Source organism: Hippocampus bargibanti, linkage group LG17 (assembly GCF_051943395.1).
Source record: "Hippocampus bargibanti isolate YZ-2025 linkage group LG17, ASM5194339v1, whole genome shotgun sequence".
In the NCBI taxonomy this organism is placed as follows: Eukaryota; Metazoa; Chordata; class Actinopteri; order Syngnathiformes; family Syngnathidae; genus Hippocampus; species Hippocampus bargibanti.
In genome coordinates, this window is record NC_142750.1 from 15,394,624 (window position 1) to 15,510,731 (window position 116,108).

The 116,108-nt window shown below is 41.8% G+C and overlaps 4 protein-coding genes and 1 long non-coding RNA gene across 8 annotated transcripts; 4 read left to right on the forward strand and 1 right to left on the reverse strand.

Moving 5' to 3' along the window:
• Positions 1–807: 807 nt before the first annotated feature.
• hoxb13a (homeobox B13a) lies at positions 808–3,312 on the reverse strand. The gene is made up of 2 exons (XM_089018582.1): positions 2,601–3,312; positions 808–1,496 (listed from the first exon to the last, which is right to left on the reverse strand). Exons 1-2 carry the CDS (start codon positions 3,310–3,312, stop codon positions 1,249–1,251), a joined length of 960 nt encoding a protein of 319 aa, XP_088874708.1. The 3' UTR covers positions 808–1,248.
• A 24,854-nt stretch (positions 3,313–28,166) lies between these two features.
• Positions 28,167–30,511, forward strand: LOC148885964 (uncharacterized). The gene is made up of 2 exons (XR_016118144.1): positions 28,167–29,883; positions 30,079–30,511. It is a non-coding gene; the product is annotated as an uncharacterized LOC148885964 (long non-coding RNA).
• Positions 30,512–31,297: 786 nt separating this feature from the next.
• On the forward strand, positions 31,298–41,678 carry LOC148885965 (ATP synthase F(0) complex subunit C2, mitochondrial-like). The gene is made up of 5 exons (XM_089018910.1): positions 31,298–31,409; positions 33,287–33,334; positions 37,461–37,526; positions 39,690–39,865; positions 41,323–41,678. Exons 2-5 carry the CDS (start codon positions 33,296–33,298, stop codon positions 41,435–41,437), a joined length of 396 nt encoding a protein of 131 aa, XP_088875036.1. The 5' UTR covers positions 31,298–31,409; positions 33,287–33,295; the 3' UTR covers positions 41,438–41,678.
• An 8,422-nt stretch (positions 41,679–50,100) lies between these two features.
• On the forward strand, positions 50,101–63,861 carry ube2z (ubiquitin-conjugating enzyme E2Z). Its single transcript, XM_089019011.1, has 7 exons — positions 50,101–51,076; positions 51,364–51,436; positions 55,686–55,873; positions 58,855–58,966; positions 59,870–59,982; positions 60,071–60,161; positions 62,766–63,861. Exons 1-7 carry the CDS (start codon positions 50,652–50,654, stop codon positions 62,943–62,945), a joined length of 1,182 nt encoding a protein of 393 aa, XP_088875137.1. The 5' UTR covers positions 50,101–50,651; the 3' UTR covers positions 62,946–63,861.
• A 2,307-nt stretch (positions 63,862–66,168) lies between these two features.
• On the forward strand, positions 66,169–112,333 carry LOC148885967 (oxysterol-binding protein-related protein 7-like). 4 transcript variants are annotated; one of them, XM_089018551.1, is made up of 25 exons: positions 66,169–66,253; positions 78,121–78,228; positions 78,347–78,403; positions 80,141–80,341; positions 81,007–81,150; positions 81,232–81,285; positions 83,078–83,191; positions 83,795–83,962; positions 84,836–84,977; positions 86,200–86,318; positions 89,070–89,159; positions 89,328–89,469; positions 89,813–89,946; positions 92,513–92,605; positions 95,143–95,320; positions 95,509–95,580; positions 98,126–98,340; positions 98,407–98,544; positions 98,629–98,692; positions 98,766–98,844; positions 100,870–101,014; positions 101,109–101,259; positions 101,346–101,472; positions 105,711–105,833; positions 111,460–112,333. In XM_089018551.1, exons 2-25 carry the CDS (start codon positions 78,196–78,198, stop codon positions 111,566–111,568), a joined length of 2,892 nt encoding a protein of 963 aa, XP_088874677.1. In that variant the 5' UTR covers positions 66,169–66,253; positions 78,121–78,195; the 3' UTR covers positions 111,569–112,333. The 4 variants fall into 4 exon arrangements, with proteins under 4 accessions (XP_088874677.1, XP_088874678.1, XP_088874680.1 ...); XM_089018552.1 differs by having other exon boundaries at positions 89,397–89,469; XM_089018554.1 differs by having other exon boundaries at positions 80,141–80,215.
• Positions 112,334–116,108: the final 3,775 nt, after the last annotated feature.

The window sequence follows — 116,108 nt, forward strand, 5'->3', positions numbered from 1 at the left end:
AGAAGACAGATGAGTCGTGGGCTGGTCTGGCCGCCCTCTGAAATGGCTAAAAACGGTTGGATTTTTATGCTGAACTAATATTCCGCGAATGCATAGTTGGACTTGCCAGTCTTGCATACAACATTACTGTAAATGATTTTTAGTGTTACTTAAAAAAAGTGTTAAAAAAATACGTGATTGTAAAGTGTCCTTGAGAGTTTTGAAAGGCGCTTAGAAATTAAATGTATTATTATTATTTATTTATTTATTTATTTATTTATTTATTTATTTATTTGTTTATTTATTCAACTATTGTTTATTTGTTTATTATTTATTTTGCTTGGAAAGACGAATCGTGTCTTGGCGGGCGTTCGTGTGTGTGTGTGTGTGTGTGTGTGTGTGTGTGTGTGTGTGTGTGTGTGTGTGTGTGTGTGTGTGTGTGTGTGTGTGTGTGTGTGTGTGTATGTGTGTGTGTGTGTGTGTGTGTGTGTGTTTGTGTGTGTGTTTGTGGGTGCGTGTGTGTTTGCATGTGTGTTTTAGCACTATTAACGTTCGTTTCTTGGTAGATAATTTTTGTGAACTGTGAAAAATTAATCATGATCATTGCAAAAAAACTATACACATTTGCTTCTATTGCAATACATGTTGTATACATTTTATTGTCATGCATGTCATACATTATATTGTCATGCACATCTGAATAAAACCAAGTTTGGGTGTTATACAGATGTGTACATGACCAAGTGTTCCTGTAGCAGGATCAAATTTTGTTTTAGCCACTCGGCACTTCCGAGTGCTATTTCAAACCCTTCGCAGCCATTGCTTGAGGCACGTCACGTATCGGTCGCCACGTTAATGTATTACATTTGATGACTCGTTGAGAATGCACCGACGACTACAACCGCGTTTAAAAATAAAATGGCATTAAAACGAAAGAGAAATCTGTACGCGTTATTAACACGCCGCGAAGGCTTATCTGACGTACTGTACAGACAACAATAGCAAATGAACATAGACAAGACAGTTCGAATTGAATTAAGGACATATTTACAAAAGTCCATTTAAAAAATGCTTCATTAGAGGGCTTTGGTTCATTCGTGTGTCCTGTAACAAGTCATATTTCTTTTCATAATGCATATATGTGTCTTTCGTGATAGACAAAATCAGTCACAGTATGTTGAAGCATTTCATGATTGATTACCAAAATGCGACAATTCGGTATTTAAGTGAAAACTAATTCCCCCAGTGATGGTCCAAATGAACAGGGAACTAAGGCGTGCTGTTTTTCACTTTAGTCACAACCTTTTTCTCCTTGACTCTCCTGTTCTGGAACCAGATGGTGATCTGCCTCTCCGAAAGGTTGGTCGCGGACGAAATCTTCTTCCTCTTGTCCTTTGTGATGAATTTGTTGGCGGCGTATTCTTTCTCCAGCTCCTTGAGCTGCACCTTTGTGTAAGGTATCCGCTTCTTCCTTCCTCGACGAAAAGGGGAACACTGTTGCTGGTGGGCAACCACATCTGCGGGGAGAGGAGACGATTAGAAATGTGTTGTCATGGTTTGTCTGTTGCTAAAATGGACCATCGGTGTTATATATGCTTCGTGTATTTATGTTACAGATTTTATATTTATTATTCCGTACAAGTAATGTGACGCAGTAAAAATTTTCCGCAATGGCGACCGAGCAACTGAAAGCAGAAGACACTGGAATATATTATTTTAAATGCAATATGCATGGTGGGGCGAATACAGCACTGTACACGTGGTCACAGTAAGAAATAAAAGAGAACGTGGAATTCAATTGTGTTCGGGTCTTAGTTGATTCTGAAGAATGTTATTGAAATACGTATCTCCTGGACGTTTTTCATTTACTGGATCGAATGTGTAGAAATGGCGCTTCTTTCTGATTTTTGTTCTCGTTTACACCGTTTTAATTTTTATGGTAACGGTATTTTTTGGTGCGGATATCTGGAACAAATAACAAACAGTGAATTTTTACCAACAAAGCTTTAAGCGAAACCCTTGTTGTGATTAAGGCTTCTGCAGCATAATCCATTCTTAGTTAATGTGTTAATGTTAATGTGTTCTACCGGAAACAAATTCCTTGTGTGTTCTACATACTTGGCAATAAAGATGATTCTGATGTTAATTCTTAGTCTATGTCTAAAGTAAGATGCTGGCGTGTGGGAAAATGTGTGAAAAGGCACAACGCCAAGACAGTTTCTTTTCGTTAGTTTAATGGTTAAAAAAAGAAAAGGGAAAAAGGGAACATTGATTGTCTTTATATGCCTGTACAAATGGCGTTTTTGACATTCAGTTTAAACCTCGGTATAACAGTAGAGCAAATGATACAAGGATATTACCATTTAGAACAAATTATCCAGCGTATTAAACATAAATGGTCTGCTTGATGGTAGTAATTAATTCCAAATCGGTATTAATGCCAAATAAGGTTTTTGAACAAAACGTCCATGACAACATGAGTCATGCACATGCGTGCCATTGCACGGCATTTTTGTTGTGGAGTTCTTTTTGTGCAGTCGATGAGAAATAAGCAAAATCCCTGAATACCATCATTTACATATAGCCTATAGTGGTGAGTGCGGCAATTAATTCATCATTACCAGCCAACGCGGACTTCCAGAGGTGCCCCTGACCCTGGTCTTTGGAACAGTACACCTGTCCCCCCCAACTATTGGTGAGAGCCCACGGCTGGTAGCCTTCCATGGGGAGGAGGGTGTCATGGCGCGGCTCACCAGTCCCCAACGTTTGAACCACTGACACGTCCAGGTAGCTTGCCATGGACTGGTACGGACTTGGGTAGCCGTGGTAAAAGGCGAACTCCTTCGGCCTGTGGTTTGGGTATTCATCGGAGCTCATCGTGGTGTCCATGTATTGAGAGCTGAGCGCAGGTCCAGCAGTTTGCGTGCACGTTTTGACTGGACCACGCCCCATCCTACACGGATAGTAGCCGTTACCAAAATAGCCGTAAGGTAAAGTGGGAGCTGCAGAAGTGGTCTGATGAGGCATGGTAGCTGCTGAACACGGTCCCGCCGCACACGTTTTCACCGACGCAGACGCATCACTGTGGCCAGACACCGACACGTCCGCGGTGGTGTAGCTGGCTGAAGAATGCATGAAACCCGGGGGGTGGCCGCCGAGTGCAGCCGCGGCCGCCGAGTGAGCCATTATGTTGCGACACTGGTTAACAGCGCTGGCGGTGGCAAAATTTCCGCTGCCCACCAGCCCCTCCATGTTCTTGTTCAACTCGTCCAGATTATTGTCATAAACAAACATCGCCGACCAGCGAGGGTTCAGGACGAAGGAGATTGTCATATGAACTCCTTCCCCCCCACGATCACGCCCTGCTTTGGTTCGCACGCGCGCACATCAGGAATGGCTCATGTGCTCCGACTGCTCTTCTCGCAGACTAAGGTGTAGTCATCGCATGCGTGACGAGCTAGCAGACTGAGAAAAAAGAACGTCGGTAACCAGCCAGTCATCAGGTTTCATATCTTGACGCAAACCGCCTTGAGATCAGAAGATGGGGGTTGGTCGGGTGTCCATTGGATGAGCCAGAGTGATCACGTGATAGGAAGGACGACAAAAAAACAGTGAAGACGCATGCAGTGTTTCGAAATTGTCACCCAAAGAAAATATATTTGAATTGCACTTCAGTTGAAACAGGAAAAATATCAACTTGATGCGTCGGGAGCGTACTTGACGTGGCTGGAGTCTGGTGGCATTATATGTCTTTATCACATTTAATGAAAGTTTCCGTGTTTCGATAACAGCCAATCAAAATACAGCGACAGGCAGGTTTTGTCTGTGCGTAAAAAAATGCGCAATGCAGCGTGCCAAACTACAACCTGCAGAGGCTTTAGAAAATTATGGCCATTTCTAATATCACGTCAAAAAATACTAAGCAGGTGAAAATGATATATCACAGGGAATGTTAACAAACCCAAAAAATGCAAACAGTAACATTATTTTATCTGTATTAGCCAATCTTTATTTCTCATGTATACGGCGACTGAGAACAGATTCATTCTCGCGTCATGTTTGCAAATCTCCCAATGTTTAATTATTTATGTAAGGGGGGGGGGATAAAAGCAAAGATTAATTATGTGAAATTGTGCATTCACTGTAAACCGCCCAAATTGACAATACAATGTGGTATCAACAATCATCAACCCGGTTGAAGGTATTTAAAGACACATGCCAATATTATGCACGTATATGTGCGCTTCTTTCAGACGCTTGGAATACATTTTTGAGCCGCGCACGATGCGATAATACAATAAAAATAATATTAGTTATGAGATAGAGCCTATCCCAGCTCGTCTTGGGGCACCAGGCACACACCCTGAATTGGTTGCCAGCCAATCGCAGGGCACACAAAGACTCTCACATTCACACCTCGGGACAATATGGAGTGTTCAATCTGCCTACCATGCATGTTTTTGGAATGTGAGAGGAAACCGGCGCACCCGGAGAAAACCCATGCGGCCCCAGGGAGAACATGCAAACTCCACACAGGAAGGGCGGAGCGGGAAGCGAAACGGCGACATCTGCTCTGTGAAGCCAGCGTGTTAACCACTTGACTGCCGTGCCGCCCACAGAGTAAATCATTACCAAATAATGTATTAAAACATCTGCAATTTAGTATTTTTGTGGGACGGGCTAGCAAATAGCATGCAGTGTCTAAATAACTGCGCTTATCACCAATGTCAGCTAGGCTGCAGCTCACGCCAAAAGTGCTGAAAATAAAATAAGCAATATGGCAACATGTAATTGATGTAATGTAGTTGGATGTAATTGCATATTTACAGTATTTCACCTCTGAAAACAGTTATATGCGTTTGCTGATTTTCCACGTGTTTAAACACATTTTTTTTTGCTCACAAGAGTCTAAAAGATAAAAACAACACGTAGAGAATACTTTTCAGTCTTTAAAACCTTTCTGGCATTTTGCAGCAGTATGCCGTACTTGTTGGTTGCTTTTCCTCGTGTCTTATTACCTGAGGTGTAGTTCATGTACATGTATTTTGACTTTCCTGCATGATCCGGTTGTGCAGATCAAAATATTTTATCAAGGTAATAAAAACAGTACACTAATGTTTGTATTTTCATGAAGCCGACATTTTTTTTATCATTGGCATTTTCAAACACAAGCCCGGATAAATACAGAGGGTTGTGTCAGGAAGGTCATCCGACGTAAAATATTGGCCCAAAAACATGCAGACCAAACGTCTAAAGATGGAGGACACTGATTCTCTGTGGCGATCCCTTGAAGGGAAAATCCGAAAGGAAAAGAAGACGAACACAACAAGAGAAAACAAATTACTGAACATTTTTGCGATCATTTAATTCAAACATCATATATTTGCCGTTTGTATACAATCACGTACAGCTCGCCAGAAGTGTACGTGTACCTCACAGACCGAAGCCATGTCGAGCTCAGGAGTGTGGTCTGCACTCAAGCGGGTTTCAGAGGTTCAAGGTCAAGTTTGACGCCAGGGGTGTGTGTGGGACGGGGGGGGGGGGGGGTGTTACAGACGGATGTACTCAAGCTCAAGTTCAAGGCCGCCGCCAGTTCAAAGCTTTACGTGTCTGTGCGCGTATTTGTGTACATGCGCGTGCTTGCAAGTGACCAGGAAGACGCCTCAGCGTCTCAATGATCGTCATCACACAGGCTTATATAACTATTATATTTTAGCCAGGAAGAAGAAAAACACGCAGATGGAAGTTACGAATATTTAGTTACATTAACTGATCGTGACCAGGTCGTTTATATTTACACAAACCTGCCTATATTCATCGAAAACCTTTTCCCCCATGATTTAGACTTGTATATCCGTCGAGTCGTACACTTAATTGGAATCTAATTAAGAAAGAAAATGGGCTGCTATTGATTTTCAATCAACTTGAAGTACACGACGGGAATGTCTTCGTCATATAATTCAGATATTAATATTTGACTTTTGTCAAATGCTTTCGATTAAAATGTGATGAGGCGTCCTTTTTGTGGAATGAGTTGTGAATTGCTTTATGTAAAATAGAAATAAATAACTTATTAAATAGACATTTACTCATCCAAATGTATTCAGCTATTAAAATGCACGCGTGCCAAACGTTCACTTACAGACCTGCACACCTAAACAGCCTGTATAACAAAAATGTTCCCTATCCCCTTTTGTTGCATTTTGTTTACCATTGTTTCGCCTATGTCAAACCACAAAACGGCGATTTGTAAAATGATTTTTGTTTAATCCACATTGGGGGAGTTTCTTTGGAGCATTTCCATTTTGGTTACGGGCAATCCTTGCAAAAACAGCGCATCCAGTTAATGGGGGAAATTATGCATTCATCCATCAATTTTACTCAAATCCCACACCGTACAGAGTTGCGGAAGGTGATGAATCTTATAAAATCTTCGGGCAAAAGCTTACGGGACCCTACGGCTAATCAAACATCCACGGGGCACATAGAAGAGACTACCACCGCGGGTGCGCCGTCAGCGAGTGAAGCGATCGCACGATGAATTAGATGATCGTGTACTGACGACACCATCAGTGATTAAAGGTGAAAATTAATCATTCTAAACGATTAAATAGTTACATTGACAACCGAACAATTTGACTTTTGTCATAACAATTGTATTTTCGGTATGGTACTTTATATTGTGCTGTTGTTGCTATACCGTGACACAACTCGGGCATTGTCGGGAAGAAATATCGGGCTTCAAATTAAATGGAACGGAGATCCATCCATCCATCTATTTTCCAGACTGCTTTATCTTCATTAGGGTCGTGGAGAATGCTGGAGCCGATGTCGGCCGTCTTCTGGCACGAGCCGGGGACGCCCTGAAAAGAAATACATAATATGAACTTTCAAAAAATATAAGTAACGTGTATTCGGTCGATCAAAATTTTACTTTCTTGGACCATGCATGCATTTTCATTGCCCAAAGCTGCAGATAAAAATAAACGATTCAGACATCGCAACTATTTTCCACGCCAACTGAGCTGATTTCGTATAATTAGAATATTCAACCAGTCATATATTTGTGCCTTTACATGGTTTTGACAAAAATTTCAATTGTGTGGAGAAACAAACAACAAACCTGTTTTATAGGTCTGGCATTTATGTAATTCACACATCGGTGCCGATAGCATTCGCCCCCCAACTTCATGATAACTGTATGCATCACCCCTGCCCTTCTGTCACCACGCAATAATGTAACCCAAATGTGGATTTGTGTCTCAAGCATGCAAGACAACACACGTTTTGAGCTCAAACACATTTTTATTCAAAAACAAATTTTGGACAGATAAAAATTGCTTTAAACCATGCAGGGGCGTGTCGAGTCCATTTTGGGGTTTTTAAAGAGAATGATAGCCTAAATATTTTTAGGTCTCTTTGTTGTTTTTCCCCAATAGTGTGTTGTTTTTAATAAACTAGAAATGTGTTGTTGTTGTTGTTGTTGTTATAAGGAAGGTGAGCACCATGCAGTCGTGGCTGGTCCCATGCAGTCTGGTCATAAAGAGGTATAAGTGTACTATGCTTTATGTGGCAAATTTCTCAAGAATAACACATTGTCATAATGCTTGCCCGCCTTTTGTTTGCTGTGCATGATCAACTTGCAATAGGAGTTGTTGTTATAATTTTTAAGTTCCAAACATGCAGTTATAAGAGTTCAAACCGTGTTCCTTTTTCATTCAACACTACTTGACACTTTTGATTGGAATAAGAGAAATAAGTTGATAAGATGTGTTGATATTAGAGGCCGAAACATTGCAATTGCCCATGCAGCAAACTTATGTCTGAGTATGCTTGTGTGCATGTGTGTGTGTGTGTGTGTGTGTGTGTGTGTGTGTGTGTGTGTGTGTGTGTGTGTGTGTGTGTGTGTGTGAGTGTATGTGTGCATCTGCGAGTGTGTGTTTGTGTGCTATAATTTAAGGTAAAGGGTGTTTACATTAAAATTTCCCTTTGTGCAATTTGGATCATCAGTTTATGTCTAATTAGAGATCAAATGCATTGCTTGGCTATATGATTTTAGGTTAATAATATATAGGTTGAGACAGAGAGCAGGTAACGCTGAAAAAAGCGCGTGTTAAATGTAGTCAATTTTATTTTGTTGTACACAATCAAATCCAGATACATGCAGTATACTTTTTAAGTCGACAAAACATCTTGAAATTGTGTCTACGTCCAAACATTTCGGGAGCCATTTGACAACATAAAATTGAGTACATTCATCATGTTCTTTTTCCAACGGAAGAGAATTTAGAGCTTTTTTATTATTCAATTTATGTTATCGCTTAAGTCTATATTCACATTCAAAAATCAGACATTCAGCATACATCAACAGAGTTTATATTAGGCAGGATATCTCGATGAATTAGAATCAGAAAGCTTTTATCAGTCCCACAATGAGGAACTTTAAATTAATGACATCAATTATTATTCAGATAGTGTCACAATATGTGGAGGGGAAGAAGAGAAAGTCTGCCTTTCAACAAAACTGTATTTTGTAATCACTAAAGTGGGCTGTTTTACTCCAAACATGCATGCACCATCCACGCATGTCGCTGTATCTGTTGCAATGTTTCAAAATATCTCCTCTCCCAGAAATTGACCAGATGAAAATCTTTTATGATATAGAGTCCTCTTATGTGTATACCATCATTTCAAGATCGGTTATCAGAGACGGTATACCAGCATGCGTAATTCCTATATGTACATTGTTTTGGTCTGCGCTCCTATATAGCTCTTATATGCACTGTAAAACCCAACAAGTTGAAAATACTCAAAATATTTGTGGCAACTGATTACGTCAGTGTTTGAGTCGTAAAAATACATTTTATGAGTTTGATTGAACTTAAAAAATAAACCATCAGTTGACTCAAATGCTTTCTTTATATTATCTTAGTTTTTGAGGAGTGGAAATAAATGTTATGAGTTCGACTGAACTTAAAAGATGTACTTTCAGTTTACTCTAATGTTTTCTCGCTGTTATCTTAATTTTTAGGTTAAAATTAAGTTTCATATTTAAGCTTAACCAATTTAAATTTATAATCTAACATGAAAACATATATTCATGGATACGTACATTTGCCTTCTATGTCTAAAAACAAAAAGACACCTCACATGTCTTTTTTAGTTCTTTTTTTTAAATTAAGGTTTAAAACAACCTTTGATAAAACATTAATTTTAATAGTACCAAAATGCCAGCACGTCCACTTACCAAAACAACAAATAAACCCATGAGCAGTTCTTTTTAGTAATTAACAGAACATTGTAAGAAATATGTGAAATAAACATGGCAACAAAACAAAACAGTGAAAAATATATACTCTCTTGTTATAAAAAAAAGGTTTCTCTGATAAGCGTATACTTGATTAAATACCAGAGAATACATTTCAATGTACTCGCTACAAGGGGCAAATCAAGGTCAAAATTACTAACAACAAACAAATTATTCATGAAATGAAAAAAGACATTTTGGTGCAATCCAAGCTTACACATCCAATTATTAAAAGAAAATCAGTCACAAACAGGACATCAATGTTGAGCTATAAAAGCAGAGGAAAACTCCGAAATCACTTAAAGGTTATCCACTGTTGCTTTGTTCTGCAATATTGAAGGCACTGGAGGTCAGTTGGCAATTCACGAGGTCAGTCATCCCAATAGCCGGTCTTTTTTTTTAATTTAAAGATTATTATGATTTCACAGGTCCATACAGTCAATGAAAAGAAAAAAAAAAAAGGATACAACTCACTTGTACATTCATTAATACTCTTGTCCAGTGTTTTTCAACCTTTTTTGAACCAGGGCACGTTTTTTTCATTGGCATTTTTTTGCGGCACACCACGAACCATCTCGCAGGAAAGAGGCAATCTTTGACGTGTTGCCACACGGACGAATATTAAATTACCCTCCCAGTCTTTTCAGCGCGGACACAGGACAATGACATAATATTGGCAGAAAATGATAAATAAATGTTTGTAAAATTTTAAATTTGAAAATGGGGCATTGGGTAGTTTCTCACGGCTCACCTGACGATCTCTCACGGCACACTCGTGTGCCGCCGTACAGTGGTTGAAAATCACTGCTGTCGTCTATGGAGTAGTTCCATCTTAAAATAACCAAAACTATACATCTGAGTAACACAAAACATGCAAGGACAAGTAATGTACTCAATAATACAACCGTGTAACCATTTATATATATATTTTTTATAATAGAATGAAAATAAAGAAAGAAAAAAGAAAAGAAAAGAGAAGAGAAATGTAAGTATATACACTATAATAAAATAAAATAAAATATTTGACTCATAATATTTTCTGTTACGGGGGTTTAAATGCAAGCGGAGTCAAGAGAGTGGCTTTAAACAAATGATGTTCGTATTGGTGTGATATACTTCATCCATCTTTCCCAAAAAAATTCTTGTTGCGACCTCAAAACAATTAAATGTAATCCTCTCCATTTTATATAAATCATAGATGATGTCGAACCATGGTAGGTGTTTCAGGTTTTTAACCACTTTCTTGTAAAAGCCTTTCTGCTAGCCGCACTTAGAATCTGGAATAAACATTTGGTATTACTAATGAAATGCACCAAAGTATAAAGACTTAAAGGACAACCGACGTCTCCGGACAAGTTGTGTCCATGATTTGTAAAATATCTTCAAATGACTTTTACTGAGCGTATTTTACAAAGAATTTTACCGAAACTTAATTCTCCATGGGGAATGTACTGTCTTTGGTTTAAGATGCTGAAGACAAATACTGCAATGTTAGGCTCCTGTTGCTTTCCCCAAATTAAAAGTTGGCTTTTATCTCATCTTGCTTTTGATAAAGGAGCAGCATTAATATGAATGGTTTTCTGTTCCTCATTATTGGTAAAAAATCCAGCTAAACTATGGAATGAAAGTCAGCTTGCCGGGTCCATACGTGAAATTACTGCTTATTTGCCTGCACACTGCTCAATAGCTTGCACGCTTGCTTCCTGCTGTCTCTTGCAGAACTATATTGATGCTAACGTTAGCTTGGGGCTTGTCAAAATGCCACTAACTTTCAACTGTTTTATCGATGATATTGTTTCATTGTTTCATTGCAAATTATAATCACGGCAGAATCCTTTGGTCCATTCAACCTGAAGTGTACAATACTCGTCTTCTTTTTTTACTTGTACGTTTATTCAAAATGGGGCGTTTAACCTTTTCGACATCAATGGCACCTAAGTCAGTATCATCCAATGAAATTGCGCTTTCCGCCAACTGCAGCCGAAACAGGAAATGAAAAGCAAAAAGTCAGAATATGTATGTAGTTTTATCTGCGAGCCAGATGCAATCATCAAAAGAGCCATATATGGCTCGCGAGCCTTCGGTTCCCGACCCCTGCACTAGTACATGGGTGGCCCTCACAATAGGGCGCGGATGAACACTGCTGGCATTGGGCCAAAACCCGCACAATTTAATAAATGTCAGTTTTTTTCACACGTCTCGACTGATGGTCAGTGCACATGTGTAAGTATTATTTTTTTACGTCTCAGAATGAAGAGCGGGTCGGTCGGGAAACAGAGGGTCAGTTGTTCGGTTGCTGCTCGATCTGAATCGTATTTTGTGTCCGAGGGCAAGAGAATTCATCCATCTTGCCTCCAATGCCACTCACAAGTGTGTGTGAAAGCAGTGTGAATGTTTGGTGTTGGTCAGAGTGGCTGTAAGCGCACACGGGCAGTGACGCATCCTTCAGCCTGCCCAAGGGCAGATGTTGAATTTAGTTTACCACCACCAGTGTATGAGCATGTGAGCGGCTGAGTAATGTTTTCCATTGTAAAGTGCTTGGAAAGTTTTTTTGTAGAATCCATCCATGCACTTTTTGATCCGCTTATCATCACAAGGTTCGCGAGGAATGCTGGAGCTCATCCCAGCTGACATCAGGGCAGGAGGCGGGTGACACCATGAACCGGTTGCTGGCCAATCGCAAGGCACGCAGAGACAAACAACGATTCATGCTCACACTCCGAGGAACAATTTTGTGGTTTCCAACAGCCTGACACATATTTTTGGAATGTGGGAGGAAACCACGAGTACCCAGAGAAATCCCATGCAGACCCCGGGAAAACATGCAAAATCCCACGCCCACTGGGTCGCTCTGTGTTGTAGACATCTGATTAATTATTATTATTATTATTATCTCATCTCTCATCTCATTTTCCGTGCCGCTTATTCCTCATTAGGGTCGCCGGGGTTGCTGGAGCCTATCTCAGCTGTCTTTGGGCACGAGGCGGGGGACACCCTGAATTGGTTGCCAGCCAATCGCAGGGCACACAAAGATATACAACAGTCACTCTCACACTCACACCTAGGGACAATTTGGAGTGGTCAATCTGTCTGCCATGCATGTTTTTGGAGTGTGGGAGGAAACCGGAGGACCCGGAGAAAACCCACGCGGGTCCGGGGCGAACATGCAAACTCCACACAGGGAGGCCGGACCGGGACGCGAACCGGCGACCTCTGCACTGTGAAGCCGGTGTGCTAACCATTCGGCTACCGGGCCGCCTATTATTATTATTATTATTATTATTATTATTATTATTATTATTATTATTATTATTACAAACTATTATAAGGTGTTGAAAATGACCTTTGATGATGTAATGTTAATAGTTGAACAAACATGGCGTTTTGCAATATGTATTATTTTGCATTTATTTATTTGTGGTATAATTCATTGGCAATGTTTTTTTGGGTGTGGGGCAAAAAATAAGTAAATAAGTCAGTAATTGTGACAAATTGTGACATGAATCGCATGGTTAACTTTGACGGTGGTGTTAACTAACCATGTTTTCAACAACTCATATTTCACGCTTGGTCAACTTACGGCGTGTTAAAAATGTTTTTTGGGGTTTAATCAGCAGTTAAAATAACCAAGAATGGAACAACCGGGAACAGAATGTTTTTTTGAGCCTTGGTTAAGGTCGTTGTGGTACCATTCTCCATTGCCATTACTTAATTGCCCCGTCAGCAGTAACGTTTGTTAAAATGGCTTCATCTCATTTTCAGTTAGATAAATGTGAGTGAGTTATTAACTGATGTTTAAAATTATTACAATTCTCCAAATGAAATAAGAAATTTGTGCCGAGCCGAGTGGCATAGATGTAGAAATATTTTTTTTTTCTCATAGTACATGTATAGTTTTAATTATAAAAAAATAATCTCACTTCTTAAATAAAGTGCCCTTGCATTCAACCACAGCAACAAGATACGAAATTGATATGTGTGTATTTTCAATCGTTTTACATAACCCTCAGTAAAGAATGAATCCCAACCAGAACTGTTATTTAACTCGTGGACCTCATTGAAAGCCTAAAATTATGTCGAAGTGGACGTACGGTAAAATTGAGACTGACAATGCCTTATATTTTCTCTGACGTTGCTGTCCCAAAATCAGCAAGAAAACTTAAGTAGTGACAGATTTAGCATTACCCAGCATCTGAGCTGAGGCCCAGAAGTTCAAAACACCCAATTTAATACGCAGTAAATGTGCCTACCTTTCTTTCAACTACCCAAGGGTCATTTATGAAAGAGAAAGAATGTGAGGCGAGGCCTTATAAATGCGGCCATCTGACGTTTTAAAAGTGCAGCCTTCCAGGACTGGTAAAAGCTGGCGTATTAAAAAAGAAAGAAAGAGCAAAAGAGAGAGAGGGAGAGGGAGAGAATGAGAAGAGAGAGAGAGAAAGACAGAGAAAGAGAATTGCATTCAGACTATTAATCTCGTCTTTAACATGAACAGAAAAACGTGTCAATGCAACAACAGTGAATTGCAAAGATTTGGGGAGAAAGACAAGTGAGCTATGTGCTGTTTGAGGAACATCGGTATCAAACTGTGGCTGGATAGATGCATGGCTGCTAGAGCCCGCGATGAGAAGGGGCATCAGTGCAGATCGCCGAGGCGTATGTGGAACTGTCGCGGCTTGGAATTGAAGCGGATTTACGTGGGACAGGAGATGTGAGACGATCTCTTTTTGTCAATGGATGCTACAGCTTCATGTTTGATTTCAAAACTTTGCTTGTAGCAGACGCGCAGATTTCACCATGACGTCCCTGATCCACTGGTGAAAACCACACTTTAATCCATACCTCTTTCATTTAGAACTGCTTCATGCAACAAATAGGAAGCAGAAAGTGCTTAAATTGGAAGACTGAATGTGTCTTTTATGTTGTGTCGCAGGATTTGTTATTGCTTTTCTTCATTTGTTTTTTACTTCAAGATGACGCCGCGTGAACTGATGCCTTCACAGACGCTCCTGTATTATTATTTTTTTTGCAGCTGTGAAATGAAAATTTCTCTACTGTGAGACAAATAAAGGCTTCTTCTTTTCCTTTCAGCTTTTCCCTTCAGGGGTCGCCACAGCGAATCAATGTCCTCCATCTATCCCAGTTTTGTGCGTCCTCTTCTCTCAAACCAGCTACCTTCATGTCCTCCTTGATTGACCACATCCATAAACCTCCTCTTCGGTCTTCCTCTCGGTCTCCTGCCTGGCAGTTCAAGGCTCAGCATCCTTCTCCCGATATAGTCACTCTCTCTCCTCTAAGGCATCTCAGTTTGGCCTCTCTGACTTTCTCTGCAAAGCCTCTAATATGAGTCGATGAGAAGGTTTCTTCAGCCGTCATCTGTACAAATTTGAAGGTTTCGGACGTTTCGCCTCCTATCCAAGAGACTTCGTCAGCGAACTAAAGTCTGACTGGTCGTATCGGCCCTATTTATATATCCCTAATGTCCAGACATGTCGGCGCCGGACACAGCTATGATAGGTCCCTACTCTCAGGTTGGGGGGAGCAGAGGAACACTCCCTGTGGCCCCACTGATTGTTCCTACATTCCTGACTAACGACTGGCCTATTTGCCCCACTCCCACCGGTATCACCTCATCAGCATTATGAATGTTGCCTAACCTGTTTTGCCTAAGCAGGCTATTGTATGAATAATCCAAATTTACTCGTGAGGACATTAAAGAGAACCAACTTGCCTTCTTGGATTGTAAAGTAATTATAAAAGAGAACAGAGTGCTAAAAACAGAAGTCTTTAGGAAGGCTACGCACACTGACCAATACTTACTTTTTGACTCTAACCACCCTTTACAACACAAACTAGGAGTTATCAGAACCCTCCAGCATAGGGCTAAACTAATACCAACTCGCATTGAAGGTAGAGAAAAGGAGTCAAAACATATCAGGAAAGCACTCACTAACTGTGGGTACCCTCAGTGGTCATTCAACAAATGTCAGAAAGAAAGAATAGCGAACGAAACCAATAATTCTCAAGATTCAAAAAGGAGAGGAGTAGCAGTACCTTACATTGCAGGAGTTTCTGAAAAATTACAAAGAGTCCTTTGGCAACACAAAATTCCTACTTATTTCAAACCGATAAACACTTTAAGGCAAAAATTAGTGTATAAAAAAGATAGGCTACCAAATGAAAAACAAAGTAATGTAGTTTATTCAATACATTGTAAGAATGAAAATTGTAAAGAGCAGTACATTGGGGAGACTCAACAAATTCTCAAAAAAAAGACTTTATCAACATCTCAGGGATAATACAAATGGGCCTCAATCGGCAGTACATTTGCACCTAAAAGCTAGCAACCACTCATTTGATGACAATAAGGTTAAAATCTTCGCGAAAGAACATAGATGGTTTGAAAGGGGGGTAAAAGAAGCGATTCTTATAAAACAACAAAATCCTTCGTTAAACCGGTCTGGTGGGGTGAGGTTCAATTTGGATCGTTCATACAATAGGCTGTTTAAGCAAAACAGGGTAGGCAACATTCGTAATGCTGATGAGGTGATACCGGTGGTAGTGGGGGTAATAGGCCAGTCGTTAGTCAGGAATGTAGGAACAATCAGTGGGGCCACAGGGAGTGGTCCACTGCTACCCCCAACCTGAGAGTAGGGACCGATCATAGCTGTCTCCGGCGCCGCCATGTCTGGACATTAGGGATATATAAATAGGGCCGATACGACCAGTCAGACTCTAGTTCACTGACGAAGCCTCTTGGATCGGAGGCGAAACGTCAGAAACCTTCCAATTTGTACAGATGACGGCTGAAGAAACCTTCTCATTGACTCATATTTGTCTCTGTCTCGCCAGCCTGTAAAGATCAGTCTCGCCTTCCTTGCTGTCCAGCTGAGCATACAAGTAACCATAGGCCTCTTGTTTGGCCTTTGCCACCATTACTCTAACACTGCGCTGCATCTCCTTGTACTGCTGTCTACTCTCGTCCGTCCTCTCAGTGTCCCACTTCTTTGCGAACCACTTTCTCTCAATACACTCCTGCACCTCCCCATTCCACCACCAAGTCTCCTTATCTACCTTTCTTCCACTCGATACACCAAGTACTTTCTGACCTGTGTCTCTGATTATGTTCGCTGTAGTTTGCCAGTCATCTGGAAGGACCTCTTGCAACCCCAGTGCTTGTCTGACCTCCTTCCTAAATGTCATGCAACACTCTTCCTTTTTCAACTTCCACCATTTTGTCCTCACTTCAGCCTTTGGTTTCTTCATCTTCCTCACTGCCAGCGTCATCCTACACACCACCAACCTATGCTGTCTGGCTACACTCTCACCAACCACTACTTTGCAGTCACTGATTTCCTTTAGATGGCGCCGTTGACACAAAATGTAGTCTACCTGTGTACTTCTACTTCCACTCTTATAGGTCACCCTATGTTCCTGTCTCTTCTGAAAGAAAGTATTCACAATACCCATTTCCATTCTCTTAGCAAAGTCAACCACCATCTGTCCTTCAGAGTTCCTCATCTGGAGTCCAAACCTGCCCATCACCTCCTCATCATCTTTGTTTCCTGTGCCAACATGTCCAGTGAGGTCTCCACCAATTACAACCCTCTTACTTCTCGGGATATTCTGTATGACTTCATCAAAGTCCAACCAAAATTTCTCCTTCTCCGCCAGCTCACATCCTACTTGTGGGGCATACCCACAAACAACATTGAACATCACGCCTTCAATTTCTAGCTTCAGACTCGTCATTCCTTCTGATACTCTTTTTACTTCTAAGACATTCCTAACAAACTCCTCTTTTAAGATAACCCAACTCCATTTCTCTTTTTGTTTTCACCATGATAGAACAACTTAAACCCTGACCCTAAGCTTCTAGCCTTGCTCCCTTTCCACCTGGTCTCCTGGACACACAGTATGTCTGCCTTCCTTCTCTGCATCATGTCAACCAGCTCACTACCTTTACCTGTCATTGTTCCTACATTCAAAGTTCCTACTCTTAGTTCTATACTCTTGGCGTTCCATTTCTCTTTTTTCCTCCGGGCACACCTCCCTCCTCTCCTTCTTCGACCAACAGTAATCCATTTTCCACTGCCGCTTATCCGGGGCTGGGTCGCGGAGTCAGTAGCTTCAGTAGGGAATCCCAGACTTCCCTCTCCCCAACCACTTCTTCGAGCTCGTCCTGGCGGATCCCAAGGCGTTCACACGCAGCTGGGAGACATAGTCTCTCCAGCGTGACCTGGGTCGTCCCCGGGGTCTCCTGCCAGTAGGGCATAATCGGAACAACTCACCAGGGAGGCGTCCTGGGGGCATCCTAATCAGATGCCCGAGCCACGGCAACCTGGTTAACGGGACAAAGTGGGCCGACTTGGAGAAGCAGTCCACAACGGTGAGAACGACCGTCTTGCCACGGGACGGGGGGAGACCTGTCACAAAGTCGACGGAGAGATGGGACCAGGGTCGGGAGGGCACCGGTAACGGCTGGAGGAGTCCCGCCGGGGGGGACGAACAGGCGATCCACCGGCAACCCTTGGGGCTAGGGTTACCCCCCAGAGCTTCCTGTACTTTCCTCTCAACCTCCCACCGCAGGGAGCCGAGGATGTGTTGCGCCGGCAGGATGTTGGCGATGACCTCCTCCTTCTCTGCCGGCTCGTGGATGCCGGCGCGTGGATGCAGGCTTGGTGTTCTGCGACCCTGGGCAGTAGGTGAGAGTAAAGTTGAATCGAGTGAGGAACAGCGCCCATCGGGCCTGCCGCGAGTTGAGACTCTTGGCGGACCGGATGGCGGCCAGGTTTTTGTGGTCTGTAAATACGGTGAAGGGGTGTTTGGACCCCTCAAGCCAGTGTCTCCACTCCTGTAGAGCCAGGATGACCGCCAGCAGTTCTCGGTTCCCCACGTCATAGTTGGCCTCCGCGGGGCTGAGCCGGCGGAAGAAGAAGGCACATGGTTGGAGCTTCTGGTCGATCAGGGAGCGCTGTGATAGGACAGCTCCCACTCCGGACTCGGATGCGTCGACCTCGACCGCGAACGCGAGGTCCGGGTCAGGGTGACGCCAGACCGGAGGGTTGGAGAAGGCTTGGCGGAGGCGGTTGAACGCCCCCTCTGCGTCGGGTCTCCACCTGAACGGGACCTTGGGGGATGTGAGGTTAGTGAGGGGGAGTGCCTTCTGACTATAACTTCGGCTAAAGCGGCGGTAGAAACTGGCAAACCCCAAGAATCGCTGGAGTTGTTTGCGCCTCTTCGGGGTTGGCCATTCCACCACCGCTTTGGTTTTGGTGGGATCGGACCGAAGCTGCCCCTGCTCCACGACGAATCCTGGAAAAGACAGAGAGAGGACCTGGAACTCGCACTTCTCTGCCTTCACGTAGAGCCGGTTTTGCAGGAGCCGCGCCAGGGCCCGTCGGACGTGCTGCCGGTGTTCTGCAGATTTGGAAAAAATGAGAATGTCATCCAAGTAAACGAATAAAAAGATGTTGAGAAAGTCCCTGAGCACATCATTTATGAGGTTTTGGAATACGGCGGGCGCGTTGGTGAGTCCAAACGGCATCACCAAGTACTGAAAATGCCCTAAGGGCGTTTTGAATGCGGTTTTCCACTCGTCCCCCTCTCGCAATCGGACCAGATGGTATGCACTTCATAAGTCCAATTTAGAAAAAATGGTCGCCGATTGGAGAGGCGCCAAGGCTGAGTCTATGAGGGGGAGAGGGTATTTGTTGTGGATGGTGATGTCGTTCAGACCCCGATAGTCGACACACGGGCACAGGGATCTGTCTTTCTTTTCGATAAAGAAGAACCCTGCGCCGAACGGAGAACGCGAAGGTCGAATGAGTCCCGCCGCAAGGGAAGAGTCTATGTAGGTGCTCAGGGCTTCTTGTTCCGGGTGTGAAATCTGGTAGAGTCTGGAGTCCGGTAGTGGGGCCCCTGGCTGCAGTTCAATAGCACAGTCATACGGTCGGTGAGGCGGCAGGGATTGCGCGTTGTCCCTGCTGAACACCTCCCGCGGGTCATGGTAACAACGTGGCACGCCCTCGAGACAAATCTGTTTGGGTGGGCCACCGCGGGAGGGGTCTCGCCCTGCCGTAGCCGACCGTAGTCGATGGGCATATCAGTACTTCCGGGTTCCTGGGACGCTGACAGCCCTGCTCCCGCTGCCACTCCCGATAGCGATGGTCAGGCTCATGACGATGTCGATCATCTTGCCGAGGGTGGTGCCAGTGTCGCGGGTGGCCAACTCGTCCTTGAGAGCGGTGCTCAAACCGCTACGAAATACTCTCCTCAGCGCTCGATGGTTGTAGCCACTGCCAGAAGCCTGGATGCGGAAGGCGATCGAGTATTCCCCGGCTGAACGGGAACCCTGGACACAGTCATGGAGGAGCCCCTCTGCCTCGACTTCCGTGTCCGGGTGGTGGAAGACTTGGCGCAGCTCGGCCATGAAGTCCGGGTACGAACGACAAAGTTCAGGTCGGGACTCCCGGACGGCCAGCACCCAAGTCTCTGCCTGACCCGTGAGCAGGCTGGTGATAAAGGCTACCCTAGCCTCATCGCTAACGTAGGCGGGGGGTTGTTGGTCAAACACGAGTGAGCACTGCATCAGGAACTGAGCGCAGCGCCCGGGTTTGCCTGCATAGCGAGAGGGGTGAGGTAAGGGTAACTCGCGCCTACTCACGGGGGGGGGGGGGGGGGGGGGAGGAAGGGGCCGTAAGGGAGGCGAGTCGTGTCTCGACTTCTTGTAAGCGTCGCTCCAGCGTGGACATAGTGTGGCGGACCTCCGCGACCGCTTGAGCCAGCTGGCTCGCACACTCCGCTTGATGGGAAAGGGCGGCTAAGAATTTATCTCCACCGGTGGGATCCATAGTTGGTCGGTGTATTATGTCACGTCCGCTCGAGGATTGGTGACAAGACTCGAGGGACGGCGGAAGGTAGTGGGGATCGGATCCGAAATACACGGTGGAGACAGTGATTCACATAAAGAGTCTTTACTGAGCAACATCAAACATAACAGAATCAGAATCAGAATCAGAGGACTCTGAGGTGGGCTCTCCGATCTCTGTGGCTTAAGTCACCGAGGTGGTTAAAAAGCTCCTCGGTGGCAAGGCCCCGGGGGTGGATGAGATCCGACCAGAGTTCCTAAAGTCTCTGGATGTCGTGGGGCTGTCCTGGCTGACACGCCTCTGCAACATTGCGTGGTCATCGGGGAGAGTGCCACTGGATTGGCGATCTCCTTTTTAAAAAGGGGGACCAGAGTCTGTGTTCCAACTACAGAGGGATCACACTCCTCAGCCTCCCGGGAAAGGTCTATTCAGAGGTTCTAGAGGGTCTCCAGACTTCCCCATTTCCTTGATTGTCCCTTCTGGCTATAAAAGCCTCTCTTACCGTTCTATTGCTGTTGGTGTATTCCTGGAAGCCCCCCGTCACCCTTCTGCACGCAGGTCTGTTTATAGTCATCTACCTTCCTTGTTCTCGACGTTCTGTTCAACAGTAGCCAAAATGGAACTGTATAGTGCCACTTAGCAGTTTTGTTTTTTTTTGACGACGATACTAGTGCAGCGTGTTCTACCGGAAACAAATTCCTTGTGTGTTCTACATACTTGGCAATAAAGATGATTCTGCTAAGGGTGTAGAGCTGGTCCACTGTTCCGCGGCCGGGACGAAAATTACACTCAATCTAAGGCTCGACTTTCCGACGGACCCGCCCCTCTAGAACCTCTGAATAGACCTTTCCCGGGAGGCTGAGGAGTGTGATCCCTCTGTAGTTGGAACACAGACTCTGGTCCCCCTTTTTAAAAAGGGGATCGCCAATCCAGTGGCACTCTCCCCGATGACCACGCAATGTTGCAGAGGCGTGTCAGCCAGGACAGCCCCACGACATCCAGAGACTTTAGGAACTCTGGTCGGATCTCATCCACCCCCGGGGCCTTGCCACCGAGGAGCTTTTTAACCACCTCGGTGACTTAAGCCACAGAGATCGGAGAGCCCACCTCAGAGTCCTCAGACACTGCTTCCACCAAGGAAGGCATGTTGGTGGAGTTGAGGAGGTCTTTCAAGTACTCTGCCCACCGGTTCACGACATCTCGAGTCGAGGTCATTTGCGCCCAATTGTCACTGTACACAGTGTGAGTGGTGCACCCCTCCTGAGACGGTGGACGGTTTCATTGAAACGGTCCGGAAGTCGGCTTCCATGGTCCATTCGGACTCAATGTCCCCCACCTCCCCCGGGACATATGTAAAGTTCTGCTGGAGGTGGGAGTTGAAACTCCTTCTGACAGGGGATTCCGCCAGACGCTCCCAACAAACCCTCACAACACGTTTGGGTCTGCCAGGTCGGACTGGCATCTTTCCCCACCAATGGAGCCTACTCACCACCAGGTTGTGATCAGTTGACAGCTGCGCCCATCTCTTCACTCGAGTGTCCAAAAAATGAGGCCGCAAATCCAATGATACAACTATAAAGTCAATAATCGAACTGCGACCAAGGGTGTCCTGGTGCCACGTGCACATATGGATACCCTTATGTTTGAATAAAGTGTTTGTTATAGACAATCCGTGTCAAGCACATAAGTCCAATAACAAAACACCACTCCTGTTGTTATCGCGGGGGGACGTTCCTCACAATCACGCCCGTTCAGGTCCCACTCTCATTGCCCACATGAGCATTGAAATGGCCCAGCAGAACAAAGGAGTCCCCAGGCGGAGTGCTCTCCAGCGAACCCCCTAACGTCTCCAAAAAGGATGGGGACACTGAACTGCCGTTTGGTGCATATGCACAGACAATAGTCAGAACCCATCCCCCCACGCGAAGGCGGAGGGGAAGCAACCCTTTCGTCCACCGGGGTGAATCCCAACGTAGAGGCGGCGAGCCGGGGGGCAATAAGTATGCCGACACCTGCTGGGCAACTCCAGAGTGGAAGACAGTCCAACCCCTTTCGAGAGGGCCGATACCGGAACCCAGGCTGTGTGTGGAGGCAAGGCCAACTATGTCTTGTTGTGCACCAGCTCGGGCTCCTTCCCTGGAAGAGAGGTGAAATTCCACGTCCCAAGAGCTAGCTTCTGCAGTCGAGGGTCGGACTGCCAGGGTACCCGCCTTTGGCTGCCGCCCAGCTCACAATGCACCTGACCCCACTGGTCTCTCCCATGGGTGGTGATCCTTGAGAAGGGGGACCCATGTTTCCTCTTCGGGCTGAGCCCGACCGGGCCCCATGGGTGTAAGCCCGGCCACCAGGCACTCGCCAACGAGCCCCATCTCAAGGCCTGGCTCCAGAGAGGAGCCCCGGTGACCCGCATCCGGGCAACGGAAAACCAAATCCATTTGTGTTTTTCTTCATATGGGGCCTTTTGAGTCGTACTTTGTCTGGTCCCTCACCCAGAACCTGTTTGCCATGGGTGACCCTACCAGGGGCATAAAGCCCGAGACAACCTAGCTCCTAGGATCATTGGGACACACAAACCTCTCCACCATGGGAAGGTGACGACTCATGGAGAACCGCCCACATCATTTTATGTAGAATCAGAAAACCTTGGATCATCTCACAATGGGGAAATTTGCATAACCGAAAATAGTCTTCGCTTTTAAAAATGTTGAGCTCTTTGATCTTTAAACATTTTTTTTGCATCGTTTGTTTATATTTTGGACTTCCTGATACGTCATCCTGCCTGCCTTTACATGATGTCACACCCCATGACATCACATCCTATTGCGCCGCACTCTGTCATAACACACCTGCCAATCTCCTCATTATTCACCGGGTATTTAAAGTGTGTCATTTGGACATTGGATTGCCGGTGAATTGTTTTGCTTCGCCACTGCCACTGCCCAGGTTTGGTATTGTCAGTGCGTTAGTGTTGTTCCCGGTCTGATGCCTTTCTGTAATTTTCGATTCTTCTTTTATAATTGCTCGGTGCATTCACAAGTTGAGTTTATCTATACTCGTTGCCTTTGCTTTTGTGCAAGTGCTTTTTCTTCATGTGTATTCGTATTTCCTGGTCCTTCTTGACCAGCGCTATTTGTCGGTGCATTGTTACATAGACAAATAAACCACTTCTTTGAACGGGATTGTGTCTCTGTCTGCTGCTTGTGGATCCAGCTACAGTAAAGTCTCGTTATATCGATATACTCGGGAGTTGGAAAAAAATGTCGATATAACCAGACCATCGATATATCCGATCCTGCGCCGAACTGCATTAACAAAAGCCGCCAAAAGAGGGCAGCCAAGCGCCATATAAGAAACGGAGCTGGCCATGAGCTTCCATTTTGTGCCTCTTTTTTTTTCGGGGGTGAGAGACGTTCCCCCAATGTTGCCTCAAAATGGCACATATAATTCTTTAATGATTGCAAACATGTATGCTTTCCTCTTCAGTGTGTTTGAATCAGAATCAGAATCAGAATCAGAATCAGAATACCTTTATTCGTCCCGCAATGGGGAAATTTGCAGTCCACAGCAGCAATTGAAGAGGGATGGGGTTGGGGTGGGAGTGAAAGGATAGAAAACAAGATATTCTAAGCATAACAAAATAAAAATGTCAACTGTATACTGTGCAAATGTAGATGTGCAAAAACCGTTCTATAAACAAGACTGTACATAGTGCAGAATCAAGAAATGCATTTAGATATATTGCAACAACCCATATTTACAAGTGTCCAGTTTTTTTTTTTTTTTTTTTTTCCATATTCATAACTGGATGTGTAACAAGAAAGCATGTTATCCGAATCTGAAGCCATTGTTTGGATTCACAAGCAATGCAAGACGTCTTGGCGTGAAGTCAGTTTTATTGGTTTTTGCATTTGAATAAAAAGTGACATCGGTTGACCTTTAATACACAGTATGGAATGTTAATAATTTTCAAAATCATCACGCTTCAGCAGACAAAACAAGAAACATTGTTGCAAAAAACTATTGCATTCATATACAGTACAGTCGGCATGTACATAACACAACAGGGAAACTGCAACGCTTACATCTTACTGTATTATGTATACAATTTAAAAAAGTCATCAATCTTCTTCTGCTTCCCATTTTACCTTTTAACACAAACACTTCAATCTCGTCTGCTACACACGAGCTAGCGTCTGAAAATGGCTCTGCTACACGGGTGCTGGTCACGTAACAAACTCACGTGACCAAGTCGACCAATGGCGTGACCGATGGCGTGTCACGTAAACAAGTCACGTGACCAAGTCGACCAATGGCACGACCGATGGCGTGTCACGTAACCAAGACACGTGACCAAGTCGACCAATGGTGCGACCGATGGCGTGTCACGTGACCAAGACACGTGACCAAGTCGACCAATGGCGCGACCGATGTATCGATATAAACATAGCAAAATGGCCGGCGGGAGATGAAAAGGAGCACCGTAATAACCGGATTATCGTAATAGCCGGGTATCGTACTAAACGGTACTAATTATACATAAGAAGACTAGAAATGTGCAAGGGAAATGAAAATAGTATCGTAATAATCTGTACTATCGATATAACCGATATCGATATAACGAGACTTTACTGTATATACTACGGTCTAATCGAAGCAAGACCCTTCTTTGTTTAATTTGGGACGTGACAAAAATTATAGCAAAGACCGATTCCCTACAACAGTGTCACGGTTTGCATTGATGGGGATGGCGGTTGTGGATCGCAAAAAGCAGGCAGGAGGGAGCAGGAGGTTGTGTTTCACAAATTGTATGAAAATAAAGTCAACAGGAACAAAATCTAAAACGTTAAAATCATTTGAACAGAAAAATACAAAGTATCAAAAGAAAATCAAGATTAAAAGTCCGCCAAGGTTAAACAAACATAATACAATTGCATACAAAGCATACAACAATGACCCGACAGTGAATGGTCGTGCCGGGAGTCCTTTTGAGTGTCACTGATTGGGAACGACCAGCACCTGCGAGGCAGCAGGCAGTGTCAGCCTTGCCTGCTGCTACCCATTGGTTGTCAAATCCGAACGTGGCAGTCCGCCACTGATCGGGATGACCAGCTCTTGTGCAGGTGCAGGCGGGGCCGACAGCGCCACCTGTTGGTCGCCAACCAGATCATGACAAACAGAAATTCCTATACCCGTAACACGGAATTACAATGCATGTGAAATTGTGTAATTTCATCGTTGATATACAGGGAAAAAAGTTGTCCGTTCCGCCATTTTTCTTGCTGGTGACATAATTGCGGCTACCTGCGCGGAGGATGATGGGAAATCCCCGGTAATGGGTTTATCGTGATCGTTCGTCCCTGACTCATCGCTTCTACGGGTGTTGATGGCAGAGGTTGGTTAAATCAGCAGGAAGCCAGATGTTGGACAGAAAGTTAGTTTAATCTCAAAGACAGCGGAGACATTGTGGGAGGTCAGCCGAAGAGGTAGCAGAGAGAGAGAGAGCGAGACGGACTGGGAGAGCATTTATATGACGGACAGGGTGTGACGCAATAGGATGTGATGTAATGGGATGTGACATCATGTAAAGGAAGGCAGGATGACGTATTAGGAAGTCCAAACCAAAACGAAATGATGCAAAAAGATGTTTAAAGATGTTCGTATAGCGAATTACCCCAACATATCCCCCCCCTGACGAACATATCTAACATCGGTGGAGGTGAACCATGCTGACAAATCCATTTGTGATTTTCTTCATATGGGGCCTTCTGAGTCGTACTTTGTCCCTCACCCAGGACCTGTTTGCCATGGGTGACCCTACCAAGGGCATAAAGCCCCAGACAACCTAGCTCCTAGGATCATTGGGACATATAAACCCCTCCACCACGGTAAGGTGACGACTCATGGAGAGGAATAGTATACATCTTGAAAAAAAATAGAACACAACAAGAAAGCTGTGTACTTATTTGTAAAATATGAGTCAATTTTTGATTTTTGTTGCTTGTCGTTTGTTGCCAGTTCCAAGTAACTGTCCCACTGATCAGTAACATTGGGTGACTTTTGTGCACACAGGAGTAGTTTTGAAAGCATCTCGATAGCTTCTTTGCTGGACGGTGGCTTCGGACCTCGACTCGAGACGTCGTGAACCGGTGGTCAGAGTACTTTGAAGACCTCCTCAACTCCACCAACACGCCTTCCTTGGTGGAAGCAGTGTCTGAGGACTCTGAGTTGGGCTCTCCGATCTCTGTGGCTGAAGTCACCGAGGTGGTTAAAAAGCTCCTCGGTGGCAAGGCCCCGGGGGTGGATGAGATCCGACCAGCTCTACACCCTTAGCAGGGTCCTCGAGGATGGATGGGAATTCGCCCAACCAGTCTACATGTGCTTTGTGGACTTGGAGAAAGTGTTTGACCGTGTCCCTCGTGGAGTTTTGTGAAGGGTGCTTCGGGTATGGGGTACAGGAACGCCCGGTCCCTTTATGACCGATGTCAGAGTCTGGTTCGCATTGCCGGCAATAAGTCGGAATCGTTTCCAGTGTGGGTTGGGCGCCGCCAAGGCTGCCCTTTGTCACCGATTCTGTTCATAACCTTTATGGACAGAATTTCTAGGCGCAGCCGAAGCGTTGAAGGTTTCCGTTTTGGTGGCCTCAGTATAGCATCTTGCTTTTTGCTGAAGATGTGGTACTGTTGGGGCCTTCAAGTGGAGCTCTCCAACTCTCTCTTGAGCGTTTCACAGCTGAATGTAAAGCGGCTGGGATGAGAATCAGCACCTCCAAACCTGAGACAATGGTTCTTAGTCGGAAAAGGATGGAGTTCCCTCTCCGGGTCGGGGAGGAGATTTTGCCTCAAGTGGAGGAGTTTAAGTATCTAGGTGTCTTGTTCACGAATGAGGGTGTAAGGGAGCGAGAGGTCGACAGGCGGATCGGTGTGGCGTCTGCTGTCATGTGGACTTTATACCGATCTGTCGTGGTGAAGAAGGAGCTGAGCCAAAAAGCCAAGCTCTCAATCTACCGGTCGATCTACGTCCCAACCCTCATCTATGGTCACGAGCTAAAGAACGAGATCCCGGATGCAAGGGGCCGAAATGAGCTTTCTCCGTAGGGTGTCCGGGCTCTCCCTTAGAGATAAGGTGAGAAGCTCGGTCACCTTGGAGGGGCTCAAAGTCGAGCCGATTCTCCTCCACATCGAGAGGAGCCAGATGAGGTGGCTTGGGCATCTGATTAGGATGCCCCCAGGATGCCTCCCTGGTGAGGTGCTCCGAGCATGCCCCGAGCATGCCCCACTGACAGGACAACTCGGGGAGTGTGGGAGGAAACCGGAGGACTCGGAAAACCCACGCGGGCCCAGGGAGAACATGCAAACTCCACACAGGGAGGCCGGACCGGGACGTGAACCGCCGACCTCTGCACTGTGAAGCCGGTGTGCTAACCACTCGACTACCGGGCTGCCCTAAATTCATCATTAACATTGTAAATTCCCACATAAGGAAATTCTGTGAGAAGGAAAATGTTGGTACCGCAAACGCAATTCCTTATGAGAGAATACTTACTGTAAATCTGGCAGGATTGCAATGTAATTGTAAATGTAAATTATTTTTCACAACCATGTGTAAAAAATGTACAATTTAAAGGAATTTTAATTTTGAAATTCAATATCGGATTTGTTCATACGTTGGGTTGCCTGGTTTGTAATAAGGATGTATATTCATGCGATAATTACATTTGAATTTTAAAATTGTTGAAAATGCAGATTTCTGAAAAAAAAAAAAAATTAAAAAGCAACATCCGATTGGTATGAAAGTAGTTTGACGAGACACCGAAGGTTGTCTTGTGTGTTCTAGAACTAGTCTAGTTACAGGATAAGGAAATTAGATTTTCAATACAGTGAGACCTCAGCTTCCGAACTTAATTGGTTCCCAGACAGTGTGTCAGCCAAAAAGTATATATATATTCATCTTCCAATGTTTGGAATATATATATATATATATATATATATATATATATATATATATATATATGTAACGGAGTTGTGCGCTTAGATTATTAAATTATGAAGGAAGTGACGCAACGGCGCACAGTGTGGCACTATGTCCCGCCCATAGTTTCCAGAACAATCTCGAGGAGATTCAGGGTGAGTCGCAATTTTCTGTTGGTCTTGATTAACGCGCATTTTCATGACAATATCTTATTTTGTTTCCCCTTTTGTACTGTCTAGTGTTATCTAATTAGTTCCCTTATTCATTTCGAGTCCAGATTACTTTTTGTGTCATTATTTACTTCACGTTTTGTCGAGTGGAATTTAGGAATATGCGCTTTTCTATCGCAGTTAATCACAAGACGAAACCCATGCGACTTCACCCATCCCTTCTGCCATACTGTGTTGCAGGTAATAATTGTTTCATTTCGTTTTTATTGAACAATATTTAGTTTCTTGTGTCGTGTCTCATTTGCCCGTGAGTGTCCGTGGCTGGTTGAACTGTGCGCCAGCCATTACAAGCGCACCGCGTGTTCTGCTGAGTCTCCGCCCATGATGCGTTCAGGGACATCTTGTAAATAACAGTGAACTTGTGTTGTATTCTCTTTTTCTGTAAATAACCACTATACGATCACATGTTGTTAATTCTGTTTTGTTATCTACAATGTTTTGCATTTGAGAACAATCTCGAGGAGATTCAGGTTAATCACAAGACGAAACCCATGCGACTTCACCCATCCCTTCTGCCATACTGTGTTGCAGAAATAAAAGAAATAAAAAGACACATCCACGCGTCTCGTCTTCATTAATACAGCAGCATCGTGGGGATGAAGACAGTCACTGTTGTGACACCCGTCACATTGGTGCCGTGACCCGGATTCACAAGTGACTCTCCACTTCGGACCGGGACCGCGATGCTGCACAATGAAGACGCTGTGCAGTCCCATCACTCGGTGGACGGTGTGTCGACCCCCGTTTTGGAAATACATGTAGTGTGTTAATTGTCTGACCTGCTGTTTTGCAATTAGTGTTTTTTTTTTCATGTACGTGTTTTTGTGTGTTAAGTCTAAGAATGAGCTCCTTACATTTAACCAGTAGCACACCTTTGAATGAGTGTGTTGCTAGAGGTAGAGGCTTCCCAACTGTGTAACAGTTGTATAGTGCAATCCAGAGTGGTGTAGGTTGTACAGAGGGGAATGGGCAGGTTCAAGCTGAGGCCACTTATGTTAGTGGGGACAGAGTTCCTTCCCAGACCCAGTGCAGTGCATCTACGACAAGCGCACAGACAACTGATACACCAGCAACAGATACCTTTCTCCAGTCTGTCACAGTTATGTAGTGCTATGCAGGGTGATGTAGTTTGTACAGAGGGGAATGGGCAGGTGCGAGCTGAGGCCACTTATGTTAGTGGGGACAGAGTTCCTTCCCAGACCCAGTACAGTGCATCTCCGACGAGCACACAGACCCTGACACACCGGCGACAGATCCCTTACTCCAGTCACCTGACGTAGTTGGTCAGATGAGTGACATAATTAGACAGCATTTTTGTACATCCTTGCCCGATAACCTTGTCTATTTTGCCTGTTGGTCTTTCTGTTGTCTTCCGTGTGTATGTTGCCTCACTTCTGCATAATTTAAGGGGGGTGTATGTAACGGAGTTGTGCGCTTAGATTATTAAATTATGAAGGAAGTGACGCAACGGCGCACAGTGTGGCACTATGTCCCGCCCATAGTTTCCAGAACAATCTCGAGGAGATTCAGGGTGAGTCGCAATTTTCTGTTGGTCTTGATTAACGCGCATTTTCATGACAATATCTTATTTTGTTTCCCCTTTTGTACTGTCTAGTGTTATCTAATTAGTTCCCTTATTCATTTCGAGTCCAGATTACTTTTTGTGTCATTATTTACTTCACGTTTTGTCGAGTGGAATTTAGGAATATGCGCTTTTCTATCGCAGTTAATCACAAGACGAAACCCATGCGACTTCACCCATCCCTTCTGCCATACTGTGTTGCAGGTAATAATTGTTTCATTTCGTTTTTATTGAACAATATTTAGTTTCTTGTGTCGTGTCTCATTTGCCCGTGAGTGTCCGTGGCTGGTTGAACTGTGCGCCAGCCATTACAAGCGCACCGCGTGTTCTGCTGAGTCTCCGCCCATGATGCGTTCAGGGACATCTTGTAAATAACAGTGAACTTGTGTTGTATTCTCTTTTTCTGTAAATAACCACTATACGATCACATGTTGTTAATTCTGTTTTGTTATCTACAATGTTTTGCATTTGAGAACAATCTCGAGGAGATTCAGGTTAATCACAAGACGAAACCCATGCGACTTCACCCATCCCTTCTGCCATACTGTGTTGCAGAAATAAAAGAAATAAAAAGACACATCCACGCGTCTCGTCTTCATTAATACAGCAGCATCGTGGGGATGAAGACAGTCACTGTTGTGACACCCGTCACATATATATATATAAACCAGAGCCTGTGGTGGTTTATATATATATATATATATATATATATATATATATATATATATATATATATATATATATATTCCAAACATTGGAAGTTTTTGTTGGCGTTGTATTGACATGGCCCTTTGTTTTTGTACTTTTATTTTTTGTTGTACTACATTTTTTATGTTCAGAAGAATATAAATAAAGTGATATAAATTTAAACCAAATTATACATTGTATGTTTTTTACATTAGTAATTCCTTTTACATATAATTTTGCACCATTTTGGAAGTCAATTAATTTAAGCAACAAAAAACTGAGGATCCATTAGGAGCCGTACGAGCTGGTTTTCTTTTTCGTGAGCCGATCCAAAAAAGCCGACTCTTTAAAAACAGACGTAATTCCCAACACTATTGTGGTATTCCCTTGCGGTATCTATGGTAACTTTCTTTTGAAGGTGGGAACTTCCTATCGATTATCCAATAGCCGAAGAGGACATCGGATGTGTTTGAAAGGTCAACTCGTCACCGGGCAAGATTGCCCAATCGTTGTTTGTGTTCTCGGTTCAGTAGTTCCACCTACACTAAATGTAACCAATTAAATACGCACTACAGCAACACACTTCTCCTCAATAGGCTACAATAACGGAAGTTTGGCAATGACGTCTATTATTACTTGAGTTGGTGAGATTCTCTATCCAATGGGCGCTTAGGACGTGCACACATTTCTTATAAATGACAAGGTGACGGTCTTTTGCTCTACGTTCATTGATCCCACTGGGTAACAGAGAAGCTAATTCCGGACCCTCCAGAAAACGCAACTAACCGGTAATATATGCTGTATATGGTCTTTCTTACATACACCGAGAGTGGTCCGTTTTTTAATGCATCCGTCTGTGACATTATTAGTCTGCGAATGAGCTGTCAGAAAAAAACGGTTCTAACTACACCAGCCCCACAGCTATGTCTGCCAATGAATGTCACCTGATTCGCATGTCACTAATTTGCGTTAATGTGTCTAAAGTTATACCTCTAGTTCCATATTGCGCATCCATGCAAAAGGTTTTATTGTCTCTACACGGTACTGCGCGACTGATTATGGAGTTGATGGATGTAAGATGTCAGAATCCGTCTCCGGGCCTTCCGCCTTTTCATTCGTGCACCTCTTGCAAAGACCCTGCAGTTTGAAGTTGAAATACGAATTCAGTGTCAGCCTTGTTTGCAATACATTGCGCGGATATACCCCTTTGATAGTTTGCGCTCTCAACTGTCTATCGGCTGTCTCTGGTCCTTCGTAATTCATTTTGACCTTCAGCTACAGTGGTTAGCTTAGCAACTTGATATTGAGACTTGCTTGCTCCGGCGGCGTGTCCCACCAAAGTGCCATGACAACTAGTTGTGGTGTGGATCCGCCACGAGGTCAGTCTTTTGATTACAGTCCAAATATTTTACGGCTCGTTTTCCAATCGAAAAGCCAGTTGACAGATTGGGTTTAAAGGACAACCGACGTCACTTTTTTTTTTTTTAACTGACATCAGAAAAACGTTTTATAGCATCTAAAATACCCAAAACACACAGTATGATATTTTTAGTCAAATGCAAAACACCAATAAAATGACTTAAGGTGTCCAAATTCTGCAAAAAAATGGAGCTGCGAATTGGGCATTTTCAGAAAGTCCCGCCCCAAGTTCGTGACGTCACGCCAGGACGTCTTGCATTGCTAGTGAATAAAAACAATGGCTTCAGATTCGGAGAATATGCTTTCTTGTTACACATCCAGTTATGAATATGATTCAAATAGTTCTGAAGAGGAAAGCATTCATGTTTGCAATCGATTAAATACTTTATTTGTGCCATTTTGAGGCAACATCTCTCACCCAAAAAAGAGGCACAAAATGGCGACCTCCTGTGGCCACCTGCGTTTCCACAGGCTGATAAATTCCTTATATGGCACTCGGACGCCCTCTTTTTGCGGCTTTTGGGTGCAACACGAGGTCCCCAGACCAAACAAGTACAACAGAATACATTGACGTGATGGAAGGACCGCTACAATGCGTCTTTTTTACGGTCAGGGGCGGTCCTTTAGTGACGTCACGTACGGACTTGTCACCAACTCAAAAACGAGACTTCCTGAATATTCAGCGCAATTCTTAAAATGTAAAATATAGCTATATGCGGTGGAATCTTTGTAAAATACGCTCAGTAGAAGTCATTTGAAGCCATTTTACAAATTATGGCCACAACTTGTCCGGAGACGTCGGTTGTCCTTTAAGTGTCCTCCAGGCTTCAGGAAATGGCGCCTGTGAGCAGAGGAGCTGTAGCCCTTCACTCCGCTTCATCGGTAAATTTAAGATCTCCTGTTGATCCAAGCAGTCTTTTGTTGACAATTGGATTAACCTTATAATGAACTGTGGTGACGTACAATATATCGCTAGACTTGACATGCATCATGTTCATACGATTCTCCGCACGTATTTCAGTCCACCTTAGTTGGCAATATTAGTGTTCTCCCAAATTGTCCTTCAGGTGTTTAATCCAAATGTTCCCGAACGTGCATAGCGAAGACATAACGGCAATCACAAACTAATTAATGATGATGCAGCATGCTTAAAACTTTGCTGATAAATTTCAGTCAATGTTGAAGTTTCATTCTGGGACACTGCACATAACAATGACACAAATTGCAAATTGTCTCATTCTCTTAGGTTCTAGCCATGTATTCCTGTGCAAAGTTTGTCACCTCTCCTGCTGTGGTAAGTTGGCACGAACAATTTTGCTTAATGCCTCTAGTGAGTTCGCTCAAAAAAATGCAAGTAAAGATCACGAGAGCTTTTAAAGCAAACTAACCACCCCAAAAGTTAAAGCAGGAATACAACATATGTAGCAACATGACACTATGATTTAATATTACGTTTTGAGAAGTACATTTAATTACATACGGTGATTGATTTACTTATTCAATCCTGTGTAGACCAAGACGTAAAATATTCAGAGGTCGTCAGCGTTAAGTGTTGTACTTTTCATATGTTTATACAGTAAAGTCTCGTTATATCGATATTATCGCGAGTCAGAAAACATGCCGCCGATATAACCGTACTATCGATATATCCGTCCTGCGCCGAACTGCATTAATGGGGGGGGGGGGGGGGGGGGGGGCAATAGGTAAATGGTGGATCTTTGATATGGCATGTCATTTTAGCATTGGGTTCATGTATTGCGCATCTAGCATGCTTTTTGTACAGTAGTGAAGTGAAAAATAAACTTGTGCATTAAATAAAAACGTCTTTACACTTTTTTAATGACTATTTCCTTTCAAAAATGCAACCAATGCAAAATCCTCACGTTGTTCTATACACACGAAACCACGAACGCCAGCATGTACAAACATGAAAAACAGTGATTGTTGCAAGCGATAAAGATATCGGAATAAAACAATTAAATACAGGGATGGAAAACAAAAACGGCAACGTTTACATTACTTGCGTTGAAGTATTCTGCTGCACGTCAAACTCTTTCGCGATGAATGATTTGCTTGTTGGCTTGTCCTCCACAGCCACAATTGCCTTGTACGTTGTTCGGATATCACAATTCTTGCGTTTCCCCGTGGTTGAAATTGGTGTCAAACAACAATACTGTATTTCAGCTCTGCTACACCTTTTTTCTATTGTGCTCGCGTATGACAGTTCAAAACACGGAAACCGGTTACGTGACTGGGGGATCTTTAATACAGTATGTAGTTTTCAAAATCATCACGCTTCAGCAGACAAAACAATAAACATTGTTGCAAAAAACGTTTGCATTCATATACAGTACAGTGTACATGTATACAAAACACTGCAACGCTTGCATCTTATTATGCAATTAAAAAAAATCTTCAATCTTCTTCTGCTTCACATCTTCACCTTTTAACATAAACGATTCAATCTTGTTTAACATTTCTAAAAAACCTGACGCATTTTCTCTGGATTCTAAGTAAGATCGTGCGTCCATAACACTTTGCAACGCTTGTGTCTTTGTTGCAATAGGTGTGTATTCAGTTGGTTCTTCATCCGCATCATCCTCATCATTATGGGAATCTTCTGGGGCATACTTGGCTTTGATTTCTGCTGCGATATCAGCATGTTTCGTTTCGCCATGGTAGAAAATGGCATCTGCTACACTGCCCAAGACACGGGAGATGGTCATGTGACAAAGTCACGTGACCAACGGCGCAACCGATACAGATTTCGATAATGGTGGTACTGTATAGAAACCCCTAAGCAAATATCGATTCACCTTAAGTATCTTTTGTATCGATATAAACATAGCAAAATGGCCGGCGGGAGATGAAAAAGACCACCGTATTAACCGGATTATCGTAATAACCATGAATCGTACTAAACGTAACTAATTATACATAAAAAGCCTAGAAATGTTCACGGGAAATGAAAATAGTATCGTAATAAGCAGTATTATCAATATAACCGATATCGATATAACGAGACTTTACTGTGTGTGTGTGTGTGTGTGTGTGTGTGTGTGTGTGTGTGTGTGTGTGTGTGTGTGTGTGTGTGTGTGTGTGTGTGTGTGTGTGTGTGTGTGTGTGTGTGTGTGTGTGTGTGTGTGTGTGTGTGTGTGTGTGTGTGTGTGTGTGTGTGTGTGTGTGTGTGTGTGTGTGTGTGTGTGTGTGTGTGTGTGTGTGTGTGTGTGTGTGTGTGTGTGTGTGTGTGTGTGTCTGGATCCAGATTGGCTCACACTTTGATACTTGTAGATAAAGTTAGTGATTGTTTCTGTATCTTTTGTAAATGCTTTGAAATGAAATCTGAAGCTCTTCATTGCTGAATATTTTACTCTCTTGATTTTTACACTGTCTAAAATATCACTTTTTGCTCTGATTGGCCTCAAAAGATGTTGCACTCAATTGTCAGAAATTTTAGTAGGTCTCTATAATTAATAAAATGTAACAGTCGTGAGCACAGTATTTTCCCTCGTACATGTAGTTTTATTTTCCTCGTTCTATGTGTTATGTTTCTGGCATTGGAGGTAGTGAGCCTTGGCAGCGGAAATCTTTGTGGCTATCCATACTAGCCATTAGTACGGCAGCCTCCCCTTCCATCAATGTTTACTGTGCTGTCTCTGACCACTCCAGGCCTGACAACAATCCACAGATGGATATTGGATATTGGATATGCCTTTATTAGTCTCACAGTGGAGAAATTTACATTTCACAGCAGCAAAGTGATGAAAGGAATGAAAGTAGAAAAACAAAATACATGAGCTGCTGGAAAGGCAGCCACTCTTGCGGCGTCGTCTTGAAGTCAAAAGAACAAAAAAAACTTGAATAACACATGCTGCTTAACAGATGCTTTTCACTCTATCCCATCTGGGATTTGCAAGTGTGGTGGAAAGACATTCGGCTTCATCAATTTGCACTGTATCCAATTTCGAATAAATCGACTTGATTGCCTTATTCAACGGACAGTTAGGACAGCGGAAAAAATTATTGGCACCGCTCTGCCCACTCTCGAGGACTTGCACACTGCAAGACTCCAAACTAGGGTGCAGAAAATCATACTGGACACTCCGCACCCTGCCCATCACCTTTTCCAGCTACTCCCCTCAGGCAGGCGCGACCGATCCATGCGCACCAAATCCAGCAGACATTTAAACGGCTTCTTCCCCCAAGCCATTAACTCTTTGAACAGTAGCCCAAATGGAATTGTATAGTGCCTCTTTGCAATTTTTTTGCTGATGATACTAGTGCAGCGTGTTCTACCGGAAACAAATTCCTTGTGTGTTCTACATACTTGGCAATAAAGACGATTCTGATTCTTATCCAACACATGGGGTAAAAAGTACAGTGAAAAAGGAAAAAGCACGGCTCATTATTAGGACATAATAACGAGCTGTTCTTGTTTTTGGCAGGCAGTACAGTTATGTTTGCCAGTCCATATTGTGATGGACCGGCACAGAAATAAAAATACAACTCACCACGACACTTGATGAAATGTTTGTTACCAATCTTTGCAGGGAACATTGCTAACCACCACCTTTTAGGCTGTCTATTTTCTATTTCTGTTTACACAATTTGAAAACTGCAAACGTTTTGGATCTGAATTAAGTTCCCCCCACATGGTTGCTGACAGTTGGCGAAAAATCAATTTTTTTAAAACAATGCTGTACAGCACTGGTGTCAAAGTCAAGGCCCGGGGGCCAAATCTCGCCCACTACGTCATTTTATTCGGCTCGCAAGGGCAAATCAAACCTTTGAAATTCCATGATGCTTGCTAAAGTCCGAACAAAAATTTCTTTTTGTCCTATGTAAATCGCAATAAGAGTCATCATTTTTGACTTGAGATTTGAAAATTTGTTATTTCTCAATTTGTTGTGCATTTTATATGTAATAGTTGAGGGGATGAAACATTCTAATGGCTTCCCCAAATTCATAACTGCACTTGAGACGAAACTGTAACTATAATGTGGACCGCGCCAAGAAATGACTTTGACACCCCTGCTGTACAGTATACAGTAATGTCTCGTTATATCGATAGTCCCGGTTATATCGATACTATTTCTATGCACGTACGTAGAAAATTACATGCAAACAGGGTCGGATATATCGATAGTCCCGGTTATATCGATATTTTTTCGGACTTCCTTGAATATCGATATAACGAGACTTTACTGTATATTCTATAATGACATTGACATTTTAAAATCATTGAACTATTAGACTTGAGTCAATTAAGGCTTAATTTTTGTCACCGATCATGGGCAATGCTTGGTATTATTTCAAATGATTACATTAAATGTTTATTAAAGAACATTATTGCATTTCAATGTAAATGAAACGGGAATAATTTCTGAGTGTGTGACTCCTGTCTGTTAAATGTGATGTAGCTGCGTGGAGGGTCCAAAGTCCTTGCCCGGCCAGTCGCTGTCTCCTTTTTTAACAGACCAGAGCAGGTAAGAACTAGAAATCATGTGCACCCAGTTACTCAATCTTAATTTTTCAATTTTATCTGTTATGTCAGCACACTGACTTGTTTTGTCAAAAGTATTTGTTGTTGTGGGGTAATTGCCTTGGTTTAGTGCCGAATCTTCAGTGCACCACCTTCCATCTCACACATTGCTGGAGCCTTGTCAGCTGTCTTCAGGCAGTCCGCGCCAGCCAATCGCAGGGTACACCTGGAACGCATCACTACACACACTCAGCAAACAAGCATATTCTCATTTTTGAAGAAACAATCGAATACGTCTGCGCAGGGTAGTGACAATTCGTTGCAGCAAACTGCTGTTCACGATTCAAATTTAGTGGTTAATGGGAGTTATTTCAGAGCTGTTGCGGCACATTGGATATAGCAAAGCAAAGGAATTTGTTTCAGTAGACACTAGTAAGATATATAGTGCTAAATCTGTTCTTTGTCTTTGTAATATCGTACAATATCAAAATAGCACAGGATTGATTGTTTCGTAAGTAAAGAAAATTGAAAATGTTTATAAATACATTCTTTGACTTGAATTAAAATTGTTTGTTGATATATTAGAAAACTAGATTTTTTCTGAAATATTTTTTTTTCATTTGCAATTTCAAAATATCATGCTCCAATGATTGTATTTTAGTTTATTTTAATTGGTTTTGTATACTTCGGCAATCTAGTTAAATTGGACCCCACCCATATTAGAATTTGGCCCCATTTTCAGACCCAGGGGGCCAACTGCGTACCTGGCAAACGGAGACAAACCACCAGCGCTCACGTTGACACCTGGGGACAATTTAAAGCAGAGTTGAGCAATCGATGCCCTGCGGGCCAGATCCGGTAAATAGTTGAGATTCGATTTGAAGTACGGATTTACTTTCCGCTTACTGGACGGCTAATAAGAGAGGAGGCAAGCACCATAGCAATGAGCATCGAATACTTTGTAGCATCCCACGGCGTGCTTCAAAAGTTTGTTGCACGACATCAGCTGAGCAAGGCTGTCATGTTTGCTAATTAAGCCGGGGTAAGAGACAATGAGTGAGTTGGAAATAAAAGTTACCACCTCACTCGTCTCATTTTGTCTCCAAATTATCAGAACTTTGTATATATTTTTATTTGTGTACCTGTACTGTATGCTGCAGTTTGTGGGCAATATATTGTTGTACTTAGTTGCTTGTGTTGTCATACATGGATGTTCGTTGTACTAAATTCATCCTGTCTACTTGATAACTAATGTTAAGCAGATTCCTTACTTACAGACAGTGTATTGTCGGTGTTCAAATACGAAGGCGGAAGTAGTCGCCGAAACATGTCAGGTATTTGAACACCGACAATACACTGTCTGTAAGTAAGGAATCTGCTTAACATTATACATGGATGTTGTTTACATGCTTCGATGCTCATACAGGACAGATACTGTTACATAAAACAGTTTAATAATACATTTAATTTCTAAGCACCTTTCAAAACTCTCAAGGACACTTTACAGTCACAAGCTTTTTTTGTGCGGGCTTTTTTTGTATTGTTCTGTTGAAGTTTGGGATGGACTGTTAACATATGCAGCTTTTTTATATGTAATTTATCTTGTCAATTTTTAAAAATCAATGAGGCCCCCAGGCCAAAAACTTTGCCCACCCCTGATTTAGAGTGTTCAATCAGCTTTCCATCCATAAACAGTGTCTTCTTCTTTTCCTTTCGGGTTTTCCCTTCAGGGTTCGCCACAGCGAATCAGTGTCCTCCATCTAACCCTGTTTTGTGCATCCTCCTCTCTCACAGCAGCTCCCTTAATGTTGTCTTTAACGTCCATAAACCCCCTTTTTGGATTGGATTGGCCTTTATTGGTCTCGCAATGGAGAAATTTACACTTCACAGCAGCAAAGTTCTGAAAGTTTATGGTCTTCCTATCGTTCTCCTGCCTCGATGTTCATGCATAACCAGTGTAGCAAATGTTGTTCAGGAATTTTGTCATTCACTGTTTTGGCCAAGATAGTGATTGACGTATTTGATTAAAATAACTATATTTACATTTGTTTGTGGTTGAATGCTCTGCTTGAATTTCTCAGAAGCCCAGTGAGTGACACACTTAAATCTTTCTCTTTCATATTACTAATCATAACTTTTCGTGGGGGGTGATACTTGTCATTTCCAGGCTCTGTTGCCGATTCAGTCACCAGTCCTGACCCGCGCTTTCCAGACAAGTGCGGTCTCTCGGGACATCGACACTGCTGCTAAGTTCATTGGTGCCGGTGCTGCCACAGTGGGAGTTGCTGGTTCTGGAGCTGGAATTGGAACCGTTTTTGGTAGCCTCATCATTGGCTATGCTAGGTAATTTTTTTTCTTCACGTCAGTGTTATTAATTAGTGGTTGTAGCTCCGGTCATCCGATAATGTAATTAAACTTGGTACATGCTCATCCACACGAATCAGAGTTTTAAAATGCACATACCGATAAGCACCTGACAATATTCATTGTTATTTAATCAAAAGTTTGTCTAATACACACCTAAATTGCTTAGCGGGCTTTCTGTGGGTACAAAAAATATTTGAAAAGAGGAGGGAAAACTCGTTGGAGGTGTTTTGGATTGCAAAAGTAGAATAATCTGTAATTCACAATAAACATTTTTCAAAATGCAATGTCTTCTGGAATGACTAAAGTTTCATCATGAACAGTCGAGACCTTGGTTAGTTAGGTGGAGTGACTGTGTTTGTGAGTTTATCTGTATTCTTGTCCATTGAGCTCGAGCATCCTCACATTCTCATTTTTGCTATCCTACCTATCATTTGCTATCCTGCCTGAACAAGATAACTTGGAAGTACGTGTCAGATAAGATTTTTCAAATGCTTAGGAAAGGTATTTTATCTTGAAGGAGCCTCGAGCATATGTTTCTCCTTACCAATCCTAACCCGCTATTATTTATGGAAGTAATATTGAAAGCAAGAGGCTACCAGCAGAGTTGATACACTATGTGACGTTTCTGACTCAAACCTTTTTGTCACAAATGGATAGTAAATGATGCCAAGGAATAAATGTTCCAAGCAAATGGAAAGGTCTGTTTTCATGCAAAATGAAACAACCTGATAAACACAGTTTTGAAATCTATTAGTGAATGGGCAATTTCGAAATACATTCGAACCTCGGTTGTCGAACGTCTCTGTGATCGACCAAATCAAATTTTAACCAGAAAATTTGAGATTTTTATGACCAAAAGGCGGTTTTCCACCAAACTGAGCAAACTCAAAAACGCCATGATGACTCCTCACCTTCCTTACACGTCAGTTCCTCATGTAACATTCATTGTAAGCAGAAGTGTTTGTTGTGATTTATGCAAATTTGAGTGGTTTTTTTTCTCTGCCAGTGTATTGGCCCCTAATCATTGGTTCATAAAATTGTTTCGGATTTCGAACAAATTGCTTTTTGTGCAACCTTCTTGAATGGATTATGGTCGAAAAGAGAAATGATTATAAATGTAACTTACAATGTGTGCAATTCATTGTTGAGCATTTCATGTTCCATTCACCTCCAACTTGGTGTCGTTAAATAGCTAAACAGCTGAAAACGCGTGTAGGAAATGCAGAATCATATGTGGCACACGCTCAGAAGCAGAAGCGTATCATGCCGTTTTGCACGTCAATCGTATTTCTTGGCTGAGAACGTTTTCAAGATTGAGAGAAGCCAAAATATAAATCCCAATTAAGATTGTGGTTCATCTTCCAGTTCTATTTGAATAGTAGCAGAAATGTAATTTGTTTGATACCTGGCACTGAAATTTCTGTTTTCTTCAGGAACCCCTCCCTAAAGCAACAACTTTTCTCCTACGCCATCCTGGGCTTTGCTCTATCCGAGGCTATGGGTCTCTTCTGTCTGATGGTGGCATTCCTTATCCTGTTTGCCATGTAAATCTGGAAACGCTCTTCAGCATCCTTTTACACCTCTCCCATCGCCTCTCCATCAAAGTTACTCTCCCTCCATTCAACGGAGGGAGTGCTGATGTTCCAGAACAGGAACTGAAAAAGCGCTGATGGGCCATTCCAATCAACAGAATTTAGAGTTGAGGCTGATACACCTCAGTATACATTTTTATGTTCTGTACACATTTTTCTTCAGTTGAAAAATATCTCAAATAAATGGTTGGAACAAACTCGTTCTTTAATTTCCATTTTTGCCTTTTCTTTATAAATCTTTATCATGTTTCTGTCCTGAATGTTAATTTCGAAGAAATTCTATTAATGCTACAATAGCATGTTCTTCATGAGGTTGACACTACGGGTTATTTGTAATTGAGTAAGTGTTGTGTTGATGTACTTTATTAAGTAACTAAAAAGCAAACTCTACTTGGATTGTTCCAAATTGCATAACATTGAACCTGACCATACATATTCAAGGACACTAACATGAGTACATCACTCAAATTTATTTTAGTCTAGTTCCTAGTTGTTTCACTCTACAGCACCAGTCGTTCTTTCCTACGCATCAGTCCTTGTAGTAGTAGTACTAATAATAATAATACATTTTATTTGAAAGCACTTCATCAATGTAGCCACAAGGGGGCACAAGCCAGTGTCTTATTGTGCCGGTCCCAAGCCCGGCTAAATACAGAGGGTTGTGTCAGGAAGGGCATCCGACGTAAAAATTTTTGCCAAAACAAATATGCGAATCAAACCTCTGAATCCCATACCGGATCGGTCGAGGCCCGGGTTAACAACGGCCGCCATTGGTACTGTTGACCTTCAGGGTGCCAGTGGAAAGTGGACTACTGTTGGTCGACGAAGGAGAGGAGGGAGGTGTGCCCGGAGGAAAAGAGAGAAATTGAACGCCAAGAGTATAGAACTAAGAGTAGGAACAATGACAGGTAAAGGTCGAGAGCTGGTTGACATGATGTAGAGAAGGAAGGTAGACATACTGCGTGTCCAGGAGACCAGGTGGAAAGGGAGCAAGGCTTGAAGCTTAGGGTCAGGGTTTAAGTTGTTCTATCATGGTGAAGACGGAAAGAGAAATGGAGTTGGGGTTATCTTAAAAGAGGAGTTTGTTAGGAATGTCTGAGAAGTAAAACAGTATCAGATAGAATGATGAGTCTGAAGCTAGAAATTGAAGGCGCGAACTTCAATGTTGTGAGTGGGTATGCCCCACAAGTAGGATGTGAGCTGGCGGAGAAGGAGAAATTTTGGTTGGACTTTGAAGTCATACAGAACATCCCGAGAAGTGAGAGGGTTGTAATTGGTGGAGACTTCAATGGACATGTTGGCGCAGGAAACAAAGATGATGAGATGATGGGCGGGTTTGGACTCCAGATGAGGAAGGCTGAAGGACAGATGGTGGTTGACTTTGCTAAGAGAATGGAAATGGCTATTGTGAATACTTTAAGAGTGGAATCAGAAGTACACAGGTAGACTACATTTTGTGTCAATTGCGCCATCTAAAGGAAATCAGTGACTGCAAAGTAATGGTTGGTGAGAGTGTAGCCAGACAGCATAGGTTGGTGGTGTGATGACGCTGGCAGTGAGGAAGATGAAGTCAAAGTCAGCTTTATTGTCAAATATGCTAATATGCATGACATACAGCACAGATGAAATTACTGTCCTCTCGGACCCAGCATGCAAGGCACTTATAATTACTTTAACAAACATAAACATGAAAACGCCAATTTGCCGGGAGAGGGGAGCCGCTGCGTGTTCACGCGCCGCCATCTTGGGGGGAAAAAAAATGAAAAAATAACAAATATGACAACATAAAGACACAGAGTCATTCATTCTCAGAATCAGAATCATCTTTATTGCCAAGTATGTAGAACATACAAGGAATTTGTTTCCGGTAGAACACGCTGCACTAGTATCGTCGTCAAAAAAACTGCTAAGTGGCACTATACAGTTCCATTTTGGCTACTGTTGAAGAGTTCAAAGAGTTAATGGCTTGGGGGAAGAAGCTGTTTAAATGTCTGCTGGATTTGGTGCGCATGGATCGGTAGCGCCTGCCTGAGGGGAGTAGTTGGAAAAGGTGGTGGGCAGGGTGCGGAGGGTCCAGTAGGATTTTCCGTGCCCTTGTTCGGATTCTTGCAGTGTGCAACTCCTCGAGAGTGGGTAGGGCGGTGCCAATGATTTTTTCCGCCGTCCTAACTGTCCGTTGAAGTCGGATTTTGTCCATTTTTGTGGCGGCCCCGGACTTGCTATACCCTCTTTGTGATGACATGAAGCAGTTCTAGTTGAAAGAGGAGAGGATCAAAGCATCCATGTCAGCAGTGGATCAGGGACGTCATGGTGGAATTTGTACGTCTGCTACAAGCTAAATGTTGAAAGCAAACACGAAGCTGTAGCATCCATTGACGAAAAGACATTGTCTCACATCTCATGAAGAAACCAAAGGCTGAAGTGAGGACACAATGGTGGAAGTTGAAAAAGGAAGAGTGTTGCATGACATTTAGGAAGGAGGTAGGACAAGCACTGGGTGGGCAAGAAGTCCTTCCAGATGACTGGCAAACGACAGCGAACATAATCAGAGACACGGGTCGGAAAGTACTTGGTGTATCAAGTGGAAGAAAGATAGATAAGGAGACTTGGTGGTGGAATGGGGAGGTGCAGGAGTGTATACAGAGAAAGAGGTTAGCAAAGAAGAAGTGGGACACTGAGAGGACTGACGAGAGTAGACAGCAGTACAAGGAGATGCAGTGCACGGTTAAAGTAAAGGTGGCAAAGGCCAAACAAGAGGCCTATGATAATTTGTATGCTCGGCTGGACAGCAAGGAAGGCGAGACTGATCTTTACAGGCTGGCGAGACAGGTGGCAATTGTGTGATGGCAAGATGTAAAGAGTACTTTGAAGAATTGATGAATGAGGAAAATGAGAAGGAACAAAGAGTAGAATATGTTACTGTTGTGGACCAAAACATAGCAAACATTAGCAACGATGAAGTGAGGAGGGCGGTGAAGAGGATGAAGAGTGGAAAGGCCTGATGATTTACCAATCGAGGTATGGAAGTGTCTTGGAGAGGTGGCGGTGGTTTCCTGACTGGGTTATTCAACAAGATCTTAGACGAAGACGAAGTGTACTCGTCCCCATTTTTAATAACAAAGGAGATATGCAGAGTTGTACTAACTACAGAGGAATAAAGTTGATGAGGCATACAATGAAACTCTGGGAAAGAGTAGTTGAAGCAAGACTAAGAGCAGAAGTGAACATTTGTGAGCAGCAGTATGGCTTCATGCCAAAAAACAGTACGACAGATGCAGGGTTTGCTTTAAGAATGCTGATACAGAAGTACACAGAAGGTCAGAAGGAATTGTATTGTCTTTGTAGACCTGGAGAAAGTGTACGGCAGGGTGCCCAGAGAAGAGCTGTGGTATTGCATGAGGAAGTCTGGAGTGACAGAAAAGTATGTCCGAGCGGTGCAAGACATGTATCATGACTGTAAGACAGTTGTGAAGTGTGCTGTCCGTGTGACGGAGGAATTCAAGGTGGAGGTGGGACTCCCCTTCTTATTTGCTATGGTGATGGACAGGCTGACAGACAATGTTAGACAAGAATCTCCTTGGACCATGATGTTTGCAGATGACATTGTGATCTGTAGCGAGAACAGGGAACAGGTGGCGGAGAAACTAGCGCTGTGGAGATATGCCCTGGAAAGGAGAGGAATGAAGATCAGTCGCAGCAAGATGGAATACATGTTTGTGAATGAGAGAGATCCAAGTGCAAGAGTGATGCTACAGGGAGAAGAAATAAAGAAGGTGGAAGATTTTAAGTACTTGGGGTCAACTGTCCAGAGCAATGGAGAGTGTGGAAAAGAAGTGAAGAAGCGTGTCCAGGCAGGCTGGAGCGGCTGGAGAAAAATGTCTGGTGTGATGTGTGATTGGAGGGTTTCCGCTAGGATGAAAGGAAAAGTGTATAAAACAGCGGTGAGACCAGCCATGATGTTTGGACTGGAGACAGTGCCACTGAAGAAAAGACAGGAAGCAGAGCTGGAGGTAGCAGAGCTGAAGATGTTGAGGTTTTCTTTGGGAGTGACCAGGTTGGATAGGATCAGGAATTAGTACATTAGAGGGACAACTCATATTAGAGGCTTTGGAGAGAAAGTCAGAGAGGCCAGACTGAGATGGTTTGGACATGTCCAGAGGAGGGAGAGTGACTATATCGGGAGAAGGATGCTGAGCCTTGAACTGCCGGGCAGGAGACCGAAAGGAAGACCAAAGAGGAGGTTTTATGAATGTGGTCAAAGAGGACATGAATGTAGCTGGTGTGAGAGAACAGGATGCACAAAACCGGGATAGATGGAGGACATTGATTCACTGTGGCGACCCCTGAATGGAAAAGCCGAAAGGAAAAGAAGAAAATTTGAAAGACTTCACCATACTCAATAGTGACGTGCAGTCACGGGAGGACGGTTGAGCGTCACCATGAATTGCACAATCACTATGCTAACTGTGCTGGCTTGTTCTGCAGTGACACCGCATTGCTGTCCCTCTGCATATCGCTATTAGAGTGTTCAAAAGTTTTTCGTGTACGAACTAAATTTCTATAGTTTAGCTGGTGTATATAATGTAGAGTTACTGTACATTACAAAGTACTACAGTGTTTATTTTACTATCAAAACTGTGTGCATAGTTGAGGCACACAGTTCTCCTGCCTCATGACAGGGGGTGCTGGTGATTAGAGATTCTTCTTGCGACTCCTCGGCTGCAGAATAATAGAATTAGTGACAGCAAGCGACAGTAAACAGTTAGCAAGTTAAGTGCAACCATCCAGTCATTTTTTTCGTGTTGTTTGGCCTTATTTTCAGAATGGAGGATTACATATCTACATTGAAAGAATTTTCTAAACTGGACTTTCAATTGAAGCAGGAGATAATTATTAAGAGAAGACCAACACCGGATTGTATAGCTCACAAACGATGAGGGATGAATGTAAATCTCCTGGACAGCTTCTCAGCTTTTTGGTCAAGAAGGATCTCATTGAAATTATTCCTGAAGCGACAAAGTTGCTCCAGCTCACTGTTCCAGCTATTTACTACAGCATCAGTGGAGTGGTCATTTTCAGCACAAAAGACTGAAAACATACAGTCGGAACATGACTTATCAAGGACGACTTTCTTCACTGGCAGTGATCTCCATTGAGACAGAGAGACTTGGACTTCATTTATAAGTAAAGGTAACACGATAACGTTTTTTTTTAATTCTTTTTTTCTATGCTAGTTTGTATCCAGTATATAAAGAATGCTGACATGACATTTTAAACAAAACACATTAACTGTTGCCAATCAAATGGTGAATAAGCTACTCTGTGGAGTTCATATGTTTGTAAATCTGACGATGACGTCAGTGCCTTATCAGCCATGAACCTCACCGCACGTCACTGTTACTCAAACACACTTTACATGACTGCACTTAAAGACAAGCATACATTATTTACACTAAACACATTTAGATTAACTAAAAAGCAAAAATGCGTAAAAGTGATTAAAAGGTATTAAATGCATTGCGGAATGCGCGAGTTAAGAGATGATTGGAGGTCTGTACAGTTGAGGATGTGTAGTGGTAGGCGTTCCAGAAGGTGAGGTCGGCAACAGAGAAGCCCCCCCCCCCCCCCCCCCAGGTTTTGAGCTTGGTCATAGGGATGGCCAGGAGTTTTGTGTTTGAGGAGGTTGAGGGAAGAAGCATAATGGTGAAGAAGGTCAGAAAGGTAGGAGGGGGCCTTATTGTGAAGGGCTTCATAGGCGAGTAGGAGGAGTTTATACTGAATACGGAGGGGAACGAGGAGCCAGCTAAGGTTTTTAGGGATGGGGGTGATGTGATCATGAGTGCGGGTCTGGGTTAGTAGACGGGAGGCAGCTTACTGGATGTACTGTATGTAGTTTATTGAGGAATTTGCAGATTGTACTGTAGAGGATGCTTTTGCTGGAGTCAATGTGGGAGGTGATGAAGGCGTGGATAAAGGTTTGAGTGGCGCTGAAAGAAAGTGAAGGGCAGAGACGTAATTTTTTTTTAGGTGGAAGAATGCAGTGTTGGTGATTTGGGTGATATGTTGGTCAGAAGACAGGTTAATAATATCAAAAGGATGCCAGGGTTGTGACGGTGAGAGAACATGGTGCAGTTGTAGATAATGAGGTATAGTTGGAGGCTATTTGGGTGAGAGACTGAGGAACGATTATTAGCAGTTGAGATTTAGTGCAGTTAAAGGACAACCAACGTCACTTTTTTGTTCTGGAGGGGACAGTGGAAGGGAAGCGGAGAAGAGGAAGACAGAGGAAGTGCTGGATGGACAACATTAAGGAATGGACAGGCTGCAACTTCCTCACCCTGCTACGAACTGCTGAAGACCGAGAGCGCTGGAGGTCTCTGACTGCCCAGACGTCCATCATGTCACCCCTACGGCCTTCTAGGCCATGGGATGAGTGAGTGAACTAACATCAGAAAAACGTTTTATAGCATCAACAATACCCAAAACACGCAGTATGATATTTTTTTCAAATGCAAAACACCATTAAAAATGACTTTAAGTGTCCAAAATCTGCAAAAAAATTGAGCTGCGAATTGGGCATTTTCAGAAAGTCCCGCCCCCAGTTCATGACGTCACGCCACAACGTCTTGCATTTCTGGAGAATCAAAACAATGGCTTCTGATTCGGAGAATATGCTTTCTTGTTACACCTCCAGTTATATGATTCAAATAGTGGAGGAAAGCATACATGTTTGCAATCGATTAAATAATTTATTCCATGCCATTTTGAGGCAACATTGGGGAGAAACGGATTACCAGAAAAGAGGCACAAAATGGCGACCTCCTGTGGCCACCTCCGTTTCCACAGGCTGATAAATTCCTTATATGGAGCTTGGACACCCTGTTCTGGCAGCTTTTGGGTGCAACACAAGATTTTCAGACCAAACAGTACAGCAAAATACATTGACGCGATGGAAGGACTGCTGCAATGTGTCTTTTTCTCGGTCAGGGGCGTTCCTTCAGTGACGTCACGTACGGACTCGTCACCAACTCAAAAACAAGACTTGCTGAATATTCAGTGCGAGTCTTAAAACGTAAAATATAGCTATATGTGCTGGAATCTTTGTAAAACACGCTCAGTAGAAGTCATTTGAAGCCATTTTACAAATTATGGACACAACTTGTCCGGAGACGTCGGTTGTCCTTTAAGAGTGAGAAAGTCTGTTTGCATCAAGCATTTGATATCTGAAAGGCAGTTAGACAGAGCGGAGTGGATTATTGGGGTAAATGTGACCCATAGCGAGGGCGGCCCGATAGTCGAGTGGTTAGCACACTGGCTTCACAGTGCAGAGTTCGCAGGTTCGCGTCCCGGTCCGGCCTCCCTGTGTGGCGTTTGCATGTTCTCCCCAACCTAAAAAAAAAACATACCTCCGGTTTCCCCCCACACTCCAAAAAAACATGAATGGCAGGCAGATTGACCACTCCAAATTGTCCCTCAGTGTGAGTGTGAGAGTGACTGTTTTGAATTGGTTGCCGGCCAATCGCAGGGCACACAAAGTACGTCTTCTTATGCCCTGTGATTGGCTGGCAACCAATTCAGGGTTTCCCCGCCTGACGGTGCCCGAAGACAGCTGAGATAGGCTCCAGCACCCCCCCGACCCTAATGGGGTCCAAGAAAGGAGCGGGTCAACGTCACTCACCGATGACCGACCTGTCCGTTCAGAACGACCAACCCCACGCTCCTTCGTCCTCACTCTCCCTCATCGATTCCCCGACTCGACCGACCCCAGCCGAAGAACTCCGCGGTTAGAAGACCTTCCGGAATCGACTCGACGGCTGCGAGGAAAGTTTCCATCGACCGACTCAACCCGGCAGTTGTAGAGCACACGTTGCCGTGCTCCCGATCATCAACGTCGGCCAACCCCCCACTGACGCCCGCCATGCCCGGTGATCGACAGTTATCGTGCCTGGCCTCTCCGGGTAGCCGAACGACGTTTGTTTTTTATTGTTCTTCATTTTTCCTTCATCGCTTTCACCGACTTCGGATCCAGGAGGGGAGCCCTGTGGCGTCACCGGTGCACGCCGCGGCTTTGATCTCTTTCAAGCCCTTTGATATCTTTGATGTGCGTCTCAGCCTGACACATTTTCCACGCTTGAAAATTGTATGAAAGCGCAGCCGTGTCGCGGGACAGAATCATCATCATCATCATCTCGGACTCAGACCCAGACAGACACACAGACAGCATCGGACGGAGTTTCACAGCACGACTTGCTCAACTCCACGCTAAGATCAAGTTCTGGGATATATCTGCATGCACTTCCCTGGGAGATCTGACAACTACCATTCTACAAATAAAGAGACACATCAAACTCTTTAATTTCACCATTTTAACCTGCTTTAAAACCAGAACCTACACGTAAGACACAAAGATTATTCATCACATGGCTTTGGGATTTATCATGCATTTTTTTCTTAACATTGAAGGACTCATCGAGTGACTTGTTTAGATTTGTGCTATAAAGTAGTCAAACATATGAAACACCTTTAGTGTGAAACAATACCGTTATATCAGCTTGTGTTGTTAAAGCTACGGATGAGCTCTTGCACTAGATTTATATTTTGTGGTTGTGACTATTGCTAGTATCACGTTTATCATACAGCCCTATGACGACGGCACAAATGTTTTGAAGTCAACGTAAGGTATACTACGACATTTACGTATACTTTTAAGCGTCCTTTCATTTTGAAGTCATACCGGAAGTTCCCAAATACCATACGACTGACTCTTGATTTGAAATTTGATGTCAAAGTTGAGCCTTTTTGTGGTTCTGACCAAGTTACCGATGGTGAGAATTATTTTTTATTTAGAACTTGCGTTCTTTTAAGTCAACGTAACCTGCTGGTACACTCTCTCATAGACTGTCACATGTGTACAGTGTGAGTTTGCTAACGGTTTTCTACTTTTAGGCCTGCAGAAAACACAGTTAAGCTAACAAATCTAGCTACGATGCCTCGAGAAAAAATTCGTTTTCTTGTGTCATCTCGACACGGGTTGTCGATTTTCTGATACCATCGAAGCACCACACAGGCGAAGAGACTTTCAACTTCTCGCTCAGCTGTCAATGCTTCGAAACATTTGTATACATTATTGAACACCGTCATTTTAGCTCCAGCTTGATAGCTTGCGTGGCATGGCGGACAGCATTGGAGATGCGTCAAGTGGTGATACACATGGCCCTGGCGTTACCGGACAAGGCGGTGGATCTTCACCCTTACATACTTTGGCAAACTCTATGACGGGAGCACCCCTCGGCGCCAATTCGGGTTCGTCTTCTGAGAGCGACCAGAGTGGCCTCAGCCCCGATGGATCTCCAACCGACGGTCTCCCGGTTACTCATCCGGACTTTTGGAACGCATTTGTCTTATCTCAACCGGTCGTGTCCGTATCACCGAACATGCACACCCCTTCACCCGCTCAGGGTGTTGGGCAAGGTGTCGCAGGGGTGGCCGGAACGGGTCCCCTAACACAGGTCTACGCTGCTTCCTGGGACCCGACCCGTAGTACGGACTGGGACAATGAAAAGACGTCGCAGCCAGCTATTTTAAGGATAAAGAGGTAACTTTTCAACTTTACAACAATGAAACCTAAATGGGAAGCTTGTTTGAATTGAATTTCCAAATGTCACATTGTTGCGAAGTTTTAAATTACAAAAGAACAAAGAGTATAACCTTCCAAATGTTTTTGAAAACCTGTCTTGTTCCAGCAATGGTAATCATAATTGATTGTTTCCTTACAATTTTAAATATATGTGAATACTTTAGAAATCACACAAGACATTTCAGATGTCAGAACAAAGCATGTTGAATGAGTGATTAGAAACGTATTATTTTTGGTATCTTTAGGGACATTATGTCTATCTACAAAGAACCTCCACCAGGGATTTTTGTCGTCCCAGATCCTCAAGACATGACCAAGGTAAATGACCAACGATTCAGCAAGCCACATTTGCTTTGTGATTGTTGTATTAAGTTCATCCTGTTTACTTGATATCTAATTTGACACTGACGAAGGCGTAAGTAGACGCGAAATGTCAGGTATTTGAACACCGACAATACACTGTAAGATAAGAATCTGTTTTAAATTTTGAATTGCTTTGTGATTATTGCTACAGTTTATAAAATCCATCAATGAAGAAAAATAAACAAAATAGTACAATATTAGGTACCTTTAGGGCAAGGGTGCCCATTACATTGATTTTGATCAACCAGTAGATCGTGAACTGGTCCCCAGTGGATTGGGAGGGTCTAGTGGAAAAAAACAAACCATTGTTTCTTTGCACATGATCGTACAGACCTCCCCAACTTCAGAACATTCGAGTTACAAAAAAACAGTGCATACGAACATTTTTGTCGGTATGTCGAAAAATGTTTGGACATAGATGCTGAAAGTTAGATTTTGTATTCCACGCCTTTTTTCGGCCAAGCTTGCTTGCGATTTGCTGCGTACTATGCTTCACGCACACGCAGGCACACAGAAACATTGGAAGTTTATCGGGCTGGAGGTTTACGCGATGGACAACAAGCCTGACCAATCAGCGATTGCTATGCTGAAGTGTTGCCAACAAGTTCAGGCCCTGAGCTTCCAAGCTCGCTTACGATTGGCTGTGTAGAGTATGTGGGCGGGGAGGAAATCCCTCTTCCCAGTTGACGCTGCAGGAGGACGCAATGCATAATTAAAAGTAATGGCTGCTGGCACGTAATTCAGTAATTACGTGCCAGCAGCTTCAGTAATTGCTTACTGGAGACCGAAGGATATATCTCGTACATCCATCTATTTTCTGTATCGCTTATTCCTTATTGGGCCGCGGGGGGTGCTGGAGCCTATCCCAGCCGTTTTTGGGCACTAGGCGGCACACCCTAAATTAGTTGCCAGACATTCGCAGGGCACACAAAGACAAACAATAGTAACTCTCACACTCACACCTAGTGACATTTTGGAGTGTTCAATCTGCCTGCCATGCATGTTTTTGGAATGTGGGAGGAAACCGGAGGACCCGGAGAAAACCCACACTGCCCGGGGAGAACATTCCAACTCCACACAGGGAGGCTGGAGCGGGACGCGAACCGCCAACCTCTGCACTGTGAAGCCAGTGTGCGAACCGCTCGACTACGTACAACGGGCCGCCCCGTTGTACTACAGTCGGTGTGAATTCATTTGATGAATGTTACATTGTCTCTGTTTTATACTTCCCCGTTCAGTGTTTGACTCAAACATACATTCCCTACAAAATATAGCGCTGAAGCGATTTACAAACAAATTCACCTTACGAACAACCACTCGGAACGTATCTTGTTGGTCGTAATTTGTTGTTTGTGTTCATGCACACTGCACCCTAATCGTTCTGCCAGACTCACTTTCACAAAAAGTGTTTCAAAAATAAAACAAAGCAGGTCATCTCTAACCTATGCAGGCGAGTGACAGCGCCACTGTAAATTGTTTGCGTTCAGCAGTTTGCAGCTGTGGCGAGTGATGAGAGTTGTTGCGCTAATCTTTTATCATTATCATTATTCTCCTCAAGGGTTTGTTAATTTCAATTCCCAAAGGGGACGGGAAAAGAATGAGAATCCTTTGGGCCAAGAGAAGCATTTTAAAACGATATGCATGAACTGCGATGGTTAACAGGCTGCATTGATATGTTGCATGCCTCAGCGTTGCATCAATTATGCATCTATGTTCACGTGTGTGCGTGTGTGTGTGCTCTTTTCAGTAAAATAGTAAAAAAGAATGTCCCTTAGTCTCTTGACTGGTTGGCCATCTCTGAACTAAAGGTATGTCCTTGTCCGAGGTCATTTAACGTCTTCTGGGCATTAAATGACCGCCCTCAAAAACGTAAATCAACGATGACTTCAATGACACCCAGAAATGCAAACATAATGTGTCAAACAGAAAATCGAGAGGAAATTGCTAAATAAATTCTATGCTGAATTTTATAGAGCTGTGGGGTGTGAACAGACAAAGGAACTATCTACACAAATAACTCAAGAGACAGTCCAGTCCCCTCCAAAAGATAACGGATGTACAACAGAGGATGAAAGCAACACATTTTACCCGTATGTAATCAACTCTTCTCATGCGTAGGGAGTGAGTCTGCCCCTGTAGCGAAGTGAGCGAATTTAACTCTGTTGCGTTCACATGACTCATTTTATATCTGTGTTCCTCCGCAAACTAGCATTTACCCTAGGGTAAATTTTTAAGCCACCTCCCTGAGCACGGTTAAATTTGCTCCCATTTAGGCCGTTTTCACGGGCTACAACAGTGTGATTTTCCAAAAGTGACTCGTTCCCCCAAAGCGCATCATATATAATTATATTAACCTGCACTCAATATAAGTCTATGTCAATACTAGTCCTGTCTTGAAGTTCATGCATGACCATTGACCAACTATTTTAGGACAACTTTCTTTTTAGTGGACTATTTCGATTACCATTCATATTTTACTTGCCTGATTTTTACTTTATGCTTGTCTGTGACTGTAAAGTGTCCTTGAGAGTTTTGAAAGGCGCTTAAAATGTAATGTATTATTATTTCAGCGCAATGACAAAGGTTTGACATGGCTAAGATATCAAAGTCAAGGAACTTGAAAGGTTGGACTGAATCAACTGGTGATTTATTTGAGCAAAGTTACTTAATTGTCTCCTTCCTTGTGAGTATGTTGGTTTGGTTGCTTCTTCATTAGTTTAACAGCGTCTTTGTTGGTTTTAATGCCTGTTTGGCGTTTTGAGGCACACAATGCCGTTGTCTGGGTTAGCATTCTGCTGTATTTTTTTTTTACTGAACATTTTATCAAAGCGTGTTGTGATATTGAGTGTGAGCGTGGGTGGTTGTTGATCTGTGTGTGACCTGCGATTGGCTGGCAACAATGGCTAACAACTATGGCTAAATTAAGCAATTTGATTGACTGGTAGATATTCTTCCTACTCATACATTGCTTCTTAGTGTTAGGACTGCTGAGTTAGAGGATAGTTGGTTGGTTAGTTTGTTTGGAAGAATACCTTTGAGACAGGAAGAGGAGTTTGTTTTTGGCCTTTGCCAAATTTGAAGGGGGCACCACCCCTACCCTGCTTTTGCAGTTTCTCAGGCAGGCAGTTGCGGGTCTTCTTGGTTTGACCCAACTGGCTCACTGATTACTGTATGTAGGTGTACTCTGCTCTCGGGTAACACTCCTTTTGTTGTTTTATTTGTTTCATTCACATGTGATCGCATGTGCACCTACATTCAGACACTTTGCACACTCTTCAGATATTTACAGACTCATGTTACACCCACCTTTTTATTGTTAAAAGTGAGCGTATTATTTTCAGTGAAGTATTTAGTTTGTTTTGGTTGTCTGTGTCCCTTTATTCTTGGCAGAAACTTAGAGCTGGACTGTAAATGCAGATGGGTGTAAACATCTGTTTTACAAATGACTTACTTGCTAGTAAACATGTGCTGTATCGAGTCGGAATTGTTTATTTGACAGTTTTCACATTTTTGAAAGCAACAGGTTGATTAAAAACAAGTATACATGTAATTTAAAACAAGCGCTCCTGCTTCAGAGACTGTTGGTCAAATGAATAACCCACGATTTATGTGAAGACAGAAACCGCAGACCGCACACAGCCCTGCTATTGCGATTGAACGTATTGACGTTGTCAGTTTGGATTGGTGAAAGGAATCTGTGAAAATGAAATAAATTAAATCTGGATTTTATCTGAATGGCTTAAGGTATGAAATGTTTTCATTACATTCGGAATTGGAATACTACGTTCCAGGTCAACACGGTATATTTGAATGCAATTATAAGCTCCCAGAGGTGCTGTTTGGAGGCATCCAGCTTCTTGCCCTGTGGAACTTCTCTTTAAGAATGTTGCACACGTTTTTGACTTTGTCAACATTAATGAAAGGAAAAATCAACCTTTAGCATGACTGTTGAGCTTTGGTGTCCAAAAGACACCAGCAGCTTGAAGTACCTGCTTATTGCCTCATCAGTGTTCTTTTGTGTGTGGTTTTTTTTGTTGTTGTTTGTGTGCATTTTTTTGCATTTCCCTCACAGGAAAAATAACACACAATTGCAAAAGCCCTTTAAAAAAATAAAAAATGCTAATGTATTTTTTACCTGTGATGATATGTATTGTAAACCTACTTGGAATGCAGTGTATGAAGTGCATTCTCTTTTCTTTCTAAGATCCATGCACTAATCACAGGGCCATATGGTACACCATATGAGTGCGGTTTCTTCCTCTTCCTGTTTCGATGCCCTCCGGACTACCCGATCCACCCGCCACGGGTCAAGCTCATCACTACTGGTCAAAACACTGTCCGGTTCAATCCCAATTTTTACCGCAATGGCAAAGTCTGCCTCAGCATCCTTGGGTGAGTTCCAAGTTACTGATATAAATATTTGATATGCATTGAATTTTCATCATAAAATCGACTATAACTTAACTGCATTCAATATCTACTCATAACTTGATGACAATAAGAAATGTTTACAATATTTTTCATACTATAAATGAGACCTTTTTTTCATAGTTGGCTGGTCCTGTGAATAAAACAACGTTGAGCTCAAACTCTACCACAGGTGTAAATGAGTCATGATTGGATTCTTAATTTTCATTTTGATCTATGGAAATGTTTTTTTATTCATCTATCCATAAAATTGTGTGCGATATATAGACACCCTTATGTTTGAACCAGTTCTTGAGTATGGCCTATCCGTGATGAGCACAAAAGTCCACTTGGGTTCAGATCATTGTCATCTTGATTTCTGCTTTTTTTGTTGCATATTTACCAAATGCAAAAGTTTAATTTAATCGAACCCGTGTTAAAATCACACAATGACAACCCAAGGGAATAAATGTCATGCAGTTTCGAGATGAGAATTTCTAAATCAAACCTATCTGGCTCTTTGTGAAAAAAGTTGTTAAATGTTGTTAACTGTGACTAACGGTAGTTTGAAGCTAAGTTCAATTTTACACGCCACCCCAAAACCCAATTACCGCCACTTTTGGTCAATCAATAAATCACATAAATATCAAATTGAAGTAGGCTACAAGATGTCTAGAAATTCAAGTCATGCCATGAACCAAAGAAATTCAAGAAGAAATTGGAAAAACATTTTGAAACCCAACACTTGAGAAAGGTTAAAACAGGAAAATGGGAGCAGTAGCAAACATCCCCAAGATTGGTCCCTCAGCGAAAATTCCAAGAGTGTGATGATGATTTATGAAGGAGGAACATCAAACAACATTTTAAGAACTTCAGAGCTCCGTAGTGACGCTCAAGGTCAAGATTTGATGTCTCTACTGGCTAAGACCGGCCAAACCAGTCAAAAGACTAGCTAAACATGGCATCCGTCAAAGAGTTTCCAGGCAAAAACCACTAAGCACTATTGTCCAAACAGAACACACTCTCCTCAAATTTTCCAAAAGACATCGTGATGACCCTCAAGACTCTTCTTCTTTTCCTTTCGGCTTTTCCCTTCAAGGGGTCGCCACAGCGAATCAGTGTCCTCCATCTTCAGAGGTTTGATTCACATGTTTGTTTTGGCCAAGCTGATGCCCTTCCTGACACAACCCTCTGTATTTAACCGGGCTTGGGATCGGCACAAGAAGACACTGGATTGTGTCCCCCTGTGGCTACAGAACAAGCAACTCCTTGAACTTAATAAAGATGAAGATGCTCAGAAACTTGGTGACCCTCAAGACTGATGAGTCAAAAAATGTACCTTTGTGGAAATGTGCAGCCTGTTATATCGCTGTACAAGTTTGACAGCATTTGATAAAAAGAAAAAAAATACAATGATGCGTGTTCGTCTGTGTAAGCTCTCAGTCGTACAGGAGTGGTCCATCGATGAGAAGGTTTCTTCAGCCGTCATCTGTACAAAAGTGAAGGTTTCGGACGTTTCGCCTCCTATCCAAGAGGCTTCGTCAGCGAACTAAAGTCTGACTGGTCGTATCGGCCCTATTTATATATCCCTAATGTCCAGCCGTGGCGGCGCCGGACACAGCTATGATAGGTCCCTACTCTCAGGTTGGGGGGAGCAGAGGACCCCTCCCTGTGGCCCCACTGATTGTTCCTACATTCCTGACTAACGACTGGCCCATTTCCCCCACTCCCACCGGTATCACCTCATCAGCATTACGAATGTTGCCTAACTTGTTTTGCCTAAGCAGGCTATTATCTGAACTCCAAATTGAACCTCACCCCACCAGACCGGTTTAATGAAGGATTTTGTTGTTTTATTATAAGAATCGCTTCTTTTACCTCCCTTTCAAACCATCTATGTTCTTTCGCTAAGATTTTAACCTCATTGTCGTCAAATGAGTGGTTGCTAGCTTTTAGGTGCAATGAGGAGTGGGGCAAATAGGCAGAGACCCCTGGTCTCCAACCTCAGTTCACTAGGGCTCGTGCCCTGCCTATTTTCAAGCTTTCCCAGGAGCTACACACCTAATTCAAATAATCAGGATCGTTCTAATGCTCCTTCATAGCTGCTTGATGATATGATCACCTGAATCATGTGTGTTGCAGCCGAGAGAGCTGGAAAACAAGCAGGACAGTAGCTCCCCAGGCTCCAGCATTGGGATTTGCCTGCTCGGCTGTCATATTATGTATTTATTATTTTTTTTTTTGTTCTTTTGACTTCAAGACGGCGCCGCGAGAGTGGCTGCCTTTCCAGCAGCTCATGTATTTTGTTTTTCTACTTTCATTCCTTTCATCACTTTCCTGCTGTGTAATTTAAGTTTATCCACTGCGAGACTTATAAAGGCAAATCCAATCCAATCAATTCTCGCAAATGCTTGATTTCATTCTTTCATACAAAGGGAGGCACAACCAATTGAGCAATTACTTTTTCCCAAAGGGACAGGTAGTTTTTTCATGCCTTAAACATAAATTGCCATTTAGAAACTTCATTTTGTATTTCCGGCAGTCAAGTTGTTCAATGATTAGCGGGTCGACCTCAAAATGCAGAGTTAATCGTGTTCAATTCAACCTCCAGCCTCCCTATGCTGAGTTTGTATGTTCTCCCTGGCCTGCATGGGTTTTTTTCCGGGTCCTTCGGTTTCCTCCCACATTCCAAAACCAAACATGGCAGGCTGATTAAATACTGTAAAATTGGCCGTTAGTATGAGTGTGAGAGTGGATGGTTGTTTGTCTATGTGCCATGCGATTGGCTGGCAACCAATTCAGGGTGTCCCCGGCCTGGTGCCCAAAGAAAGCTGGGATAGGCTCCAGCACTCCCGCCAACCTAGTGAGGATAAAGTTGTCCGGAAGATGAATGAATAAATGAATGTTAAAATGCCAAGAAAGACACACTCTCAATCTTTATTACATCTCTGTGCATTATTGTACAGAACATGGACAGGACCAGCATGGAGTCCGGCTCAAAGCATCTCCTCTGTCCTCCTTTCAATCCAGTCATTGATGACGGAGAAACCGTATCACAATGAACCTGGATTTGAACAGGTACACCCTCATCTTTTGTCACAAACTTTATGCTGTTGCTGCTGCTTTTTTTCTTCCTCCTCACAGATTCTTGAATCACTATTTGAAAACTGATGTCTTGGTGAAATTTTCTTCAAAAGCAATTTAAAATGTAAAACACACCATCTATCTGCATTTATTTCTGTTTTTTTGCAACACCATAAATGGCGTACCAAAGCTGTGTTCTTTTGTGGCACAATGTTAATGGATATTAGCTGATCAGATGGATAGTTGCTGGTTAAATTACTATTTGTGATATGGACATTGCCGTCCCAAAAATATCGGAGAGGCAATGTCTTTTTTACTTATTTAATTATTTGTTTTATTCTTAAAAATACTAGTAACTAATTACTGGTATTTTTACTTTGTATACTGAACAACGCTTAGATTTAAAACCAAGAGATGAGTACGAAGATGAGTTCAAAATAACGCTGTCTTGATATTTACATAAAGATACAGTAAAGATGGTATTTACTTAGATATGTGAATCAGCTCAATAAAATATCTGAAAGATACAGTAAAGTCTCGTTATATCGATATCGGATATATCGATAGTCCCGGTTATATCGATACTATTTCTATGCACGCGCGGAGAAAATTACATGCAAACAGGGTCGGATATATCGATAGTCCCGGTTATATCGATATTTTTTCGGACTCCCTTGAATATCGATATAACGAGACTTTATTGTATATGAAACAACTCAATAAAATATCTGAAAGGCAGTATCTGGTATTTTTACAGGTAACAAAAATGATTATGTTCTGGTGCTTTTCCCCCCAAATTTGTCTTCTGCAAGCCATTTATTTTATGGTGTTTTAATTTGCTATTGATCTGGTTTACTGAAGTTTCTGATTTTAATTTGACGTGTCTGTGATTTTCAGGAACGACATCCCGGGGACAGTAAGAACTATAACGAGTGTATCCGTCATGAAACAATGAGGGTAGCTGTGTGTCACATGTTGGAGGGCAAAGTTAACTGCCCTGAAGCGTTATGGCAAGACTATTTACTTTTCCATCTGTTGAATGCCTCTTTCTAATCGTTTCCTCACCTTTTCCTCTGACCTCTGTGTGTGCCTTTGCAGGAGTGTAATGGAGAAGTCCTTCCTCGAATTCTATGATTTCTATGATGGGGTTTGCAAAGACAGGCTGCATCTTCAGGGACAAAACATGAAGGTGACTACAGCTATTTCTACAATGTGTTCATTCAGTTTTATTTTAATTTGATGGGAAAAATTGCTTGCGTTCACAAAGCAAGTCTTGGAGTGAAACTCATGAACCCATTCAAGAACACAGGTTAAGACCGTGGATATATTTTGTTATCAGACTACAGGATTCATGAGGGTAAAGAGGGGCGAGTTTGAGTTGATATGATATTAAACTGTTTTGGTATTATATTTTTTGGTATATACACAGGCAGCTTTAAATATTTGGAGTGGTGTCAATTCCTCTGTGGTGTTATTTTTACTGAACATGAATCTGTCTCTGTTTAGTATTGAATACCTGAACAAACCTAAATGATTTTGTAATGAATCATGCTAGGTTATGGCCAGAATCTATGATAAAGAAGAATCTTGGTGGAATCCAACCTACACTGGAAAAAAACCTGAATTACTATGCAAACCAAACTCTATGTAACATGAGTGGTTTGGGCCAGCACGGCCGGTATCGGGGATTTGGAACTCTATATTCTCTATGCGCCCCCTGCAGAACTCCCTGGGGGACCTGGTTAAAGGTATTGAGGACCCTGGCATGGTTGTAATCCTGGCCCACTGTTGCACGGCTGGGAGGAAATCCACAATACTCTTGAATCTCAGATTCGACTTGCTGGTTGACTCCTGAATAGTGTTGAGTTCTCTTGACGTTTTGAGCACCCCTCAATAGCCTATACCAGGTAGGCTGAGGAGTTCGATCTCACTGTAGTCTAACCCCACGCCTACCTTTTAAAAAGAGGTGCCACCACCCTGGCCTACCAATCTGGAAGCACTTCCCTGTTGACGAGGCGATGTTGCAGAGGTGTCTCAACCAGGACAGCGTCACAGCATCCAGAGCCTTGAGGAACTTTGGGCAGACTTCATCCACCCCCCGTGGCTTTTACACTGAGGGGTATTTTAATCACCTTACAGACCCCAGATCAGGCGTGAGCAATCCCAGTCCGGGAGGGCCACTATCCTGCAGGTTTTCCATACAGACCAGATTCTAATGATAGGATAATCCGCAAGCTCTGTGGAAGCCTGATATTGAACCTGTACATTGGAATCAGGTGTGTTACAACCGTGAGAGTTGGAAAACATGCAGAATAGTGGCCGTTGAGGACTGAGATTGCCCACTCCCGCCCCAGATTATGCCTACTCCAAGGATGGTGTGTTAGTGAAGGTGAGGAGGTCTTTGAAAAATTCTGCCCACTGACTCACAATGTCCTTAGTCAGGGTCAGCAGCCCCCCATGTCTACAGTAGACATTGTTAATGATGCACTGTTTCCCCCTCATGAGATCTTGGTTGGTTGAGCAGAATTTCTTTGAAGCTTCGGTCACTTCAAGGAACTCCCCGATGCCCAACGGTTGCCTCGTTGACCACAGAAGCCGCGGTCCACCTGGTACATCTGTGAGCTCCTTCAGGGATCCCTAAAAAGGCCTGATATGACTACTACAGCTTGATGGCATGTTTTACTGCTGGTATGCACCAGCGGCTTTGGGGGTTACCATCACAATGGGCACAGACCACCTGTAAAAATGTGGACTGTCGTTTTTAAGTACTGAGTTTCTGTAGACATTTTATGAATACTAAAATATTGATGAAAAGGTAAAGACTACCGATCAAAATGAAGCAGAGCTGAATCAACATTTCAATGTCAATTTGAATTCCTTCCCTTGCTCAGCCCCAATGAGAACTCAACAACATAGCCCCCTGATATCGACCAAAAAAAGATTGAGTCTTGCAAAGGATACTAGCCTTTGTTAATTGCCACTTTCAACTTGTTTGTGCGTGAAAACCTGTTTCCCAAAACTTAAGCCCAAATACTGAAGAAACTTACAAACATTTGTGAGCAAGCTAACTTATGTATGACAGAATGTTAACATTGCATACTTGCTATCAGTTTTAAAAACAAGTGTCCATTAATCACCTTAAGCTTGTGACAGCCCAAATTGCTCTTGTCTGGAGCAAACAATTATGATATAACCATGTTTTATTTTATATTTATTTTTTTCCCCAAGCTACAGCAAAATGCGAAGTTGGTCACATCTACTGGGATGCAAATTCACTTCTTTCAAGCCTTTTCATAATGTACGTATATGTTGCGTAGTTTTGCAAGTGCTTTGACCAGAACAGCAAGATTTTCCTGACAAGCTTCTGTCACAAGACCAAATGTGTCTTGTAGATTGATCCAGTCATTAAAAAACAACTAGTTTGAATTAGTTGGATTATACAACTAAAGAAGTTTTGTTCCCGATTGAAAAATCCAGATGGACTTTCTAATGGGTTTCATTGCTTCTACGGGCGTTGATGGCAGAGGATGGTTAAACAGAAAGTTGGTTTAATCTTGTCGGCTAAGGAGGAAGCGTGGAGAGAGACAGAAGAAGAACTGGGAGAGCATTTATATATGGCGCACAGAGCGTGACGCGATAGGATGTGACGTAATGTAGATGCGACATCATGTAAGGGAAGGCAGGATATGACGTATCAGGAAGTCCAAAATGTAAACAAAGATTAGAAAGCGATATTTAAAGGTGTTCGTATAGCGAATTACCCCAACACTTTCCACTACAATCTCTTTTACAGGACCCATTTGGAGAAAAGCGTGGTCGTTTTGACTATCAGCGCCTGCAGGCTCGACTCAGCACCATCCATCAACGAATACGAGAGAAACGTGTGATGGGTGTTCCCAAAGACAACGACTCTGACTCTGAAACTAGCTCCTCTGAAACGGACCCTGACAGCCAGGGTAGCATCCAGCCATGACTACGTTCGACAGATTGAGAAGGGGACTTTTTTGTTTGCTTCAAGAAGCAAATATGTTTCATGAAATATTTCATATTCTATGTTTCTTGAGAGAAAAACAATCAATGGTGTTGTTCTCCAGAACGTGACTATGCTGCAGCAAGAGAACTCAACACTATTCAGGAATCTAAATCCAAAACACTGGAAGATTTACAACGTAGCTGTGGAATTAGGCTTCTTTTGTAGCTAACCAGCTGTTGTTTGAATTCATGTTTGGACTGGAAGAGGTTGTGCAGATATATAGTGTGTTGTGAGATGAAACATTCTCTTATACTGTACTTGTAAAAAAAAATGAAAATAACTTAAAAACATGAATTGAAAAAAGCGGGCTGTCATTTGATGATGCCCTCCCTGCTGACGGAAATGGAGGCTACTTGATACTTTGCAATCATTAGATTTGGGTATTACATGACAGGTTTATAGTGAGTAGGGGTTGATTTGGCTCTCAAATGTTTCCAATTGTTGGCATGAAACTCCAAAGTTCTGTAAACTTCAAAACACACTGCAAATGTTTTGATTGATGGAATTCCTGTTTGCTGCATAATTATATTTAACTGGAATGATGAATAAATACATGCATATATTGATATTTCAAATGGTATTCAAAACATGACTGGATAAAACATGAGTTGGATCATTGCAATGTCTGAGCAGTGAGTGTTGTCCTTGAAGTGACCTCCACCCCGTCATCACCCCATTTGTAACCCTCAAAATTTCGTTCCAGCTCAGATCTTGTCCTGTGTCTTCCATAGGTATGTTGGGATTTTGTAGCTGGCGGTAAAATCACGAGAATGCCATTTGTCCTTTGTTGGTGTCTTTCAGTCAAGCTCAATGTATTTATAACGCAATGATCCGTGGGATTAAATGTTTAAACATTTTGGTTTTGCCCATTTGAGTACCCCCCCCTCCCCCACCACACCTAACACATTTTTCTAAAGGATCAACATTGTTTTCTAATTGAACAACTAATGGAAAACATTTTACCTGTGAATATTTTAGACTTCTAAGTCAGTGTTTTTCAAGCTTTTCGATCCAGGGCACATTTCTATCTTTGGGAAAAAAATCCTGCAGCACAACACTACATTAAAATGTGGAAAGAGCTTATTTAACTATTGAGTACATTATTGTTACTATAAGTGGTGTTTTTACATTGAAAAAGTAAAGTATAAGTGCAATATTATAAAACATTTAAGAGGAATCAAATCAACATCAATCCAATATTTGGTGCATTCATTTAAATGGAAAGTTAAATATAGTCAATTAGAATTTTTTTCTCAGGGTCACTTTTTTTTTCATTTTTGTTCCAGTCTTTTCCGTTCTCCCATAATATTGTACCAATCCCTTTTCCCATCTTGAAGTCTAACGTATAATTCCAACACCATTCAATTTTTTCTACTGAACGACTTACGTATTTGAGGTTTAGTCTTTCCATTGGAATTTTCCAATGGAAAAAATGTGCAATGGTAATTTTCCACTTACAACTTTAGCTTTGCTCTATGTTTTGCAGAGCAGGCTTTTCTTACCCAGTTTCATTGCTTGTTCTTCTATTTGCACAGACAGCCTGTCCAATTCGAAAGCAGGTTCTCATCTCGTTTTCTGTACTGCTTATTCCTCATTAGGGTCGCGGGGGTTCGGGGGTTGCTGGAGCCTATCTCAGCTGTCTTCGGGCACGAGGCGGGGGACACCCTGAATTGGTTGCCAGCCAATCGCAGGGCACACAAAGACGTACAACAGTCACTCTCACACTCACACCGAGGGACAATTTGGAGTGGTCACGCGGGTCCGGGGAGAACATGCAAACTCCACACAGGGAGGCCGGACCGGGACGCGAACCGGCGACCTCTGCACTGTGAAGCCGGTGTGCTAACCACTCGACTACCGGGCCGCCCCGAAAGCAGGTTGACTCCCCAAATCAAAATAAGAATTGTAGTTCATTCTTATTTTGGTTTGGGGCTTGGACCTCACCCTGGCCGGTAGTCGAGTGGTTAGCACGCCGACATCAAAGTGTTCAGGTCGCGGGTTCAATCCCTGCATTGGACTCCCTGTGTATCTTCTCCCCCGGCTTGCGTGGGGTTTCTCTGCGTCCTGTGAGGTTTCCTCCCTCATTCCAAAAAACACTCCAAATTGTTTTGTCTCGAATTTACTAATTTACGTTCCTCCATTTATTTATCTAAAATCTAGTTGAAGACCATTTTCAAATCCAAATGACTATAGGACTGTATCCCGTTCATAATTGTGTTCAACTCAATTCACTTAAATTCTTACTAAATAAAATGGCTAGAGAAGTATAAGCCATATGATGGTATGTTGTGTTAATATCCTGTGATTGTAAAGTGTCCTTGAGAGTTTTGAAAGTGCTTATAAATTACATGTATTATTATTAGTAGTAGTATTATTAAGTGAACAGAATGTTCATGATGAGTTCTATTTTTTCTCGAAGGTGGTAATATGTTGAAGTGTTGCAACAGACACCCAGTGTGTACAGTCATCTAAACTGATGAATCAGGATTTTGGTAATACAGTACTTAACCAGGGGTCTCAAAGTCCGGTCCTCGAGGGCTGTTGTCCTACATGTTGCAACCAAGTCTCCCTGTTGCAACGCACCTGAGGTGTGTTGCAACAGGGAGACTTGGAAAACATGTTGGACTATGGCCTTCGAAGACCGGAGTTTGAGACCACTGACTTAAACCCATCAATGACTTGAATACAGTTTTGACCAGGAAATACAACAATCGACAAACAGTTTCTCTTTGTTGCATGGACAAAGGCATCTTTAAATCAAAATAGTCACAGCAGCTACATGTGGACAAACCAACCAATAAAAAATACGTTTTTTTTTCCCAAAAAACTAATCATATATATATATATATATATATATATATATATATATATATATATATATATATATATATATATATATATATATATATATATATATATATAAAAGCTTAATTTGGAAAACAAAATGTTCAATTTAAAATAATGCACCAATTTAATAACTACATGGACGTAAATTATGAAATCTGTGATCGTTTCGTTATGTATCCAAGTGATACATTTGCCATAATGTTTATTTATAGGTATTTGCATATGTCGTCTGAGAAGACTTCTCAGTCCCAGAATCACCCTCACGCCCCACCCTTCCTTTAATCCCATGGTGCACCTGTCTACTTTTGCAAGTGGTCATAAACTGTTCCTTCACGGCAGGTTTTCAAACAGCTCCGTTCTTGTTGGAGGTAAAACTGCATCGATCGACTGCTGCGTTTCAGGTATAGGCCTAACTGAGTTTTCTGCCACTTTACATATACATATACATGTAGTTGATCATTTTGGTCAGGAATCCAACCTCGTTTCTGTTTTCATTCGCAGGTGACACGAAGTGCCAATTTACTAATTTACTAGTTGTAGAAAGTTTGAATTACGCGCGCGCGCTGAATAACTCAAGCGATTTTGAAGACTTTTGTACGAGCAGTTTTCGGTGTTTCCATCGACAGTCTCACCATCAGTTTTATTCATTCTTTTCACTAAGCAATCTAATGGCACAATCACGGTTGCACGATTGCAACATTTTTGTAACCATGAATGTATATTTGTAAATAAATTCCCAATTTCCAGCTCTCATTGCAATTACGGTGTTTAAACGCTGACTCTTTCAAATAGGCCACCCGTTCACCTAAATTGGCCCTCTGACACGTTGTCATCAAATTATTGCTGAAAAAATGTTCCTTGAATTTTTTTTCTTTGTGTTCTACTCTCATTAAGACTGAGGAAGTTTCGGACAGCTATTTGGGAACCGGTCTGTGACGACCATTCATTGAATTTCTGAGGTGACGTGCACACGAAACCAGATATGAAGAATGTGGCATTTTTAATTGAAGTTACGGCGTCAATACTTCTCTAAGCATCTGTGGCATGTTGTTAATTGCACTGAAAAGAAAATTTAAAATGTACCTTTGAGAACTTTAATTTTTTAATATTTAAAAATGTGTTTATCTGAATATTTCGATAGCTAGACAACTAATAGCTCCTATCAGAACTATTTGAATCATATTCATAACTGGATGTGTAACAAGAAAGCATATTATCCGAATCTGAGGCCATTGTTTTTATTCTCCAGCAATGCAAGACGTCTTGGCGTGACGTCACGAACTGGGGGCGGGACTTACTGAAAATGCCCAATTCGCAGCTCATTTTTTTGCAGATTTTGGGCACTTTGAGTCATTTTTATTGGTGTTTTGCATTTGAATAAAAATATCATACTGCGTGTTTTGGGTATTTTAGATGCTATAAAACGTTTTTCTGATGTCAGTTAAAAATCAAAAAGTGACGTCGGTTGCCCTTTAAATATAGATAAAAACATTGGAAACATTGCTATGCCAAAACTTTAAAAGATTAGTCAAAACCAGTGGAAAAACTAACTGTCAGCTAAACAACTCGAAACTTATTTTATTTGTATTAAAATAATAAAACAATAAATATCCTGAACTTACCGCACGATAATACGCATGTGAAAGCATCAGAATCCGAATGATCTTTTTTGCCAAATATGTAGAACACACAAGGAATTTTTCTCCAGTGGAACACGCTGCACTAGTATCATCATAAAAAATGTGAAGAGGCATTATACACTTATATTTGGGTTACTGTTTATAGTGTTGGCCCGGTAGTCGAGTGGTTAGCACACCTTTCACACACAGTGCAGAAGTCGCCGGTTCGCGTCCCGGTCCGGCCTCCCTGTGTGGAGTTTGCATGTTGTCCCCGGACCTGTGTAGGTTTCCTCTGATTTCCTCCACACTCCAAAAACATGCATGGCAGGCAGATTGACCACTCCAAATTGTCCCTAGGTGTGAATGTGTTGTACGTCTTTGTGTGCTCTGCGATTGGCTGGCAACCAATTCAGGGTGTCCCCCGCCTCGTGCCCGAAGACAGCTGAGATAAGCTCCAGCACCCCCCGCGACCCTAATGAGGAATAAGCGGTACGGAAAATGGATGGATGGATGTTTAGTGTTATTGGCTTGGGGGAAGAAGCTGTTTAAATGTCTGCTGGATTTGGTGCGCATGGATCGGTTGGGCCTGCCTGAGGGGAGTAGCTGGAAAAGGTGGTGGACAGGGTATGGATGGTACAGTAGGATTTTCCGTGCCTTTGGTTTTGATTCACTGTGCAAGTCCTTGAGAGTGGGTAGGGCGGTGCCAATTACTTTTTTCCCGCCGTCCTAACTGTCCGTTAACTCGGATTTTGTCCATTTTTGTGGCGGCCCCGAACAGAAGAAGACAGGATTGATTCGATGACAGCCGTGTAGAAATTTCAGAGCACCTCCTGTGGCAGGCCTTGCTTCTTTAGCCTCAGAAGGTACTCTTAATCTTCTGTTGGGCCTTTCCCAGGATGGAGTGGGTGTTGACATCCCACTTCAAGTCCTGAGAGACTGTGAGTCCCAGGAACTTGAAGGTCTCGACGGTTGACACAAGGCAGTTGGATAATGTGAGGGGCAGCTGTGGTAATGCAGTGAGACCTCAACTTAGGAACTTAATTGGTTCCCAGACAGAGTGTGCAAGGCGAAAAGTGTGCATCTAAAAAAAATCCCATAGGAAACCATTAAAATGGGAATAATCCGTTCCCGGGTTTCCATAAAATATACTTTAAAACTAAATAAGCATTAAAACTACACACAACCTACCTTATCCTATGTATAATAAATGTGCTATTGTATTGTAATGAAAGAAATACACTGCACTGTATAATGAAGTCACTTTATTTACATTTGTGATGGTCATTGATGGCTCTTAATTGACACCTGTTGCTTTCTGACTTGTAAGGTCTTACAAAACTGAGGCATAACATTATCATTCATCATGTTGATGATTCTTATAGCCTTTTCTGAATGGAACTGTTCAATAAAAGCCTGCACATCAACTGTTGAATGACCCGCTTCTGCTTGTCCTCTTGAAGGCAAATCAAATTCTCTGTGTTGATGACCTCATTATGGTCAGCAACAAGCTCCTCGATGTCATCTGCATTCACTTCGAGTCCCGTAGGTGCTGGCAGAGATTTTATGACAACAAAAGGCGCGAGTCCGATGATTCCACGGACGCGGAATAAAACTCGACAAAAGAAGACGGGCGCGGCGAATAAAATAGCACACTCGCGTCTAACAATCACCTCGTGCAAAGCAAACTTTTGGAGCACAAACAAACTTTTGGGGCACAGGACATAGCGATGCACTTTCGTCGTAATCATGTCACTGGTGAGGTGACAGTGACTCGTTGAAATGAAATTAAATTGAGGTGTCGCGAGCGGCAGCCACGCCCGAGCTGTCAACTCGCACGTGACAATTTAGCGTGACTATTGACACGCTGTTCCGGTGTGTGTGTGAAAACACTAGCTCTTCCCTTTAGCCAATCAATCACTTCTATCGCATCTTGACAGGGGGGTGCGTTCAAGTGTAGCAACACAAAAACTTTGGCAAGTGTTTGTCACCGCTCATTCAGTGAGACAATGCTTTACAAACAGCCTAGAGTCATAAGAAGAAGTGCGCTATTCTTGAACCTGAACGCACCCCAAGTCTTGGATGACAAACAAACAGAGCAGGGTAGATGTGTACGCCTGGTAGTTTCTTCAATGTATTCATAGTAACGCACCACATTTGAACTGAGGCTGAACACGAGCCTGTGGTGTTTATTTTCCGGTCCCATAATAGTAAAATTATCAGCAAAAAACTCCAAGTAGGCGATCGACGTGTGCATTCAATGAGAAGGGGTATGGAAAGTAGCGCCGGCTGGAGCGCTGTTCGGTCGTGTGCTACAGCCGAAGATCACTTTCGCCAGATCCGAAGGTCGTGTGCTTGATGGACCGGCCGTGGTGGGTGTGTATTATGAAAATAGTGCTTATTATAAGGCTTAATTTTCATAAATTTGACGTTCGTATGATGAAAAGTTCGTATTATAAGGCGTTCGTAAGTTGATGTCTCACTGTAGATGTATCCTGAAGTCCACGATCATCTCGAGCGTGTACAGCTCTAGGTTGTGACGGCAGCACCAGAACTCCAACTGCTCCACTTGTTGTCGGTACGCAGACACGTTGCCGTTTTTGATGAGACGATGACCGTGGTGTCGTCTCCAAACTTTATGAATTTGACAGTTGGGTCGTTTGTGTAGAGTGAGAAGAGCAGTGAAGACAGGACGCATCCCTGTGGGGCTCCAGTGCGAGTGGTGCGTGTTGATTATATTTTTTCCCACTCTGACCTGTTGTCTCCGTCCCGTCAGAAAGCTTAGGATCCACTGGCAGATCGTAGGGGACACACCGAGCTGGAGAAGTTTGGCCAAGGCCAAAAGGCTCTAACTGGCAGAAATTTTTACCAGCACACATGGGGGAAGAAAAACACAAGAGCATTTGTGACCCTAATGTTTGTATTGTCGAGTCTTGCAGGAAGAGCCTTATTTCACAACAAACATTATCTTATTAGCCTCCACTGGTGTTTTACATGCATATCCTTTCTCCCTGTTGGACGATGCCAGTTATCGGTATCAATCAGATACTGGCACGACTGAGTACTCTGAAGACTGCCTCACTCAAACCAGTCGCTACTGCCATTAATGGGCTGTTGTAAATATTCTGAGAGTATATTTTTCTAAATGAACTGCATCCATGTCAATTCTCTCAAATGCATATGTTACTGTTACTGTCAGTACCATTGTTGCCAGACTACAGGAGGCTACTTTATCCCCCAGGTTTAGTACCATGTGGTTTTAAATGTGACATTAATTATTTTGGGGTGTTTACTTTTGAATTTAATACTGTCAGTTGATTTCCCGATGTATCCACCCCCCAACAATCGCTCTCTCTCACACACACACACACACACACACACACATACACGCGCGAAAACGACAAAGATCGAATAGGACAGCTGTCAACTGACAACCCAAGGACAACTGTCAAGAGACTGCTCACCTGTACTAAATCGTCATTTGCAGGATTCAGTGGATGATGAAATGAGAAATATTTTCGGGGTATTCCACGCACCCACCCCAATGGCAGTCTCCAAGTTATCATTTTTTTATTATATTAGTGCCTTATGCTGGGCTGTCAAATAAAATCATGTTTTGAGCGTCCTATCTCAAATGTGTTATTGTCCTTAAATTTGGTACAGCACCCACTTTTGAGATCCAGTAATATGACACTTAATTTCAGACCATATATGGAAATCCCCCTTTTTTATTTTGGAAGGTACAGACCGAGAAATTCTGTGTCTGTATTCCATCCTTGTTTTTCAGAATGTGTTGTTAGGGTCATTTATTAATGAAGCAAGAATCAAAAGTAAGAACCAAAATATTATTTAATCTTTGGGACGGCACATCGTGAAGATTGCCTGCAGGCAGTTCATGCTGATTGTCGAGGCACAAGAGACTGGCATAACTGTTTGGGAGAGCTTTTGTATAGAGCGGCAGGATGTGACGTCATTGGCCGGATGTATAATAAAACGGAGGTCAGAGAAAATAAAACTGTGTAGGAAAATAAAACTATGTTTAAAATGTGCGAATTACCTCAACAGTGTACGTCTGTGTAAGCTCTCAGTCGTACAGGAATGGTCCATTGATGAAAAGGTTTCTTCAGCCGTCATCTGTACTTCTTTGATGGTGTCGGACGTTTCGCCTCTGATCCAAGAAGCTTCGTTTGCTGACGAACCATTATTTGATGTTGACATCCTGTAGCTTATTTGTTATTCATGTCCTTATATTCCACATATCACCGAAGTTGATGCTATATTGCTAATTCACTGAGCTTCATATATGCTTCATATGTCGTGTCCTTCACCAGTTTCGTCGCTTTGCGTCGAGTTGATACGGAACGACTTCTTTAATCGATTGCAAACATTTGTTTTCCTCTTCAGAAGTATTTGAGTGATATTCATAACTGGATAAGTAACAATATCTTTTCCGAATCTGACTCTCTGAAGCCATTGATTTGATTCTGGAGCAGGGCGGTTTGTGAAGGAGTATCCTGACGACCCGTCACAAACTGGTTTTTATTGGTGTTTTGCGTTTGACTAAAAATATCATCCTGCGTATTTTGGGTATTTTAGATGCTATAAAACGTTTTTCTGATGTCAGTTAGGAAACAAAAAATAATGGTGTTGGTTGTCCTTTAAATATAAGTGTATTATTTTCTTGATGACAACAGTTGCAGGCCAAGTGTAGTACATATAGAAGTAAAAGAAAACTTGCTATCATGACAACACAAATATACAATGTGACCATTGTGTTCCATGTTCACTTGCACATTGCGTAAAAATACAGGTGTGAGTAGGCTGTAGATGCAATCACAGCGCTAAAATGTCGTCAAACAGGATTTGAACACCACACTGTGTCCTCATAATATTCATGTTTTCACACAGTTTAAGATCCTATGAACAATTAGAGCACAGGTATCAAAGTCAAGGCCCGCGGGCCAAATCCGGCCCGCCACATCATTTTTTTCGGCCCGCGAAAGCAAATCAAACTTGTTAAATTCCATGATGATTGCTAAAATCTGAGCCAAAATTTCATATTTTTGGATGTCAACCACAATAAAAGTCATTATGCTTGACTTCAGATTTGAAAACGAGTTATTCATTAATTTGCTATGTGCTCTATATGTAATATTTGAAGGGATTTAAACATTCTAATGCGTTCCCCAAATTCATAATGGCCCTCGAGAGGAAACCATAACTACAATGTGGCCCATGGCAAAAAATGACTTTGACACCCCTGAATTAGAGGATAGTGATGTTGCATTTTTTTTTGTGACACTTGGTTCATTTTGGGGAATTTTCCAGGACGCTAACTATAAAACTGGACACTTACACTCATACAAATATGGGTTGATGCAATATATCAATATGCCTTTCTTGATACTTGCACTATGTACAGTTTTTTTTATGAAACGGTTTTGCACATTTACATTTGCACAGTATACAGTTGACATTTTTTTTTTGTTATGCTTAGAATATCTTGTTTTCTATCCCTTCCCCCCCCCCCCATCTCCTTTCAAATTGCTGCTGTGGACTGCAAATTTCCTCATTGTGGTACGAATAAAGGTATTCTGATTCTAAACCCGTTGATATACTGCCGTTGTTTACAAACTCATCTAGTGATTATGCAGAATAGAATAACTCTACATGGGAGAATATTCTGTTTATAATTGTAAAGCACAAACAATGCAAATCCATGCGTTTTGGTAACTGCCAACCGACATGGTATTGGGCGTCTGGGCTGTGTGGTGTGGTTGTCTAATGAAATGCTACAGCACCAGATGTTGATCCACTCTAAATTTTATGTCCCTTTGCTAGCAACGCCAACAGCATAACAAGGGTAATTAAAGTACTTTAATATTGTCACTTTGGTCACGCTCAAACATAAAGATGAAACAACAGAATAATTAAAAAAAAAGTCTAAATCAATGATTCTCAGTGACGTGCGGTTACTTATAAATGGCTGGTGAGGCACTGACCTCATCACAGTCAGATTTACAAACGTGAACTCCACAGAGTAGCTTATTCACATTTTGATTGGCAACAGTGAACGTGTTTTGTTTAAAATGTCATGTCAGCATTCTTTATACACTGTATACAAACTGTAGCATAGAAAAAAAGAAAATGTTGTTATCATGTTACCTTTACTTATAAATGAAGTCCAAGTCTCTCTGTCTCAATGGAGATAACTGCCAGTGAAGAAAGTCGTCCTTGATCAGTCCTGTTCCGACTGTATGTTTTCAGTCTTTTGTGCTGAGAATGACCGCTCGACTGATGCTGTAGAAGCTGGAACAGTGAGCACGAGCTGGAGCAACTTTGTCGCTTCAGGAATAGTTTCAATGAGATCCTTCTTGGCCAAAAAGCTGAGAAGCTGTCCAGGAGATTTGCATTCATCCCTCACCGTTTGTGAGCTGTACAGTCCGGCGTTGGTCTTCCTGCTTCGATTGAAAGTCCAGTTAAAAAAATTCTTTAAATTTAGATATGTAATCCACCATTCTGAAAATATGGCCAAACAACACAAAAAAAATGACTGGATGGTTGCACTTAACTTGCTAACTGTTTACTGTAGCTTGCTGTCACTAATTCTATTATTCTGCAGCCGATGAGTTGCAAGAAGAATCTCTAATCACCAGCGCCCCCTGTCATGAGGCAGGAGAACTGTGTGCCTCACCTATGCACACAGTTTTGATGAAAATAAAATAAAATAAACACTGTAGTACAGTGTTTATAATGTACAGTGACTGTACATTATATACACCAGCTAAACTGTAGAAATGTAGTCCCTATACTAAAAGCTTTTGAACACTTTAATAGCGATATGCAGAGGGGCAGCAATGTGGTCTCACTGCAGAGAAAGCCAGCACAGTTAGCATAGTGATTGCACAATCCATGGTGAGGCTGCTGCCGGCTGCTGCCTCACCGCTCGTCTCCACTTAGTATTTGAATGGTAAATGTGAAAATTCAGCGATTTTGAAAGAAAATCCAAAAATGGTGAAGTTAAATGGAAAAGAACGTTGAAGTACAAATCACTAAATAAATATAACTTTAATTTATTTTGTCATTTGATATTTCCATGATGACAGGTAAGGCACAGCCTCACCTGCCTCCCCTGACTGCGCGTCACTGATGATTCTTATCCTTTTTGAGGTACCGAACCCAACCAGTTAAAATGCACATTTACCGAGCCCTTCATGAGTTAAAAATACATATAGAAGATGACCTTTATTAGTCTGACAATGGAGAAGTATGATTTTTTTTTTATAAATTCAAGATATATTGAGGGAAAAAAATGTTGCCGTACTAAGCAATTCACACATTAAGTTGCACGTGTCTTAAGCTGCATGGCTGAGGCTGCGTAGAACCCCTCAGTCAAACGTGAATTCCCAAACCAGTTTCATTTATTTACATTTACGTAATGACATCCACGCGCTTTCTCAGCGTGCAAACTAAAAGAGCAATTTTCATGTGCACATAACGTTAGTGTTTCGCCCCCGCAACTGGAAGAAAAAAATCTAATTAGATTGGAAGAACAACACTGGAAACACACAGACAGGCACTGTAAAAATGCGTTGATCAAACGGGTGTGATTTGATCGCATACAGTCAACTGATGCGCGGTGTTTTGTATTGGGAAGCAATTTTTCGATACAGTAAAAATGATCCCTCAGAAAGACACGACAAGACAGAAATCCTCAGACCTGACAGAGCAGAAAAAAGATAAAGTGCCTGAAAATGTTTCGTCATAACGCCAGATGAAGAGCCACTCGCTTAATATTGTGCAGAGTGAGCTTCTTACGGAAAATCAACTGTCACCGTAAATCAAATATCTTATCCAGGATTTTCTGTGAAATGCACCATGGCTCACTGAATTTTCCCTGGAATAACAAAACCCAAAAACATACCCACTCTGGTAGCTTGTGCGGTCATATTAATGGTACGCAATCGTGACAATTAGCATTTTGACATGTGTCAAGAGTCCATCAAATGATAAGTTCAACACAGAGAATCTGGTTACAAAATATCTTTCAGCCTCAGATGATGGTTGTTTTTTGGTGTGTTTTAGTGTTCGTAAACCTTGATTTGGGTGGATTGCAGACAAAATGGTTTTGTTCATTCAATCCATTAATAATCCACCCTCGATTTGCACCAATCTTATGGCTACTGATTTTGTCCAACAACGATGTGGCCACATCAATGCATTGAATAGATGTATTGTTCAGCCTCTGTCACCATACAAGTGGAAATGCAACCTATTACATTCTTCAAAACAATCATTTCTACATTTTCTGATTACAAATTCTTTCTCTCAGATGATTTTAGTTGACATGTCCTCAAATCTAATGTCCTCAAGGCCTTCAGAAGTAATTCTGCTGTCTTTGATTTGCCCCAAATAAAATATAGACTTTTAGCTTTTCCTGTCATTTTTTTCACAGAAACTTGTAAGTGTTGTTCCTGCTCCTACCGTGTTTCACAGTCTTTTGGAAATGGGAAGTGTTAAATTTGTACCAGACATTATAATGAAAATGTTTAAGTATTGTAATTTCTGTTTAGGAGATACCAAAAAAAACATATGGACCTCCGTTTCAATAATTATATTGAGAATGCAAAGCTATGAGGTACAGCTATTAGTGTAAAACGCACCGTTCACTTACAATTATTCGCATCGGGTACCAAGTCAGTATCAACAATATCATCATGAAAATAGCGTTAGCACCCCGAATGTTCCAAATTCGGGACACTTATTTTTAATATTTCTTGGTAAATAAACAAGTTAGCGTTAGTTTATGCATTTCAGTATCAAGGTAAACCTCTGCTGAATAGCTCATAAAATCGTCACAACATATACTTGCGTGATATTTGATCCATGACGAAAAATAGAAGGAGCTTTGAAGATCGAGGAGCACACGTTGTGTTGCGCAAGAAGGAGATGATGTCACTGACGCTCTTAAAGGCAAAGCTGCACATAACCTGTTTTAAAGCGACATGTAACTTGTGCTGCATCAGTTCCAATCGGCACTTGAACTGCTACCTTTCATTTTTTCGATCTATAAGCATTTAACTTTAGTGTACCGAATTTGACCCAATCGTCCGTAAAGGGTTAAAGTGTCCAAAATCTGCAAAAAAATGAGCTGTGAATTGGGCATTTTCAGAAAGTCCCGTCCCCAGTTCGTGACGTCACTGCAAGACGTCTTGCATAACTGGAGAATCAAAACAATGGCTTCGGATTAGGAGAATATGCTTTCTTGTCACACATCCAGTTATGAATAAGATTCAAATAGTTCTGAAGAGGAAAGCATACATGTTTGCAATCGATTAAAGAAGTTATTCCCTGTCATTTTGAAGCAACATTGAGGGGAAATTTCTCACCGAAAAAGAGCCACAAATTGGCGACCTCCTGTGGCCACCTTAGTTTCCACAGGCTGATAAATTCCTTATATGGAGCTTGGAAGCCCTCTTCTGGTGGCTTTTGGGTGCAACACGAGGTCCCCGGACCAAACATTACAGCAAAATACATTGACGTGATGGAAGGACCGCTACAATGTTTATTTTTTTCCGTCAGGGGAATTCCTTTCGTGATGTCACGTACGGACTCGTCACCAACTCAAAAACAAGACTTCCTGAATATTCAGCGCGGGTCTTAAAACGTAAAATATAGCTATATGTGGTGGAATCTTTGTAAAATACGCTCAGTAGAAGTCATTTGAAGCCATTTTACAAATTATGGACACAACTTGTCCGGAGACTTCGGTTGTCCTTTAAGTCAGCTGTTAGCTGGTACAGTACCCTGAAACCTTGTACATTTCACTTAACTGTTGGCACAAATTTTACCATAGTGGTCATTTTTGTACCCGGTGAAGGTATAGAGCAACCTCATGTACTTTGGAACATATTTGGTTACATGGAATATGATTTTACTCGCAATGTTATGTCGAAATGAAATGTGATTGATTCACTCATTCACTGCCATTCCCGGATTTATTCAGGAATTGAAAAGCATGACGTGAAGAGCCATTCCCAAATTCGTTCGGGTTTTTGTTTTTTCTTGCGGGGGTGCTGATTAAGTGCTGGTCAGACCTCTGGCAATGTTTTTCCCTCCCACGATGGGGCAGCACTTGGCTTTTGCCCATGCTAGCGCTTTGTTATAGCTTCAGCCTGTGTTAAAGCGCTATATGTATACCGGTAAATCAATATGTATGGTATTGTATTTTGTACAGCTGCCCCCATTTCAATCAGAATCATATTTATTGCCAAGTATGTAGAACACACAAGGAATTTGGTTCCGGTCGAACACGCTGTACTAGTATCATCATCAAAAAATTGCAAAGAGGCACTATACAGTTCCATTTGGGCTACTGTTCAATGAGTTCAAGCTCAGGTAACTCCAGAACCATATTAGTTAGGATTAACTTTTTTTTTTGGATGAAAAAGAAAGTCTCAGGTTTTTTGCACTGAATTGGATGTTTATGTCGTCCTAAAACTTGTAGTCCAGCAATTTAAGTGGAAATAACAGAAACACTGGCACTGTAGTGGGAACATTTTTGCATATCGTTTGGCAGTGAATGAGTTAAAACGCTAAATAAGACCTCATTAATAATTCATTTGTACCTCACTTTGTTTTCCCAATTGCAGGGCTGGCAGTCCTGTTGGGTAAGGTGAAGAAGTCGTCCACTTTCTGCCCCACCCAGATACTTGCTCCTCTATGATATGCACCTGTCTGGCAAGCACGTACCCACTCAGGTGTGGCCTTACTCTTCGTGTTGCATTAGACAGTGTTGTCGAAGGACTCTGCTGTCGAAAAGTTAATGGAAGTATTTGTTTTTCTTTTTTTACGCTCCTCGTTTATCCTGGGGGAAAGCTGAAGGCATTTCGTTTGGACTCCTTGGAACACCGGTCATCACACAGACTGAAAAAGGTGAGTTTGAATGGAATTGAATTTCATCATCATAGAAATTGATAATTGTATGGTGACATTTTGCAGGCTACTTGCTCATGTCGATTAACAGGTTTATGTATTTATTTTACACTAGTAGTAGCTTCCATTTGAAAATTAAGTCGTTCTATCTTTGACGACAAATAAATCGGTATTTCATGGATGAAAATCTTTGATATTTAACAGCAGCTTTCAAATTGTCGATCTCTCTCTATTCGTTTTTCTTTGGAACTGATACTCATTTTTATTTATTTAAATATATATATATATTTTTTAAACAGCTTTTTGTCATTAGAGTGTATTTTTGTACTCTTGTGGTAAATACATGGCAAATAAAGGAGTAATAATTGGTGTCAAAGAAGTGTACGTTGGGGCGATATGGCTCCATTGCTGAAAACCCGTCGAGGGAGGAGCCAAGTTTAACTCAAATTGTTATTGCAAGTGATGCGGTCTTTGCAGCATTTGTTTTGGATTTACGGTGTCGCGGATGCAAAGCTCATTTGTAAGTTAATGTTAAGCAGATTCCTTACTTGCAGACAGTGTATTGTAGGTGTTCAAATATCTGACATGTTTCGGCGACTACTTCCGCCTTCATTTGTAAGTTGTTTCTTTTTCAGGGAAATAAATCTAAGATAAATTTACAGTTTAGGTTTCTTTTCTAGTTTGTGGTGTTTAGATTTGAACCCTTTCAGGTAAAGTAGTTATCTATGGATATCTTGCTATGTTATCAGGTTACACTTACAGGGTGCATGAAAGGTTAAAGGAGTTAAATAGATGACTTCAGCCACCTGCTCGATTTCCAATAACTGCATGGCCGACATACATGCATGAGTATTTGTCATGGATAATTTTGTAGATCTCCAGGTCTTATTCAGACTTGTTATTTTTGTTGTTATAGTTGTTTTCACACAAATCTGCCCTGGCTTCATACCAGGTCTGTCCAGATAGATGGAATGTAGGTGAGAAGTGAAGACCGGTAATGGGGAGTCTCATTTAAAAAAAACAAAGGCTGGTTCTTGCTTTCAATTTATTAGATTTGAAAACTCCACAGGCCTGGATTTGTATTGTAAATGCTATGATCAGTTACATGTGTGTGACATTTTGTTCTGGCAGTTTGTCACTTAACTCATATTTGAAGCATTTTGTGGCTACTCTTATTTAGTTTTTTTTCTACTCAACATAGTTCTTCATGTAATACCACCACATTTTCCCCACCCATTCAAAGTTGCTTTAAATGAACAATTGCACATGGAGAAAATAGGTTCTGTCTACATTTTTAACAATTGAGGATGCCCCAAATTTGACAGCTTTCAAAAGCCTCGAGTATTGTGTATGCAAATGCGGTTTCACTGAAGTGCCAACAGCGCTCAAAAACATTGAAAAGTCGTCTTTTCTTTAATGTTGATATAATCTGACAATACTGTTTTGTCAATATTTTATTTTCAAATCACTGTTCTGCAAGGAGATCCCAATTACTGTATCCGTTTTTACCTTCTTTGGGGATAATTAAATCAGTACAGTATTTATGTATGTTCATTAAATTTTTTCACGCACCCTGGAACCTGATAACATAAGATGCCCGCTGCAGTCACCGCGGTCCCTGAAAGGGTTACATTTATCAGTGTTTCAGAAGAAATATTTAAGTGCATTCAGCAAATGAAACTAACATTTTTGCTACTTGGACTAACTGGTCTGTTGCGTTTTGTTGACCCTCCACAGTGCCCTTTACTGTGCCGTGACACACTGCAAGTCCTCAGTCCTGTCACGCTAGACGTAACAGCCATGGACCCTCAGGTGTGCCCTCCCCCTCTTAGTAGCAACCAATCATTGATATCGGTCCTTGATAAATCCCCAGCTAGTGTATACAAACCTAGCCACTCCAGGAACAGCAGCACTGGCTCTTCCAAGCATTCAAAGCAGGTAACTCAACTGCAAAATCTAGTTGCTAATTGTTATCGAGATGCGACATGCCCGATGTATAGAATATCATTTTGATAATTTTTTTGAACAACTTTTAATTTAGTAGTGTAATACACCCTCAATTCAGTGTGTGTGTGTGTGTGTGTGTGTGTGTGTTACAATGTTTGCAAAATAAAACAGTGATATTATAGTGTCATAGGAATGTGAAATTGCGAAATGATTTGTGCTTTTTTTTTTTTTTAAAGAACGTTTCATGTGCCCTCAATTCAGGTGCACATTGCAATATTTCCAACCTGAAACATAGTCAGATTTTAGTGTGATAGGAATGTGAAATCTTCAAATTAAGATGTCACAATTGAAATTAGTCAACGAATTGAGTCTTTTGTGTTTTTTTCCATCCCATTTCTCATAACATTTCCAACAAACAGCTATGCCATTTTGATCATGTGTGAAATGACTTCTTTCTGGTGTTTATTTTACTCTTTCAGTAAACAGTGCACACAAGGTGTGGCAAGTCTGTCTCAGTTTCTCTCTCTCTCTCTCTCTCTCTCTCTCTCTCTCTCTCTCTCTCTCTCTGTCTCTGTCTCTCTCTCTCCGTCTCTCTCTCTGTCTGTCTTTGTGTACCTGTCCGACTAAGTTGATCAAAATATATGTCCCCTATGCAGTCTCGTAACTGGGAAGTGATGGAGGACTTGCAGCAACTGGAACAGAATTCTGTTCCTGGCTCCTCTCTGGATCTCAGTATTCCTGGGATATGTGAGGGATTTTTGATGAAGAGGAGGAAATACCCACTCAAGGGCTGGCACAAGGTCTGTACAGCTCTAAAATATACATCAACTTTAACTGAACATGAAGGAATTGGTTTTGAAAAACGGTCTCTTCTACTTCAGAGATACTTCATGTTGGAGAAAGGAATTCTGAAGTATTCAAAGACACAGCAAGATGTAAGCAATTTACTCTTTTACTTTCTGTATGAAGAGAGCTAGCCATGAACTCTTTTCCACCAAGGGCTAGGGAACTTGTGTGTTGTTGGTCTAGGTATTGTATGTATTTTTTTGCTTGGACATCATTTTGAGTGAGGGGTCAACTTTTGATACTTGCTCCGTTTCAAACTTTGCCATTACATTGGTTAGCAAATAATTATTATTGTCAAAAATGACCACTACGCTAATTAGATTACACTGGTGTATCCCTTTTTGTAGCTGACATACATAGCGTAAAATTATAGTTGCCTGGACATATAATAGCCTGTGTAGCGTGACATACTCAGACAATTAATCATGGTGCCACTATGTGTATTTAATGACAGGAATTTGCGTTGGATTTGATGTCTTGATAAATAATTGTTCCAAAAGGAAAATATGATTTATTAGTCTAATAAAGTGTTACTAAGTTTTCTAGATGAGCAGTGTTTGTCAGGATTGAAAGGTTAATAAAAAGGTAGCTTCTCATCTAGCATTAAATCAGATGTAAAGCTCTGGGTGATTTGTGATGAAAATTCACACGATATTAAGTTACTGATTACGCGTTTAGAGTTAGCAAACGACTATATCTGTTAACCAGCAGTCTGGATGATTTTTGTCAGCCAACACTTTTCTTTGTAAATGTTATACCAAATGAATGAGTCCTCCTTTTATTGAAACTGACCGCGTGAAGCCAAACGTGTCCAATGACCTGTCATTTAAGTAATAGCCATCAAAAACTTTAACAGGAATGAACATAGGCAGTCCATTTAGCTATAATTACGTCAAATTTTCCACTGCGTGAAAGTTTTGTTTCTAGCCAACTTATTTGAAGTCACTTTAGGGCCACCATGAAGGTTAATATGCTGTTGACAATAGTCAAGATTTAAGACAATCCATGTGCAGCTTCATTCCAGCCAGAAAATATCATTAATGGAGCTGCAGTTTGGGTTGATTCATTTTGGGGTTGTCAATACTTTAAGCCATGGGTGCTCACACTTTTTCAGCATACGAGCTACTTATAAAAACTACCAAGTCAAAATGATCTACCCACGACAAAAATGCAAAACAATTATTTTCCAATGTTTTAAGGATTCTTTGTATGTACAATGTATGTTGATGTACCTTGCATAACTGAATAAGCCAATATTGCACAACACACATAACAAATACATATACATAACATAATAAATAACTATTAACATTTTTTTGTAATTACCTGAGTTTACTTTGATGACTTGCACTGAATTGAATCAGCCAGAGATGCATAGTCCGGACAGTAGCTGCTGACAGCCAGCCTCAAGCACATTTCCGAATATTCATCATTCATGGTGGAACGGTATTTGGCCCCGCTTTCTCACTCATTTTGATCACCATATGTTTTAGCAAGGGCTTAAAATCTGAGGTAATTCGCTGACTAGCTTGTAAATTTTGCCGCGTTTAGCGCCATTGTTTACGCATGCACGGCGACCTAAAGGTAAAAATTCAGTTCTGAATGGTTGCCCTGTATGTCAATCAAGTGACGGGATGTTTGATAGGCTGACACATGTTTTTTTTTTTACTGTCACGCTGCGATCGACCAGTAGATCGCGATCGACGTAATGAGCACCCCTGCTTTAAGCACTACTTCTGGGATAGTGATGAATGTGACGGCCGAGCAGTTTTCTACATACTTGTGATACAACAAATTTTCTCGAAATATCTTGACCACTGGGTGACCCCTGGTTTAATGGCTCGTGCGATGCATAATTTTGTTTCTCATTTTGTTTTACAGATTCAAAGAGGAAAACTTCACGGCTCGATGGATGTTAGTGTTGCTGTAATGTCTGTTAACAAAAAGTCAAAACGTATAGACTTGGATGCTGGAGACAATCTCTACCACCTGATGGTAATTTTCAAAGAACAGCTGATCATTACATGTATTCGGAAATATCACTTTAGACCTGAGAAAGTTGTTTAATACAAATATTTCATTTGTGACTTGCGAAAAAGGCATATGGCCACTGTTTAACTCGGTACATTAGAGCTCCCAATACTTGGACATCCCACGTTTAGAAAATATTTAAAAACTGATAAAATTAACATACAATATATGTTGTTCACATGACTGGTAATCAGTTTTCAAACGAATCAATACCTTTTGATAATCACAATTTTTTTTTTCTTCTTTTTTTGTCATTTTTTTTTTACTATTGCTTCAGAACAATAAATCATCCGATTCAAGGCTCAAAATATGCTACATCAAAATTTCTGTTTAAAAACTTTAAAAACACCTGCTACACTTGAACATTTTTGTGTATTTTTGACATTACAGATGAAACCACTTACTGAATTATAATCACTTTGTGTAAATATGAGTTGGTGTGCTGTTTTTGTATAAAGGGACGGAAATTGAGACCTTCATTCGATTCATCAGTTTAACATAATTTTCCTTTACATATTAACACACTCTAAGTTTAATAGTCACAAACTGTCTGTTTTCTTACTTCAGGCCAAGAGCCATGACCTGTTTTACATTTGGTTGACAAAGCTGTGTGCCCATCGTGTATTTCGAAAGAATGAAGCGATGAGCGTACAACGTGGTGTTCTTCACGCACTTTCGCTTGGCCACAGTTCCCTGCCTGCTTTAAACAGTCTGGCCCAGAAAAAAAGATCCTCTGTGAGTAAAAAAAAAATCTAGAATCATTTGTGTGTGTGTGTGTGTGTCTGTGTGTGTGCGCGCGTATGCATGAATAGTTGTCTCCACAGTAAAACTGTCTCAGCACATCATACCAGACTTGTCATCCTGCTATTTCGTTTATCATCGCTGTTTTGGGTGGAAATCATACATTTGAGTTTCTGCCATGGCGGCCAGGTAGTCGAGTTGTTAACATGTTGACTTCATAGTGCAGCAGTACCTGGATGACTTCCAATTCTGGCCTCCCTGTGTGGAGTTTGGATGTTCTCCCGGGGCCTCTGGTTTCCTCCGACATTCCAAAAACACGTGTGGCAGGCAGATTGAACATTCCAAATTGTCGCTCGGTGTAAGTGTGAGTGTGAGCCTCGATGGTTGTTCGTCTCTGAGTGTCCTGCAATTGGCTGGCAACAGGTTCAATGAGTCTCATGCCTACTGCCTGAAGACAGATGGGATAGGCTCCAACACCTCCCACAACCTTAGTGAGGATGAAGTGATCCGGAGAATGAATGAATGAATATTTCTGACATTTGCCAGCATTTTACAAAATAGTTTCAGGTTTGAATCCTGCATGTCATAAAATAACCACTTCATAACAACTGATTCCATCATCAGACCATTGCAATTCTGCAAACTGACATAACTCAGTTTTATGGACAATGAGGCCTAGTCCCCAGGGGGGCCCGGTTTGTGAGCAAATGTAGTGTGAGTGCAGCGCATGAGCACAAAAGCCACTAATATGACTGAGAGAGAATACAGTAAAAGTTGACATTAGAATTTTTTTAAAGAAAAAATATAGGCGATGAAACACTAAGTACATACCCCTGTTGTTGAGAAATATGTATATATTTTTTTTAGTTACCCATCTATGCCAGTTCGGCATCTATGTTCCAAACGGAGATGGAAAGCCCTTCCCAGACGGTTGCCTCCCATCCAGGTGTTACCCACAAGGTATCAGCATGGCTGCGGCAGACCAATGACATTGATGCAACTTCCAATGGTGAGGGATGGCTGCATGCTATTCATCCTTCACACAATATCCTTTCTCTTTTCTCTGATTGGGCAGCAAATCAGCTTTTTTTTTTTTTTTGTGGAAATACAGTGATACCTCAGCTCACGAATTTAATTGGTTCCCAGAAAGTGTGTGTAAGGCGAAAAGTTCAACCTCTGACTCACGGTCGGGTGTTGTAAATTATTTAATATCTGTCCAGCAGCAGGTGTAATGTGCCAGGTTCATGCTACAGAAGAAGTAAAGGTTGAAGGATGGAGCAGAATAGGAGGAAGTAGTGCAGATCAAGTCAAAGTCAGCTTTATTGTCAAATATGCTAATATGCATGACGTACAGCACAGATGAAATTAATGTCCTCTCGGACCCAGCGTGCAAGGCATGCAAGGCACTTGGCTAAAAAGACATACCAGTGACAACAGACAATACATGTAATTTCTGAATGTAAAGTGAGGTAGTGAAGTATGTAAAGTGAGGTAGTGAAGTATGTAAAGTGAGGAAGTGACGTGTATATAAAGTGATGTAATGCAAAAACAAACAAGAAAGGGTTGAAGTGAGGTCTTGCAGGAAAAAAATGAGAAAGAACAAAAAAATAGAATTCAGGATGATAGTACAGCATGTAGCGTGTACTCAGAGTTCGGTGAGTGTGGCAGTGGGAAGGGGCAGGGTGAGCAGGGCTGGGAGAGAGTTGAATCTAGGAAACAGAGTTGATTCAAAGACAGTAGCAATGTACAAATCAAAGACAATTCGCCCTTGATGATTGCTTTTGGGAAGACACAGCCATCAAAAGAAGCTACGGATACATTAACATTCCTACATCAAAGTCACACTGCAGCGATGGTGCATTGTATGCTTATGCGAAAACAACTGAAGTGATGAATACTTTTCGAACCAGGATGTTGATTGACACCCATGCCTTATTTAAAGGAAGGGACATTTAACTAGGGGTTGGAGTATTGGTCTGTGTAATATTCATTGTGAAAATTTTACCCCTCCACCCCTCAAGTCATTGAAGTTGCATATTGTTAAATTCATTAAGCCCTGGCAAAAGAAAGTATTTCAAATGAGCAAAAGTGACAATGAATGCAAATGAACCTGAGAAGCCATGAAGCGATTGCATACAGCCCAATGGATGCTTCAAAAGCTTTCAAACCGTTTAGTAAACATTTTCAAAGGGAATAGAGGACATTTCATAAAATTTCTCCATTTCTTCCAGACTTGACTCGTTGTCAGGCAGACTTAGCCGAACTGGCTCTTCTCATCCAACGACTCCACTGGCTTGAAGGAGGCTACCCAATTACAGACACAGACCTGGAGATGCGCATCAGCATGCAGGTGAATCGTCTTTTTGCCCTTACTCGCATACTGTACTTTATTCATTTCGATACATGTAAATAATGCTTTGCACTTGTTGAGTATTGGAAGAGGCTTCTGCAAAAAATACAAAAATCCCCCCCTCACTCTGAAAGGAATTACACTATGTTTATACAGTACCTAAATAGACGAAACAAAACAAGTTTTGACAGTTAGCTTGTCTGGACATATGCAGACGTTGAGCTGTAGATACTGTAAACATATAGTGAAACCCCTCTCACAAATCAGGCTTTCGACATGGCATTTTTTGCAACAGTGGACTTTTCACTATAGCAGATTTTACCACACATGTGAAAACACACACATGTGTACACTTCATTTTTTTCTAATGCCGCATTAGTGTGAGCATAGACCTGTACGAAATTTCAGATAACTGGGAAAGAAATAGTGAATTTTACGAACAACATTCACTTTCAATTATATGTATTTCTTGCCTAATATATATGATTTTGTTTCCGCCATCTTTTATCCTGTCAACAGCTGTTAGATTTCCTTTCTTCACTCCTTGGTCTGCAAAAGTCTGTTTTTGTAGCCATTTTAGCAATGCAACGTTCGTTCTGGGTCTTAAACTAACAATGACATACAGTGATACCTCAGTTTACCAACTTAATTGGTTCCCAGAAAGTGTGTGCAAGGCGAAAGGTTCGTCTTCTAAACATGTATTTCCCATAGGAAAGCATGAAAATGAGAATGATCCATTCCCAAATCCCCAGAAAACATAATTTTCTATGAAATGATCTATAAAACTATACAAAATATACCTTATTTTATGTATAATAAATGTGCTATTGTATTGTAATTAAAGAAATACACTGTACTGTATAATAAGGTTGTTTTATTTTCCTTTATGATGGTAGTTGTCAATGGATGGTAGCAATGGTCCACTTAGCGTAATGGTACTGGGATGCTAAGTCACACAAACGCACACCTCGTTCGTGTTTTTCGATGATCTCCTTCTTCTGCTCGACCGCAATTTTGTTTAGTGTCCTCTTCGGCTTCACACTAACCTGTGGCGGGGTCTTTTTTGGTCCCATAATAGCAAAAGTATCCTTGATAACAAACCACGTCCGCACTCAAGGAAAGGTGGTGACAAAAACTAGTCCGTCATCCATCGTGGCGCTGCGTGTGGTTTGGTTCGTCCACCGAAAACTAGTTCATCAGACAAGACTATATGCTCGTGAGGTCAAAAGTCCGGGAGCTAAAGCGTTCGTAAGCTGAGGTATCACTGTACTAACAATACTTCCTGTCCGTCGCATGTGTAACCCACCGTGATGTTTGCTGTTGCTGTTTCCAAATTAAGCAGTTGGAATCAGTGTAGGCTGAGGTTGGATTCACGTTTTTGTTTTTTTTTTTTTTTTGCGTAAGGCTTGTTTTTATTGTGGCTAATCTCATTGCAAGGCAAGGGAACGTAACCATCTTTCGTACTACACAACAGGGGAATTTTTGTTAATAATAATAATAATACATTTAATTTACAAGCGCCTTTCTGAACACTCAAGGACACTTTACAACAAAGACAACACACAAAACAGTAAAATCATGCATAAAGCAATAAATAATAAAACAGCATAATAAATTAGACCATGTAAGCAAGTTTAAAGAGGTGGGTTTTCAGGTGAGATTTGAAAGTAGGAAGGGAGTCAATGTTGCGGATGTTGGGTGGAAGTGAGTTCCAGAGTTTAGGAGCGGAGCGGCTGAAAGCTCTGCACCCCATCGTTGTGAGACGGGCAGAGGGCGTGTAGAGGTGGAGGGAGGAAGAGGATCTGAGGGCCCGAGTAGGAACGGAGATTTGAATTAGGTCAGACAGATAGGGGGGGGCAAGGTTATGGATGGCTTTAAATGTAAACAGAAGTATCTTGAATTCAATACGGAGTTTAACAGGGAGCCAGTGGAGCTGTTGGAGGACAGGAGTGATGTGGTGAAATGAGGGTTTTTTGTGATGATCCGGGCTGAGGAATTTTGGACTAGTTGGAGTTTATGGAGACATTTTTGATTGACCCCGAAAAGAAGTGAATTACAATAATCGATACGGGAGGTGACGAGACTGTGGACGAGGATAGCAGTGGTGTGAGGGGTGAGAGAGGGACGGAGACGATTGATATTGCGGAGGTGAAAATATGCAGACCGGGTTATGTTATTTATGTGGGAGTGAAAAGATAGTGTGCTATCAAGGATGACACCCAGGCTCTTAACCTGAAGGGCGGGGGACACGGTAGAATTGTCAATGGTGAGAGAGAAACTGTTTGCTTTGTGAAGGGTGGATTTTGTACCGACAAGGAGAAGTTCAGTTTTTTCGCTGTTTAGTTTGAGAAAGTTATGAGAAAACCAGGATTTGATTTCTGAGAGGCAAAGTGTAAGGGATGCAGTAAGGGTAAGGGATGTTGTTGTACAGGGAGCAGAAAAGTGGGGATGGCTTTAATGCATGGCGATTTTTTTCACATCACTCAGTTTTATGGACAACAAGGGCTAATTTTCGGCATTTAGATTTCATTGTAGAAGAGTTTCACTGTATATCCAATGCTGGATCTTAAGGACTGCTGCACAAAATGCCGTTTTTTCTGTTCAATTCTGAGTGCATTTCTCCCACCTCTGTAAAGTGAGGCTCCACCATATATATACTTATTCCACCCCATATAAAACCCTTTGGATGAAAACAAAGTTGGAGCACACATAATTTTAAACAAGAGTATTATTTTTTTTGAATTCACCCAGAATCTTTCCTTGGAGAAACCCAAGAAGAAGACCGGCAAATCGTATGGCCACTCAAGGACATTGTCTCGTGTGGAAGCTATGGGAGGAGTTGTAAGTTTTTAAAAAAGTTGTATTTGCACTACAAAAAATATGTGGATCAGGTGTCATAAATTTTACAGTGAACTATGTGTCAAGGAAAGGAATGAGCAATCGGTCCCATTGAAATAGATGAATACAGATGTAATATATTTTTGCCGGCTTGGCTTCTGTTTCCTGTAGTTCACTTCCAGCCACCTTAGTACCAACTTCAGTTCTGTTCAATCTATCCCGGACTATGTGTACTCGCAGTTGTCTAATCCTCAAGTCACCTCACCAGAGGCCAAGAAACTCCAACAGGACATCTGCACAGTTTCGCAAAGAGGTGAGTCTTGACAATTTTATTGACATATCAACATGTATTGATGTTTTTTAAATTACTAAATGATCACTGTGTTGTTCCTTAGTTGAACCGCGGAAACACTTTTCTTTCATATTTGTGGGTTCCGCTGTTTCCCCATTGTGGGACTATTAAAGACGTTCTTATTTTTATCTTATACCTAAACCTGAATCAAAAATTAATATTTGGGTGTTGCATCCAACAATTAAAATAACAATCACTGTTGACATGAGTTTCTTGGAAATAACTAGTTCAACATATATTTCTTCAATATCTGCTGTTTTCAAAGTATTCACTTTTTTTGACCAAGAGGTTCTGTGTGTTGCAGTTTTTACCTCTCTCAAGTCTGTTCATGAAGTGTTGACCTTGGAGAGAGAACGTCTTAGAGAGGTCTGGACTGGGCCAGATCTAAGGCAGGACACCTCAGAACAGCTTGCGACACTATGCAGTACAATGTCAGAGGTAATGGTGATCAGCTCAAGCCTATACTGGCCAGTTGAATGTTATTTGAAGTATGCATATAGTGCATTCACATGTACTTTCACATACTGTACAATATGTATACAGTACATGCGCTCGCTTGTGTATGCACATATACCGTACACATGGACATATCTACACAATTTGAACGAAGTCACTTAATTTGATATTTTCTAAACTTTTGAATGCACATGTCCAACTTTTTAATATTTCAGTCCACTTTTGCACGACTGACGGTTCTTCAACACAGTAGTGCCCAACCATTTGTTGTGTCACGGCAGAGATAGCTGCATACTGTTTGTGGACCGGCAACCCTTTTTCTTTTTCATTTTAAAGCACTTCTACTGACAACAAAGATAAATATAGTGTTTCAGCATTTTATCCACATTCATTTCAAACTGTGTTAACAATTCTACTACACGTGAGTAGAGGAGGAACCTCTCTTGTCAATATAGCTTCACCTTTGGAAGTCATGCCTGCCCATCAGCTGCGCATATATCTGTACATTTGGTTCGTTTGTGACTATTCGTTTCTCGATCCCACTGGATTAAATTTGCTCACAGCTCTCATGTCTAACTGTGCATCCTAGTACCAAATAGGCCATGACGGTGGACTGGTGGTTGGGGACCAAAGTATTATCAACCATAAACGGCATCTCTGTCCATTTCATGCTGCATTGGCCACACCCAGCAAATGTACAATCACACCCAACTCTTGACATTTCTAAGTCTTAAGTCTAAGTCAAAAAACACGTTGGATGAAATGTTGCAAGACCGGTGTCGCCAGATGTCCTGTCACCAAAATGTTATGCAATGATAGGCGACTTGGATCATGACGTTATTCCAGCTACGGTACATGCGGGCTCAAACGTTGTCTCGTCAGTTGCACATAAAGTATTTTTATCAAAGCAAATTTTCTCAAAGATGAAAACATCCTTTTGAAATTACCTCACTGAACATCTGCAGCGCATCCTCAAGATTTGTACAAGACAAAACATTTGCCCCAAACAGTTTTCCCACACGAAAAAAAGACCAACTATAAAGGTTCTGTAGACAGCCCCGATTATATGTACAGTCTCCATCCAATGTCAGTACACCTCTCATATTTGTAAGATTTTATTTTTTGGGATAACACTCGGAAATTACACCTGGCTGCATTGTATGCAGCTTCTTGAGCTATACATTAAAGAAGCTTACTAAAAGTGTCAACAGTGCCATTGTCTTATATGCTGGCAAGAAAGTGAGTACACCTAAAAGGGAAAATGTCCAAATTGGGCTCAATTAGCTGTTTGCAGTGAGCATCTTATTGTGTTATCAAGTGACGGTTTATCATTATTGGTCCATAATAGGTCTAAAGATTATGCACAAGGAAGCGGTCAAACAGTTTGCTGAAGAGAAGCAGCCTAAAAACATGCATTACCTTAACTGCTTGTACACTTACTAAAAACAGGGGGAAAAGGCCCATCCCTTCCCTCACTTGTTTGAAGCTGTTCATTGAGGTGGGGTGTGAAACTGTTAAGCCTGTTTAGCCTGTTTGTTTGTTTTTTTTTTTTTTGGGGGGGGGGGGGGGGCACGGAGGTGCCATTCTTCACTGCCTTTGCCTTTTTATACAACCTGGTTGAGCACTCAATTCTTTCTTCACCACTGGTTTTCTTCAGCTGATTGTTCTTGACCCCTCCTCCTTTCCACACTGGTTCTTCTCGGCTTGCTAGCGGTCTTGCAGAGTTTACACAGAGCTGTTTATAGACCCAGCATTCCTTCCAAAATTGTCATTTGATTTTAGGATTGTGTTGTAATACGGCTTGTCATATGACTAGCAGCAAGCAAATGTGTCCAGCAGCCATGAAGCTTGCCAGCACAATTATTTGCAAGAAAAGAAGCCAAGCCGAGCCTCTGCTCATGTTTAACCTACCATCAATTAATGTCACGGTTATATCCTGCAATCTCAGTGTGAGCTGCATGTTGCACATCCACATCACTTTTCATGCCCCTTCCCCCCCCCAAAAAAAAAAGATCCAAACTGCTTTTGTAAAGTATTTTTATACATATTGTAAAGGTGCGTTCCACTGATATGTAGAAGTTCATTCAGTTCCAGTTCATTTCATTTTAATCATGAAATATTAGGAACAAAGTAAACAAAATTCAATTGTTCTGTCGACCCGTAGCAACAACTGACAGTGTTTAATTTGAGTAATAATGACTCTCACATCTTTACAATAATGGTTTTTGTAATTCTTTTTGCTTTAAAGTCAGCAATCCAGTTTTAAAGGCTGAGTTTTGGCTTGGATCAGATGTCCCCCAAAACAGTTAATTCCTAATAATTCCCTCATTAATATACATTCGCTCCTTTGTTCGTTTGTTTATAAGCAATGTTCCTCCATATTTACCACCTTGTAGACCTAACACCGTAACACCTCATTAATTGAATACATCTTACATTCGGAACATACAATATGTTACAGCAAGATTTTTCTTTTCATCACTCGACTAATTTTTTCCCTCTGCTCATCCTCTCTTTCTCATGTGTTGGGACTGTTCTTGTGTGTTAGTTTGACATACAGTCTCATCTGACCAAAGTCCATTCACTTTCCTTGTCCTCGGAATCTACTGAGGAATCCTTCTGCACTGTCCAAGCAGAACAGGTGTGTACAGCGCTCTCCGGAGTTGCGCGTATGTATGAAGGACAGTTTGAAATTGATTTTCCTCTCTACATGTGAATAAGCGACTGTTGTGTTGTCTCCCCAAATTCCCTGCTCCTTTTACTTTTTATGTACTAAGTACAATAGTTGAATCTTTCGACCATTTTTCCTTTTTGCGACATCGGTGATCACTGTTTTTGTATTGTTGTTAGTTGTTCATTTTTTTAATCTGCCAAGCTCACAGATGAAAAGTTCTTTTTGGAGGCGGTCAACACTGCGTTATACATACATGCACCCTGCTGCCTATTGTAGTATTTGAGTGTCCTTTACACATGTTCACATTGTATAAGTAAATTTGGACCTTGCTTATTTAAATACATCAGACAAAATACTGTAAACAAACTGTAAAAGGTTTCTGCTCTGTCCACCCGTGTAAAAAATCGAATGTACTCTAATTGCTACTTTTCAAAGCAACTCCTTGCATTCAACTTGATCCGCAATAAATAATGTGGCTCCATTTGAAGGACAACCGACGTCACTTTTTTGTTTTTTTAACTGACACCAGAAAAACGTTTTATAGCATCTAAAATACCCAAAACATGCAGTATGATATTTTTAGTCAAAGGCAAAACACCAATAAAAATGACTTAAAGCGTCCAAAATCTGCAAAAAATTGAGCTGCAAATTGGGCATTTTCAGAAAGTCCCGCCCCCATTTCGTGACGTCACGCCAAGACGTCTTGCATTGCTTGTGAATCAAAACAACGGCTTCAGATTCGGAGAATATGCTTTCTTGTTACACATCCAGTTATGAATATGATTCAAATAGTTCTGAAGAGCAAAGCATACATGTTTGCAATCGATTAAATAATTTATTTGGGCCATTTTGAGGCAACATTGGGGGACAATCTCTCACAAAAAAGAGGCCAAAATGGCGACATCCTGTGGCCACCTCCGTTTCCACAGGCTGAAAAAATCTTAAATGGCGCTTGGACGCCCTCTGGCGGCTTTTGGGTGCAACACGAGGTCCCCAGACCAAACAATGTGATGTTGACACTGCGACAATGTGTCCTTTTCACGGTCAGTGGGTGGTCCTTTCGTGACGTCACGTACGGACTCGTCACCAACTCAAAAACAAGACTTCCTTAATATTCTGCATGAGTCTTAAAACGTAAAATATAGCTATATGCGGTGGAATATTATTAAAATACGCTCAGTAGAAGTCATTTGAAGTGATTTTACAAATTATGGGCACAACTTGTCCTTGGACGTCGGTTGTCCTTTAACAGTTAGTAGTTTCTTGTGAGTTCACATTTTAAAGAAAAAAAGTTATCACTCACCAAATACACAAAATAATACAAATAGCTTGATTTTTCAAGAAGCTGGAGAGTTATTGGCCCTCAACTATTAATTCCAACGAGTTATGTTACCAAAGCCAGGTTTTGTGGTACAAAAATGGAATAAATGCCGTTTTAAAAAATAATTATCTTTGTTGCAACAAAGAAAATAGGGCTGTTTTAAAAGTGTCACATTTCTGAAAAGTACAAAGTATTGAACATTTTTGTCTTGGTATTTACAACTCTTCGATGACCTGATTTACAACAGCATGTGTCGATAGCAAGGGTGTCAAACTCATTTTTTGCCGCAGGTCACAATGTCGTTATGGTTTCCTCTCGGGGGGCATTATTAATTTGGTGAAGTCATTAGAATGTTTAATCCCCTCCACATATTTCATATGGAGCACACAACAAATTAATAAATAACTAGATTTCAAATTTGATGTAAAAATTAATGACTCTTATTGTCCTTTACATGGGACAATTTGAAACTTTGGTTCAGATGTAAGCAAGCATCATGGAATTTCACAAGTGTAATTTGCTTTCACGGGCCGAATAAAATGATGTGGCAGGCCAGATTTGGCCCCCAGGCCTTGACTTTGACGCCCTTGTGTGACACTTTTCTTCTTATTGGCTGTTTGGCAGTATTCAGTATTTAGCATTATTATAAGCTACTTAGTGGTCCCCAGTCTCATTGTTGTTTTGGTGCAGAGAAATGTCTTTCACGAGAGGGCATTTCTTTGTCACGTTTCATGAGCGTTACTACTAAATGTTAACATCAGCTGTTTAGTAAAATGCTAAATGAACTAAGAGTAGTCAAAACTGTAAGGTAGTTTCACATCAGAAATTTGGTGCAAAGTGGAGCGAGAGAAGAGATATGCTTATTTTATTTTCCAGCCACTTCAGTCTCCAACCCAATGACAAAATGGTTTCCCCCTCATGAAGCTGGTCTCTAAGAAACAGCTTGCAGTCCTCAACTATACCAAGCAAGGAACCAATCAGTTCATGAAGTGATTTTTTTTTCATGTTCACTCAAAGAAGCCTTTATTTAAATGTGTGGTTTGCGAATGACACAAAACTGCCCCCTTACAGCACTCTTGACAACCTTTATGCCCTTGCACTTTTCCTTTCACTTGCGCAGTGCACTGTACCTGTATTTGGAACCGGCGTTCTGCAAATTGACTCGTTTTTCTCCTCTACGCAGAGGACACCATCTTTTAGTCATAGTCAACGTGCACCCTCTGTGGCTGATTCCATGGCAGAGTATTTTGATGCCAGTGAAGTGATTTTGTGTGATACCTCCTCCGAAGCAGAGGCTTCAGATGAATCCGGTCTGAGTGACATCACCACCACGAGCACATCGGAGCCTGACGAAGGACATGGTGAGATTTTTTTTTTTTGGTCCATTTTTATATTAGATCATTTCATATGTGAGCATTTCCTCTCCATTGCTCATTACATCAACAGACGCAGAGAACCATATATTTTGTTCGTGCGAGCAGTTGGAGAATCCAAATCATTTCAATTAACAGAATTAAGAATTACAACCTTTCATTTTTGTCTTATCCAGCCAGCGCCACCCACAAATACAGAGCCAGTCTCAGGAATGCAACTGACAAACCCATCCCAATGTCTGACACAGGTATCATTTTTGCTCATTTCCCATATTCCAATTATAGCAGCACTCTACAGACACTCTCAATTGAGCCAAGTCAGTATACGTTGCTGTTTTTAAGGGAGAAAAGTGTCATTGCAGTTTGTTTAAAGTACCGTAATTCCACACTATAAGGTGCACCTAAAAGCCTTAAAGGACAACCGACGTCTCTGGACAAGTTGTGTCCATAATTTGTCAAATGGCTTCAAATGACTTCTACTGAGCGTATTTTAATAAGATTCCACCGCATATAGCTATATTTTACTTTTTAAGACTCATGCTGAATATTCAGGAAGTCTTGTTTTTGAGTTGGTAACGAGTCCGTACGTGACGTCACCAAAGGACCGCCCTTTACCGTAAAAGAGATGCACTGTAGCAGTCCTTCCATCACGTCAATGTATTCTGCTGTACCTGTTTGGTCTGCGGACCTCGTGTTGCACCCAAAAGCCGCCAGGAGGCCAGAAGAGGGCGTCCAAGCGTCCTGTGGAAACGGAGGTGGCCGCAGCAGGTCGCCATTTTGTGCCTCTTTTTTTTGGGTGAGAGATTTTCCCCCAATGTTGCCTCAAAATGGCAAAAATAAATTATTTAATCGATTGCAAACATGTATGCTTTGCTCTTCAGAACTATTTGAATCATATTCATAACTGGATGTGTAACAAGAAAGCATATTCTCCGAATCTGAAGCCATTGTTTTGATTCACGAGCAATGCAAGACGTCTTGGCGTGACGTCACGAACTGGGGGCGGGACTTTCTGAAAATGCTCTTTTTTTTGCTGATTTTGGACACTTTAAGTCATTTTTATTGGTGTTTTGCATTTGACTAAAAATATCATACTGCATGTTTTGGATATTTTAGATGCTATAAAACGTTTTTCTGGTGTCAGTTAAAAAACAAAAAAGTGACGTCGGTTGTCCTTTAAATCGTTTCAATAGCTGACTAAGCGCCTTATAATCCGGGGCGGCTTTTATACGGAATGAACTGATAAAGTGAGCTGTGTGTTTCTTTTGTGTTTTTACAATTGAACAAGGTTGTTCACATTAGTGCATAAACAACATTGAGTTATTATGCTATTGCTTTAGTTATTATTTGATTATTATTTGATTGATCGTTTCATGTACCATTACAAAGTGATTTTATGTGTTTACTGAATGGAGGAAAGGTTCCTCTCCACTATGTGATATAAATGTTGCACTACATGTTATACCTTGCTGTTGTTAAACGATCAACCGTGTCAAGAAAATACAAATACTTAACCTTGAAGGAAATAATAAAACAGTTGATATTTATTTTGGGAGTGAATAGAGTTGTTAGAAACTGACTCTATACGGAAAAAAGTTTTAAAATACAGTGATACGTCAGCTGCCCCCGCGACCCGACCCCGGATAAGCGGCAGAAGATGGATGGATGATACGTCAGCTTGCGAACTTAATTGGTTCCCAGAAAGTGCGTGTAAGGTGAAAAGTTTGTCTGCCAAACATTTATTTCCCATAAGAAACCATTAAAACTGAGAATAATCTGTTCCCAGGTCCCCATAAAATATAATTTTCTACAAAGTAAGCCTTAAGACTACACAAAATATACCTTATTTTATGTAATTTATGATAAATGTGCTATTGTATTGTAATTAAAGAAATAAACTGTACTATATAATAAAGACATTTTATTTACCTTTGTGATGGTCGTTAATGTATTTGACTCTTGATGATATCCGAGTGAAGTTGCCCTGCTTTCTCGGCGATAATACCCTCACTCACAATGTCCCCTGCTCGCTGCTTTTCATTAATCCAAATCAACAGTTTTTCAACGTCTTCTATTGCTTGAGACCATTGCTTAGACAACACAGAAACACCCTTAGCCACACGTAGCAATGGTCGACTTAGCGTACATGGACACTAAGTCACACAAACGCACACCTTGTTCGTGTTTTTCGATCATCTCCTTCTTCTGCCCGACCGTAATTTTCTTTTTTGTCCTCTTCGGCTTAACACAAGCCTCTGGTGGGGTCTTTTTCGCTCCCATAATAGCAAAAGTACTCCACTTGATAACAAACCACACCTGCACTCAAAGGGGGTGTGGAAAACTAGTCCGCCAGCCACCGTGGCGCTGTTCGACCGTGTGGTTTGGTGTTATTCCGCCGAAAACTAGTCCACCAGACACTGTGTGGTTTGTTTTGTTTGCCGAAAAATTGTTTGTATGCCAAGATTATATTCTTGTGAATTTAACGTTCGTAAGGTGAAAAGTTCGTAAACTAAAGCGTTCGTAAGTTGCGGTATCACTCTGTCATTCGTTGAAGGTGCGCTTTATAATGCAGTGCGCCTTATAGTGCGGAAAATAAGGTAAATGGAAAGGTTTGGAATGTAGCTTTCAAAAGATCACGACTGTTCCATCTCAGAAAGTGGCTTTTTCAAATGAAAAACCCTTTCAGGGATAATGGTTACTACATTGAGCAGCTTATGTTATCAGGGTGCATGAAGGAGTTGATGAAAAAAAAAATACACGTACTGTATTTAATTGTGTGTTCTTGCGATCAAGGTCGTCGTACCTGTATCCCTGCCCCAGGAACGGACAACAGCCACATTGGCATTATGAGCATCCTGTACAACAACATTGGCAAAGACCTTTCCAGGGTTTCCATGCCCGTGGCTCTCAACGAACCTCTGTCTTTGCTACAGCGACTATCTGAAGAGCTGGAGTATTCTGAGCTGCTTGACATTGCTAATCATACCGATGATCCCTATGAGCGTATGGTAGGTCTGTTAGTCTGAAATGAAATCAACTCACATTTTTAAAACTTTCTTATTCTGGGATTCCAGGTATATATTGCAGCATTTTCTATTTCTGGCTATGCGTGGGCATCCTGGAGATATCGCTACAAACCTTTCAATCCTGTTCTTGGAGAAACCTATGAGAGTCACAGAGAGGACAAAGGTTTCCGCTATGTTAGTGAGCAGGTAACCTTCGTATTCTATCTGTGATTGGCTAGATCGATGCCACTCGTTGCTTTTGAAACTTATCAAATGCTCTTTTGCCGACAGGTTAGCCATCACCCTCCCATCTCTGCTTGCCATGCAGAGTCTTCAAACTTCACTTTCTGGCAAGGTAATGAAGTGTGTGTGGCCTTTTCTGTCTTGTCCGTACTGCTATGTCATCAGTTTGTTTCTGTTTTCTGTAGATCAAAGATGGAAGAACAAATTTTGGGGGAAGTCAGTGGAGATCATCTCTAGTGGACCTGTCAATGTTACTTTGCCCAGGTTAGGTGCTGCTTCTTTTGGACCCGCATGCTAAAAGCTATAAATAATTAAAAAATTGTTACTCTGAGCTAATTGGGCAATATCCACACCACAAAATCAAATGCACTGTGCATTTGTGTCAATTTAGGATTCCCAGTGCCGATATGCTGTTTGCTGCATAGTGATGGGCCTGCCATGAATGATATTTCTGTTGTGAAAGGATGGGAGCCATAGCCAATTTGTTTTGTGGTTCTTTCGTTTTGTTTTCTGTTAGTCGCATGTTTGGATGTCTGGCATGTCTGTGTGTCAGGAAGTGGTAGAATGGGAAAGGCACGGTTACGAGGTGGCAGCACAGTGAGTTCACAAATTGGGGAAAGGGAGAGACACAAGTGTGAAAGAGCAAGGCGATATTTTGAAAGGCTCCACTTGCAGTTATGGTGGGGGGAAAATAAGAATATAAAACCAAGTAAAAATTCGATACCTTTTGATGTTTATGGATAGCGTAATGGCATGTTATAAACTTGGCAACCTAGAGAGAGGTGAAAAGACGCTGTCAGTGAAAGTCTCCTGCAATGTTTGCTGCCCCTAAAATAGTCAAAATTATAATTAATTTTTTTAGTCCGTTGTATTTAAGTTAGGTTTGTTTTGTCCACTGTGTGACAAAGCAATATAAATACAGGTAACATCAGAGTTACGACCGGGTTCCGTTCCGGCAAAACGGTCGCATGTCAAACGGTCGTAAATCGAAAAGCATTCAAAATGGCTGACGCGAGGCTTATATAACAGAATAGTATCGATGAGAAGGTTTCTTCAGCCGTCATCTGTACAAAAGTGTACTTTGCACTTTTGTAAAATGGGTGTACTTTGCACTTTTGTACAGATGACGGCTGAAGAAACCTTCTCATCGATGGACCACTCCTGTACGACTGAGAGCTTACACAGACGAACAGAATAGTATACGATGTTTTCTATTGAATACTATGATCTACCGAACTGCTGACAGTTCAATTCTAAATCTTATAACTTTTAGTGTTATTTTTATCATTTTATTTATTATTTCGTATTATCGATTTTTTTTTTAAATGAGATGAGATGAGATTACTGTGCTGTATTGCTGTCGCAAATACGCACGGCTTCCCACGCATACGCGCTGTTGAATAATCCCTGCTAACGGAGAAGCCAGAAGAGGTCGCTCAACACACACGCGCAGACTTAGGCGGACGCCGAAGAAAAAAAGTGTCAGAGGCGGTGGCGGCGTGGGCCCGACGCACAGTTCTCGTCGCGCCGATCCTGAGCACTGACGGCCTCGGCTTTTGCCCTGGCCGGTGTCCGCAGACCCTCTACCCGAGCGCCGACGCCCACCCGCCTCGGCGTCTGTGGACACCCCCCCCCCCCCCCCCCCCGCCGGTGCCATTGTGACAGGTAGCGCAACACCATAACGCGCTTGGCTGGCCACAATTGTCGTACGCGTTTGTGAAGAAAGTTATTTTGTATCCTCATTTTGTGCAATGCTGTAATATTTTCTGTTAAGATAAATGAGGCATGCTGAATGTGGAATGCATCTGGCAACGCAGCCACAACGCTACATATGGTCCTTTGACAGCGATAAAAAATAGTTATTGTACAATGGTGAGAGAAGCGTTTGCTCTCTGTGCTCCGGCAAATAAACATCCTACCTGTTCAATCTAAACAAGAAGGACAATCTGGAGTCTTTATTCTACCAAATGCATCGCAAACACGCTGCAGAGTTGCCGGGCTGCCACCGTAGCAGTCCCAGCCGTAGAATTAAAAAAAAAAAAGGGTCTGGCGGTCGTGGTCGTAACTCGCACCGGTCGCAAATCGGATGTTATCTGTAAGTTCAAAACCTTCGAACAATTAAAATGTATTTTCCCCAATGTAAGAAGTGTGCTAATTTGGATTGGATTTGGATGTGCCTTTATTAGTCTTGCAGTGGAGAACTTTACATCTCTAATCATCTCAGAAGATTTTGAAAGCACTTGTACGATTTCTCCAAATGTTTAATTGAACCTGACCCAATGTGTTTAGGTATGGCGATCACTATGAATGGAATAAGGCGGTTACTTGCATTCACAATGTGCTGAGTCAGCAGCGCTGGTTGGAGCACTATGGCGAGGTGGTCATCAGAAACAAAGAGAATGATGTCTGCACCTGCAAAATTACTTTTGTCAAGGTCAGGACTCCCCATCCCCCAGGTTTTTTTTTTCGTCCGCCCCCCTGCGGAAAATCTGCTTTGCCTCTTCTCATTACTTCTTTTCTGCACTTAGTCTCGATACTGGACCTCAGACAGCAGTAAAAATGGGGTTCAGGGTGTGGTTCTGGACCGGGCTGGAGAGGTTGTCCATCGTTTTGGAGGCTTCTGGCACGAGGGCATCTTCTGCGACACCCTGCCGACCCCAAAGTGCATTTGGAAGCCAAGTAAGGTCAAATCCAGGTCCAGTGCAATGTTTTTCCTCTGATTGCAATGTGCTCTATATGCTCTATTTTTAAATGTCCTTTTTCAGATGTGCAGCCCGATGACCACTTCCAATTCTATGGTTTCTCCCGCTATGCCAGAGAGCTAAATGAGCTTACACCTGAAATGAAAGCAGTCCTTCCACCTACAGACACACGTTTTAGACCAGACCAGAGGTACAGTAGTAAATTCCCACTTTACATGGGAGGGATGATAACTTTCCGCCGATCGGCGGATTTCCGACTTTTTCAGACCAAAATTACCATTCTCGAGAAAAGTGCAAATCCGTTGAGAAAATTTCACAGCGAGGGTTAGGGTATGGGCAGTGTTCCAATCGCCCGCCTTCCACGGAGTCTCTGTTGGCGTGTGTGTGAGGGGGACTCCACGTTAGAGTCCAAGTCAGGGTTTGGGAACCTATGTCTCTTTTAATGATTGAATCTGCCTCCCAGATAAAACTAAATATGTATTCTCGCTGTTCATTTCCTGTTACGGCTTGGGTTGGTGGAAAGCGCAATTTTGATTGGCTGATACCGACGCTGGTCGGCGGAAAGCGCCATTTTGATTGGATAATTCTGACTTAGGTGCCGTTGATGTCAAAACAGGTAAACGCCCCCTTTTGAATAAGCGGACGAGTAAAAAAAATGTTGAATGGAACAAAGGATTCGCCTTTGTGTAGAGAACAGGTTCCAATTTGATACATTCTAATTTGCAATGAAATAATACCAAAACAGTCGAATGTCAGTAAACCTTGCGACAAGCACAATGCTAAGTTGACTTTTATTCAGATAGTACTTCTGGGTTTTAGGCAGCATGAGGAACAGAAAACCAGCTAATGAACGGTGCGTATTATCAGAATCAGAATCAGAACCTTTATGCGTCCCACAATGGGGAAATTTCCCGTCCACAGTTGCACTTGAAAAAGGGATGGGGTAGGGGCTGGGTTGAAAGTTTACCAAACAAGATATTCTTATTCCTAAACTTATCCATTTTACAATACATTCTAACATTTTGTTGAAATAGTATTAAAATACAGTAAAGTCTCGTTATATCGATATTCTCGTAAGTCGGAAAACATATCGATATAACCGGACTATCGATATATCCGATATATCATAAAACACTATAAATTTGCCGGGAAATAAAAAAATTGTATCGTAATAAGCAGTACTATCGATATAACCGATATCGATATAACGAGACTTTACGGTATATCTGCATGTGCCACCCCCCCTGCCTTTTTTTTTTAACTTTTTTCATCATTTGTCATTCTCATCCCTGACATTGGGATATAGACAAACTCCGAACAAATTAAAAAAAAGAACTAAAGCTCACAAGCAAATGTTTTCGTTTGAACACTGAAACCTGTTTCTGTAGGTTGTGAATACAAGATGACTGTAGTGGCGTGGGAAACAATAGTTGCCTTTTACTTGTGTACCAATGACTCAGTTAATTGCAGTTCTTCAAGATCTCACCACAACGTAATTCCATCAGTTGGAAACATTAACTCATTCACTGCCATTCCCGAATTTAATAAATAGAATTGCACAGCATGACGTGGAGCGCCATTCCCGAATTTGTTTGGGTTTGGTTTTTTCTTGCGGGGGTGCACTTAAAGTGCTGGGCAGACCTCTGGCAATGTTTTTCCCTTCCACAAGGGGGCAGCACTTGCCTTTTGTCCATGTTAGTGCTTTGTTAAAACTTCAGCTGTTATTAAAGCGCTATATAAATCAATATGTACAGACGCTCCCCTACTTATGAACATTAGAGTTACGAACAATAGAGCATACGAACATTTTTGTATTAACATATGTAGTATTCTCTCCGGTTGTACATTTACATATCTTTGTAGAGAATATATTTTTTTACATGTTTATTATTCAGTACAAACCAATACGGGTTACTTATACAAGCCTTAAAGGGCAAACGACGTCACTTTTTTGTTTTTTTTAACTGACAACCAGAAAAACCTTCTATAGCATCTAAAATAACCAAAACACGCAGTATGATATTTTTATTCAAATGCAAAACACCAATAAAAAAAGTGTCCAAAATCTGCAAAAAATTGAGCTGCGAATTGGGCATTTTCAGAAAGTCCCGCCCCCAGTTTGTGACGTCAGGCCAAAACGTCTTGCCTTGCTGGAGAATAAAAACAATGGCTTCAGATTCGGATAATATGCTTTCTTGTTACACATCCAGTTATGAATATGATTCAAATAGTTCTGAAGAGGAAAGCATACATGTTTGCAATCGATTAAAGAATTTATTCCGTGTCATTTTGAGGCAAACGGGCGGGGGGGAATGTCTAACCCAAAAAGAGGCAATAAAATGGCCACCGAGCTGTGAGGAATGAATCAACCAGTTTCCACAGGCTGATAAATTCTTGAATGGAGCTTGGACTCCCTCTGCTGGCGGCTTTTGGATGTAAAATAAGGTTAAAAAACAGTACAGCAAAATACATTGACGTGATGGAAGGACCGCTACAATGCTTCTTTTTTACGCTGAACGGCGGTCCTTTTCTGACGTCACGTGAGGACTCGTAACCAACTCAAAAACAAGACTTCCTGAATGTTCAGCGCGAGTCTTAAAACGTAAAATATAGCTATATGCGGTGGAATCTTATTAAAATACGCCCAGTAGAAGTCATTTGAAGCCATTTCACAAATTATGGACACAACTTGTCCGGAGACGTCGGTTGTCCTTTAAACATACAGTAAAGTCTCGTTATATCGATAGTACTGCTTATTACGATACTATTTCTATGAACGCAAGGATAAAATTTACATGCCGCATATATCGATAGTCCGGTTATATCAATATTTTTTCAGACTCCCGAGAATATCGATATAACGAGACTTTACTGTACTTGTATACCCTTAAACATACTTATATAAGCCCTAAACTTCTTTTCCTTTCGGCTTTTCCCTTCAGGGATCGCCACAGCGAATCAGTGTCCTCCATCTAACCCGGTTTTGTGCATCCTCTTCTCTCACACGAGCTACTTTCATGTCTTCTTGGACAACATCCCTATAAAAATCTTGAACATACATTACATACAAAATATCACACTGAAGCAACTTACGAACAAATTCACCTAACGAACGAACCTTCGGAACGTTCATAAATTGAAAGCGTCTGTATTGTATTTTTTACAGTTGTTCAGATAACTCCAGACCCATATAACTTAGGAATTAACTCTTTTTTTCTGATGAAAGAAAAGGGTCTAATATTTCTTATGCTGAATTGAATGAATGTTTATGTCATCCTAAAACTCAATATTCTGTGGGTCCTGCAATTTGAGTGAAAATAACAAAAAAAACTGACTGCAGTGGACACATTTTTGCATTTTCTCGCAGTGAATGAGTTAAAGGGAATGCGCGCTTGATGCTGAAGTCTATACATTTTGTTGGCGAGACATCACAAAGGCCATCACCTACATTGCTTTATGCGAGTAGGTAAAAGTTCTTCGATATTCACTGAACATTCGCTTCTTACACACTTGCACTCCGCCCCATGTTAACATTACTCAAGTTTACTTGTACTCTTTGGCATTTGACTTGATCTTGGTTTCACTCCTTGGTTCGCACTAACTTTGTGAAGGCTTTATTTCCTGATACATATCTTTTTAAGTGGGTTGTTGCAGCGTCAGCTGTTAAAGCGCTACATAATAATAATAATAATAAATAATACATTTCACTTATCAGCGCCTTTCAAAACTCTCAATGACACTTTAGAGTCACAGGATATTTTTTATGCGGGTGAGCAGCGGCAGCCAGATGCGCCAGCGTTCACTCAACTCGGAAGTGACAAAGTAAAAAAAAAAAAAAATAACAAATAATATGACAACACAAAGACACAGGGAGTCATTCATTCTTCAGCACTTTCTGTACCCTCTTTGTGACATGAAGCCGTCCTAGATGCAAAAGGAGAGGATCAAAGCATCCTTTTCAGCAGCGGATCAGGGACGTCATGGTGGAATGTGCACGTCTTCTGCAAGCTAAATGTTGAAAGCAAACCCGCAGCTGTAGCATCCATTGACGAAAAGAGATTGTCTCACATCTCCTGTCCCACATAAATCCGCTTCAATTCCAAGCCGCTACAGTTCCACATGCGCATCACATGCATCCATCCAGCCGCAGACTGTCACACAGCACCGAGCTTTTCGCTGGACAAAGTGGGGATCCATCTGATATGTATCGTATATGCCGATGTGTTGGAAGAAGTCAGTTTTTTTTGGTTTTTTTTTATAGCACAGCATTGAGCAAACAAATAATTGTAAAAATAACCCCAAATAAAATGGTTGTTTATTTCATACACAATCGTACTTTATGTACAAAACAAAAAGTACGGTACTTTGACGTGCAGTTTTGTATTGAAATGCAAGTATTTTCATCATGACTCCCAATGTTTCCATCAGGCTGTTAGAGGAAGGAAAAGTGGCACAGGCGGATAAAAAGAAGGACGAGGTGGAGGAGAAGCAAAGAGAGAGGAGAAAGGTGATGGCCAAGCAAGGGAAGCAGCACATTCCACGGTTTTTCAGGTGAGTAGAAACATTTTTGATGCGTCAAACTCCTACTTTCAGCTTTCAAACAATGTCCCATGGGCCGGAACCGGCCCCCAAGGAGGTTTGATCAGGCCCGCAGGAAACGACATGGAATTCATATTTTTCATGAGATGCAGTTCAAGGATTGTCCACTAGGGGGCAAAGTGGTGATGTTTCGATCAACGTAGAAGAAAACGGCGGTCTTTTTTTTTCAAACACGGTTTAAACACCCTCATTAGCCAAAATGTCATTATCCAAACGGAGGAAAGTAGATAAGGAGTGTAGAATTTTCAATGAAAAATGGACCGCGGCAGACTTTTTTACAGAGATGAGTGGGAAACCTTTGCTTGGTGTGTTTTCAACACTCAAGTTTCAGTATTGAAGGAATATAATATTCAACGCCACTACGCGAGACAGGATTATTGTGGGAGTTTGAGAAACGTTTTCAGGTATTTTGTGAACTTGAGAAAAATTTCAGTTTTTCACTCACCTTTCAGTTATCTGATCTACCGGTCAAAATCCAGCTAGAAATAATTGATTTGCAATGTGATGCAGATTTGAAGGGCAAATTTGCCTCTATAGGTCTGGACAAATTTTAGCAGTATCGACTCCCAGGGTACCCCAAATTAACAACCCTGGCTGCTAAAGTTTTGTGCATGTTTTGAACAACCTACCTTTGTTAACAAATCTCAGTTATGAATCTCAATAAAGCAAAAATGCGTTCAAAGCTCACAAACAAGCACTTAAATGACATTCTGAAAGTGTCAGCTAGTTAGGACATGACACCTGTTATTGATACACTTACAGGCCTAAATATGCCAAATATCAGGAACAAAAACAATGGTTTGAAAATTCATTTATTTATATATTAATCTTGAAGTGCATGTACTATATTTTTTAGACCAATTTATTTTTAAAGTTGTGTGCCGTTGTAGAATCATTGAGATCAGTTGCAATGCATATATGTGAATCTTCTTTTCCTTTCGGCTTTTCCCCTCAGGGGTTGCCACAGCTAAATAATGTCCTCCATCTATCCCGGTTTTGTGCATCCTCTTCTCCCACACCAGCTACCTTCATGTCCTCTTTGACCACATCCATAAACCTCCTCTTCGGTCTTACTCTCGGTCTCCTGCCTGACAGTTCAAAGCTCAGCATCCTTCTCCCGATACAGTCACTCTCTCTCCTCAGGACATGTCCAAACCATCTCAGTCTGGTCTCTCTGACTTTCTCTCCAAAGCCTCTCATATGAGTTGTCTAATGTACTCATTCCTGATCCTATCCAGCCTGGTCACTCCCAAAGAAGACCTCAACATCTTCAGCTCTGCTACCTGCAGCTCTGCTTCCTGTCTTTTCTTCAGTGGCACTGTCTCCAGTCCAAACATCATGGCTGGTTTCACCAATGTTTTATACACTTTTCCTTTCATCCTAGCTGAAACCCTTCTATCGCACATCACACCTGACATTTTTCTCCAGCCGCTCCAGCCTTCCTGGACACGCTTCTTCACCTCTTTTCCGCACTCTCCATTGCTCTGGACAGTTGACCCCAAGTACCAAATCCTCCACCTTCTTTATCTCTTTTTCCTGTAGCATCACTCTTGCACTTGGATCCCTCTCATTCACACACACATATATTCCGTCTTGCTGCGACTGATCTTCATTCCTCTCCTTTCCAGGGCATATCTCCACATCTCTAGTTTCTCCGCCACCTGTTCCCCGTTCTCGCTACAGATCACAATGTCATCTGCAAACATCATGGTCCAAGGAGATTCTTAACATCGTCTGTCAGCCTGTCCATCACCATAGCAAACAAGAAGGGGCTCAAAGCTGACCCCTGGCGGAGTCCCACCTCCACCTTGAATTCCGCCGTCACACCGACAGCACACCTCACAACTGTCTTACAGTCATGATACATTTTGCACTGCTCTGACATACTTTTCCGTCACTCCAGACTTCCTCATGCAATGCTACAGCTCTTCTCTGGGCACCCTGTCGTACGCTTTCTGCAGATCGACAAAGACACAATGCAATTCCTTCTGACCTTCTCTGTACTTCTCTATCAGCATTCTTAAAGCAAACACTGCATCTGTCGTACTCTTTTTTTTGGCATGAAGCCATACTGCTGCTCACAAATGTTCACTTCTGCTCTTAGTCTAGCTTCAACTACTCTTTCCCATAGTTTCATTGTATGGCTCATCAACTTTATTCCTCTGTAGTTAGTACAACTCTGCACATCTCCTTTGTTCTTAAAAATGGGCACGAGTACACTTCATCTCCATTCTTCAGGCATCTGTTCACCATCTAAGACCTTGTTGAATAACCCAGTCAGGAACACCACCGCCACCTCTCCAAGACACTTCCATACCTTGATTGGTAAATCATCAGGCCCGAGTGCCTTTCCCCCCTTCATCCTCTTCAGCACCCTCCTCACTTCATCCTTGCTAATGTTTGCTATGTTTTGGTCCACAACAGTCACTGCAGGTCCTTACCATCTTTGTCTCTCTGTCTCGCCAGCCTGTAAAGATCAGTCTCACCTTCCTTGCTGTCCAGCCGAGCATACAAGTTATCATAGGCCTCTTGTTTGGCCTTTGCCACCTTTACTTTAACTGTGCGCTGCATCTCCTTGTACTGCTGTCTACTCCCGTCCGTCCTCTGTGTCCCACTTCTTCTTTGCTAACCTCTTTTTCTGTATACACTCCTTCCACCACCAAGTCTCCTTATCTACCTTTCTTCCACTCGATACACCAAGTACTTTCCGACCTGTGTCTCTGATTATGTTCGCTGTAGTTTGCCAGTCATCTGGAAGGACCTCTTGCCCACCCAGTGCTTGTCTTACCTCCTTCCTAAATGTCATGCAACACTCTTCCTTTTTCAACTTCCACCATTTCGTCCTCACTTCAGCCTTTGGTTTCTTCATCTTCCTCACTGCCAGCGTCATCCTACACACCACCATCCTATGCTGTCTGGCTACACTCTCAACAAACACTACTTTGCAGTCACTGATTTCCTTTAGATGGCGCCGTAAATGTAGTCTACCTGTGTACCTCTGCCTCCACTCTTATAGGTCACCCTATGTTCCTGTCTCTTCTGAAAGAAAGTATTCACAATAGCCATTTCCATTCTCTTAGCAAAGTCAACCACCATCTGTCCTTCAGCCTTCCTCATCTGGAGTCCAAACCTACCCATTAACTCCTCATCATCTTTGTTTCCTGCGTCCATTGAAGTCTCCACCAATTACAACCCTCTTACTTCTCGGGATGTTCTGTATGACTTCATCAAAGTCCAACCAAAATGTATCCTTCTCCGCCAGCTCACATCATACTTGTGGGGCATACCTACAAACAACATTGAACATCACGCCTTCAATTTCTAGCTTCAGACTCATCATTCTATTGGATTGGATTGGAGTTGCCTTTATTAGTCTCGCAGTGGAGAAATTTACATTTCACAGCAGCAAAGTTATGAAAGAAATCAAAGTAGAAAAGGAAAACACAGGAGCTGCTGGAAAGGCAGCCACTCTCGCGGCGCCGTCTTGAAGTCAAAAGAACAGCAAAAAAAAAACTAAATAACAATCTATCTGATACTCTTTTTATTTCCAAGACATTCCTAACAAACTCCTCTTTTAAGATAACCCCAACTCCATTTCTCTTTCTGTCTTCACCATGATAGAACAACTTAAACCCTGACCCGATGCTTCTAGCCTTGCTCCCTTTTCCACCTGGTCTGCTGGACACACAGTATGTCTACCTTCCTTCTTTGCATCATGTCAACCAGCTCTCTACCTTTACCTGTCATTGTTCCTACATTGAAAGTTCCTACTCTTAGTTCTATAGTCTTGGCGTTCCATTTCTCTCTTTTCCTCCGGGCACACCTCCCTCCTCTCCTTCTTCGACCAACAGTAGTCAATTTTCCACTGGCACCCTGAAGGTCGACAGTACCAATGGTGGCCTCGACCGATCCGGTATGGGATTCAGAGGTGTGATTCGCATATTTGTTTTGGCAAAAATGTTTACGTCGGATGACCTGATAAAAGTAAATTGCATATTTGTTCATGAAATGAAATGTAAAGAAAATATACGTGACAGTAGAGTGTCCTTGAGAGTTTTGAAAGTCGCTTGTAAATGAAATGTATTATTATTATTATTAAAAGGAATGTTCATTAAAGGACAACCGACACCTCCGAGACAAGTTGTGTCCATAATTTGTAAAATCACTTCAAATGACTTCTACTGAGCGTATTTACAGAGATTCCACCGCATATAGCTATATTTTACGTTTTAAGACTCACTGAATATTCAGGAAGTCTTGTTTTCGAGTTGGTGACGATTCCTGACGTGACATCACGTCAGGCACCCCCCTGACTGAGAAAGCGACACACAATGCATTTTGGGTACTTTGTTTGGTCTGAAAACATCGTGTTGATCCGCATTGATGGCAAAATTAGAAGAAAAACTACATAACGCGATACGTCTGTGTTGTTATAAAACAACAAAATCCTTCATTAAACCGGTCTGGTGGTGTGAGGTTCAATTTGGATCGTTCATACAATAGCCTGCTCAGGCAAAACAGGTTAGGCAACTTTCGCAATGCTGATGAGGGTCGTTATGTTGATGAGGTGATACCGGGGGGAGTGGGTGTAATAGGCCAATCGTTAGTCAGGAATGTAGGAACAATCAGTGGGGCAACAGGGGGGGGTCCCGCGCCCCCCCCCAACCTGAGAGTAGGGACCTATCATAGCTGTGTCTGGCGCCACCAGGTCTGGACATTAGGGATATATAAATGGGGCCGATACGACCAGTCAGACTTTAGTTCGCTGACGAAGCCTCTTGGATAGGAGGCGAAACGTCCGAAACCTTCACTTTTGTACAGATGACGGCTGAAGAAACCTTCTCATCGATACATAACGCGATGGTGAATCATTGTGTGTTGCACCAAGACTACTCCATGAGACTAGTTGACACATATTCCCAGCAGACAAATCAGCCCATTTCCAACGGAGCTTGGGCGCCATCTTGTGCATTTTCTGGGACACTACATTGGAGTCCTGACGGCTCAAATTTATCCGGAAGGACTTCTTTAATCGATTGCAAACATTTATGCTTTCCTCTTCAGAACTATTTGAATCATATTCATAACTGGATGAGTAACAAGAAAGCATCTTCTCCGAACACTGGCCTGATTCTCGAGCAAGGCAAGGGGGGGACCTTCTGAGAGTCGGCATTTTCTGGGTCATTTTGAAGTAGTTTTGGGACAGTTTAACTCATTTTTATTAGTTTTTTGCATTTGACTAAAAATATCAGCCTGTGTGTTTTGGGTATTTTCGATGCTATCAATGGTTTTTCTGATGTCAATTAGGAAACAAAAAAATTGTGTCTGTTGTCCATTAATTGTCAGAATTTTCCTGTTCTTGTGCTTCTTTACACCAAAATCAATGAAATTGTTATTTATAGTGTGTATGGTATAATTCTAATGGTCCGGCCCACTTGACATCTACCAAGGCCATATGTGGCCCACGATGTGAAATGAGTTATACACTCCTGGTTTATAGCTTTTTTTTTTTTCATTTCAACGCATTGTCGTTAAAAGCATGCGATTGCCAACTAAAGAGTCATTTCTGCGTTTTCAGGAAAGAAGTTGATTTGGATGACCAAGAAGTGTGGCTATACAATGGAACGTACTGGAGTCTTCGTAAAGAACCAGGCTTTGCTAATACTGAGAACCTAGACTTGTGGTAGGATGTCCATCTTTGGCTTAGTTCTCACCTATGGAAATGTAAAGGGAATTAAATTCACCACTGTTTTTGTAGAAATTGTTACACATCGAGCTAGATCGTACATGAATATATATTACAGAATGCTGCTACTGTCCTGCTGGAGAGGCTGAGGAACTTTAAAAGCATCCATGAACCTCTGTTGTTGTTTTTTTTGTTTTTTTTGAGACCACGGGGATGAGGTGCCATCTGTAGAACATTTGAAGACATTTCTAACGCTGTCTGATGTTTTAACCTCCCTTTGTTGCCTACCTCCATTTAGATAATCCTTTGAGCACTGAAATTCTCTTGAATAAAAAGTTTACATTGCATACAATTTAGGAATGTGGTTTGAAAAAATAAATAAATCCCAGGTAAAATCATTCATGTTACTGAATGAATATAGATGTATATTTAATGTAATCACATCTTTTGTTAAAAGCCAGGCCAAAAATAATCTTTCCTCTTAGGTGGGCTAGGTTGTGGGACGTTGTACACATGGAATGGGGATGTCCTGAATTTGGAATTTTTCCTGACGAGGTGCACACTGTATTTTAACGTGGTCACAAAGATCCTTTATAAATATAGCACTATTCCCTGATGTTATGGCTCACTTCAAAGATTGTCCAATGTATTAGAGAACAGAAAATCTCTTTAGCCTTTTGAGATTTTCACTTGAAGGAAAATACTGTTGAACCCCAGTCACATTTTCCTCCGACTGTTTATTATAATAAAGTGTTTGAGAATCAGATGTTTTACTTCCTGGTTTTAATGAATTAAATGAATCTCTACTCAAATTCTAGCTTGTGATTGTTACACTGCTTTTTTATATTATCTCTTCATTGTCAGTATCATTTTCTAAAAAAAATTCTATAAAGCATGCCAAAGTCAATGCCTCATAAGAAGCCATACAAAGATGATTATAGAATTTGACAACTAACAAGAAATTGACCAAATGTAAAAGAAGTGTTTTTAAAAGAGAAATCGTTCCTTTTCTTCATACATCCTCTTTTTAGCGAGTCGTTGTGAGACGACAAATAGAAGAACAGAGATACTATATAAATGCTTACGCAATGCTTTGTAACCGCTTTGAGTGAAAAATATATCATTGCTTTCTCCCAGTAATGTCATATGATGTGTAAAAAAAGATAACGTTTAAAAATACCTACGGGAGTGAAATGCAAGCAACATGTCAATGTATATACATTATAACCAGCTGCGAAACGCTTAAAATCTTCCGCGGATGAACACCAAAGCACATGACTGAACAGCGCCCAGGCCGGCCTGCCTTTCCACACCCGCTTTCGCTGAATGCACACACACACACACACACACACACACACACACACACACACACACACACACACACACACACACACACACACACACACACACACACACACACACACACACACACACACACACACACACACACACACACACACACACACACACACACACACACACACACACACACACACACACACACACACACACACACACACACACACACACACACACACACACACACACACACAGAGAGAGAGATCACCTCCAAGTTTTTTTACAGATACGTTTGCTTTTTTTGGGACCGAAAAAGACACCACAGGCTCGTGTACAGTTGAAGAAGACACAAAACATACATATTACAGTCGAGGACAAGAAGGAGATCATTGAGAAACACGAACGAGGTGTGCGTTTGTCTGATTTAGCTGCTTAGCGGATATGCTAAATCCATTTCAATGTGTATCATTGTGTTCAGCTGATAGAAAAGGATTGGCATGATGTTACCCTTCGATCCTTGAAAGCAGCATGGAAGAATTTGTGGCCCGCATGCATCCTTGAGAGGGACTTTGAAGGATTTGATCCTCATGACTCTGTTGTTTTGGACGACATTGTTTCCATTGGACAGAACATGGGACGCAAAGTGGATGCAGATGACATCGAGGAGCTTGTTGCTGACCGTAATGAGGTCCTCAACACACAGGATTTGATTTGCTAAGTGGAATGATGTGCAGGCTTTTATTGAACAGTTCCATCCAGCTATGAGAATCATCAACATGATGAATGATAATGTGATGCCTCAGTTTCGTAAGACCTTACAAGTCAGAAAGCAACTTTGCAGGTGTCAATTAAGAGCCATCAACGACCATCACAAATGTAAATACAGTGAGACCTCAACTTACAAACTTAATTGGTTCCCAGACAGTGTGTAAGGTCAAAAGTGTGTATCTAAAAAAAAAATTCCCATAGGAAACCATTAAAATGGGAATAATCCGTTCCCGGGTTTCCATAAAATGTACTTTTCAACTAAATAAGCCTTAAAACTACACACAACATACCTTATTATATGTATAATAAATGTGCTATTGTATTGTAATGAAAGAAATACACTGCATTGTATCATAAAGTGCATCGCGATGTACAGAATAAAGGAAGCGAACTCGCGTGGCGAGTAGAATGGCTTGCAGTTGAGAGACAGCGATTCCAAGCCAGGGCTGCAGTGTGTGTCGAGCATCGTGACATCGGTGCACCATTCTTCGTTGATGTAGAAGCATATTCTACCACCTTTGGATTTCCCCGATTGCTCCGTGTCGTGGTCGGCTCTGAGGAGACGGAAGCCGGGTAGTTGGAGCGCGGAATCTGGGTGGCGGTCACTGAGCCAGGTCTCAGTGAAGCACGGCGCAGCTTTTTGTGAGAAGAAGAAGTTCGTCCATCTTGTTTGGTAGTGAGCATAAATTAGCGAGGTGGATCGATGGGAGCGGCGTTCGAAATTCACGCTGCCATAGCTTGACGAGCACGCCGGATCGCTTACCCCTCCTACGCCGGCGTCTCAAAGCTCCGTACAGAGCTGCTACGCCGCTCGCGTGCAGCCCCTAAAAACCTTGTAGATTTTGGTGTGTCAGTGAAAATAGTCCATTCGCGGCACCATCTTGGAATAATGAATAATTAGTTTTCAAATTTTAAGGAATAAATGAGGTATTGGGGTTTACATGGGCCAATTTAATATTTTGGTTTGGATTTTAGAAAGCATCATGGAGATTCAGACGTTTGATTTACTTTCGCGGGCGAATAAAGATTGGTGCCCAGTTAGGCAATGGATTCCCTTCACTATGCAAAGCCAGAAAAAAAAAAATATTACCTAGATGAAACCCGTTGTTGATTCAGCTTGTCTGTCTATGCTTTTTGTTTTTTGAATCCAGTCCATTCAACTAAATTTCTGAATTTGCGTGTTTCTTGTTCAAATCCATGGCTCAGATTGGAAGTGGAGCAGTAGGAAGCTGGCATTCTTGCTCACATCTTGCACACTCATAGAAAGCAGAAATGGCACTCTCCGGCAGCGTCCTTTACTGGTAAACTTATGAAGCTATTAGGACAGTGGTTCTTAATCTTTTTGGAGGTACTGAACCCCACCAGTTTCGTATGCTCATTCACCGAACATCAATGACTGTACCCACTAACTGCAGACGAGACTGAGGGGTGGACCTCTGTGGTGGAGGATCCACCGAACTCCTGAGACTGACTCACCAAACCCCTCGGATTCGATCCAACTCAGTTTAAGAACCACTGTATTAGGAATGAGCCCTTCTGTCTCCAGTTCTTCAGTGTCATGTTTTCAGATATGTGTGCTATCCTTATGCATTAATAGGGTTGAGATAAACACGTTTTAAGTTTTGAGTTTATCCTAATTGTGATGGCCATCTTACCCTTTGAGACTTTGGCCTGATGAATAAAATGGACATGACTCATTCTGATTAAAATCATTCTTCGCGGCATATCTTGGATATGCCATTTGCATGAAAGACTCAACTGGTTCAGGATGTCTTCCCACAATCTAATATAACTCACAGTGAACTATTTTTTGTTTTTAGCAATACCATTCACAAATCTCGGTGTGGAAATATCATAATGAAGTATCAAGATTAATCTGTCACTGAGTTGAAAATGATTTGATATTATGCATTACAGTAAATGTTGGCAGGTAACATTTTTGTTCCCCTCGCATACTTTTTGAGTTAGTGATACTGTTGGTTTCTTATTCCTGTTTTCTCATCTGGTTCAGTGTTCAACGAAGTTCTGTGATGAAATACCAGCGGAGACGATAGATGGTGAACAGAAAAACTACTTTATTCTCGTAAAACAAAAGGAGCGTATCTCTCGTCGGAGCGGAGAGCCAAGAAGCACACAGAAGAGCAAGAAGAAGAAGAAGAGCCAAGCCCGCCCGCTCAGACTAGTTTTAAAAGTACATAGCAGCGATCTGTCGTCCAATCAGCTGCGGACAAGTATGTTGGGAGAACATCAGACTGAAAGTTAATATTGTTACATTGTGCTTTCACATCTATTCAACTAATAAGCTTCATAAATCCATGTAGACTAAACTAAACATGCAATAACATAATATGTACTGATCTAAACATGGAATAACATATTGTTTACAAATGTGCATAAAAACACTCTATCAGATACCTTTGCTTACAAACTTAATTGGTTCCCAGAAAGAGTGTGTAAGGCGAAAAGTGTGTATC

Bases quoted from the DNA above. Each gene is read 5' to 3' on its own strand.
- hoxb13a (XM_089018582.1), bottom strand. From the start codon at position 3,312: ATGACAATCTCCTTCGTCCTGAACCCTCGCTGGTCGGCGATGTTTGTT. The intron at 1,497-2,600 runs GTAATGATGAAT...CTCTCCCCGCAG, and splicing joins CTGGAAGTCCGCGTTGGCTG to ATGTGGTTGCCCACCAGCAA.
- LOC148885965 (XM_089018910.1), top strand. From the start codon at position 33,296: ATGTATTCCTGTGCAAAGTTTGTCACCTCTCCTGCTGTG. The intron at 37,527-39,689 runs GTAAGAACTAGA...TGTCATTTCCAG, and splicing joins TTTTTAACAGACCAGAGCAG to GCTCTGTTGCCGATTCAGTC. The intron at 39,866-41,322 runs GTAATTTTTTTT...TGTTTTCTTCAG, and splicing joins CTCATCATTGGCTATGCTAG to GAACCCCTCCCTAAAGCAAC.
- ube2z (XM_089019011.1), top strand. From the start codon at position 50,652: ATGGCGGACAGCATTGGAGATGCGTCAAGTGGTGATACACATGGCCCT. The intron at 58,967-59,869 runs GTACACCCTCAT...TGTGATTTTCAG, and splicing joins ATGAACCTGGATTTGAACAG to GAACGACATCCCGGGGACAG. The intron at 59,983-60,070 runs GCAAGACTATTT...GTGCCTTTGCAG, and splicing joins AACTGCCCTGAAGCGTTATG to GAGTGTAATGGAGAAGTCCT.
- LOC148885967 (XM_089018551.1), top strand. From the start codon at position 78,196: ATGCACCTGTCTGGCAAGCACGTACCCACTCAG. The intron at 95,581-98,125 runs GTATCATTTTTG...CTTGCGATCAAG, and splicing joins CATCCCAATGTCTGACACAG to GTCGTCGTACCTGTATCCCT. The intron at 105,834-111,459 runs GTGAGTAGAAAC...CTGCGTTTTCAG, and splicing joins CACATTCCACGGTTTTTCAG to GAAAGAAGTTGATTTGGATG.